The sequence below is a fragment of the Schistocerca gregaria genome, chromosome X (assembly GCF_023897955.1).
Source record: "Schistocerca gregaria isolate iqSchGreg1 chromosome X, iqSchGreg1.2, whole genome shotgun sequence".
NCBI lineage: Eukaryota > Metazoa > Arthropoda > Insecta > Orthoptera > Acrididae > Schistocerca > Schistocerca gregaria.
In genome coordinates, this window is record NC_064931.1 from 263088423 (window position 1) to 263232601 (window position 144179).

Below are 144179 nucleotides of genomic sequence, written 5' to 3' on the forward strand. Positions count from 1 at the left end.
TTTTCTGAGTAGACGTTTCATATGTCGACCCTTAGCAGAGGATACCTCACTAGAATCTTCTGATTTCTTGTAGTTTCTGTAGTTAGTGTAGCTATTGTTTACTGCTAGCGAGTAATTAGAGAGAGAATTTCCTTTGTAGTTGTAGTTTTTCATTGTTGTACAGTAAAACAGTTGTGGCATGGATGTAAATTTGCACCAAGTATTTCGCAGCAGTGCTTTCAATTAACGAGATATTATTTTCAATGCTGTGTTAATGTGTTTTCTTATTTTGCTCTTCAAATTGTGCTTTTCTGTGTTATCGTGTGAAATATAGTGACAATAATGGCGTGTGAAAAACGTAATACTAGGCTCATAAGTAAACTGAGAAATGACTGTGAAGACGAAAGCAGTGTGTTAGCGGCATCGTGTAATGAATTTACTAATGTTCAAACTAGTAATTTGGTAATTGTGCATAGGGAAATGGAGTGGACTGCAAGTAATGGTGTAGACAGTGAAACGATTAGTGAACAGGGAAGCATTATCGATCGATCGGTCGGCAACAGCTCGCCTCAGAAATCCGAAATGGCAGGACACAATTTCGCAAATACTGTAGATTCAGGTTTTGGGTACTCACCGTTTTCTCAAATAAGTCAAGAGTCATTTTCTGCTTGTCAAAATGTGAATGTTGCCGGTGCAAATTCACTGCCGGAAAGCACTGAGAAACATGTTTCAGACACCAGTGCATTGGTATTACAATTAATACAACAAATGGGACAATATCTTCAAAAGTTAGACACAATGGATAAAAATCTTTACAAGTTGGGCACAATGGAACAAAATCTTCGAAAGTTAGACACCATGCTTGAACAAACACGTGAAGCTTCAGCTACTGAGTTACATAACATTGAATCGAAATGTCAAAAAGTCTATAATGACGTAAAACACAAATTTGTGAGCATTTTCAACGTATTTTTTTCGCGTCATGAAAATGCAATACAGAATCACGAAGCAGCCATAAAAGAACTGCAAACAATTGTTCATGAAAATCACGAGACCTTGCAGGCTAAAATTGACTCAGGTGCATCTACCGATTCGGTTAAGCTACTTCCAAAAACTCAGGAAAACTTAAAGGACACAGTAGATACTCTGAAAATTGGTTCAGAAAGACACATGGAGGAAATTAGTTCATTATCAGAGAAAGTATTCGAACTTTCGGATCAGCAAAGTCATTTATCTACGAAGGTAGATGATAATCTGAATGACACAAGACCGCTAGTCTTTAATGATACAGAAGAGTACGAACAAATTATTAAATTCAGACAAAATCAGAATCAGATTAGTATGCAACACCAAAGAGAAATCCGTGAAGTAAAAGATCAATTGACACATGTAATACAAGAGTTGCATATTTCAGAGGACACTCGCGATCCACTAAGGGAAGTGGGACATAGAAATACAGAACAGCCACAAAATAATAACACAGGGTACTTCGGAAATTGTGAAAGAAATTGACAAAGTACACCGAATTTTGAGATGGAACCGTCGAAACGACGTAACAATGACCGACACGCGAGTCGCCGACATGATGATTTTGACTATAAGCTGTTTATTGCTACATGTAAATTCAAAACATTTAAGAATTCCGGCAACGACATTCATCCACAAGCGTGCCTTCATCAATTCTCTCATTGTTTTCCTCCCAAATGGTCATTAGAGCACAGATTAGAATTTATGTGTGGCTATTTAGAGAATGAACACAGCTGTAAGAATGTGATCGGTCATTCACGTTTGTCACAGTGAAGGAGAATTCTATCATGCATGCCTCTCATCATATTCATCTCAAGCTACACAAGATAGCATCATAATGATGAAACATTTCGAACAATCTGAATTTTCCAGTCTTATGAAATATTTTGAAGACATGTTGCACAAGAATCAATACCTGTCAAACCCATACAGCCCCTTAGAACTCATCCACATTTGCTTAAACAAACTGCCTGAACATTTATGACACATTATTTTGGCAGCTTCGAATTTGTTAAATGCCCAAACGATGGCTAAAGCTTCTTATTCTGTAACGGAATTATTTTTTTTTTCAGATTTTGTTAGCACTCGGCTAGCAAAAGCAATGGTTTCCCGAACAGTACTGCCATTTTCTATGGCTTCTTGAAATAAATGGGCACCAAGACCGACTTTAGAAGAATCCGTGCTAAGGCAGAAATCTTGTGGCAGATCTGGATGAGGTAGTATTGGCGCGTTAAGTAGCGATTCTTTCAAAGAATTGAATTCCAACTGTGCCTGTTCGTCTCAGTTCCAAATAGTATTATTTCCAGTGAGAGAACAAAGTATTGGTGTAGCTAGAATTTGCATATTCAGAAAACGACGGTAAAAATTTACGATACCTAGAAAACTGCAGACTTGTTTTTTTGTGGATGGAACTCGAATGGATCTGATTGCTTCTAACTTTTGAGGATCCAGCTGAATGCCTTCAGAAGAAATAATATGTCCCAAAAACCTCACCTTTGATCTACCGAATTCAGACTTTTCCAAGTTAACTGTAATTCCAGGGTCTGCAAAAATACGTAACAAACTGTTGAGGATGCGATTATGTTGCTCCCATGAGGCTTCTCCTATTAAAATATCATCCACATATAAGGTGAACACTGCCAAAGAAATGTTCAAACCAAAAGGAAGTTTCCGAAACTGATAACAAACGCCTAAACAAAGGAAAGCTGTGTATTTTCTACATTCTGGATGAAGTTCGATCTGATAAAAGCTGGATCTGAGATCAATAGAAGACGACACTTTTACACCATTAAAATTTTAAAGAAGTTTTTGCATCGTTTGCGGCCTGTCTGTTTCAGGAATGATGATAGTATTGATTTGTGTCGAATCTAAGACCAACCTGATCGATCCATTTTTCTTCTCAACAAAATGTAATGCATTGTTGTATTAGCTTACTGCAGGCTCCATAATGCTCTCGTCAAGAATAGATCGTATTTCTGTTGTAACACGGTCCCTATAATGTGCTGGAATTACGTGTGGTCTAACACAAAGTTTAGTATGCTCACGAGCACGAATTGGTATTGAAATCCCTTGATTGTTCCTGTTTTGTGAGTAAAAACTCAAAAAGGTCCTGCCTCTCAGTGTCATTACAGTTCTCAATTGTTTGAATTTTATTCTGAATTAACTCATTAGTATCAAGTATGCCGTCGATATCATCCCTGTCAGTATTTGCAGAGTGATTGTTAGTGTCTAGTTCCGTCGAAAATTCCGAACTGTTGTCTAACAGAAGGTAAAGCCGATTAATTTCCTCGTCATGGTTTGAGAGCCAATCCTCAAATTCCAAAGCTACTGACTTACCTTCTTTCTCTAAACTTATTTCAGCTTCGTGAAAGTTTATGATTGCTTTGTATTCATTCAAAAAGTCTACTTCCAATATAATTTCCGTCGAGAATAATGGAACAATAAGAAAGTTCATAGAGAAGCTGTCAGTTTGGCAAAAGAATTCTAAGTTGGTTTGTTGGCGTACATCTACACTTTTTCCAACGGTTGCACCTTGTAATTTAATATTACGTAAATCGTTCGATTTATTGCATCTGCTAAAGGCTGTTTCACTAATTATTGAAATATTACTGCCAGAGTCAAGTACTGCCGTAAATTTTACGTCATTTACTGTAATGTGAATCACAGGATATGCAATGTTGTTATGTTTTACGTCGTGTTCTTGGAGTAAGATGTCCCTAATGTCTTCTTTTTTTACGTAATTATTAGCCACGACAGCTACGTCGTCAGCTTCATAAGTACGTTTTGTGGCTGCCAGCGGTGTGAGTCATTACCTATTGTCTCTTTGTTGGCACGCGTCGTCATTGGGATTTGGAGATCTAACTTCAACAAATTCACCTTGTCGAGAGGGCCCTGCCCTGTTTGAATCCCGCCAGTTCTGATGAACTTCAGGTCTGTCGTTTTGTCGGTAGTTTTTGTCAGTCATGTGGAGGAGAATTTATCCCAGAATCGTAACTGCGCGGTGGACCGTTTCGGCTGACGTTATTCTCTCTCCCTTGGTAATAATTATTTTGGTTTCCATATTGTCTCTTTCTCTGATTGTCTCTGTGATAGTCATTACTGCGGAGCAGTGATCTTTCCCTGTATTTATTACTACTTTGCAAACGGTTGCTATACGGGTGGTGTCTGTTTTGGTCACGATTTACGTTGTAAGAATAGCCTTATTGTGTCCAGTTATTATTAATTTTCTTTCATCGCGGAATTGTGACGGATGTGGCCTGTAATTGTTGTGTTCCGGTTTTCGCGTCCCGCGATTGTCAGTGTCAATACGTAAAAGTATACAGTGATCATCGTGCATTACAATTTCATATGTCGTCAAAATTAAATCATGACAGGTTAAAACGTTGGCATTGTTTCTGCAAGAATTCCACTTCACAAAGTCTACATTCCCGGCAAGGAGAACATTGTTGAGGGCGCACTGTCACGCGAACCGGCTGGGCTTGAGAAAAGTAACACAGAAGGCAACCTTGAGAAAAATTTCAGTGTTCTTTACATTCAGAAAATCACCTTAGAAAACTTCATCACCACAACTTTAAAGGACATTGCCCATGAACAAGATAAAGATCCGATTTTGAAAGACATCAAAAGTAAATGGCATGAAAAGACACACACTCAGATGTGGCATTATTATCTGGTTAGAAACAACATACTCTTCAAACACTGCCCTGTTGATGACAAGCTATGGGTACTTTGCATTCCTGACGATTTTGTTAATAAGCTCATTTGGTACATTCATTTCACCTATGTACATTTTGGTCCACGAAAATGTTATCATATTCTTCGAACGACTTGTTATTTTAACAATATGGAAAAGAGAATTCGAAGAGCTTTGTCTATTTGTAAACTTTGTCAAAAGGCGAAACTATCTACTATCTCCCATCATGCTCCGTTGTTTCCCATAATTCCTTCTAAATTAAAGTAATTTGCTGCTGTTTATCTCTTGGGACCCCTTGTCGGCATATCGAATGGATTTTCATACGTTCTAGTCGCTGTTGAACTTACTTCAAAATTTGTTTCTTTCACTCCGTTACGTAAGGCCACTGGACGGTCTGTATCCAACGCCTTTGTTAAAAATTTCTTACGTGAAGTTGGACACGTTAGTAAAGTCATTTCAGATAACGGCCGCAATTCAGATCTGCCGTTTGGTCAGGCATCCTTTGGAACCATAAAACCAAACCTGTTTTTATTTCATTGTACTCACTACATTGTAACCCATCTGAACGGATTATGAAATAAATCAATAAACTTTGCAGACTTTATTGTCACAGGAAGCATCGCCACTGGGACAGATATTTACACTTATTTCAAAACGTACTGAATGAAATGTCTCATGACTCCACTGCTTTAACACCTGTTCTTGTACTGAAGAATGAAGAACCACCCAACAGAATCAGAGAGCTTGTACCTTTCCCGAATACACGTAAACTTCGTCCCAAAGACAAAATTGATTTGGCAATTAAAAATATATAATTTGCAGCAGACAAAAGGAGAAAACTACTTGGTAAAGCAAATGCAAAGAAATTATATATTGGTCAGAAAGTTCTCATTAAAGCTCATTCATTGTCACATAAGAAGAAACACTTGAGTCAAAAATTCTTTCTGATTTACAATGGACGTTGCAGAATACGACGTAACCACATGACAATTGAGTTGAAGTTGAAACTCTGCGTACTAGGAAGAGTAAAGGATTGCACCACAATTCACATGTAAACCCGTTTATTGAAAGATACTCTGCTTTTTAACATAGTCCTTGCCATAACATTTTTCACTTCACGCTACTAGTACAATTTGCCACAGTGAGAAACTGTTAACATGCAACAGTGTTTTGAAGTTATCTATCCAGTCTAGAACCTAGGGAACATAGACAGTATCTACGAGTGCATTGTTATAGTGAACAGACGACACAGTGTTATTGTGTGTGTACATTCTTGCTTGATAGTTCCACGATTACGTAACGACTAAAGGCTCATAAACTTAGAACATGTACCGGTACTGCTAATGAGATTTTAGTGCAACATTTTGGTTTACTTGAAAATACATTCTGAGAGATACTAAATGACACAGTGTTTAGTTTATTTGAAAGCTACACGATTATATTACGACGCCACTAATGTGTGACACAATCTACATTGTTGCTTTTGCGGTGTATCTGTTTTATCTCTGCACAGTTTTTCTGAATTCTTCTGGAAAGGAGAACATGTTTTAGTAGTAACTTTGTGGTATAGCTACAATGAGACAGACTTTCCGTAGCACAACAATATGTTACAGTACAGTACTTACTTTATCGCGGTATTGAGCGTAATAACTAAGATATCTATATGCATAGCTTTTCACTTCTGTTTATTACAAGGTAAGTATATTGAATTCTGCAGAACTTCGCTTATGGACGACGATAATTACGATACTTGGCACATGTTTACCGTTAAGTAATGACAGAGATTATCTTACAACAAGACGCACAGTTTAGCGCTAAAAGACACATATTTGAGTGATTAATTATATTTTTAAAGATTTTTGAATCACAAAGACACAAAGGATATCCCTGATACATTTCATTCCATTGCTGTAATCTGTAACACCTGACGGTATAATTACATTAATCCTCAGGGGGATACACGCTTACTTTGTGTACCATGTGTTTGGCAAGCACAAGGAGCCCTAGCTAGTATGGTATTTGCTTATACAACTTTACATATCGGTACCATATTTCTCTAACACAGAATTACACAGCTATCTGATTATTTAACAGAGAAACAAACATTTTTTTTAGTACATAAGTGACAGATGTTTATGTAATTACATAGTTGGATAACTTCACACTTATGAAATTGTATTTCGTCTGTACTTTGTGAACTGTTCATATTTTTTCGGAACCATTGTGATGCTATGAGAACTTTGAATGTCGTATTTGGTAAGGTCTCATGATTTTTGAAATACGTTTGAGGTAGATGACTTTATTGAAGGTCTTGAAGTTATTGAAAGAAATTGGGACGATTTTGAGATGTAATTGACCTGTTATGATGTTATTATTACGATGCCGATGTGTTTTATGCTTTTGAGGTATGTTTACGATCAATAAGACGATGCTATCGTATATGAGGAACATGATTACTTGTTTATATGTATATGAATAATACGTAACGACTATAAGGCTCACATACTTACAACATGTACCAATACTGCTAATGAGATTGTAATGCAACATTTTGGTTTATTTGGAACATGGACCTTGCTGTTGGTGGGGAGGCTTGTGTGCCTCAGCGATACAGATAGCCATACCGTAGGCGCAACCACAATGGAGGGGTCTCTGTTGAGATGCCAGACAAACGTGTGGTTCCTGAAGAGGGGCAGCAGCCTTTTCAGTGGTTGCAGGGGCAACATTCTGGGTGATTGACTGATCTGGCTTTGGAACAATAACAAAAACGGCCTTGCTGTACTGGTACTGCGAGCGGCTGAAAGCAATGGGAAACTACAGCTGTAATTTTTCCCGAGGGCATGCAGCTTTACTGTATGGTTAAATGATGATGGCGACCTCTTGGGTAAAATATTCCGGAGGTAAAATAGTCCCCCATTCGGATCTCCGACCAGGGACTACTCAAGAGGGCGTCGTTATCAGGAGAAAGAAAACTGGCGTTCTACGGATCGGAGCATGGAATGTCAGATCCCTTAATCGAGCAGGTAGGATAGAAAATTTAAAAAGGGAAAGGTTGGTTGGTTTGTGGGATTAAAGGGACCAGACTACTATGGTCATCGGTCCAAAAGGGAAAGGGATAGGTTAAAGTTAGATATAGTGGAAATTAATGAAGTTCGGTGGCAGGAGGAACAAGACTTTTGGTCAGGTGAATACAGGGTTATAAATACAAAATGAAATAGAGGTAATGCAGATGTAGGTTTAATAATGAATAAAAAAATATGCGTGCGGGTAAGCTACTACAAACAGCATAGTGAACGCATTATTGTGGCCAAGATAGACACAGAGCCCACTCCTACTACAGTAGTACAAGTTTATATGCCAACTAGCTCTGCAGATGATGAAGAAATTGATGAAATGTATGATGAATTAAAAGAAATTATTCAGATAGTGAAGGGAGACGAAACTTTAATAGTCATGGGTGACTGGAATTCGAGTGTAGGAAAAGGGAGAGAAGGAAATATGGATTGGGGATAAGAAATGAAAGAGGAAGGCGTCTGGCAGAATTTTACACAGAGCACAACTTAATCATAGCTAACACTTGGTTCAAGAATCATAAAAGATGGTTGTATACATGGATGAATCAAGGAGATACTAAAGGGCATCAGATAGATTATATAATGGTAAGACAGAGATTTGGGAACAACGTTTTAAATTGTAAGACATTTCCGGGGGCAGATGTGGACTCCGACCACAATCTATTGGTTATGAGCTGCAGATTAAAATTGAAGAAACTGCATAAAGGTGGGAATTTAAAAAGATGGGACCTGGATAAACTGACTAAACCAAAGGTTGTACAGAGTTTCAAGGAGAGCATAAGGGAATAACTGACAGCAGTGGGGGAAAGAACTACAGTAGAAGAAGAATGGGCAGCTCTGAGGGATGAAGTAGTGAAGGCAGCAGAGGATCAAGTAAGTAAAAAGACGAGGGCTAGTAGAAATCCTTGGGTAACAGAACAAATTTTGAATTCCAGTGATGAAAGGAGAAAATATAAAAATGCAGTGAATGAAGCAGGCAAAAAGGAATACAAACGTCTCAAAAATGAGATCGACAGGAAGTGCAAAATGGCTAAGCAGGGATGGCCAGATGATAAATGTAAGGATGTAGAGCCTTATCTCACTAGGGGTAAGATAGATACTGCCTACAGGAAAATTAAAGAGACCTTTGGAGCAAAGAGAACCACTTGTATGAATATCAAGTGCTCCGATGGGAACCCAGTTCTAAGCAAAGAACGGAAGGCAGAAAGATGGAAGGAGTATATAGAGAGTCTATACAAGGACGATGTACTTGAGGACAATATTATTGAAATGGATGAGGATGTAGATAGAGATGAAATGGGAGATATGATACTGCGTAAATAGTTCGACAGAGCACTGAAAGACCTGACCTGAAACAAGGCCCTGGGAGTAGACAACATTCCATTAGAACTACTGACGGCCTTGGGAGAGCCAGTTCTGACAAAACTCTACCATCTGGTGAGGAAGATGTATGAGACAGGCGAAGTACTCTCAGACTTCAAGAATAATATAATAATTCCAATCCCAAAAAAAGCAGATGTTGACAAATGTGAAAATTACCGACCTATCAGTTTAATTAGTCACAGCTGCAAAATACTAACGCGAATTCTTTACAGATGAATGGAAAAAGAGGTAGAAGCCGACCTCGGCGAAGATCAGATTGGATTCCGCAGAAATGTTGGAACAAGTGAGGCAAGACTGACTCTATGACTTGTCTTAGAAAATAGATTACGGAAAGGCAAACCTACATTTCTAGCATCTGTAGACTTAGAGAAAGCTTTTGACAATGTTGACTGGAATACTTTCTTTCTCATTCTAAAGTTGGCAGGGGTAAGATACACGGAGTGAAAGGCTATTTGTAATTTGTGCAAAAACCAGATGGCAGTTAATTGAGTCGAGGGGCATGAAAGGGAAGCATTGGTTGGGAAGGGAGTGAGACAGGGTTGTAGCCTGTCCCTGACGTTATTCAATCTGTATATTGAGCAAGCAGTAAAGGAAACAAAAGAAAAGTTTGGAGTAGGTATTAAAATCCATGGTGAAGAAATAAAAACATTTAGGTTCACCGATGACATTGTAATTCTGTCAGAGACAGCAAAGGAATTGGAAGAGCAGTTGAACGGAATGGATAGTGTCTTAAAAGGAGGATATAAGATGAACATCAAGAAAAGCAAAACGAGGATAATGGAATGTAATCGAATGAAATCGGGTGATGCTGAGGGAATTAGGTTAGGAAATGAGACACTTAAAGTAGTAAAGGAAATTTGCTATTTCGGGAGCAAGTAGAGAAGTAGAGAAGATATAAAATGTAGACTGGCAATGGCAAGGAAAGCGTTTCTGAAGAAGAGAAACTTGTTAACTTCGAGGATAGATTTAAGTGTCAGGAAATCGTTTCTGAAAGTATTTGTATGGAGTGTAGCCATGTATGGAAGTGAAACATGGACGATAAATAGTTTGGACAGGAAGAGAATAGAAGCTTTCGAAATGTGGTGCTACAGAAGAATGCTGAAGATAATATGGCTAGATCACATAACTAATGAGGAAGTATTGAATAGAATTGGGGAGAAGAGGAGTTTGTGGCACAACTTGACGAGAAATAGGGACCGCTTGGTAGGACATCTTCTGAGGCATCAAGGGATCAAAAATTTAGCATTGGAGTGAAGCCCGTGGACGAAAAAATCGTAGAGGGAGACCAAGAGATGAATACAATAAGCAGATTCAGAAAGATGTAGGTTGCAGTAGGTATGGGAGATGAAGAAACTTGCACAGGATAGAGTAGCATGGAGAGCTGCATCAAACCAGTCTCAGGACTGAAGACCACAACAACAACAACAACAACAACAATATTGAATAGAAGTTAGAGACTCTGGTTTGTGAAAGAGAATGTTGGAACCAAGAAACGTACTTCAAGAGTTATGAGTCGTTTGTCCATGTGTGAATGTATTAGAACACTGCTATTCATGAGATTTCGTTTCTACAGATTTCTACTCTAACTTTTCGACCTGTGAAATTTTTTTTATATGAGACTGTCACTGCTGTCGTCAATATTTCCGTAAGTGACCTTAATGTAATGCGTTGTGGGCGCCCAGCTGTGCCAACTGCCTGGAGAAAAAAGCCATTAGGTGGAGAAAAAGAGACCATTAACCTCCCTGTTGACATTCCTTTGTAGAAAGCATCGCAAATACGACACCCTCAAACTTGAAAACATATGATTACACTATGCAGCTCTTAATTTATGATATTTACTAAAATGCGTAATGAAATGATGAGAAACATTTTACATCTAATGTCCTTCTAGTTGAGAGATTTGTTTTTACCTTGGGAGACGCCATTTGCCTAGTGAATGACGTTTTATATGTTGTTGTATATATATGCTCATTTCGTTTAATATCTAGTTTCTAGCAGCACTGCAGCATTGGTTAAAATAAAATTTAATAGATGTACTAATATAGATATTTTCTGCCTACAGATCCAGTAAATAATAATTTTATGGACTACTTAAAAAAAACGAAGGAGCACAAAAAGACATTTCCCTTCACAGGAATTATATACATCAATTTGTCAATGACTGGGTAACTTGTTTTGTAGAGTAACTTAACATGATGCATCACTCTAATGTTAAGATGTGACATAAGTATTAGACATGGCCATCTTTACTGTAATATTTTTTCTGCTTGACCTTTGTTATGATTAGATATAAGTTATTGCATTTGCTGCTGCTGTTTGCCAGGCATAGTGCTACCGAATTTCATTTTGTATTACTTTGTTAAGCCAGTTTTACTACTGATTAATTTTTCTTGTTTGCTGCACATTGCCTTATATTAGTTGTAATATTCCATTTGCTTTGCTAATTTAGATTTACTGCTGCTAGCTTCGCCAATTGGCATTCTTTTCCTTGCTGTTTATGTTAATGGTTTTGTGCTGCTGCATTGCCTCGTCCTTTAGTTCATGCATCTGAACTCAGCAGATTTAAGTTAGCTTAAGAGAGGGTAGACTATATAAGAGAATGTGTTGCGATGAATTAGAAGAAATGCATTAAGAAGTTATAAGAAAAAAGTACAGAAAGCAGGTATAGATAGGACATTTTAGACATAATGAAGAACAAAGGGAGCTCTCCAAGAAGTAAAGAGAGTTTTGTTTGGAAAATACTGCAGTAAAGCAAACCCTGTCTTTTCCTTTTATGTTATTCCGCTATGTATTTGTGTACCCTTGTGTATTTGTGTTTTTCCTGTCTTTATGTGTTTAGGTGATGAGAGTTATGTTGTAGAATTTTTCTAATACTATGTTATTTACTTTGTAAAGATGTTTAGATATTATTTTATTTGTTCTGTTATAATGCTCATGTGTGAAATTAATGTTTTGAAAACTGTTCTCATTATTTTATTTATTTACTTGTGTCATAATTCTTGTAACACTGGTGTATCTGTTTATTTCCAATTTTTTTTTGTAAAGCCTGTATTACTACAAATGATATCTGTATTGTTATATTCTTTAATGATGTATGCTGTACCTTTGTCATTGTATTCTCATGTTATAGAATTGTAATTGACACCAGTTCATCAAATTAAGTAACTTGTAAGCATTCATTTAACTACACATATTTCTGTTGGTCATTAAAAGAAAGGCGTTTTGTGTTGTGACGAAATCTTCTCACGAAATTCCACTCACAAACTTTCTCCTCCGAATGCGAAAATATTTTGTTGACATCGGCCTACATAGGGAGGAACGATCACCACGATAAAATAAGGGAAATCAGAGCTCGTACGGATAGATATAGCTGTTCATTCTTTCCGCGCACTATACGAGATTGGAATAATACAGAATTGTGAAGGTGGTTCGAGGAACCCTCTGGCAGGCACTTAAATGTGATTTGCAGACTATCGATGTAGATGTAGATGAACGATCTGCGTTGCAGCTAGTGTACTTGCTGCTTGGTTGCCCTAATGCACGTGTTGTTGAAGTAAGAGCAATCGGCAGAGTGTGTAACCGCAAGGAGCCCAGCAGTTACTATTTCCTTTTAAAAAATCCGCTGGTCGGATTAATACTAGGAAGCTGATTAGCTCGAAGGTGTGTGGGTTATATTTTCTTTCTTTTTGGACTGTTTCCAGAAGTTTATGTATTGTCTGTATGAGATTTTCAGTGTATTTCGATTGGCGTCATATCGACGTCCGTTGTATGTTGCTGTAAATTTGGGTCTCCTATTGAAAGCACTTGGTCATTTAATTAGTAAAGACTCGTATTTTGTAAAGCTAGTCATTTGTACGTAGTTCCTTTATATAAGTGCATTTATTTGAAAGCACTCACTGAATTATTAGTAAAGCCTCGTATTTTGTAAAAGGCAATCATTTGTACATAGAATTTTATAAGTGTGCATTGATTTGAATGCACTCAGTCAGTACTAGTACTGTTTATTAGTATTTATTGATCTCTTAACTTATATTAACTGATGTTTGGTTTGTGTTTACTGTGTCTTCTGTGGTCTGTTTGTGTTCCAGTTTTCTGCGAATTGGGGTGTGTGCGAGTGGCGTCACGTTCCGCTCCAGCGCACAGAAGCTGTGACTTGCCGTCTGATGGAAAGTGACTCTCGGTTGGGCCATGTGGTTTAGGTGTTGTTTTATTCTGCAGGTCTGCTGTGTCCGGCATTTTAAGTTAAGTCACCTTTTGCCCAGGGCAGCCTGGCGTCACTGCCCACTTGGTAAACATTTACCGTGTTTCATGTATATTTAAAAAATGTATATAGGCTTTTTATTTTCTTGGGAATAAATTTTATTAAATTGTAATTTCTTGTACTGCCTGTGTTATTTGGGTTCTTAATGACTGCGCTGTTTCATTGTTGAACCAAAACCCCTCCCTCCCTCCCAGCACTGTGATATGATTTCTGTTCTTTAGTCATCGCTCAGTTCGGTTCGGCATCGCATCACGTTAAGGGTTGTGTAAATTCATTGTGAGTTGTAAGCGGACAGTGGTGCATGATTGTGGTTTGTATAGACGTTTGTGCGTTGTGAATGTAAAAGCACAGTGTATACAGAGGCAAAATGACCGATATACATCAGTTTTTTGTACCTCATAAGCGAGTGAAAACTACAAATGAAAATGGAGGTGTCGAAGAAGATACTGTCTATGATCAGGTATCACAGGAAAAGGGTGAGTCAAACACAACCATCACTATTAAAAATTCCTGTAGTTGTGCTGATGGAGTAAATGAAGACGAAGCCAGTACCTCTGCTGGCTTCAAGTGCATTGATGAAAAGGGTAGTGGTATCCTAGTCAATATTCCTGCTGTCAGAAATTACATTGAGAAAAAGGATATTGACAATTGCCTGAAATTTAAGATTGTATTGAATCCATGGCAACCTGAAAAAAGTTATAATTTTAAGAATGACATAGACAGCACAAAAAAAACATTTCGACCAGACTGGCTGTCATTATATCCGTGGCTGGTCTATTGTAAAGCAGGTAAAGGTGCCCTCTGCAAGTTTTGTGTGCTTTTCCGCCCACGCATAACGCATGGTAGTCATCATGGCGCATTCATAAACCGACCATTCACAAATTTCAAAAAGTTCCATGAATGTGTAAAAATGCATATGAATTCCGAGTGGCATAAAGATGCAACAGAAAAGTCAAATAATTTAATTCGTGTTGTGACAAACATAACTAAAAGTGTGGAAGAACTCGCCTACGAGAATCTTGCGAAATTAGGACAAACTAATCGCACAAAGTTAAAGTCAGTTGTTTCTTGTGTATTGTTTTGTGCATTACATGACTTACCTTTAAGAGGAAAAACAAATTCAAATGCTGTATTTGATGATTTGTTACAATTTAGAATACAGTCAAGGACGAAACATTGCGGAAACATTTTGAGGGTGCGCCTAAAAATGCTAGCTATGTTTCTCATAGAACCCAAAATTATTTAATTGATGTATGCGCCGAAGTACTAAGAAATGATTGGATTAATACCTTCAATAACAGCGAATCATTTTCAGTTTTGGCAGACGAAACAATGGATATTGCACGCACAGAACAACTTTCTCTTTCTGCACGTTATTTTTACCTTGCAACTAATGTTGTCAGAGAAGACTTCCTTGGATTTACACGATTACCAAGATTAGATGCAAAACATATATCCAACAAAATAATATCTACTTTATCTGTTTGGGGTTTAAATCTAGATAAAGTGGTAGGACAAGGCTATGACGGGTGCAGTACGATGGCCGGTAAAATTGGAGGAGTACAGAAGAAATTTCTGAGAAATATCTCAGGGCTCGCTTCTATCATTGTGCTAGCCATAGACTTAATTTAGTTGTGAATGATTTGAACACCTTACCAGAGGTTAGAAACGCCATTGGTACTATCAAAGAAGGAATTTCTTTTTTCCGGGGGAGCACGAAAGGATAGTCTTAGTTGGGAATCTTCAAAAACTGTATAAGACACGCTGGTCTGAGAAGCATAAGTCTATAAGGAAATTTAAAGATAAATTTTTAGAAATTGTTGAAGCATTAGCAATTTTACATAAAAAACAAGATCGTGAAACTAGGCAGAAAGCCTGGCAACTTTACTGCACACTTACTTCTCAGACATTTATTGTTATATGAAAAGTCATCGCAAAATATTCAGCCAATATAGAGCCTGTCACCAATATCTTACAATCAGCAAACATTAACTTGTTAGAAGTTTCAGAACACATTCAAGGAATTGTAAAAATGTTATTAGATGACAGAGAAAATGCGGAAGCCGAATCTGAAATGACAATGAAAAGTACTGAAAGCAACTATAGTGCACTTGGAATAGATGTCACTGGCATTCGACAACCGCGAGTTGTTGCACGACAAATGCATCGCTCAAATCATCCACCAGTTTCTGTCACTGAGTACTCCAGAAAATCTCTCTTTATTCCATATTTGGATTCCCTAGTCCAGTCCTTGCAAGAACGGTTTTGAGAAGAAAACAAGGCATCTGTTGAGATTTTCTGCTTGTACCCAAAAGTAATGATATCCCAAAGCGACCTATATATGAAAAGGATAATTAAAAATATCAATATATTTTATGGCAATCTTTTAGATAACCTCACTGAAGAAGCACGGACATGGATCAGTATATGGAAACGCGATAAAGTAACGGAAGGAGATATTGCTGAATTAAGCCTGACTGATCTACTGGACAAAGCCAAATTCTTGCCTCCGTAGCTTCAGCCTTGAAGATAGCCCTTAGCTTACCGGCAACCACCTGCTCTGCGGAAAGAGCCTTCAGGTACTTAATTATCACATTTTTCTGATTGTAATTACTTAATTAGAAAGACTTTGAAACAATTTCTTAAGTCAGATGAAACATTTCTTCTAATTATTTTTAAATCTTGTTTGAAATATTATCACAATAGAGTAATTGAAGAAGGTTACACTGTATGAATTGGTATAGGCCTACGGCATGATTGTTTGCGGCACTCTCAGGCACGTGAAAACGTGGCTAAGAACTACCATGGCAGATAATCGACTCAGTTGTTAGTGTATGGTGTCAGTTCATCGTGATAAGATAAAATCAGAGGAGCAGTCCTTTATCGAAAAAGTGGTAGATAGTTATGGGAAGGATCCGAGACGCATTCAATTTCTGTTTAAGTAATGCAAGTATGTGAGTAGTCAAGTTTTGCACATTATTAGTAACAGAACTGATTTCCGCAATCGTATGCTTTCTTTTGTTCTTAATATTAAATTTACAACAGTATTTAAAACTACATTAATTTGTTTGTAACAATAAAACAGTCACATCATCCTTACAACCAAAGGTCACAAAATTTGGTAAGACATGAATCTGTTATGGGTTGTGGAAATTATTGTGTACATTTCGCTTTGACTTTACAAAATAGAAAGTGAAGCCCTGTTTTTTTCACTTTTCAGGGGACTATCAGAGAAAAGTGTAAATAGCAAGAAAATGTATTAAGGCAGGCGAAACTGAACGATTTATTCTTACTTAAAAAGAGAAAATAATTTATTTTTACCTATTTAACAATCTTAAATAGCAATTATTTATTTTAAGCACCTATTAACATCTCTGAGCAGATGTGCACTTACTGACATGGCGTTGTGCCTCAAAAATGTGCATTTACGAGAGCAATTCAGAATATTCACACAACATTAACTCTTAAAATGAGACACCTTAACAGAAAATGTTGCACAGGATTTGCATACCAACAAGACCTATAATTACAGATCGATCTCAAGACGTTAAGGCTACCATAATAAATAAAACCACAGGTCTAATAATTACAATAAATCTCAGCATGTCGACAGAACCCAACCAAAACTGAAACCTGTACTAAGCGTGTTTTGCAGAGCGTGATACACTCACCACGCCATTACCAGGAACAATGTCCTTTCAAAACCCTGTAGATTTCCCAGGTAGCTGCCACTGTCTAGCACATCTTTACAGAGTAGATTGTGGTAGATCAAAACAAAAACGCCTAAGATGCACCACGCATTTGCTCAGTAGCGAGAACGTTAAAAGAAATTGCGGGAGGCTGTTGTTCTGGACCACACCAGTTTACCTTGCAAATTTTGAACAAATTATACTGAGAAATTTCCATGACTTTGTGCGTTGGCTTGCTTGACGAATCAAAAAACTTTAAAAAAGGCAAGACGTCCATTGTCTTTAGCTACATCAGGCCACAAGCCCCCTTTGAACAAGATTCAATGGGAAGGTCCCAAGACTCTACAGACATAAGTACGGTTCAAATGGTTCAAATGGCTCTGAGCACAATGGAAATTAACATCTGAGGTCATCAGTCCCCTAGAACTTAGAACTACTTAAACCTAACTTACCTAAGGACAACACACACATCCATGCCCGAGGCAGGATTCGAACCTGCGACTGTAGCGATCACACGGTTCCAGACAGTACTGATAAGAAAAACTATTCTGATTACCTGTAGATTCAGACATTGCTGGTGGATTGTGGGGGTTACAAAAAAAGGATAAAACAGGTTGCTGATGTGAAACACAAAAAATAATAATCAATAAAAATGGGTCTCTACGGAATCCTTCTGTCAGCATAGAAATACAGTAATAATAAAACCAGGAGAAAATCACTCTTCTAATCTACTCACAGAATCCAGCTATTACGAATGAGAAGTACATTGAGAGAAAGGGGGCTGGAACAGACCCCCCCCCCCCCTGTACGCAATGGGGCCCTTAAAGATATGGCAGCAAGAGAGGGGAAGAAAACCAATGTGCACTCCGTGTGCATACCGGGGGCAGTCATTCCAGATGTGGAAAGGGTCCTTCCAGATGCCATGAAGGGTACAGGGTGCACCCATCTGCTGGTGGTCGCTCATGTCGGCACCAATGATGTGTGTCGCTGCGGATTGGAGGAAATCCTCTCTGGCTTCTGGCGGCTATCTGATTTGGTGAAGACTGCCAGTCTCGCTAGTGGGATGAAAGCAGAGCTGACCATCTGCAGCATCGTCGACAGCACTGACTGCGGATCTTTTGTACAGAGCCAAGTGGAGGGTCTGAATCAGAGGCTGAGATGGTTCTGCGACCGTGTGGGCTGCAGATTCCTCGACTTGCGCCATGGGGTGGTGGGGTTTCGTGTTCCGCTGGATGAGTCAGAAGTCCACTACACGCAGCAAGGGGCTACACGGGTAGCAGGGGTTGTGTGGCATGGACTGGGCGGGCAAGTACAGAAAGAGCAACAGCCTGAAAGGGTGCGGGGCCAAGTCAGGACATCTGGGGAACAAGCAGCAATCGGTATTGTAATTGTAAACTGTCAAAGCTGCATTGGTAAAGTAGTGGAACTTCAAGCGGTGACAGAAAGCACGGAAGCTGAAATCGTTGTAGGTACAGAAAGGTGACTGAAGCCAGAGATAAATTAAGCCAAAATTTTTACAAAGGCACAGACGGTGTTTAGAAAGGATAGATTGCATGCAACCGGTGGTGGCGTGTTTGTCGCTGTTAGTAGTAGTTTATCCTGTAGTGACGTAAATGTGGATATTTCCTGTGAAATATTATGGGTAGAGATTACACTCAACAACCAAGGTAGGTTAATAGTTGGCTCCTTTTACCGACCTCCCGACTCAGCAGCATTAGTGGCAGAACAACTGAGAGAAAATTTGGAATACATTTCACATAAATTTTCTCAGCATGTTATAGTCTTAGGTGGAGATTTCAATTTACCAGATATAGATTGGGAAACTCAGATGTTTAGGACTGGTGGTAGGGACAGAGCATTGAGTGACATTATACTGAGTGCACTATCCGAAAATTACCTCGAGCAATTAAACAGAGAACCGACTCATGGAGATAACATCTTGGACCTACTGATAACAAACAGACCCGAACTTTTCGTCTCTGTAAGTGCAGAACAGGGAGTCAGTGATCATAAGGCCGTTACAGCATCCATGAATATGGAAGTTAATAGGAATATAAAAAAAGGGAGGAAGGTTTATCTGTTTGGCAAGAGTAATAGAAGACAGATTTCAGGCTACCAAACAGATCAAAACGAAAATTTCTGTTCCAACACTGACAATGTTGAGTGTTTATGGAAAAAGTTTAAGGCAATTGTAAAATGAATTTTAGACAGGTACGTGCCGAGTTAAACTGTGAGGGACGGGAAAAACCCACCGTGGTTCAACAACAAAGGTAGGAAACTGCTGCGAAAGCAAAGAGAGCTTAACTCCAAGTTTAAACGCAGCCAGATCCTCTCAGACAAACAGAACCTAAACGATGTCCAAGTTAGCGTAAGGAGGGCTATGCGTGAAGCGTTCAGTGATTTCGAAAGTAAAATTATATGTACCGACTTGACAGAAAATCCGAGGAAGTTCTGGTCTTACGTTAAATCAGTAAGTGGCTCGAAACAGCAGATCCAGACACTCCGGGATGATGATGGCATTTAAACAGAGGATGACACGTGTAAAGCTGAAATACTAAACACCTTTTTCCAAAGCTGTTTCACAGAGGAAGACCGCACTGCAGTTCCTCCTCTAAATCCTCGCACAAACGAAAAAAATGGCTGACATCGAAATAAGTGTCCAAGGAATAAAAAAGCAACTGGAATCACTCAACAGAGGAAAGTCCACTGGACCTGACGGGATACCAATTCGTTTCTACACAGAGTATGCGAAAGAACTTGCCCCCCTTCTAACAGCCGTGTACCGCAAGATATCTCTGACGTCGATCTGGCGTAGAATTTTAGAACATGTTTTTTGCTCGAATATTATGTCGTTTTTGGAAACCCAGAATCTACTCTGTAGGAATCAACATGGATTCCTTAAACAGCCATCGTGTGAGACCCAACTCGCTTTATTTGTTCATGAGACACAGAAAATATTAGATACAGGCTCCCAGGTAGATGCTATTTTCCTTGACTTCCGGAAGGCGTTCGATACATTTCCACACTGTCTCCTGATAAACAAAGTAAGACCCTACGGAGTATCAGACCAGCTGTGTGGCTGGATTGAAGAGTTTTTAGCAAACAGAACACAGTATGTTGTTACCAATGGAGAGACGTCTACAGACGTTAAAGTAACCTCTGGCGTGCCATGGGGGAGTGTTATGGGACCATTGCTTTTCACAATATATATAAATGACCTAGTAGATAGTGTCGGAAGTTCCATGCGGTTTTTCGCGGATGATGCTGTAGTATACAGAGAAGTTTCAGCATTAGAAAATTGTAGCGAAATGCAGGAAGAACTGCAGCGGATAGGCACTTGGTGCCAGGAGTGGCAACTGACCCTTAACATAGACAAATGTAATGTATTGCGAATAGGTAGAAAGAAGAACCGCTCGCTCACCTATAGATCTGTACCTACAGATTGGAAAATTGCGCAGGTCGCACCAGTGTTCAAGAAGGGTAGTAGGAGTAATCCATTTAACTACAGACCTATATCATTGACGTCGGTTTGCAGTAGGGTTTTGGAGCATATACTGTATTCAAACATTATGAATCACCTCGAAGGGAACGATCTATTGACACGTAATCGCTCTTGTGCAACGCAGCTAGCTCTTTATTCGCACGAAGTAATGGCCGCTATCGACAGGGGATCTCCAGTTGATTCCGTATTTCTAGATTTCCGGAAAGCTTTTGACACCATTCCTCACAAGTGACTTCTAATCAAGCTGCGGACCTATGAGGTATCATCTCAGTTGTGCGACTGGATTCGTGATTTCCTGTTAGGAAGGTCGCAGTTCGTAGTAACAGACGGCAAATCATCGAGTAAAACTGAAGTGATATCAGGTGTTCCCCAGGGAGGCGTCCTGGGACCTTTGCTATTCCTGATCTATATAATGACCTGGGTGACAATCTGAGCAGTTCTCTTAGATTGTTCGCAGATGATGCTGTAATTTACCGTCTAGTAAGGTCATCCGAAGACCAGTATCAATTGCAAAGCGATTTAGAAAAGATTGCTGTATGGTGTGTCAGGTGGCAGTTGACGCTAAATAACGAAAAGTGTGAGATGATCCACATGAGTTCCAAAAGAAATACGTTGGAATTCGATTACTCGATAAACAGTACAGTTCTCAAGGCTGTCAATTCAACTAAGTACCTGGGTGTTAAAATTACGAACCACTTCAGTTGGAAGGACCACATAGATAATATAGTCGGGAAGGCGAGCCAAAGGTTGCGTTTCATCGGCAGGAAACATAGAAGATGCAACAAGTCAACTAAAGAGACAGCTTACACTACACTCGTTCGTCCTCTGTTAGAATATTGCTGCGCGGTGTGGGATCCTTACCAGATGGGATTGACGGAGGACATCGAAAGGGTGCAAAAAAGGGCAGCTCGTTTTGTATTATCACGTTATAGGGGAGAGAGTGTGGCAGATATGATACACGAGTTGGGATGGAAGTCATTACAGCATAGACGTTTTTCGTCGCGGCGAGACCTTTTTACGAAATTTCAGTCACCAACTTTCTCTTCCGAATGCGAAAATATTTTGTTGAGCCCAACCTACATAGGTAGGAATGATCATCAAAATAAAATAAGAGAAATCAGAGCTCGAACAGAAAGGTTTAGGTGTTCGTTTTTCCCGCTCGCTGTTCGGGAGTGGAATAGTAGAGAGATAGTATGATTGTGGTTCGATGAACCCTCTGCCAAGCACTTAAATGTGAATTGCAGAGTAGTCATGTCGATGTAGATGTAGATCGTATGATTATATGATAGCGGAACAAACACTGGTAGCAGTTACTTCTGTAAAATATTTGTGAGTATGCGTGCGGAACGATTTGAAGTGGAATGATCATATAAAATTAATTGTTGGTAAGGCGGGCACCAGGTTGAGATTCATTCGGAGAGTCCTTAGAAAATGTAGTCCATCAACAAAGGAGGTGGCTTACAAAACACTCGTTCGACCTATACTTGAGTATTGCTCATCAGTGTGGGATCCGTACCAGGTCGGGTTGACGGAGGAGATAGAGAAGATCCAAAGAAGAGTGCAGCGTTTGGTTACAGGATTATTTGGCAAACGTGATAGCATTACGGAGATGTTTAGCAAACTCAAGTGGCTGACTCTGCAAGAAAGGCGCTCAGCATCGCGGTGTAGCTTGCTCGCCAGGTTTCGAGAGGGTGCGTTTCTGGATGAGGTATAGAATATATTGCTTCCCCTTGCTTATACCTCCCGTGGAGATCACGAATGTAAAATTAGAGAGATTCGAGCGCGCACGGAGGCTTTCAGACAGTCGTTCTTCCCGCGAACCATACGCGACTGGAACAGAAAAGGGAGGTAATGACAGTGACACGTAAAGTGTCCTCCGCCACACACCGTTGGTGGCTTGCGGAGTATAAATGTAGATGTAGATGTACATTACACCAACGTTGCAGAGAAATTAAATATTTATACGTAAATCATTTTCATTAAAAAGGATTTCTTAGTAGGGCATTCGCGTTCTCACTTTTAGTGTACATGATACACACAAACAAACTGTAACACGTAAAAGCAAAATATTACTAATTTCGTAATTCTTATGATCTGACGAAACTACAGTGGTCTGGTATAACTGTGTGTTCTTTGATTGCTCTGGGTGATGGTCAATTGGAAATAAAAACATGAAATATTTGTTCACTTTATTACAAGATTGATAAAAAGATTTTCTGAAGCTTATACAATCAAGTGACAGAAATGTGCCGAATATTTAAAGTTGTCTTTGAATATTGAAGCATCAATTGATGCACACATTAACTGAACTCTTCTCTTGAAATACAGCGTTCACAAATCTCAGAATGACAGTTCAATTTAAGACATGAGGAAATGATACGTGTCGTAGGTAGATGATATTGTCTGCAGGATCTGATGTCATGAACTGAGGCTGAGCGTTGTTCTGCTCAACTGTATATCGGCGTCTCGATGTGTTGGCGCTGCGAAACTGAGAGGGTATTCGTTGTTGCAGTATGCAGGAAGACACCGTTATCTTCTGTGGTATCGATGTACAGTACCGAATTTGTTACGACACTGATTTTTCGACTACACCACATAAAATTTACTTTATTTACCTCAATACCTAAGTTCACCAGAGCTCTCATGATAATTCAACAAGCTAGATAACAAACCATATGTTAATGTCTCTGTGTCTACATAACGTTATTGCAATGGCATGGTAATTTATGCTCCTCATTATTATCGAACAAAACAACTTTACGAAGATCAATATTTATGAAAACCTCTGTATGAAATTCCCTGTGTTATCAGAAAATAACAGTGTTAAATGTACACATGCAGAAACAGGGTCCTCATTTGTACAATACCGAAAGGAAATAGTAGTAAAAAAAGGTCACACTAAACATCAAATACATTGATCTACCTTAAGATAATCACAGAAACACCTTTTACACGGTAATGTGTGGCATATCGCGTTTTTGGACTTGTTTTTATACCAGAACAATTTTCACATGAACTTCACAGCAGTAAAAACAAAATCTTAATGGGGAATACAGTTACATTTCAGTCAAAAAATTATTATTCGTTCTCATTCTCTGGAATTTTACATTTGAAGTTGTGTTTAAATCACACTTGAAGAATTTTATTTTATTTTTGAAGTAATTTCTTACACAGATAATTTGTAAATATGTTAAACTTGGCGGTAGGTTCTTGCCATTCATACTACGACTGACAATAGCAGCAGATCATACAGTTCCAATATTAAACTGACAAAGTGATATGCAAAAAAAAAAAAAGGTTAACAACTGCCCACCGTGACGTTGGATGCCTCCTGATGTCATTGTAGCCACGTGATGCGGTAACAAAAGTATGTAAGTGAAGCAGACATGGGCAGGGGATCACCATAGTCAAAATATTTGCTGCAAATAGGGAAACTTATTGAGATATGCGACTTTGACAAACAGCAGATTGTTAGTAAGCAAGGCATGTGAAGAAGTATCTCAAAAACACTTAAGCTGCTCAAATGTTCACGTGCTACCGTCGTGGGCATCTACAGAAAGGTCTACACCTAGGCAGTAAATGGTTGGATAGCCACAACTCTTCAAAGAACGTGGGATTTGGAGAGTTGCCTGTTCTGTAAAGGAAGACAGATAGTGACCTGTGGCACCTCTGCCGAAAGAGCACGATACTGGTGCATGCACACCATTTATTGTACATCTTTGAACTTGGAGCTCCACAGCAGACCACCCCTACATGTTCACGTTGACCCAATGACCTCGTCATTTACGATTTTAATGGGCATGGGACCATTGGGATTCCACCATCGGTCAATGCAAACGTGTCAGCTCTCTGAGTGAATTATATTTTTGGTACACTGCGTCGGTGGTCGTCACAACAAATGCCACCATTGGGGTGAATGGTGTCTCGTAATGTGCAGGTCGCCACAGATAGACAGATGGGAGCCGTATTATGCTATGGGAGACATTCTCCTTCACTTGCATGGAACCTGTGGTAGTAATCAAAGACACAGTGACAGTTTCGAATCATTTGAATTCCTTCATGCTTGATGTCTTTCCCGACAGTGATGTCCTTTCTCAGCAGAGTAGTTCATTGTATCTTGGAGCCATCACTGCACTCGCAAATGAGGAGCCTGTTACTTATGAGAATTATATGAACTGTGGGTAGACATCTAATGCTGCATACCTCCACAAACCTACGCACAAACTGTCGGATCCCTAATATGCAGAATCAGTGAAGTATTTAATTTCAAAGACGGAAAAGCAAGCTATCAAGCACGTGGTCGTAATGTTTTTGCTCATCAGTGTATATAGCCTATGCTCCACTGGGAATCAAAATGCAGTAGGGGATATCCGCTGTGGGGATAATGAACCTGCCTCCTCCCCTATAAAAATTTAGCAGTTAGAATTATTTATTAGCATCTGCAGCTGAAGATGCTGCTGACGAATATGTGAAAGTTGCAGTAGAGGTAGCAGTGTTGGAAAACATAAACTGTTGCAATGAAAGGGGTTTAAGTGCAGCATTTCATGGTACCTGGCAAAAGTGAGGCCACACTTTGAAAAACAGTGTTGTCAAAGCTACAGTTGTGGACACAGGCAAAGTGACTGATGTTGCTATTATTTCCAAATTTTGTAGGTGTCCAGAAACACAAAAAAATGTCATTTACACAACTGTACAGCAAATTTCATTAATACAGCTGGAACCATGGTAGTGAACATGGATTGTGCCTGGAATGTGTGAAAAGCTGGTGCAAATACAATAAGGCTTAGTGACTGATGAAAAATATAATCATTGAAATAGTCTGCCTGTTGCAGTTATGGAGGCAGTACAGTTCGTATTCAAGGACTTGCCAAACACTGCTCCTCTCAGGCAATGGAAAAAATATAATGTAATCAGGTATTTTTCTTCGAAGAAAGTGATTTAAAAGTCGGTATTTCATATATTTTTGACTAAAATTACTCCAGATTCCTGGTATAGCCCCCGCCCAGTTTACAGAGTCATATGGGTGCCCTTGCCTGTTGGCAAACATACTTCATTCACACTTTGGGGTGTATTGTATAAGGTAAAGTTTAGGATTCACACCAGTTTCCTATCTCTCAGAACGCGTCTTGGATAAATGAAATTCTCTGTACACTCAAGCTAAATTCTGTCAATATATTACTAAAAAAACACAATGAACAATGATTCATGCATTTTTACAACTCAAATGAAAACTACACTATATTCAGTGTCAACATTGCAAAGTGCTGTGCTGGCATCAGTGATTGTAACATGAAGACAACCTCAGCATTTACATCACTCTTCTTTCAGTTATCATTTGCCATGGAGCATAATATTAGCATTCCACATCTCTAACTGGAGAACCAATATCCATCTGAGGCTCCCATTCCTTGGAGACACTTTAGCTTCTCATCCACACTGCCATGTGTATGGTCTGAGCTAATGACCAACTGGTTCTTTCTCCTCACTTGGTATATTCCGTTTTTTGTCATATACCTTTTCCATTGATGTAGTTTTGTCTCAATAACTCAGAGGGGCTTCCCTCGAGCTTCTCCTATTCCATTGCTACAGTTCTAACTACTGCCCCTATACATGGACCAGTAAACTATTAAATGTTTTACAGTATACAGCACAATAATAGAAAAGAGTCACAATGAGAGGTATTTGGCAGGAAGAATTAAGAAACTTCACACTTCTAAATTGGGCAAGAGAGTTTGAAATGAATAAGGGGGAACACGTGGTACAGAATTTGAAAAACTGTGATCTGTTCCCGATGGAATATCTTTTGGGTGTTGACTCAGGAAAGAAATACGACCAAAAGATGGAATAATTAAAACTGCAATGATAAGAGGAAGTTACGTAAGGAAATATTTTGTAAGAAAGAAAGGAACTGAACAGAATGAATTGATGTTTGGAGTTTATTTGATGACAATAATAGAGGTGTTGACAGATGTGAAAATTACCGAACTATCAGTTTAATAAGTCACAGCTGCAAAATACTAACACGAATTCTTTACAGGCGAATGGAAAAACTAGTAGAAGCCAACCTCGGGGAAGATCAGTTTGGCTTCCGTAGAAATGTTGGAACACGTGAGGCAATACTGACTCTACAACTTATCTTAGAAGAAAGATTAAGGAAAGGCAAACCTACATTTCTAGCATTTGTAGACTTAGAGAAAGCTTTTGACAATGTTGACTGGAATACTCTCTTTCAAATTCTGAAGGTGGCAGGAGTAAAATACAGGGAGCGAAAGGCTATTTACAATTTGTACAGAAACCAGATGGCAGTTATAAGAGTCGAGGGGCATGATAGGGAAGCAGCGATTGGGAAGGGAGTGAGACAGGGTTGTAGTCTCTCCCTGATGTTATTCAATCTGTATATTGAGCAAGCAGTAAAGGAAACAAAAGAAAAATTTGGAGTAGGTATTAAAATCCATGGAGAAGAAATAAAAAATTTGAGGTTCACTGATCACATCGTAATTCTGTCAGAGACAGCAAAGGACTTGGAAGAGCAGTTGAACGGAATGGATAGTGTCTTGAAAGGAGGATATAAAATGAACATCAACAAAAGCAAAACGAGGATAATGGAATGTAGTCGAATGAAGTAGGGTGATGTTGAAGGAATTAGATTAGGAAATGAGACACTTAAGGTGGTAAAGGAGTTTTGCTATTTGGGGAGCAAAATAACTGATGATGGTTGAATTAGAGAGGATATAAAATGTAAACTGGCAATGGCAAGGAAAGCGTTTCTGAAGAAGAGAAATTTGTTAACATCGAGTATAGATTTAAGTGTCAGGAAGTCATTTCTGAAAGTATTTGTATGGAGTGTAGCCATGTATGGAAGTGAAACTTGGACGATAAATAGTTTGGACAAGAAGAGAATGGAAGCTTTCGAAATGTGGTGCTATAGAAGAATGCTGAAGATCAAATGGTTAGATCACATAACTAATGAGGAAGTATTGAATAGGATTGGGGAGAAGAGAAGTTTGTGGCACAACTTCACCAGAAGAAGGGATCGGTTGGTAGGACATGTTCTGAGGCATCAAGGGATCACCAATTTAGTATTGGAGGGCAGCGTGGAGGGTAAAAATCGTAGAGGGAGACCAAGAGATGGATACAGTAAGCAGATTCAGAAGGATGGAGGTTGCAGTAGGTACTGGGAGATGAAGAAGCTTGCACAGGATAGAGTAGCATGGAGAGCTGCATCAAACCAGTCTCAGGACTGAAGACCACAACAACAATAGTAAGATTAAAAATGTTGATGAACAGTGTGTATTTGGCATCATTAAAATACAGTAATAAATCAGAAGCACAATTCAGCTGTGATGCTTGAGAGAATGAATGTGTGCTGTGATGAGATGAATGCATAAGTGAAAGGCAACATTAATACATTGATCAATGTGAAGTGGGGTCAAATCCAGAGTAGGTTGATATTGTTTGTGTGGAGCTAGCAGGCCTTATGGTTGAATTTTTTGTGGATGGAGATATACAGGGTTAAACATAAATTGAACTATAAATTATAGAAAAAAATTAATTATACAGTGCAGCTATTCACAGAGGTCCAGTGTCAGCTATAGTCATCACACGGCAGGGAAACTTGCTAGATATTCCAGTCATGGCAAGAAACTTGGTAGATATTCCAGTGCATAAATGCAAAATTGATTTATGCAAGAAAAAAATTACTTGCAATTTTGGCCATCAGGTGCAAATTTGGCTCTGTGAATGGAAGGAAGACCAATATAAATCTTTCCATATGTAAGATATTAGGAAGGGGATGTGAGCAGAAAAGGTGAAGCAAGGATGGAAGGCATAATGTTGATTTTATTATTAACTGCCGCTTTCAGAATTTATTCATTATGGGCCCAGGAGACATTGTCACCAGCATAAATCTGTTCAACATTAATGCACTAGCATATCTAGCAAGTTTCACTGCCATATGGTAACTACAGCCCACAATGGATTGCCATGAATAGATACACTTTAGTTACAAACACCCAGTATATGCTCCAGTTACTGAGATCGTTTGTTGGCAAGCAGTAGCACCTCTGGTTGATATGGTTTACAAGCAAGCAGTGGTTTCTGTGAAATATGCTTTATGTGATTATTTTTCTGTTCGTTTTACTCATGGTAGCAGTGGAAGGCATGGTGAATGCTGACTAAGTGAAATTATGTTGCTGACTGTATGAGTGATGAGGCTATACTGACATTTATTTATTGATAGTGTTCAGCAATTGATTGATGATAATGATGTATTTAACTGTTAACAACAGATGACAAAGATTGGAATTGTTGCTCTACAGCTGTAGTTACTTTACAATATTTAATGTGTGTTGAGTTCATGTATGCGAAGGGGAGTGGAAGTATGAGAGATGCAATTGTATTTACTTGTTGTTGCAAGATCATCTGGCAAATGCAGCTGCATTTTGAATGAGTGGTGATTTTGTTTTGGTCACATATTAAACATTTTGGTGCATGGTGGTTCAGCTATTAACTGATAACAAGTCAGCTCAGTGTTAAAAAGTGGAATGAAGTCACTTATAGACTTAATGTGTGAAAATGCATCCTCATCCAGGAAAGTAGTAATAAGTTTTAATTCAGAGATTAGTTCAAATGAAATGGCTCGAAGCACTGTGGGACTCTTAACAAATGAGGTCATCAGTTCCCTAGACTTAGAACTACTTAGACCTAACTAAGCTAAGGACATCACACACATCCATGCCTGAGGCAAGATTCGAACCTGCGACTGTAGCAGCAGCGTGTTTCCGGACTGAAGGACCTTGACCGAACGAGGTGGCGCAGTGGTTAGCACACTGGAATCGCATTCGGGAGGACGACGAGTCAATCCCGTCTCCGGCCATCCTGATTTAGGTTTTCCGTGATTTCCCTAAATCGTTTCAGGCAAATGCCGGGATGATTCCTTTGAAAGGGCACGGCCGATTTCCTTCCCAATCCTACCCTAACCCGAGCTTGCGCTCCGTCTCTAATGACCTCGTTGTCGACGGGACGTTAAACACTAACCACCACTACCACCACCACTGAAGGACCTTGAACTGCTCGGCCGCAGTGGCTGACCAGGGATTCGTGTTTTATTGCCTTTGTCAACAGGGAGGGATTTATGTTTTGTTGCCTGTGTTGGCAACGAATACTTTGCAATATTTCAGTGAGTGAACTAGCTTATGAAATCAGGATAATTCATGTGAGGTGAACACTACAGAAGTCTGAAGCATATCTGTGATTAACTGAATGTGATATGAACTTGTGGTTTTATTGAGTTCTCCTATGTGGAATTTTAATCTGAAAGCATTTGCTGAATGAACTCTGAAACACTTCTGAGATTTTTACCTGACTTTACACATTAATTTATGTATGATACTGCTCTGGCTTTCGTTAAGCTCTCACACAGGTGTTACTCTGATTCTGTTCTGCACAGTTATTACTTTGATTCAGGGCTAAAATGGCAGTAATAAAATCAGTTATATTTAAATCAAAAGTACTGAGAGTTATAAACATTATTTTTTCACATCACAGTCCTGCCAGCCTATTTAATTATTGAACATTTGTGACTAGTTTCCAAGGGTAGCTGGAACAAATGCTTTTTGTTGGCCTCTAGATGGTAGTGTAGCTAAATCATAAAAAAAAAACAACCATGCATTCTCAGACCCAGGAAGAATGTTTTCATTACTTCAGATTATAATATATGCAATAGCATGTGGGGGCTCAAGAGGTATGGTACACAAAGTGTATGGTACAAAGTGCATGGTACACAAAATGAAGGGAAAATGTTATTTACAATCAAGTGAATGAATGACATTAAGTGTTGTTGTTACAGATTCCACACTCAAAATGTGACAGACATCTGCAATGTATTTATTAGCATTATTGCATTAAAAATATAAATTAATGATACATTTGTTTATTTTAATGCATGTGGTCCTCTATTAGCCACTTTTCCTTCATATATACCTTTTCAATCCTCCAAATTTGACTCTTCATGGTTACCATTAGTGATCGTTCTTTGTCCTTAAATTTCCCTGTGACTCAGGGATGACTTTCCTAATCATGTGGTGTCATCTTTCCCATGAGTGTGCATTATCTTCAGGAATGCTTAGCTTCACATAACTCTGGAAAACCATCAGCCAGCTGGTTTCAGATTTTCAATCCCTTTTCTGTTTGTAGCTATGGAAAGGCACTTTTCCACATCATGGTCATTATAGATTCATGACATGTGGCTATACCATTACAGCCTGATTCTAAGCGTTTTCAGTTTATGGGGAAGGCTTTAAAGCAACCTCTTATGAATTGAATCCAGACTGTCTTCCACTGTTACTCTTCCTGCCCATCATTACATGTATATTCATGTTGTATGGAGCTTCTTTCAATGAACCTTTTTTGAAACCAAGGCTTTGATGCCACACAGTGGTGCTGGTCTTAGCCATTTTATAAGTTTTGTATTTTGGTTTTTATGGATATATTTGCATCACACCAACTCATTGAACAAGTATGCGACTTACTCCATCCAAATGATATTCTATGAATTATGTTTACTTTAACTGATCTGTTCTCTGATATTACTGGTCATAGATACTTAAAAATTTTAACTCTTTGAAATGTGTCATTGTATAGCTTGGTAACTGTGATCAGTGTGACTTCATTACTGAAGTTAATCATGAACATGGTGTTTGTTCTACTGATGCACAAGGCATTTGTTTCACATGCCTTCCTCCAGTTGTCAAGCTTCCCCCAAGTGTCCCGGAAGTTAAAAGGTGTAATGTCCACCTCCGTAGGTGGACTGCCATGCTGAGAACACTGAAATGAAGCATATTTAAATCAATAACTGATAAGCTACAGGCAGCCCTCACTATCTCTTATTACAACTATAGAATCATGACTGCACCATAAGTGTGCACGAATTTATAAACTTTCTTATTGGTAAATTTTTTCATATTCTTATTATTACAGATATACTGTATCTAATCAGTAACATAGTGGTGTAGTTGATCTGAAGATATTGAAATGTCATTACCATACAACAATACATGTGTCAAAATTGAAACCTAAGAACCAACAATGAATATAACTTTATAGATCAGTTGTTCATGATTCAGTAAAAGCAATTAGTTTAGCTTAAATGCCCACATTTCAAAAGTTTTAATTCAGATGAAATTTAAAGAACCAACCACTTTTAAACCTCATAATATTTCAAAATTCAGTTCTGATAATACTGAAGCAGACAATTTTCATGGCAGTGATGTTATTACATTCCCATATCTTGATTTTTAAATTAAATATAGTTTATTTACAAAAAGTTTAAATTTTGGATAACTGGGGCTCACTTAGATGACAGGAAAGTTTACTTGAACATGAAGGTACAACATCAAAAAGTAATTACTTTTGTTTATGTTAAACACAAGGATACAATACACTGGGTAGGTGTAGTGCATGGCTTGTTACCTTTACAATTTCTCTCTTTTGTATCATTGATTACTGTAGCATTCTTTTGTAAATAACTAAAAACCATGATGTGAAGCAATCCTGCCAAAGGGTGAGGTTATAAATATCCAGACTTGAGCTGGGAGGTCTCAGTTGAAGTTCAGATCTAGTCCACTACAGTCAAAAGTATGCATTTTCTTGAAAATCTGTGTGAAGTGTAGCACAGAAGAATGCAGCTGAATGATAGAGAACTACAAGGGCATGCTGAAAAGTAATGGGTCCAAGTTTTTTATGTAAGAAGTCAAAGCTTTATAAACAAAACAGATTTTCAATATTCTACATCTTTATTCTTCATTTCTGCACTCTGATAGCCCTCTGCCACTAGAACTGTAGTGTGTAGCATGGTGATGTGTAACATAATGGCCGGCCGCAGTGGTCGAGCGGTTCTAGGTGCTTTGGTCTGGAACAGCGCGACTGCTGCGGTCGCAGGTTCGAGTCCTGCCTCAGACATATATGTGTGTGGTATCTTTAGGTTAATTAGGTTTCAGTAGTTCTAAGTTCTGGGTACTGATGACCTCAGATGTTGAGTCCCATAGTGCTCACAGCCATTTGGACCATTTTTTTGTAACATAACTATGTTGGTGGATGAGGAACAGCATACTGTAATTGAGTTTGGAATTCAGGGTTCGTCAACACATGGAGCACCGTCTCCTTCCACATGACAGTTCCAGACTATGAGTTTTGCTACATCTGCAACAATCCAAAGCCCTGAGTTCACTGTCACCAGTCATCCTCCATACAGTCCTGACTTGGCCCCATCTGATGTTCTGTTTCCAAAACCTAAAGAACATCTTCAAGGACTTCATTTTGATAGTGATGTGATGACATGATGCAAGCAGAGGGGAGGTCCATTTTACAGTGGTGTCCTCCTGTTGTGAGAGATGTGTTTGTCATCAAGGTGCATATGTTGAGAAATAAATATCTAGACATGAAATATAAGGTTTTAGAAAGTTGATAATTTTTGATTTATTTAGAAAGCTTTAAAAGTTTTTACTTAAACAATTCAGTGGCTTTGATTTTCAACATGCCCTCAAGTGTGAATGAAATGATAATAGCAGGAACCTTGAACCAACAAACTGTGAACAATTATTTCTGTATATGCATTTTGAGGCTGTGTTGGTGACTATCATGTAGCATAATTAAGATTATATATTACATGGAAATAAACTATCGATAAGTTTTTATGCCATTTGTCCACATTTTTTTAATTAACATACCTAAATTCTCAAATCCAAATGGACTTCCATTATAGAGATTTTAGAGTCACAGTTTAGAGATACCAACAAGATTCATAAGATTGACACAGTGTGAAGCACAAGCTATAAACAAACACATTTCATCCTGGATTCGATTCCTGGTACTGGTTTCTTCTTGGTGTGAGGACTGGAATGGGCTGCACTCAGCCTTGTGGTGCCAGTTGAGGAGCTATGTGACCAAGTAGTAGTGACACCAGGTCAGCTTATCCTACAACTACTGGGAGTGTGGTGTGCTGACCCAAACCACTCAATACCTTATTCACATGAAGCCATTGACTGATGGATGGCAATGGCCAGTTTGGTCTGAATGTGCCATCTATGGCCAAAAAGACAATGCAGAGATAAGATAGTATATCCACATCATCAGCATAAAAGAGATACCAGTGGGTTGGTTTCTGTATCTTTGTGAATAGATAGTTTATTGTAATGTTCAACAGTAAGGGACTTAAGGTGCTTCCTTGATTGACAGGTAGATTAAAATAAAAGCTCTTTGATGCGCCATCAGTACTTTGGTTGCCAGTTTGTACAGTGTCCACCATGAGTCACATTAATAGTCCTGGACATGTGCATGCAGAGCTTGCCATATTCTTATTCTTTATATTCAGTCAAAAGCCTTTTCTAAATCGATCAAGGTCAAACAATGACTTTGCTTCTTGTATCAATATTTGGCCATCACTAATCTTATTGTACTTCGATAACAGAATTGTGCTTATAAGCTCCAACAAAATAGCCATGGAGGGAGGTGGTGGTGATAAAATTATGGGAAGTTGAGCATGTTTTCCGGGGTCATGCTGAAAAGAGTGTTATCATCTTTTTCTGAAAAATTAGAAAAAAACAACCAATGACTGGTGACTAGTGAAATTATTTGAAAAGTTAGGAGAAGTCTGACAGTCAAATCTAGGAGGAAACTAATCAACAGATTTGTAGCCTAATAGGCAATGTAGTCCCTTTTATGGCTAGACAAGCTGAGGAACTATCACAGGTAACTGCAGTCAAACACCAAGTTGCGAGACTAAAACATACTGTGCTGCACAAATTACAAATCAGTGTTCAAGTTTGCAGGTTCCCTCAAATGCAGTCAGCATGGGCATTGCATTGCCAAGATATGGGAAAAATCAGAATGCCAATTTGAATGCATTTCCATGTTACCTACACAACTATTTGCTTATTAAGAAAACTGCAGGCCATCACAAACTCTAGGCCACACAGAGACAACATTGTTCTTAGTATCCTGTGTGGACAGCACTACATACACCAACTTCATGGTCAAATTAATATTCAATACTGAAATATTACAACGCCTAGTGCAGTAAAGGCACAGAAATTCTGAGGATTTTATTCATCACTTTCATGGGTTGATAGCAACATGTACCAAAACCTTGGTATCACATTTTGACAAAAAGATGAGTGAGACAGTAGACTAGCACAACAGAAAACAATGCCCCAGTCCAAGTTCAAGAAGTGCTCACTGGGAGAAAAAAATAGAGTTTATCGAGATACACTCATGATGTCATCCTGGGTATAATACTCAGATGAGGCATAGAGATCATGTCATGAACCTCAAGTCAACCTGGTGAATGGTATGAATGAAGCTAAAGTAAATTTACCTATCTGAAGTATCAAACTTATTGCGAGGTACCTCCATATACAGGATAATGTTGGCAGTTTTGAGACGACAATATCTCTTGATACTGGATCCAGAAAGACTGCACTGTAAAAAGCATTTTATGAAGAACTAGCTGTTGGTTCTCTGGTACAGAGATTAAAGCTGGTACAGTGCAGAAGAAAACAGGTAGAGAGGTGTTCAAATGAATAACAAAGGTGATAGTTGTTTTTAGTAATAATGGTTGTGATTAGTGAACTGAATCTGGGTTTCATTTTAAACAGTGACTTAGCAGAAAAGGACAATGTTGGTGATTAGACCACAGTGGCATGGAAAACTTGTTGTGGGGTATAGTGACTCTTAATGTTGATGTTTGTGTTAAGAGTATTTGGAAACTTTTTCTTTGCACCATGGGAAACATCTCATCTCTGGGGTACACAGCATATCATGTGTTCTTGTTACAGTTGCCAAATGCTAAGTGGCCACACTTCTCAGTCATACTGGACACTAAGGTCATAGAATGAACTGCTGCTTAGGGCAAATAGACTGTATTGCAGATCTCTCATTATCTCTGAGATCATATTGAGATATATCTATGACCTGTACCACTATATATTAGTTATCCTAGTGCAGTATTGAATACATATAGTGAGTGCACGTCACAGATGTATGTAGATACAATATATGAGATGATAAGAGACCTGTAATATTGAATCCTTGCCTGTATCATCAATTTGTTGCTTTCACTTGGTGACAGTAGTGACCAAAGTGACCAGGTATTGTGGCCATTTAGAATTTCTCAGCTGTAACATGTATGCATGATGGTCTGTGTACAGCAGATGTGGAACAGACAATGGATCCCATCACGATCACAAAGACATGGTTATAATTAGATTTTAAATATCTACTGGACTCCATATTTTCTAGATCCCTATCAGTTTTGGCATCAAAGAGACTTTATAACTGACATGTACATCATTTGATATGGACAAGTGCAATAAGTAACCTTGTTTCTTCTGTTATGTGTACAAAATGTTGTGTTTTAGATATTGATATGTGTATGTTTGTTTATTTGTCCTTTGTATCAGATGCCACTGATGATGGGGTCTGTTCTCGAATATCAGTCTGGCTATTAAATATTTTACCTGCAGCCCAAGGCATATTGCAAGCTGTCTTTTAACATATAGCAAGATCATAGGCAGGATTGACAGATTTAATCAACTGAGAGAAAGATGCAGCCTGTCAAATGGTGGTATAGACGTCTTTATTTCTTTTATATGAATGCATGGTGTCAGTTCCTTCTGACACGTCTTAAAGAGCAGATGCCCCACATTCGTGTAAGTGATTTGCCTTGATAGACAATGAATCGAACCTCTCCAGTAGGGATGCACAATTATGTCCAATCTCCTACAGGAATCTCAAACTAGTGAGCATTAAGGACATCGACAGGGATTGTGGATAGGTGTCACTAGGTGGGAATGTGGATTGGCTGAGGTGTGTGCTAAGATAGTCCACACAATTGCAATGAAGACTGTGTCCAGGTGGTGCAGTGGTTAATGCAACTGCTTAGTGAACAGGAGATCCCAGGTTCAAATTCTCATCTGGCACACATTTTCACTTTTCACTGCAATTCTGCATAAATTCCCTGTGCAGCTGACATCAATAGTCCCTTCCCTTTCTCCCTCCCCCATCTTCAATTTACATAATATTTATTTCTTGATTATACCAGCTACACTTAGTGCCTGGAGACAATAGCCACGTGTGTGTGAGCTGTTGTTGTTGTTGATGTTGTTATTGTGTGAATGTGTAAGAGTTCTACTTCTGAGGAAGGACTTTGTCCAAAGTTTAAATGTTTTTAGTGTTATTTTTCATTGTGTCTGTCTGCGACTGAACACCATCTCCATGTGGTGAGTAGCAATCTGTTCCCTCCATATTGTTGTTAACTGCAATGTTATATTACATTTAACACAATTTGATTTTCTTCCCCATTTATTTTGTCCACAAAAGGGTTAAATTGCAGCCTGTATGTGCAGTACCACAATATTTGCTAATCTAATGGCCAAGACCTCTCATGTTTAATGTCTCCTCCCTTAAACCACTCATCATGAAACAAATTTGTGCCACTTCATCTTCAATGGTCACAATCACCTTTTCACTTTGCGGCAAATTTCCAATCACAATTTGTTTAATCAGATATAGCTGTTTTTTAAATAAATGGATACTGTCAGTGTATTTGAACAGCCAAAACTCTAGATGTTGATTGTTTATAAATTCAATGTATTTAGTAAGCTGTACTTCATGACAATATAAGCAAATGAACTAAGTCAGAATTACTAAAATCGTTACTTGTACTAACTGGTTGTAGCATGCACTATTCTGTGTGGTATTTGTTAATCTAGCAAATTGTATGCATTGATGTTCTGTGTTGCAAATGAAACTATTGAAGGTTTTAAATTGTAAATAGACATCGAAATGTCTTGCTAATTTCTCTTTAGGAGGAAAATAGCATTATCTGTTTAATGAACTGGCCAACAGTCTTGTTGCAGTGGTAACACCGGTTCCCATCAAATCACTGAAGTTAAGCACTTGGATGAGTCACTGTCCATGTCTGCTGAGTGCTGTTGGTAAGTGGAGTGCACTCAGCCTTTGTGAGGCAAGAAAACTGACAATGGCCGGGAGAGTGGTGTGCTGACCACATGCTCCACTGTATCTACATCTGGTGATGCCTGTGGGCTGAGGATGTCACAGTGGCCAGTTGGTACCATTGGGCCTTCAAGGCCTGTTTGGACACTGTTTGCTTCTGTTTTTTGTTTAATGTACTACAATAGTGTCAACAGTGTACTGAAGGGGAATAACGCTTGCACTTGATAACAGAAAGAGGTTTTATGTGTAAAAGAAATCTTAAGTATCACAATATTAAATAATAAAAATAATGATAATGATCTGTGAGATGATACGTAGCACTATATTGTTGGTAATGCCTGAAATTTGGTATTCACTCTCTTGACTCTTTTTATCTTGGAATATTGAATTCCCTGATGGTGATTAAATTGAATGTCTAAACGCTTCTAGCTCCAACTATCATTCCATGTTAAAAGTCTGCTAATTCCCATCATGTGGCCAGAATCATGTGAGAAACAGTTTCACATGACTCACCTTAGTGCAAATGATATCATCTGTTCATGTACGTCTTGCTATCAATGATTTGTCACCTCAGTGTATTTCATGTTAAAAAAATGGAATGCCACAGCAAACTTTTCCTTACTTATTTATTTTAAGTCACTATTTTCAGACTGTCTTTTATAGTGTACATACTTTTTAAGTTATTCACTACAAAGTCTGAAGAAGAACTATAGAACTATTCTGCAGTGTATTTTCAAGACTGGTTTGGTCTACATCTCTGTTACTTTTTAGTTCTACCATTATTTCCATTTCAAACCTGTGAAACAATATTTTCTGAAAATGAACATTACAAGTGACAGTACTGGTACAGATTCACTTGATATACTTATGCAGTGAGGCTTATTAGTCACTTTGTGGAACGAAATTAAGCATAAAGGTCTTGAAAATAACAGTATGTAAATAAAGAATACTGCATTCACACAGCATGTGGACATTTTCTACACCTATCACTATATTTGGTTGCTCAGTATTTATTGTGGGCACTGTATACTTACTTCTTCATGTGGAAGTGTGACTGAGTAGCCCTGAAAGCCTTTTTACATGTCCATGTTTTCGTAAAAAAATTTCTGGTCATGTAGCATACATGAGGTGCCATGTTCTGAAACTCTGACATGGAGAGGAATATGTGATTGGATGAAAAGTGTGACATCATAACTCCACAGACTCTTGCAGCTGTAACTGATAACCTCATGTCTTCCAACCAATCAGCTCCATAGGATGTTACTGGGCCTAGAATTACCTCTATGGTTCAAACACAGCTGAATGACATCTTTGACAACAGCCAATAGTTTTGTCATTTTCAAGGCACAAATGCAAACACCAAACTGAAACAGTGGGGAGTGACTAGGCCCAGGAGTATTCTATGAGCTGATTGGGTGAAGAACGAGACTTCATATGTTAGAACTACTACAGCCGTGGGGCTTTGATGTTACTATTTTCACCCAACCACTGAATACGATGCAGATATTTTGTCCTTTAAAGTGGTCTCAATTAAGGAGCTGTTTCTTATTCTTCTCCAGCACCAATAAACTATATGACAAGGGTACTCCCTATTACAAGTTCGTTTGTCACTATTCTTGTTGCATAGACTGGTAGGGATACTCCAGTATTCTCTGCATCAATACTTGTTTGCATGTGTAATTTACTTGTGTTGTCATGACTTTCCGCAGTGTGTGTGAATTTGTGTTCATCATCAACATCATCATCACCTTTGTGTATTACCATTATTGTTGGCATCTCTGTCTTGCTACACAGCTACAGTTTCATTGCCATTGCTGCTACAATCACTTCACCTCTCTCACAGCCACTGCCACTACAGTTGTCTCCCGAGCATCGCAGATGCTGCCACTACAGTCGTCTCCCTGCCTCCGTCTTCACTGCTTTCACTATCACTGTCACTGCTACAGGCTTCTTGCCCCTTTGTCTTCATCACCGCCACTGCCATCCTCATCTGCTGTCATCACATCATCCCAGATGTCACTGCTGTCATCTCCCACAGTCTCAGTAAAGCTCTATCCCTACTAATTATTGTTGATTTCTGTTTCCATCCTCCTAGACCCACAATGGACATTTCAGCCACCTTCATCATTTACATCACCCCTTCCTCTGCTCACAGTATCACTATGTGCAGCACTTCCTCTGGTTTACCTCCCTATGTCCACCCTCCCCTTGCCACAGTCTCATCCCTGTTTGCAGTCACTTCCTTCACCTATCCTACCTACTCTTTCCATGACCCCTTACCCATCTCCTACCTTTCCCTTTGCCTGTCTCCCACTTCCTATTTAGCTCACGCCAACCACTTACCCTGCAATGTCTGCAAAAATAACATCTCGTCCTTTACCATTGTAATGTCAGAAACCACAACACAGTCCACAAGCAATTGTTCCTGTCCAAATGGAAGGACCTGCACAGTGACATGTCTCACCTTCTTCATTTCCCTTACCCTCACCATGTCCCATAATCACTGAAAAGCTATCAAAGCATCCTAATGCAGACCCCACTACAAGCACTATAACCAAAAAACTGCAAACAACTCCCAGTCCTACCCAGCTCCCTCCCCTGCACCTTCTCTCCCAGCTATACATACCTTCATTCTCTTTCATCCTGATGCCAGATTCTTAAATGCTAAATCCCTATCTCCTAAAATCAGGAAATATGTCCCTTACAACCCCATCACCCAAATCAACCCCACAAAGATTCCACCCTTATCAGATTCATGAATCCCAACTTCCACTCTGACCTCTTCCTCAAAATTATTATTATGTTTGGCCGTCATTCCCTTTACCATCACCTCCACATCCAAACAAACCCAGCCTCCTAACTTGTTCCCTCATCCTAACTACCTTGATAGAAAAAGTTTGTCTCGAGATCACAGTAGAGTTAGTGATTTCTGAACTGAATTGCAGTCCTTCTTTGGAAATCTGCACAGTCCTCTGTATTTACAATGACTTGCATCCCAACTTCCTTATGTGAGTCTTCACAGAATCTGCCACACTGTCGCTCACCTCCGAGGGAGGGAGCCCTGATATATAACTGCTGACATCAATTTGAACCTTCTAAATTCCCCCCCCCCCCCCCTGCTTCATCCTACATTTGCCAAAAATGCCTCCTTTACAATGACCACCTCAACCCCGATTGTAAGAATTCTCCTACCTGTCCTTACTGTAAAGACACCCACTTCCTCAAGCAGTGTGTGAATCTTGCTTTGCCTTCACCCAACTTGACACTTTTTTTTAAATCTCTCCATCCCCTCACGCACACAACTCACAGCCTAGGCTCTCAACATGGTGCGAGAACAATTGAGAATCTTGTACTACAACATCCTCTCTGTGGTGTCACCGCCAGACACCACACTTGCTAGGTGGCAGCCTTTAAATCGGTTGCGGTTCGGTAGTATATGTCGGACCTGTGTGTCGCCACTATAAATGATTGCAGACCGAGCGCCGCCACACGGCAGGTCTAGAGAGACTTCCTAGCACTCGCCCCCAGTTGTACAGCTGACTTTGCTAGCGATGGTTCACTGACAAAATACGCTTTCATTTGCCGAGACGATAGTTAGCATAGCCTTCAGCTACATTATTTGCTACGACCTAGCAAGGCGCTATTATCAATAGTATTGATATTGTGAAATATGTAATGTCAAGACCGACATTCATCATTAATGGATTAAAGTTAAGTATTCCACCACCTATGTCACTTTTTCTCAATTCCAATTCCCTTGTCATGTTACAGACGTCATGCCAGCCTGTGTGAGCTAAAACGCGTGCATTTCGGCCTCCTTTAGTAACATGGTGTTGGCTCTCCTGCCAACCACAACACTCTCCCTACCCTCCAAGCCTCTTTTAATGCATACCCTATCTCAACACAACACTGTTACCTTCATCCTTAGTTAAAAATTCCTCCAACCCAATTACACCATCCAAACCTCTCCCCATATCCTCCACTGCACAGATAATCCCCTCATCTTGGCCAGGAGTGGAGTTGCATTTAGCTACCACAAAAACATCCCCATTTGGCCCTAAACCTTACTCAGTAATCCCACCAAATGCGTCATCCATAGCTTACTTGTTCAAAACCCTGTCACCTGTGCTACTATCTACATTTGACCTTATCATCTCATATTTCCTCAATAGACTATACCTTTTCCACCTACACTGATGATTGAGAACATTATGACCACCTTTTTAATAACTTGTTGGTTGACCATGCTAACACAGTATAACAGAGATTATGCTTGGCATTGATTCTACAGTCTTGGCAGGATTCCAGAAGTATGTGGCACCAGATGTCTACAAACAGATCAAGCAATTCCCCCAAATTACAGGATGGTGGTTTACAGGCACACAACTGGCACCCGATATGTGTTCCGATGGGTACAGATCAGACACATTTACTGACCAAGAAATCAATGTTAGTTCACTACCATGCTCCTCAAACCACTGTAGCATGATTCTGTCTGCACAACATGGATGGTTATCCTGCTGGAAGATGTCACCTCCACAGCGGAGACTTCAAGCGTGAAGCATTGCAGATTGTCTGCAGTAATGTCCATGTAGTTCACTGCCGTCATAATGCCTTCAATAACCACCACAGATCCCACGGAAGCCCAACTCAGTGTACCCTGTAGCATAACTCTGACGTCAATGGCCTGCATCCATGGTGCGGTGAATGTTTCGTGCAGCATGACCCAACCATTGACCTGGCATAACAAGAAATGTGTTTAATTCAACAGGCAACATGTTTCTGTTTATCCACAGGGAAAACTCAGTGATGCTGTCCCTACTGCAATCATAACTGATGATGATGGTGGGTCTACACAGTGTAACAGTTCCACCTGCTTTTGCTTATTCATTTATTTGTCTTTGGTGTCAATGTACTGCCTCCCTTCACTGGCTGAAACATGAGGTTTTTAATTTGGACAGTGACTACTGTAAATAACATAGCAGACATACACACAGTTGCGTTTCACAGTACTTTAATTTCACTTTTCATAACCCACTTATAATACACAGGTATACGGCCAGTGTGCTATTGTTTAAACTTTCCATAAGCCTCATTAATAGTTAGCAGGCAAACCTCCACATACTGCTACAATAGTTTACTGTTGAACCTCTATGAGCAGTAAAAGACTAACCAGAAAGTTCACAATTTTTGAAGAATAATCAGGTATGTATGGAGCAGACACTGTCACTGTTCTAACACACAGCATAATTGCTTAACACTTATTACACTGTTAAGTTGAAGCATTGCTGTTGTTTCAACTAGCACAAGTGAATTGTCTGAAACTCGGCCATGGACTGACTGTCTTGTGACCAAAATCAGGTCCTTATATATCATCACAATCATAGGTACTGAAACTACACATTGTTTAAAGTTAAATTTACAGAAATTGCAATTAAAACTTGACTCATTCGATTAACTGAATACATAAAAAAATTGGTTCTTTTTAACAGTTTTTCTACTACTAGAGTTAGGCCAAATTATTTGTTTTAATCATGACATTAACAAACATAAGTATGCAAACAATACTTTTGACAAAACTGTTAGCTGGTTTGGAATTAATTAAGGGTTGACTTTGCTAACATGTTTTCCAATAGAGCCAAATAGATACTTTAAGATTACTAGTATTTTGTGTTCCAAATGCTTATAATTAGTACAGACTTTATATTTGTTTATATGTCAACGATAGTTTTTAAGTTACGGAACAATTACTGACTTCACCCTGTAACGAAAGATACTAACTAGGAATAGTTGAAATAAATTAGAAAATCAATTACATACATAGAACTAAGCACAGAATTAGATCTCATGTCACATTTTTCAAAACTGAGGGCCAATCTTTCTCTTTTATGAAAATGCAGATTATATTCATGTACACTAATGGTACATAGTTAAACATAAAAAAATGAATTTAAGGAAGCAGATGGCAAAATAAGAGGGGAATTAAAACTATCCCAGCTTGCTTTATCACAACAGGAGGAGGTAGGGGTTAAGTGATGTGGAGCTCCATGTTCAACTATGGCCTCTGAAAGGCATAGTCTGAAACATTTGTGTCTGCACCAGCATTGCACTCTGTCATTGGATCTTCCACAGATCGCTGCCTGTCCTGGACTACACAGTGGGAGATTCTCTTACCTGTATGTTTTGTGATGAGATGTGATCATCCAATACCATATGGCCTACTTGTTACTTCACCATCCTTCAGCCACTTTCCATAAGTGCTCAAAACAGTAGTATGCTGACAGGTGACCAGCTTCATTATTTCAGAGATTCTCATTTCCAGCTCCAGCGCCACAGCTACATGCTCTTTGTCAAAACCACTGATATCAATCAATTTTCCCATTTGCTGCCCATATCTTCACTATAACCACTGCCCCTTTGTCTCTCTTCCACTAACATTCTTTCCTCACTGTGTCATGTTCTTGCAAATTCACCAGGAGGCATTCAGTTTCACAGTGGGCAGTATTTTGGCTCATAAGTGTACATTATTGCCTTTGATCTTAACACCCATAGTAGATACCTGGAAGAAGTCCAGTGCTGGAATCAGTTTTCAGATTCCCTCCAAGGTGTCATTGCTCCCATTCCCAGCACACCCGCCCTGACTGCAACACCACCTCAGATGTCATATTGTCATCTCCCATCCTCCTTACCCCATGGAGAAATCCTCAATCCAATTAGGAGTGACCACTTAAGTGTTTCCCTCACTATCTCCTACCAGTTACCTCATCCTCATACAAACTAACCCCAGTATCCATCCAAAAGTTACCCACAACTACTCTCACAACAACTGAAATAACTACTGGGAATCCACAGATACCCAGATTGTAAGCCACCCCATAGCTTAGCAGCTATGTGATGGCATCCCCCATGCCACGGCCCTTCTGCATCAGACCTTGTCAGACGCTATATCTGCCCACATCTGTACTAAGGCCATATATCTTCATCATACCACTCCTCCTAGAAGCCCTCCTCCTCTGAGAATCTCATAACTTATATGGCATCTTTCTAAGGATTTGTGATCATGATAGGCTCACATGCCTCCAGCAAATACAGAGATACAGGTGGAATTTACTCAATGCAAGAAACGCTGGGACGGGCACCAGACTCAGTGCTACTCTCCCCATTAATTCTTCCAGGTACTGGAAAGCGCTCCACTGACTTATTGAGGATAGCCCCATCCCTTGCTAACCGCTCCTCCACTCACTACCATTCCTTACTTGACAACCAGAACAAAGCTGACCACTTTGCATCTTATCTCTCCAACATTTTCTCCATCCTTGATGACACTCATTTTGATTACTTCTTGTTCCCTACCATACATGAACACACAGACACTGCTATTTCACCCCTAGCTCCCACCTTCCAGTACTTTCACAGTATACCAGAAACAGAATTAAACACCCCAGTCACAGCACATGACACAAAACAAGTACTTCACAGAAAGCACAACACATCCACTGATCATACCTACATTACCTATTGACTCCATAAAAAATGCTCTGCCTCCTTTCTAGTCATCATTGCAAACCTTTATACCACTATTCTCTCCACAAGTGACTATCTTGAGCTGTGAAAAACCTTACAAATTCTACTTTTTCTCAAACTCCTGCTGCTGGCCCTGTCTGCCTCACCTCAGTCTTCAGCAAGGTTTTCAAATCCATTCTCTTCTGGCACATCTGTCAACAATTGAAATAACATCACATCCTTTCTGTTACACAATGTGGTTTCCATCCCACCTTCTCCTCTGATCACAAGCTCCTGGACCTCACCCATCTTCTATCCCAGTAGCTCAACACCTGTAAACCTGCTGTTTATGTCTGCCTTGATCTAGAGGAAGCTTATAACCATGTATGGCAATTTGGTTCCTTCTTCAGATTCCAGACTTGCACACTTCCAAGTAATTATGTTTGCCTTACTGTACCCTTCGTCTCTTAATCACCCAACCTTTGTCACCATTAAGAACACTAATTCCCATACCTTCCATCCCACTGCAAGCATGCCCCAAGGCTCCATCCTCACTCCCCTCCTATATCTCCTCTACACTGCTGATACCCCCAAACAATCTCCATCAGTCCACCTTCTTCAGTAGGCTAATGACGTCACTTTCTTCACCTGCTACCCTCACTCCAGAAATCCAAACAATCCCTCCAAATCCACCTGAATCAGTTTATCTTATGACGTAACCAGTGGCTCTTCAAGATCATCCCTTCAAAAACTCAGGCAATAATGATAGAATGCATCACCCACACCTTGGACTAACCATCGACTGGCAACTAACATGGATATCTCATGTACTAACCACCCAACAGGAAGGCCACACGATTGACTACAACTACTATACGGCCTATGATGAAGCAAGCTGGAATAGTCTTAATTCCTCTCTTGTTTTGCGATCTGCCTCCTTAAATTCATTTTTTTGTTGTTGAACTATGTACCATTAGCAAACATGAATATAATCTGAATTTTCATAAAAGAGAAAGACTGGCCCTCACTTTTAAGGAATATAACACCAGATCTAATTTTGAGCTTTGTTTTAGGTATGTAATTGATTTTCTAATTTATTTTGACTATTCCTAGTTAGTACCTTCCATTATAGGTTGACATAAGTAATTGTTTCATAACTAAAATCCTATTGTTGACATATAAACAAATATTAATTCTGTACTAATTGCAAACATTTGGAAGAAAAAAATGCAAGTAATCTTAAAGTATGTATTTTGATCTATTCCAAAGTAATCGACACTTTTATCTGAAGGATTGTTCGCGTACTTATATTTGTTAATTTCATGATTTAAACAAATAATTCGGCCTAACTATTGTATTAGAAAAACTGTTAAAATGATCAATTTTTTCGATGTATTCAGTTAATTGAATGATTCAAGTTTTAATTGTAATTTCTGTAAACTTAACTTTAATCAATGTGTAGTTTCCTTACCTACCTTTTACTGCTCATATAGGTTCAACAGTAAACTATTGTAGCAGTATGTGGAGATTTGCCTACTAACTATTAATGAGGCTTATGGAAAGGTTAAACAATAGCGAACTGCCCATATAACCGTGTATTATAAGTGGGTTATGAAAAGTGAAATTAAAGTACTGTGAAACGCAACTATGCGTATGTCTGCTACATTATTTACAGTAGTCACTGTCCAAATTACAAACCCCATTTTTCAGCCAGTGTAGCAACACAGTACGTTGAAACCGAGGACAACAACCAAAGAAAAAAAAAAAAAAGGTAGTGGAACTGCTACAGGCTGAGCTTTGGGATTGCACTCCTCCACTGTCCTCCACACCTAAACCCTTGATCGAACTAATCCTTTGCTATGCAAATGCTACATGGATATCTTCCCCTCCACCCCTCACCCCCAAGTTTTAAAAGTCCCTCCAGAACCTTGAATGACATACACTCTGCCTCACCTTCCACATCTGGTTACCTTCCCCCACAAGGATCCTTTACCAACTCATCAAGTTCCCACCTCTCCTCACTCACACTGAACACCTCCAAACAATCTACACTATCTGCAAACTTGACTCCAATAGTCCTACAGTTCCTACTCTACTTTCCAACCCTAGTACACTACTGCACCTCTGCTAACATATCTGTCCAATCTTACACCTGCACATCCTCCACATACTTTCCCCACGAAATTTCAACTGTCTCCCCCTCCGAGACCAAGAACTCCATCCTGACATTTACCCATTCTGCCAGCTCTAAATTCATCCCACCCTTTTCACCTCCTCAGGGCTCCCTCTGTTTCCTTTCCCCTCATTATTCCTACCTCTCTCTTCCTTTCCCCCTTCTTTCCCTACCCCCTTTTCCCCTTCAATTTTTTTTCACCTCGCTGATACCAGCTACTCCTCCTCTCTTGTCTCCTGAACAGTTGCTCCTATTCCAATGATACCATGTACCAGTCGTCCTTCCTTATTCCACCACCTTCCTGCCCTCTCCTGTAACCAACTTTTCCCACTTCATCAATGCATTACCTACCCTAGGGCAGGTCTTCCCAGTTTTAGTAAATTGAAGTGCCCTTTTTAAGATAAGTGCTTTTTACATTATATTTGAAATATTTTAAATTTGCTGTTCTTTTTTATTATTTATTTGTTTATTTATTTATTTCAGTATGCAAGTGTGCAGTTTTTGACCCAGATTTAGTTAGGATTTTTGTTTTGTTTGTAATGTATAACTGACAGTAACATTCTTGACCAACATTTTTAAATGTTTATTTGCAAATTTTTGCTTTTATTTGTATTACATATTCCAGTTACAGTTGTTAACTGGATGCTGGGCTAAACTTTGCTATGGACTGTCCACACACTGCTCTTGTTCTTGGTGTAGGACAAATTTTGGCAGGGCCTGTGCTTGTATGATTGGTGGCACCAATACAAAACAGGTGTTTGTAGAGCAAATGAGAAACTGTTAGTTGGGAAATACAAATCCCTTGAATTATTTCTACACGTGCTGGTTTGGTCAGATACTGACGTTTATTATACAAATAAAATCAGAACATGTTATTTGTTTCTAGTGGTGATGGGTGCTCATGAACTACTCACATTGTGTAGAGAGCCCTTTCTTCAGTTTTTTCTATTGCAGTGTATTGCCATTTCTATCACTGATATATCAGCAATTTGTATGGTCAAATATTATTAATAATTTATTCTGAAATGTAGAATGTTGTGTTTGTGAAGGACTGCTGTGAATTATTCACATTTTATGGATGGTCCATTAAATATTTTCTACTTTTTCTGCATCTTGATGATTCTATTTTTGATGTCTATAGCACTTTGATATTTTTTATATTGAAGCAGTTAGTACAGGATGTGCCTAATTACAGAAAGTCTGATCAGAAGTAATTTGTATACAATACATAGTGAATTTTTGTTCTGCTGAGAAACTAATTAGGCATTTTTATTATGACTTGTATCTTAGCAATGTCTAGATTAGCTGGGAAGGCAACAGTTTGTTTGTGAGTTGGTGAAGCTAGCAAATGTGAGACGTGAGTGTAGTGGCTGGCTGACCTGTAGCATAGCCCAAGTACTTTGAATGTATGATGTCTCTGAACCTGTAACAGTGCTGGCAGTGACAACAATTAGTAATGTAAGTTCCATGAATGACTTTCTTATGTTCTGCAAACATTCTACTGACTAGACAATATCAAAAGGGGGTGGAGCTATGTAATGGGGACTATCTCCTGCTAACCCAAAGAAAAAGTTTACTAACGGCATATATATTTTCACAGATACTACCTTTTAATTTTCTGAGCTGAGTTCATCAGTCTCTAACCATTGTAGAAGGCACCCATAGGTGTTTATGCTGCATTTGGCATTCTTGTAAGTAAACAATGACTTCAGCCCTAGAAAGTACTCTCTTTTGAGTTCACAGTTATCTCCCACTCCATTGTGTTTTCAGCCACAGCTTCCAAACAAATTCACTAAAGGGACCTTGTCTTTATTGAACTTCAAGGTAATGTAGTTAACTGCTGTATGTGTCATGGTTTTATGGCCAATCATAGTAAAGTCTGAAGTCTGGTGGGGACAGGAGCTTTATTTCTTGTATGAAAGGAGGGTGATGCATCTCTGGCAGGGGGATAGGGATCAGTGCCCCCAGTGGAAGGGAGCCATTGCTCTCAAAGTGGGTGTGGGGAAAGCAGAAGGAGGAGATCCCCCAACAATCAGGGGGGGGGGGGGGGGGGGGGACCTGATGGCTTGCTGCTGTTGGATGCATAATAGAGGCAAGCACCATCAGCAGAGAGGGCAACTTTGTCAGCTGTAGCATATGACACTGTCACATGTGCAGGATGTAGATGTTCATGTCATACTTTTTCTTGGCCTCTTGGCAAGTCAGTCCATCCAGAGTCTCTCCACAGTTGACACAGATGGGTGAAGGAGTACAAGTAACATTCTCAATCAACAATCATCTGCAATCCCTACAGATGGGGCTAGCATTGTAACGCAAAGACATTGCCTGAATTTCAAACATTTGAAGCATCTCCCGGTGGGGGTGGGGACATCATACAATTTCATATTACAGTGATGTACCATCATCTTCACCTTTTCAGGCAACAAATCACCCTGAAAGGTTGAGATGAAGGCCCCAGTAGCAGCCCTTGTGTCCTTTGGCCTCCAATGGACATGACATACAATGTGTACATCCCATCACTCCAAGTTGGCATTTAGTTCATCATCAGACTGCAAGAGGTGGTTGCAATGGAAAATGATGCCTTGAAATATGTTTAGACTATTATCGAGAGTGGTGGTCACTGCAATGTTACCCAGATTGTCACAAGCAAGGAACGTCAGGGATTTGCAGGGGATGCCTGACCCATTCTTCTGAAACTTCCCCAAACTTGTCCTCTGTAGTCTCAACAAGGAATAAAGTCTTTGTGGCCAAAAAGGAATCCCCATCTGTTCTTGTACAAACCAGGTATCGGGGGGAGTATTTCTCTGCTTGTTGCTTCGCCTCCAACCATAGAGTCAGGGAAGGGATTATTTTGGGATCATATTTCTCTGCTTGAACAAGTTCTTTCTATCTGAAGAGACTGAAGGGAGCCATGCATCACCAGTGGGAAAAAGCTTCATTTGCTTCATATGAGATGGTGCCACCACCATGGTGCCAGCCACTCAGAATGGGGGCTCTTGAATGGGGGCTCTCCCCATGGGCACTACCTAGCCTCAGCAATGGTTGCCTGACCAACAATCCATTCCTTGGAATCTCTGTGCCCCAGTCATGATGGGCACATACTCCTTGGTATATATGGAGAGGGATCAGCTCAAGCGCCAGCATTGCAATGCCTGCATGATCAGGGGGCTACTACCATGCAGTTACTATGACAACCCTAACCCTCCTCCTGCTCCTCACAATGGAATGGCTACTGTGCTGGGTTTCGGATGTACTGCCTTACTGGAAAGAAAGGGTGGTAAGGTGCAAAGGCACAAAAGTAAAACATGTACGACACTGAGTGACCTTCTCTGCACGATCTGCACTTGTGAAAATTTTGGAAAAGTGATAAAATGGGTACCATGTGTATTTATTAATAAAAAGATGTATAGGGCACCAGAAATGAAATGGAAAACCAGGGTCTTAAATAATCTACCAGGTCCAAGCAGGGTCGACACCAGAAAGACCATCCGATGGAAAGGCAGAGGGAGGAAAGGGATAGTAGAAGTATAGGCTTGCAGCACAGAAAAGGAAGTAGTGCTCCAATGGCTGGGGGCCTCTCGTAGCCAAGCATATACTTGCAAAAAATTGTGAGATTCCTGGGGGGAGGGGATCCCAACTTGATCTACCACCACTATCTCACAAACCTCCCTTACAATGCTTCCAAGAATTCCTAACATCCAGCATTGCTTCACAACCCTTTCTCAGGTCCTTAAAATATGATCTTAACCTTTTCTCTGCAGAACTCCAGGCTTCTTGTGCCCTAAAAATGCATGACTCAATCATTATCCTCCCCCTGAGAGACCTACCACTGTGGTATGTAAACCAGGCCCTACCCCACTGTTTGACACCTCTATGTACAGCACATGCTATCAAGCTCCCATCCCTATGACACAAGCGGATCTACAATCTCTCCTTAAAACCTCAGTCTTCTCACAAGGACCAACATCTTAATCCATAGAACTTCTTACCCCACCCAAGCCATGCACCCTCATCGCTTTTAGCTTCTTCCTAAAATCCACAAACCCAATCACCCTGGTTGTCCCATTGTTGCTGGCTCAAAACACCCACCAAATATATATCTGCCTTAGTTGATCAGCATCTGCAACCTGTACTTCAAAGACCACCCTCCTTTACTAAGGAGGACAGCCATTTCCTAGAATGTCTGAAATCTGTGCCTGTCCCACTCCCACGACACACCTTGGTTGTCTCCATTGACACCATCTCCCTCTATACCAACATCCCCCATGTACATACTCAGTTTGCTGCTGAACATTTCCTCTATCAGAGCCCACCTGATTCCAAACATATGATGTCCTTCCTTCTCACCTTAATCAGCTTTATTTACACTTAGCAACAACTACTTTACCTTCGAGGGGCAGACAGAAAAAAAAGATCAGGGGCACGGCTATGGAAAACTGGATAGCTCCTTCCTATGCCAACCTTTACATGGATTCCCTGGAGGAGGCTTTCCTGGGATCCATAGGCCATCAGTCACTGGTCTGGATATAATACACTGATGGCATCTTTACCATATTATGGACTTGTGGTGAGGTTCACTTATTAAAATACTTGGAATCTCTAAATACATTCTCCCAATTAAATTTCACATGGTCCTATTCTGAATTCCATGCCACTTCCCTTGAAGTTGTCCTCCTCCTCATTGTGGGTGAGTTACACACTTTAGTTCACATTAAAACTACTAACAAGCTACAGACTTACATTCTGATAGTTGCCATTCTTTCAGTGTCAAACATTGTCTCCCATACAGCCTTGGCATTTATCATGCCCATGGTTCTGACCACACACTTGGCCTTACCTTACATGAGTTTCTTTGGTCTCAGCACTTGTTCTAAGTAACAATTTCCTTCCTTTTCTGTATCCTTTATTTTTTGATCTGTCTAATTTTCCCTGCACCAACCTCTACCATAAACAATGCACTTAACATTTTGCTCTTATTAACTTGTGCACAATGTTTTGTCAGTAATCCCTGTCCTGTTTATTACCCTGTATTCTACCTTTAAGCTCTCAGGTTCTCAAATCTTGTATAGCATAGTTCCCAACAACCGATCTTACCTTCTCATCTCGTGCAGTATTTCTCTCCTGGTCTGTGGTTCTGGGTGACTTTTCTGATCTCTCTCCATTTCCTACACATCACCAGTCCTTTCCCTTCACCCCTCACCCTTCCCCTTCAACCATTCTGTCTGCCAGAGGAGGCACACGCTGTCAGGTGGCTTGAGGAGTATGGATGTAGATGTAGAGTCGCTGGCTCCAGAAACTTGGAAATTTCCATACCTTTATATGTGTGTTCTGCTGCAACTTGGCAAGCAGAATTTTTTATATATCCTGTTACATTATGTTAACTAAATAAAAGGCCGATTGTTATTATGTCATACATGCTACATTTCCTTATATTTATGAAGCATCATTAGTGGCCTCTAATATACGATGTTTCACAAATACGGAGAAGTGATACATGTGTTCCATAAAATTAGTTTCATGTTGTTGCCACACAGATCTGTTGCATGAAAACCTTGTACAAGGCAGCAAAAGGTTAAAGTTTTTGAAACCCAGGGTGAAGTTACCTCACTTACATTATGGCAGTGTCATCATGAGGTGGGCTTGAAGAATAACATTTCACCACTGAAACTGGATCGGATAAAAGACAACAAAGGCGCTTCTTGCAAGCCAGACAGTGGACTTCAGCAGAAACGTAGTGGGACAGAGCAGCTAGACAGGATCATGTTGCCTTCATTATGTGATGAAAGAAATGCTATTGGTAAATCAACAGTGTATACCAAGAGCTTTTATGAACCAGTTCTGTACTATCACAAACTCACTAAGGAAGTGTGACAGAGACCGAACTGCTGATACCTTTGTAATAGCAAGACATTTGTAGTAATGACAAGTGACATTGGGTAAACATTAGACACTACTTCCTCCATTAATATCTCAGTAGTTTTTAGCTTGTAAGGTAGTTGGTCAGATGGATCAATGGTACACATTATATTTTCACTTGAATCCCTGATACAGTAAAGTGACATCAGGCACTAACCTGTTGTAGATTTCTTGCATGTTACTGACAAGGGAACCTCCCCATCCCCCCCCTCCCCCCTCCTTCACATTTGTTAGTTAGATGGCCCAGTGGGTAGCCTAACAATAACAAAAATTGAACACAGTTCTAGCATGAAAACAGGAAGAAGGTGTACTGAACTGGGGGTGAGGGGGGGGGGGGGGGGTGTGAAACAGTGGATGGTCCAAGCTTAAAACTGAAATGTTGAGAGACATCAAACAGCTGCACCATTATGGTTAAGTGGTATTGGTGTTGTGCTATAAACTGGACAAGCAGTGTTCAAAATGCTTTCATGCCATATATTTTTATTTATTTGTTTATTTAGTTTTCCACAACATTATGAACTGCCCATCCAGCCACCGAAATGTTTGTTCCCTTTCTGTAATCTTGGCAGTTGTGCTACTATACATTGGTTACAGAATATGAGTCATGTGGTAAGAATACATTACCACTGCAAGTAAATGTGATGAATAGTGATAGCAGATGATATACCACATAGAAATAAATACAACAAATAAACCGGTGTGAACTATGTTACAACAAAGGAATTCAGGCATCAAAACTCTCAAAATGGAACACAACTTAGCTAAAAACATTAAAATTATATGTTCTGACAGAGCACAAAGAAACTGTGTGATTGTAAAACTGTAGCATACATTTGTTGCAGCTTATGTGACAAGCTATTATGCTTTCATCATTTCCTTGGGAGTTATCACATTCACATTCTTATGAACACCTAAATCAGGCAAGGAGGCATATATCACTCACATACCAGGCATACAAATTAGGTGCACTGATAAGAGATTCCTATTGTATGACACACACACTGTCATTAATGCCATGTATGACACACCAGATGTGTTTTCTGGTGGAGGATTTAGCTAACTTATCACTTTGTCATCAAATGTATGCAGCTCCCATTCAAAAGCCACTTACTTTCATCTGATAATGGAGTAGTTGTGCTGAATGATCTGTCATTATAGTTCCCTACTTCACAACTTGCTTTTGTAAATGGACGTTACACCATGGCACAAATCTGAATACAGCAAACAGAGTAAAAAAAAATTGGCTCTATGAGGTTCGAATATGGCTTGCATGCATGGCAGTCCATCAGTGTGATCACTTTACCATGACAAAGCTATGCTTTGTGGTTGCTCTATATTGCACCTCTTCTTTGTGGACCAATCACTGATTCTATTTTTTTTTCACAGCTCAGTAAATCTTCTTCCTGTTTTCATGTTTGACCTGTGTTCAGTTTTCGACAGGCTGTCCACTTGGCCCTCTTAACACTAAATCTGAGTGGGAGTGCGATGGGGAGTTTCCCCTGTGAGCAATGACAGCAATGGCAACCGCAATAGTAGACCTCAAAGCATGTTGTAAGCAATCTCTTTAGTAGACGGTGATATTTCCTAAGTGTAATGCCAATAAATTGCAGTCTATGGTTTGTTTTTCCCACAACATTATCTATGTGATTGTACCAGTTTCAGCTGTCATGATAGTAATCCATAAATATTTAGTGTAATTTACAGCATTTTGATTTTTGTGATTTATTGCTTTCAGTACTCATGTGGATTACTTCACACTTTTCATTACTTAGACAATTGCCACTTTTTGCGCCATACAGATATCTTGTCTAAATCATTTTACAATCGATTTTGATCATATGATGACTTAACAAGAGCATCATCTGCAATCTGAGGGCTGCTCAGACTGTCTCCTATATCATATATGTAGATCAAGGACAGCAGAGGCTCTATAACACTTCCTTGGGGAAAGCCAGATATGACTTCTGTTTTACGCAATGACCTTCTCTCAGTTGCTACAAACTGTGACCCATCTGACAGGAACTCATAAACCAGTCATGCAACTGCAGTGATACTCCATAGGCAAGGAATTTGATTAAGTCTCTTGTGAGAAACAGTGTCAAAAGCCAAAGAATATGGAATTAATTTGACATCCTCATTCAATAGCACCCGTTACTCCATGAGAATAAAGAGCTAATTGTGTTTCAGAAGAACAATATTTTCTGAAACTGTGCTGATTGTTTGTCAGTAAATCTTTTCTTTGAGGTAATTCATAATCTTCAAACACAGTATATGTTCCAAAATCCGGCAAATCAATGACAGTGATGTGGGTCTGTCGTTCAGTGCATCACTTGTTTCCTTTCTTGGGTGAAAATTTTCAGTTTCTATGTAAAGATCTTTTGACAAGCAAGCAGTCGCATATGATTACTAAGACTGGAGCTATTACATTAGCATATTCTTAAAAGAACCTGACTAGTATCCAATATGGACTGGAGGATTTGCCTTTTTTAAGTGATTTAAGCTGCTTTGCTACACTGCTTGCTCACGTTGGCAGTTGTTCTTGATTCAAATTTTGGAGTATTTACTTTGTCTTCTTAGGTGAAGAAGTTGCAGAAAATGATGTTTAGTAACTCTGCTTTAGTGTCACGGTCATCAGTGACATCCAATATGAATTTTTGGTAGAAACTGCGGCACACATATTAGTTGTCAATTTGGACCTTGAGAATAAGAGCAGACTATGAGAACTGAAGTATAGGTTGTGCACAATAGGCAGAAATGCAGTTGATTGAATCAGGATAACATGGCTTGGGTATAGGTAGGAAGCATAAGACTCGATGAGCAACTGGAACTGTTGCCAACTGTGGGACAAGGTTTTGATGCAATACTTGATACTAATGCAAGCCTATTTAGATGATCTAATTGTATTAACCCCCCCATGAACCATGGACCTTGCCGTTGGTGGGGAGGCTTGCGTGCCTCAGCGATACAGATGGCCGTACCGTAGGTGCAACCACAACGGAGGGGTATCTGTTGAGAGGCCAGACAAACATATGGTTCCTGAAGAGGGGCAGCAGCCTTTTCAGTAGTTGCAGGGGCAACAGTCTGGATGATTGACTGATCTGGCCTTGCAACATTAACCAAAACGGCCTTGCTGTGCTGGTACTGCGAACAGCTGAAAGCAAGGGGAAACTACAGCCGTAATTTTTCCCGAGGACATGCAGCTTTACTGTATGATTAAATGATGATGGCATCCTCTTGGGTAAAATATTCCGGAGGTAAAATAGTCCCCCATTCGTATCTCCGGGCGGGGACTACTCAGGAGGATGTCGTTATCAGGAGGAAGAAAACTGGCATTCTACGGATCGGAGCGTGGAATGTCAGATCCCTTAATCGGGCAGGTAGGTTAGAAAATTTAAAAAGGGAAATGGATAGGTTAAAGTTAGATATAGTGGGGATTAGTGAAGTTCGGTGGCAGGAGGAACAAGACTTCTGGTCAGGTGACTACAGGGTTATAAACACAAAATCAAATAGGGGTAATGCAGGAGTAGGTTTACTAATGAATAGGAAAATAGGAATGCGGGTAAGCTACTACAAACAACATAGTGAATGCATTATTGTGGTCAAGATAGATACGAAGCCCACACCTACTACAGTAGTACAAGTTTATATGCCAACTAGCTCTGCAGATGATGAAGAAATTGAAGAAATGTACGATGAAATAAAAGAAATTGTTCAGATAGTGAAGGGAGACGAAAATTTAATAGTCATGGGTGACTGGAATTCGAGTGTAGGAAAAGGGAGAGAAGGAAACATAGTAGGTGAATATGGATTGGGGCTAAGAAATGAAAGAGGAAGCCACCTAGTAGAATTTTGCACAGAGCACAACTTAATCATAGCTAACACTTGGTTTAAGAATCATGAAAGAAGGTTGTATACGTGGAAGAACCCTGGAGATACTAAAAGGTATCAAATAGATTATATAATGGTAAGACAGAGATTTAGGAACCAGGTTTTAAGTTGTAAGACATTTCCAGGGGCAGATGTAGACTCGGACCACAATCTATTGGTTATGACCTGTAGATTAAAGCTGAAGAAACTGCAAAAACGTGGGAAATTAAGGAGATGGGACCTAGATAAACTGAAAGAACCAGAGGTTGTAGAGAGTTTCAGGGAAAGCATAAGGGGACAATTGACAGGAATAGGGGACAGAAATACAGTAGAAGAAGAATGGGTAGCTCTGAGGGATGAAGTAGTGAAGGCAGCAGAGGATAAAGTAGGTAAAAAGACGAGGGCTGCTAGAAATCCTTGGGTAACAGAAGAAATATTGAATTTAATTGATGAAAGGAGAAAATATAAAAATGCAGTAAATGAAGCAGGCAAAAAGGAATACAGACGTCTCAAAAATGAGATCGACAGGAAGTGCAAAATGGCTAAACAGGGATGGCTAGAGGACAAATGTAAGGATGTAGAAGCTTATCTCACTAGGGGTAAGATAGATACTGCCTACAGGAAAATTAAAGAGACCTTCGGAGAGAAGAGAACCACGTGTATGAATATCAAGAGCTCAGATGGCAACCCAGTTCTAAGGAAAGAAGGGAAGGCAGAAAGGTGGAAGGAGTATATAGAAGGTTTATACAAGGGTGATGTACTTGAGGACAATATTATGGAAATGGAAGAGGATGTAGATGAAGACAAAATGGGAGATAAGATACTGCGTGAAGAGTTTGACAGAGCACTGAAAGACCTGAGTCGAAACAAGGCCCCCGGAGTAGACAACATTCCATTGGAACTACTGACGGCCTTGGGAGAGCCAGTCATGACAAAACTCTACCAGCTGGTGAGCAAGATGTATGAGACAGGCGAAATACCCTCAGACTTCAAGAAGAATATAATAATTCCAATCCCAAAGAAAGCAGGTGCAGACAGATGTGAAAATTACCGAACTATCAGTTTAATAAGTCACAGCTGCAAAATACTAACGCGAATTCTTTACAGACGAATGGAAAAACTGGTAGATGCGGACCTCGGGGAGGATCAGTTTGGATTCCGACAAAATGTTGGAACACGTGAGGCAATACTGACCTTACGACTTATCTTAGAAGAAAGATTAAGAAAAGGCAAACCTACGTTTCTAGCATTTGTAGACTTAGAGAAAGCTTTTGACAATGTTGACTGGAATACTCTTTTTCAAATTCTAAAGGTGGCAGGGGTAAAATACAGGGAGCGAAAGGCTATTTACAATTTGTACAGAAACCAGATGGCCGTCATAAAAGTCGAGGGGCATGAAAGGGAAGCAGTGGTTGGGAAAGGAGTGAGACAGTGTTGTAGCCTCTCCCCAATGTTATTCAATCTGTATATTGAGCAAGCAGTAAAGGAAACAAAAGAAAAATTTGGAGTAGGTATTAAAATTCATGGAGACGAAGTAAAAACTTTGAGGTTCGCCGATGACATTGTAATTCTGTCAGAGACGGCAAAGGACTTGGAAGAGCAGTTGAACGGAATGGACAGTGTCTTGAAAGGAGGATATAAGATGAACATCAACAAAAGCAAAACGAGGATAATGGAATGTAGTCAAATTAAATCGGGTGATGGTGAGGGAATTAGATTAGGAAATGAGACACTTAAAGTAGTAAAGGAGTTTTGCTATTTAGGAAGTAAAATAACTGATGATGGTTGAAGTAGAGAGGATATAAAATGTAGACTGGCAATGGCAAGGAAGGCGTTTCTGAAGAAGAGAAATTTGTTAACATCGAATATAGATTTATGTATCAGGAAGTCGTTTCTGAAAGTGTTTGCTTGGAGTGTAGCCATGTATGGAAGTGAAACATGGGCGATAACTAGTTTGGACAAGAAGAGAATAGAAGCTTTCGAAATGTGGTGCTACAGAAGAATACCGAAGATAAGGTGGATAGATCACGTAACTAATGAGGAGGTGTTGAACAGGATTGGGGAGAAGAGAAGTTTGTGGCACAACTTGACTAGAAGAAGGGATAGGTTGGTAGGACATGTTTTGAGGCATCAAGGGATCACAAATTTAGCGTTGGAGGGCAGCGTGGAGGGTAAAAATCGTAGAGGGAGACCGAGAGATGAGTACACTAAGCAGATTCAGAAGGATGTAGGTTGCAGTAGGTACTGGGAGATGAAGCAGCTTGCACAGGATAGAGTAGCATGGAGAGCTGCATCAAACCAGTCTCAGGACTGAAGACAACAACAACAACAACAACAATTGTATTAAGCCAGCCACTGTGACCGAGCAGTTCTAGGTGCTTCAGTCCGGAACCGCGCTGCTGGTATGGTTGCAGGTTCGAATCCTGCCTTGGGCATGAATATGTGTGATGTCCTAAGGTTAGTTAGGTTTAAGTGGTTCTAAGTCTAGGGGACTGATGACCTCATATGTTAAGTACCATAGCGCTTAGAGCCATATGAACCATTTTAACCATTGTATTCACAGAAGTCTAGAAGAATATGTTGAGCTTCTGGAGATGGTATTTGGGAGGTTTGAAAAGGCTTGACTTATGCTTATTACTGGTAAGTGTCACTTAGCACAGTTGCAAGTAAATATCTTGGGTACATAATTAGCCAACATGGAGTAAGGACAGAGCTGCACCTTACATCAGCAATACATGACTTTCCAGTGCCTCAAAAAGTTAATAATTTACAATCTTTCCTTGGATTAGCAAATGACTACAGGAAATTCATGAACAACATCTATCCACCAGCAGTCCATATTAGTGAGGTCTTGCTTAGGGAATACTGCAGGCTACTGAAAGACATACCAGGCCTACAATGAGACTCCATTCAAGAAACCCACCATTAAGGCAAGCAGAACAGTTGGATGCCAGTAATATTGAGGTGAGAGACCTATGGGACCAGACTGTCAACTTATTGAAGATCCCAAAGAGTATGATTGATTTCAAAAGTGTAACTGTGATACTGCTGGCACAGAACTTAACTGGAAACTATGGGTCTGAAACTTCCTGGCAGATTAAAACTGTGAGCCAGGCTGAGACTCAAACTCAGGACCTTTGCCTTTTGTGAGCAAGTGCTCTACCAACTGAGCTACCCAAGAATGACTCACACCTCGTCCTCACAGCTTTACTTCTGCTAGTACCTCGTCTTCTACCTTCCAAACTTTACAGAAGCGCTCCTGTGAACCTTGCAGAACTACAGTTGATTTTTTTCTCTGAGTTCAAAACTTTTGCAGAAAATAGTGTTGGTGCAAAAATTGAAGCTGTTAGATCAGACAATGGCAGTACATTTGTGAACTCTAATAAGTTTGATTCATTTCCAAGAGATAATGGAATAGAATGTTAGAATAGTGTGCAACATAGTCCAGAGCAGAATGATGTCGTGGAAGTGACTAACTGATTAGTTTGCGAGATGGCATGGTGTATGTTATTTGAAACTGGTCTAACTAAGCACTATTGGACAGAGGCATGCAATACAGCTGTTTATATGGGGATGTGTGTTTTAGATAGAGCACTAAATGGTGACTCCACACCTGTAATCGCAGGAAAACATACCTTCTTTAAACCATTTAAAGCTGTACGGTGGTCAAGCCTTTTACTTTACATGGCAGACTAATTGATATACAGAATCCCAAGAAAATTTTGAAAGGCAGGAGTGTTGTTTTTCTGAGAAGGAATGTGTGATTGACATACCAGATGTCAGTTGTGAATGAAGATTACAGTATGTTCTGGTAGAATGAACTCTGTGTTGAGCAGGGTGAGCCAGAAGAAGTAGACGTCAGCAGTGCTGGGAGTGACAGCTTACACACTGATCGAGATCCAGACTACATCCCAGATGCTCCCCTCAGTGGGGTGGCAGCTCTTTTGCACTCTCCCTGTCCTCACTCCTTCATCTCTGCCCCCTCCTGCTCCTGTCTCGTTGTTCTTACTTATGTCAACCTAGCTGTCCAACAGGCTTCTTGTATTCCTTGTGGTTTTTGTTCCCCTTGCATTTTCTTTTTCACCTTTCCTTTTTGGCATTTTTGTCCCCCTACGGCTTTTGACATCCAATTCTAAATGTTCTCTCTGTTTGAGAGAACTGTTTGGGGAAGAACTTACTCTCTTACATCTACAGTGTGGATTCCTCTCCCCTCCTCCTTCCCCTCTCTCTTCTCCACAATAGCACCCTTCCCCCCTCCCCACCCACTCTCCACACTGCTAGGTCACAAACATGTATAGATAGTACATGTGGCAGGGCCGTTATGTACCCATCTGGCTGAGCCCACTGACAACACAGGTATCACACTTCTGATACCTGAGCTGTTGCCTCCCTGTGCATGCCTAGGAGTGGTTGCTTGTCATTCTGGAGCATCAGTAATTTCTGTATTTGGTCTAGCTCCCACTCAGTGGCTCTGCAGAGTGACTGCTCCAGGGTGCCATCCTGTGTGCTTCCCGATGAACATTCTCACATTATAAAGTTGCAATGATATTACAATGAAATTCAGACCATTAGCTGCTTACAAGCACTGATAAATATCAATGGGGACAGTTAAAAATGTGTGCCCTGACTGGGACGAACCCAGGATCTGCTGATTACATGTCAGACGCTCTATCTGACTGAGCCATCGAGGACACAGAGCATATTGTGAGTGCAGGGACTTATCTCTGGCATGCTCCCTGTGAGACACACACTTCCAACTTATTGTCCACACACTACATTTGCAGTTACCCTGCCCCTTATACTCATTACTCATGGCAGTCAATCTACCAAGTCCCGTAAGTGTTTGAGCTATGGAGTGCATCCGCACTGAAGATAATTGGCTGGTAAGCCTTATCTATATGAAGATGATATCTGTTCTTTCAGACACATAAATTCTGTAATCCTTTTCCATAATGACCAGAGTTGTATTAGGCTGTCACAAAATCCTGTGATACATTCTATGTTTAAACATGTTTGTGCTAAAGGACATTTCATTTGACAATGTGTAAAAAAAGTGAGTCTTTGTCAAGTACTTGCAGTCAAAGGAAATGCCTGCTCATGTATTAACAAAATCACCTGCTAGTGAGAAATACAAATATCTTAGTCATAAATTAAATGGTAGTGTTGTTGTATTGGTAACCTGGATCTTTGTTTTATCTGGGTTATTGCTGGGCTATGAAGTGTGGACTGTCTTATAATTGTTGTTCATTTCATCTTTGTGTGCAATGTAACATGTTTTTTGTGAATACACAAATTATTGTAACTGTAATGTTATTTATATTTACCATCATAAACCCCACTCCCCTAAAAAAACTGAATGAGACTACAGTGCCCCAGTGCTCATCTTCATTATTCCTTTATACTTTACAATGCACTGAAAACATATTCAAAGGGATGGAAGAGGGAGAGAAATTTAGAAATAAATTATGTTTTGTATATGTGTTGACTAATACAATTATAACTCCTTAGTTAATTTTCTGAATGTATGTACCAATACAAGATGTATTGTTATGACTGTGTGCTTTTAAACAAAAATATTTCTGTTTCTGTTCTTCTGTTTCAGATACACATACCAACTTGAAGTGAGCCTGAGAAAGAAAGTTATGAAGTTTTGTGAATGTAATAGTGTTATGTGGTGCTTCTGTGAGCATTTCTTGTAAGTGAAGTAGAACAGTGTTGCAATACATGTGTAATTCATGATGTAAGATTTTCAGTGTTTAGACATGTGTATCCTACACATGATTGCTGTAAATACCAAGCAAGGTTACACAGAACTTTAGGCACTGGACACAGATTTAGAACAAGTGGGGTTCAAACCCCTATCTGAACATCCTGACTTAGGTTTTCTGTGGCTTCCCTGAGTCCACGGAGAAGGACATGGCTGATTTCCTGCCCTTGTCCTTGTTCACTTTCAGCATTTCCTCACTTTGACAGTAACCCCTATTCTTCCTCCCTGTTTAGATGTGAATATTTCTGTAGTTTTGACATGTCCAGTGTCAAGCAAGAAGGTCAGAGGAAGGAAAAAAAAGGTCAAATTCCCACATACAATCTGTGTGTTAAGTATGTGGTGGAGGTGACAATGACCTGATAAATGTTTTCTACTGTATTAGTTCTGGACTGTTCTTTTCAATTTTACATGACCTGTTCAGAAATTAACATGTACAGATTGTCAAGCAGAAAAACTGAATTTGATTCTTCCTTTAGTCCAAGTGAAAATGGTGAACAGCTTCAGTGGTTGTTAAATGTGTGGTAGGAAAAAATTCAGTTTGGTTTTTGCTTGTATAATATGCTTCCCAGATGTAGATAGTATTGGAGCCGTCTTTTTAGTTACTTGGTTCTATGGACAAGAAATAAAAAAACACTAAGATTGATAAACCATAAGATATGTGGGACAGCTTACTAACATTTTACACAGAGGTCCTATATTTCTCTAGTTCTTGCATTTGTGGAAGCCTACATTCCAATATGTGTTTGTATACAAGATACTATGAATGTGATAATTCCAGAATGAGATTTTCACTCTGCAGCGGAGTGTGCGCTGATATGAAACTTCCTGGCAGATTAAAACTGTGTGCCCGACCGAGACTCGAACTCGGGACCTTTGCCTTTCGCGGGCAAGTGCTCTACCAACTGAGCTACCGAAGCACGTGCTTCGGTAGCTCAGTTGGTAGAGCACTTGCCCGCGAAAGGCAAAGGTCCCGAGTTCGAGTCTCGGTCGGGCACACAGTTTTAATCTGCCAGGAAGTTTCAATGTGATAATTATTTAGGCTATCTGCAGACAAAGAAGCCAATTTTCTTTTGCCCATTACTCTACACTTTTTTTTTGGAATGGAAGAAAGTGTTTAAAACAGTTTATAACTGTTTACTAGACGCAAACACTATACAAGTAAGTTCTTGTATGTGACATGAGCAGTTAGTCTTAATAGCAAGCTGAGTTAGTAGCATCAGACATCATTAAAAATAAAAATATATTTGAGCAAATACCTGAGCATTCTGACTATTTCTTGGACCATACCATAGTTAGGTTAGCCTAATGTATGATTATTACAGAAATATTGACTGGCAACAGAAAATTTTCAAACAATATTAAGTAAAATAATGTTTCATCACACATCAACAAAAGTAAAATTTTATTCCTTACTTGAATTGGTTGCTACATTATCTTTAGGTAATTAATTTAATGTGAAACTGATTAAAATTTAAGAATTCCATTTTGGTCCCACGAGGTCATAAAAAAGCAGCAGTGCATAATATAGTTCATGGTTATATGTCCTGTGTTACTGTTTTTTTTTTTTAATTTTTTTATGAGATGATGGCTGCCAATCTAGAATTGCATACCTCTTCAAGTAAATTAAAATGGGACAAAGGCTGTGAATTTTGCAGTTTATTTAGATGCCAAGCTCACCTGTCTCCTCCATTTCATGGAAGTGGTTACATACTATTATTCAAACTAGTAACTGTGCAGATACAGCATAGTGGAGGAATGGATATTGCTCATAAATACTTGCTTCAAATGTAGATCTTAACTATGAGGGTTGGATCTTGACTAGTGGCAACTATTTATTTACAGCTCATACAAAGTACACTCCTGGAAATGGAAAAAAGAACACATTGACACCGGTGTGTCAGACCCACCATATTTGCTCCAGACACTGCGAGAGGGCTGTACAAGCAATGATCACATGCACGGCACAGCCGACACACCAGGAACCGCGGTGTTGGCCGTTGAATGGCGCTAGCTGTGCAGCATTTGTGCACCGCCGCCGTCAGTGTCAGCCAGTTTGCCGTGGCATACGGAGCTCCATCGCAGTCTTTAACATTGGTAGCGTGCCGCGACAGCGTAGACGTGAAACGTATGTGCAGTTGACGGACTTTGAGCGAGGGCGTATAGTACGCATGCGGGAGGCCGAGTGGATGTACCGCCGAATTGCTCAACACGTGGGGCGTGAGGTCTCCACAGTACATCGATGTTGTCGCCAGTGGTCGGCGGAAGGTGCACGTGCCCGTCGACCTGGTACCGGACCGCAGTGACGCACGGATGCACGCCAAGACCGTAGGATCCTACGCAGTGCCGTAGGGGACCGCACCGCCACTTCCCAGCAAATTAGGGACACTGTTGCTCCTGGAGTATCGGCGAGGACCATTCGCAACCGTCTCCATGAAGCTGGGCTATGGTCCCGCACACCGTTAGGCCATCTTCCACTCACGCCCCAACATCGTGCAGCCCGCCTCCAGTGGCGTCGCGACAGGCGTGAATGGAGGGACGAATGGAGACGTGTCGTCTTCAGCGATGAGAGTCGCTTCTGCCTTGGTGCCAATGATGGTCGTATGCATGTTTGGCGCCATGCAGGTGAGCGCCACAATCAGGACTGCATACGACCGAGGCACACAGGGCCAACACCCGGCATCATGGTGTGGGGGGCGATCTCCTACACTTTCCGTACACCTCTGGTGATCCTTGAGGGGACACTGAACAGCGCACAGTACATCCAAACCGTCATCGAACCCATCGTTCTACCATTCCTAGACCGGCAAGGGAACTTGCTGTTCCAACAGGACAATGCACGTCCGCATGTATCCCGTGCCACCCAACGTGCTCTAGAAGCTGTAAGTCAACTACCCTGGCCAGCAAGATCTCCAGATCTGTCCCCCATTGAGCATGTTTGGGACTGGATGAAGCGTCGTCTCACGTGGTCTGCACGTCCAGCACAAACGCTGGTCCAACTGAGGCTCCAGGTGGAAATGGCATGGCAAGCCATTCCTCAGGACTACATCCAGCATCTCTACGATCGTCTCCATGGGAGAACAGCAGCCTGCATTGCTGCGAAAGGTGGATATACACTGTACTAGTGCCGACATTGTTCATGCTCTGTTGCCTGTGTCTATGTGCCTGTGGTTCTGTCAGTGTGATCATGTGATGTATCTGACCCCAGGAATGTGTCAATAAAGTTTACCCTTCCTGGGACAATGAATTCACGGTGTTCTTATTTCAATTTCCAGGAGTGTAGATATGTATTTCAAAGTTTTACTGACCTTCAGAGTAGTCACCAGCGTTGTGTATAACCTGTTGCCAGTGATGTAGAAGTCATAGGATTCACTTAGCAGTGCCAGTTGTGTTGACAATTTGAGTGGTGCGGTCTATTGCCCAACGAATCTGTAGCACTTCTGAAGCGAATGCCATGAAGTGTTTCCTTCAGTTTAGAAATCAAGTTGAACTCATGAGGGCTTAAGTCAGAGGAGTGCAGTAGGTGGTATAGCACTTAGCAGCCCCATCAGTGAAACAACTCAGTAACAGCTTGCACTGTATGAGCTTGAGCATTGTCTTGCAAAATGGTCAGGTCCTACAGAAGGCATCATCACTTCCGTCTCTAGGCTGGTCGTAGGTTGTGTTCCAAAAATGAACAGCATAGAGACAGAAGTGATGACACTTTCTGCAGGACCTGACCAAGACATTTTGGAAGACAATGCTCAAGCTCATACAGTGCAAGCTGTTACTGAGTTGTTTGGCTGATGTGGCTGCTAAGTGCTATACCACCTACTGAAGCCTCCTGACTTAAGCTCTCGTGGGTTCAACTCGATTTCTAAACTGAAGGAAACACTTCACGGCATTTGCTTCAGTACTGCTACAAATTCGTTGGACAATAGACCAAGCCACTCAAACTGTCAACACCACTGGCACTGCTAAGAGTATTCTACGACTTCCACATCACTGGCAATGGGTTATACACAATGCTGGTGACTACTTTAAGGCCCTGCTAAGAGTATTGTACGACTTCCACATCATTGGCAATGGGTTATACACAATGCTGGTGACTACTTTGAAGGTCAGTAAAACTTTGAAACACATATCCATTTTGTACAAGCTGTAAATAAATAGTTGCCACTATTAAAGTTCCAACCCTTGTATCTGGATTCACTGAGCATCCTAGATGCTTAGGTTTTTCAATAACAATAAATAATGAGAACAGGCTGCCTCTCATCTGATTCAGTGCACACTGCAACACATAACACTATTGTGCTTTTCTTTCCACTGTCAGCTCAAAAAGAAGGACAGAAAGAAGAAAGTTTAGAGTTTAACATCCTGCCTACAGCATAGCCATTAGAGATGGGGTGCGCATATATTACAACAGGATAGGGAAAGAAATTAGCAGTGGCTGGAGCAATTTTGGGAAAACATGGAAAACCTAAATGGCTGGAATGCAATTCCAAGTGCTAACCTCTGTGCTACCTCAATCAAAATTTGAGGAACTATGTCCATTTGTTCTGAATTAATAGACAAAATTTAGAATTGAATCATTTATTGAACAGCCCAATAAGATAAATACAGGAGATTTAAGTATTCATGCAAATCCTTATAATTTCAGTAATTTAAATTTTTTAATTAACATAGGCGTGAAGTGCTCCAGACATTCATGTTCAACCATGTATGATGAATGGTGTGGTCCGAAACACTTGTGCTTGCACCAGCATGTTGCTCTTTTGGCAGAGATGTCATAGATAACTGTCTATCCCATTTTACAGAGCAGATGAGGTTACAAACTCCACATTCTGTGAACAGTCATGGTGATCCAACCATTTAGTGCCTGGTGGTAGTTTATGTGAATGTAGACATTCCCCACACATACAGGTGACGAAAAGCTGTTGGGTTTCCTGCCAGGTGGCAGTATTCTAAAACTATGATTAGTGATATATCCGTCATCTTCTGGTGAAGTGTTGAGATTTTGCAGATACAGTCCTACTTATATCTGCAGTGTGCCCCCCTCCACTTAACTATGGGAGGCTGGATACAGAGAGGCCAGTGGGTCGGATGAGCGCTGAAGGCACAGTGGTGGGTATAGCAACTGTGCCATTCGCACATCTGTTAGAACATCCCAGCCCTGTCTCATGAGAAACACAATGGTGATCATGCCCTAGACGAATTGCTGCTATTGCTGGATTTAATGCCTCACTCAGTTGGTATTCTTCATCCCTGTTCACAATATTCTTGTGAATCTGAATTTTAATGGACTCTTTTATGGTGCTGTCCCAATAGCCGATGGCTATTTGACATTGAGAACACAAAGGTGTTCTACTAAGCTGCTGGCTATTGGGACAATACCATAAAAAGAGTCCGTCGAAATTTGGATTCACAAGAATTTGTAAACAGAAAGGAAGGGTACCAACTGAGTGCAACATTGAAATCCTATGATAGTGGAAATTTATTGAGAGTGTCACCACCACTGTACACTTCGCAAGACATGGCCAGAATACTCTAACAGATATGTGAATGGCACACCCACTACCTACACCACCGAGACTTCACCCCCTACCCTGTCCACTAGTCCTTCTATATCCAGCCTCCAGGAGCAAAGTGGGGGGGGGGGGGGGGCACACCACAAATATAAATAGGGCAGTATCCTCAAAATCTCAACACTTTGTCAGAAGATAAGTATGTCACTCCTTGAAACATCATGGTTTTATAATACTGCCATCTGGCTGGAAACCTGAGAGCTTTTCATCAACTAATGGTAGTTTCACTGTCCTACCTCTTTCCATAGATTTTCACAACAGTATAACATGAACATTCAACCAGCTTTGCCATTTTTGAGATACACGTTCACAGGTTCTGCATAATAATAATCTGCACTTTGTCAGACTTGCTTATCACAATGGATTTCCCCATCTGCAGACCATATTTGACTTGGATGATCCCTTGTCCATGTCTCCTTCACTTACATTCTTTTGTTGCCCCAACATGTTCCTGCAACACCACCAGGTGGAATCCAACATCACAGTGAGCAGTGGTCTTAATATCTTGGGTGATCAGGGTATCTGATTGTCTATACATTGAGCATTGAGTAGCTGGGGGTCTGGAGATGGCATTACTGAGTTCCCAAAACTGGATGTCTAAATAAAATAACTTCTCAAAAGATACTGCTGTTTGGAGATTTTCCTTGATATTAATTTATCTTTCTTGTACATGTAAATGATGATATACATCCTTGTGAATTCCCACATAATAACTTATGTATAGGACACCTCTCTGCTGTGTTATGGGACAATGAGAAGGATAAAAAAAATTTCAACACACTGAATATCTGATGTGACTAAAGAATTTAGTGATCAAGGCCTAAAAGTAAATACAACAAACTCACTGTTACTGGAGTTCAAAGCAGGTAAACCATGGCACAGATTTGTGGGAAATATTTGTTGAATTTTGTATACAGACAATAAAGACTATAAATTCATTGGTCTGCACTTGGTGGCAATCTTTGTTGGGGAAACCATGTTGACTATGTATGTAGAAAAATAAGAAGTGGATTCTATTTGCTGGGCCAACTGTCCAAAATTGTATGCGATAAAACACAAAATATGGTGTAATATGGGATAATTTTCCCATTTAAGAGTTGTGTGATAGAAGTGTGGGGGTGCACTGTTGATGTGCACTTCAACACATTATTGTTGCTATAAAAGAGAGCAGCTAGTCTGATAAATTGTTTGGCATACACTTGCTGTGATACCCTTAGGAAAAATAAATATCTCATTGTATATAGAGGGCACACAAAAAAAAATCCTGACAATCTTTAGGGACAGGTTACTTACACCAAAACAAGAAAAAATATCTAGTAAACATGGGCTCTAAAATGCATGCCTCAAGAACTATGAGCACTTCTTCATTAGGTGAGGTATGTTTCACACTAGCAAAAATGAACAAGTGCTTATAGCTCTTAAGATATGCATTTCAGAGGCCATGTTCACTAATTTTTTTTCCTTGTTTTTGTCAATTTCTCCTCCCAAAATATGGAAATCAAAGACCTTGCAGTAGAAGAGATCTATTTCACAGTATTGAAGATGAACAAGTGCTTATACCTATTAAGATATGCATTTTAAAACCCATGTTAACTAGATTTTTTTTTTACTTGTGTCTTTAATGAGGAACATGTCCTGAAAATATATTGGTGTTTTTTTGGGACCCCTGTATGTGGGTCGAGGTGATAAAAGTTGTCTGATACCCCCTAATATAGTGTTGGATATCCATTTTCATGGTGTATTGCAGCAACTCAACGTGCATAGGCTCAACAAGTCCTTGGAAGTCCATGCTGTCTTTATAGCTGTCCATAATTGCAAAAGTGTTATTGGCACAGGATTTTGTGCATGAACTGACATCTCAGTTTTGTTCCATAAATTTTTTATGGGATTTATATTGTGCAATCTGGGTGGCCAAATCATTCATCCAACTTGTCCAGAATATCGTCCAAACCAGTCATGAACAATTGTGGCCCAGTGACCTGTTTGGGAATATGAAGTCCACGAATGGCTGCAAATGATCTCCCAAGTAGCCAGACATAACCATTTCCAGTCAATGATTGGTTCAGCTGGACCAGAGGACCCACTCCATTCCATGTAAACACAGCCCACACCATTATGGAGTCACCATCAGCTTGCACACTGCGTTGTTGGCAGCTTTGGTTCATGGCTTTGTGGGGTCTGTGCCACAGTGGAACCCTACCGTCAAATCTTACCACTGAAATCAGAATCTTCTGACCAGGTCACAATTTTCCACCCATTTAGTATATGACTGATATGGTCAAGAATCCTGAAGAGGTGCTGCAGGCAATTTCATGCTGTTAGCAAATGCAATTGCGCCAGTCATCTACTGCCCTCACAAATTAATGCCAAATTTCTCTGCACTGCACTAATGGCTACATTCATTCTACATGCCACATAGATTTCTGCAGTTATTTTGTGCAGTGTTGCTTGTCTGTTAGCAGTGACAGCTCAACGCAAATGCTGCTGAGCTTGGTCATAAAGTGAAGGCCATCAGCCACTACATTGTCCATGGTGAAAGATAATACCTGAAATTTGGCATTCTCAGCACACTCTTGACACTATGAATCACAGAATATTGAATTCCCTGATGATTCTGAATATGGAATGTCCCATGCATCTGCTCCATTTACCATTTCATGTTCAAAGTCTGTTAGTTTCCATAATGTGGGTGCAGTCATATCAGACACCTATTCACATGAATTTCCTGAGTCCAAATGACAGCTCCACCAGTCCACTGTCCTTTTATATTTTGTGTACATGATAATACCGCCATCTGTGTATGTGCATATTGCTATCCATAAGCTGGTCACCTCAGTGTAGAGTCTTATCTTTTTTTATTTTTTTATTTTTTTATTTATTTTTTATTTTTTATTTATTTATTTATTTATTTATTTATTTTTTTTTTTTTTTTTTTTGTAAGCTGTTGGGGTGCCACACACAAATGTTAAGATGCACATTATCAGAACACAAGAAATAAGCAAGATTATTACAGAGACAGAATGAAATGAAAAGTAACACTTCACAGTCCATGTATCAGTGGCTCAATGTGGTACAAAAAATTGCGTAAATCAATAAGAGCATATATTGGGATCCTTTAAAACAAAATTAAGAACATATCTTGTAAATAGATATCTGAATTGACTGAAAGAATTCTAAGCTGTATTTATTACGTATTGACCTTTGCTGTTGAATATATTATTCAGGGTGATTCTAAGTCCTTTCCCATAAGATAAAAAGAGTGAACCAGTACTATATCTGCAAATTGTCAGAGGTGATTCAAAAGTCATGTCCCACAGGGCCAATAGGGTGAACCAATGCTCCACCAACAAACTTTCAGTGGTGATAGTATGCACCAAGACAAGAAAATTCTAGTAAACATGGGCTCTGAAATGGATACCTAAAGAGCTATGAGCATGTAGTGATGAGAGAATTTACACATAAATTCTAGAACCACTCACCCATCCACCATCTCAAATACATGATATTTTAAATATGAGTGCTAAAGAGTGGAATCCTACCTACTGAAACTTCCTGGCAGATTAAAACTGTGTGCCCGACCGAGATTCGAACTCGGGACCTTTTGCCTTTCGCGGGCAAGTGCTCTACCATCTGAGCTACCGCAGCACGACTCACGTCCGGTACTCACAGCTTTACTTCTGCCAGTACCTCGTCTCCTACCTTCCAAACTTTACAGAAGCTCTCCTGCAAAACTTGCAGAACTAGCACTCCTGAAAGAAAGGATATTGAGGAGACATGGCTTAGCCACAGTCTGGGGATGTTTCCAGAATGAGATTTTCACTCTGCAGCGGAGTGTGCACTGATATGCAACTTCCTGGCAGATTAAAACTGTGTGCCCGACCGAGACTCGAACTCGGGACCTTTTGCCTTTCGCGGGCAAGTGCTCTACCATCTGAGCTACCGAAGCACGACTCACGCCCGGTACTCACAGCTTTACTTCTGCCAGTACCTCGTCTCCTACCTTCCAAACTTTACAGAAGCTCTCCTACGAAACTTGCAGAACTAGCACTCCTGAAAGAAAGGATATTGCGCAGACGAGGTACTGGCAGAAGTAAAGCTGTGAGTACCGGCCGTGAGTCATGCTTCGGTAGCTCAGATGGTAGAGCACTTGCCTGCGGAAGGCAAAAGGTCCCGAGTTCGAGTCTCGGTCGGGCACACAGTTTTAATCTGCCAGGAAGTTTCATATCAGGGCACACTCCGCTGCAGAGTGAAAATCTCATTCTTGAAACATCCCCCAGTCTGTGGCTAAGCCATGTCTCCGCAATATCCTTTCTTTCAGGAGTGCTAGTTCTGCAAGTTTCGCAGGAGAGCTTCTGTAAAGTTTGGAAGGTAGGAGACGAGGTACTGGCAGAAGTAAAGCTGTGAGTACCAGGCGTGAGTCGTGCTTCGGTAGCTCAGATGGTAGAGCACTTGCCTGCGAAAGGCAAAAGGTCCCGAGTTCGAGTCTCGGTCGGGCACACAGTTTTAATCTGCCAGGAAGTTTCATATCAGCGCACACTCCGCTGCAGAGTGAAAATCTCATTCTGGAAACATCCCCCAGGCTGTGGCTAAGCCATGTCTCCGCAATATCCTTTCTTTCAGGAGTGCTAGTTCTGCAAGTTTCGCAGGAGAGCTTCTGTAATGTTTAGAAGGTAGGAGATGAGGTACTGGCAGAAGTAAGGCTGTGAGTACCGGGCGTGAGTCATGCTTCGGTAGCTCAGATGGTAGAGCACTTGCCCGCGAAACGCAAAAGGTCTTTGAGTTCGACTCTTGGTCGGGCACACAGTTTTAATCTGCCAGGAAGTTTCATATCAGCGCACACTCCGCTGCAGAGTGAAAATCTCATTCTGGAAAAATCCTACCTACTACTTGTCACATGTGTGCAGGTTGGAAATGAGTCTTGAGGAGAATGTAGACACCGCGGTTGAACTGCACCAGCAGCAATTCATGGAAGTTAAGAGAAAATGGACAGAAGAACCATTGAGTGTTTATGCTACTTTGTTTATAATTGTGTTTTGACCACTGTTATAGTAACACGAATAGTTGAAATACAACTTTTGTCTTAGCCTTGTTGAAGGGAATATGTGTATTAAGATTAATGTTGACAATGGACATTGTTATTAAGCCAACCTTCTCTTGTATGCAAATTAACATTGTTTCTGACATTTGGACACATGAGAGACTTATTAATCTGTATTTATTTATGTGAAGAGTGGGATTTTGTAAAAGTCTTAAGTTCAAATAAACATCATTGGTTGAATCAAATGAAGCCTATGTCTACTTATTTTTATAAGCAGCAAAAGTCTTGAGAAATTCCTGTAACCAGCAACATACTTCAGAGAAGAAGAGAAAGAGTTTTCAGTGGCAGGTTAACCAGCAAGGAAGGTCGACCGAACATCTCAAGTAAGTCATGTCATTAAAGAAATGGAAGTTTGCATACATACACTTTAAGTCGTCCAAAGCGTTAGAAGTATTTTGCAATACAGGAGATGTGTTTGGCAGCAGTGAAGATTAATAAGTGCTTATAGCTTGTAAAGCATGTATTTTAGATCCCATGTATATTGGACATTTTTTTCTTTTTTGGTCCATACTACCATCTCTGCAAATTTGTCAGTGGAGTTCTGGTTCACCCTGTTCATCTTATGGGACATGGATTTTAAATTATCATATATAGTAGGTCTCTGTACAGAAATGGAAATGAGCATATGGCATTGTGTGCCGGAAGTCCCCACTTCGGAGAAGTTAGGCTGCCAAGTGCAAGTACTTATTGCATTCAACACCACACTGGGCGATTTATGCGTCGCATATGGGGATGAAATGATGATGACAACACAACACCTAGTCCCTGAGCGGAGAAAATCTCCTGCCCCAGCTGGGAATTAAACCTGGGCCTCCTGGCAGGCCTTACATAGTGGCCGAGTGGTTCTAGGCGCTACAGTCTGGAACCGCCTGATCGCTAAGGTCGCAGGTTTGAATCGTGCCTCAGGCATAGATGTTTGTGACATCCTTAGGTTAGTTAGGTTTAAATATTTCTAAGTTCTAGGGGACTGATGACCTCAGAATTTAAGTCCCATAGTGCTCAGAGCCATTTGAATCATTTGAACCCCTTGGCAGGGCATTCTGCTACAGTGACCACTCAGCTAACAGTGGCAAACTCTGTACAGAATATAATATGTGCTCTACCTTATTACAACAAAATCACATTTGCAAAAGCTATTATTTAATGACTATCTGCAAAAGGTATATAAATGAAAAATGTCATTTTTATCTGTGACATCTTTTTTACAGTGTGTGGTAAACGTAAACTGCCTTGCTTTTTTTTATGTCCAACCTTAACTTGACCGTCGATTTTATACCAAAAGTGATAAATAGTTTTAATTTACCTGCTCTGCATCTAAAATGATACCAACACATACGTACCTTCTTGAAGTTCACTTTCAAACTGCAGATATGTTTGTAAATGTGGGCCGAAAATCAGCTGTGTCAGAATGGAAGTTATTCTACTTTATTCTTTGTTTTGGTGAATTAATTTGACCCAAAGAGGCCTGAACTTTTCTAATTCAGACTGAAATACAGCTACACAGTAGAGTGAAATATATACGTAGGCAAAATGTTTCATTTGGAGCCCCTAACCTTCTCCCAATACCACAGCTTCTGCTTCAATTTCATACCAAATTCATTTTACCCCAATTTGTAAGTACTGGCAAAACTGAGTATGTAAACATGAGTTTGAAACTCAAGTCTCATATGTCCACTTTCAGATGAATGAAGAGGTTCCCACATATTTTATACCAAACACAGTAAGAAATATTCACTTGAATTTGTCTTGGGAACTGGTTGTAACATAGCTTTTATTGTAGTACTTCAGTTAATGTTCATGTTACCACACATAGATATTATTTATAAGTCGTGGTATTTGCTGTTGTAATCTTACAAGTGTGGCATGTTTTTCACTGATGTAAATTGATATACAAGTGAACAAATATATTCCTCACTTCTTGAAAAGTTTTTGCTTAATTTCTAGCAAATTATATTAATTTTCTTGAATTGCATAGAAACCAGCACAAGCTTTTGCTTAATTTTTATTGTCTGTGTTAGAAATAAGTAGTAGGTAGCCTGTGTGGACCAGAATTATTAGTAAAAGTAACTCACTGAAAATGAAGAAATACTTTGTTGGCAATAAACTTGGCTTGCTCAGAATTTTCTGCCAAAACAATATACAGTTGTATGGGAGAATAATAATTCCTAAGATTATATGAAATTTCATAATGAAATGCGTACTTTATGCTGCAGTCACCTCAGATGCCTACACCTGTGGCAACATCACAGACAGAGCAATGATGTGGGTTGTCAATTCCGCTGGCAAAGTCTGGCTGATGCAAAGGTGTTTACCAGCAGCTACCACAGTTGACAACAAACACGTATGTGTGGCCACCGTTCATCAGAGAGCATCAACCAACAGCAGAGGAAAGTGATCAATGGACTATTTTCTGGTGATCACATATGTGCAACTAGTCCCGGAAATATCCATCCGCCTGGGCTAGATTGCTGGTGCCCAGCCAGTTCTTGACTTGCAGAGTGCGGAGAAGATTGCCTGGTTCTGCAGTGTGCCACCTCAACCATCCTCTCTTACGCAATAATTATGATACATCGCTTCTGTTGTGTTATGCTATCTATCAGCTGCTAACAGCCAACTTCGACATGGAACAGTTGTACAGGTACAGAGTCGAAGGAAACTGTGTAGGAATTAGTTGTTATTTGCTTCATCTGCAGAAGGGATCCTTATTGTTTTGTTGGTTTTGAAGAGTGTGTTACTGTTGGTGATTCATTGTGGTTTCCTTAATAAATAAGTTGGCAAAACGAGTTGGTTCTTGCTCTGTAGATTTAGCACTTTACAACACAAATTGATTGTATCCCTGAAATGATGATATGTTCCAGAAAATCTAGATTTATATATTTCCATTCTTTGTCTATAAGCTTGGTAGTCATATAATTTAGAGTTCTTGCTTGTTCAGCATTAAATGATAATACTGTTAATTGATATAGGTTCCTTTCATTTTAGGTAACAAAGGTCACAGAACATACTCAACCACTGTATCAAATATTTAATATTATAATAAAAATGGAAAGTGAGAGCAAATTATTTTGTTAGGTCACTAGTCTGTATGTTTTACAGCATACTTATTCATGGCATTTGAACTGTTCTTGCATTGTGCATTTTGTCTACACTTCTGTTGATGCTGACAAGGTTTCCACTTTTATTTTCACACCAGGTAAATTGTTTCATCCTGAGGGCCATAATCCTGTGAAATAATATTTTTGAAGATGAATGTAACACATGAAATTATTGGCACTTGTGCAGTGCATCTTATTATTCACTTCCTGAATGATATTATGCTAAAGAATTTTCAAAATGATAGTATAGTAGGTGAGATTTTTCTACCCTTATCAGTGTGTTAAATGGCACAGTATTTCCTCTGTGCCGTGAGTGCCCTTTCTTAATGTTTTTCAGGTGTGACAAAGTAGAATATATTTTTACTCATCTGTGTATCACTGAGTGATTTCTTTTCAATATATGACATAGGAATGGAGCACCATTTTGGAAACTCTGAGATGAACACACTGATTGGGTGAAACACTGGGATCACAACTCCACAGCCAATCCTCAACTTAAAAAAGAAAACAGCAGAAAAAATCATTTCCAGAAAACTAAACAAAAAACCCTCACCAAGGCACACAAAGAAAATACTGGTACCCTAGTACTTGTGAGTGAAAGAGAGTGCTTCAACGAAACAGAAGAATTCATAGAAGAGAAGAAAGATATTTAATTAATCAGGTATCAGAGCTCGCTAATTTCTCTTTGAAGTTCCTTTCCACATTATCTAGTCTTGTATTAACACCTGTAATTTGCGATTGGATAATTGGCATTAAGTTATCTTGCTTGTCAATACTCTCTTTCAAAGAACTCAACCCTCTATTTACAGCATTGAATTTATCATTGCACACATTTTCAAAGGATCCTAACTTTTCATTAATCTCTGAGTCTACACTATTACATTTGTCTTCAACATTCAATTCTAGCCTTTTTGTTAAATCCTGAAATTGAACATTCTGTTTCTGACTAATGTCCATGAATAGATGATTTACATGAATGTTTAAGGAATTAGTTAATTCATTCTTTAAGTCTAATTTCAAATCCTTTACCTTACTATTTAAGGTGTCAAATTCAGTCTTTAAAGCCTCCATGCCTTTGCATATATTACTAAATTCTTTGCTCTGTGAGTCAACTTTGGGACTTAACAAACCTGTATTGGTTGCTTGATTGTTTAAGGTTTCACTCTGGTTATTTAGAACTTCACTCTAAGCTTTTAAACTAGAATGAACTAAACCTAGCACTTTACTTAGAGTTGCATTTTGAGCATTTGAAGCTTCACTTTGTGCATATAACTTAGAATTTAAAGTTCTGGTCAGATTTACTAACTCAGACCAGTCAGGTCCTTCTTTGCTAACTGCATAGCCATGGGTGGTTCTGAAGTTTCCTCAATTTGCTGTATGTTATCCATACTCCTATAGGCTTTAGACCTTGTAAGCATTGAATACTAATTGTAACTATACTAAATACACAGTAAAGGTTCACTCCACAGTATTCTGTTGGACTTTTTATTGCAGTAATTAAGTATTGTTTCATGCTCACCGAGCACAGAGTTCTCGCTGTGTAGGTGAGCGGATGTGGAAGCAGGTCAGCACCAGTCAACAGCAACTGGTGCTGGCAATGCATGTGAGAGCTGTATACTCCCCGAACTGAATCTTCTTAGTCAGACTGTTATAGGCATATTTCTTCTTGGTATCATAAATTGAGATTTTGTCCTTGTTATGCTCAGTTGCTATGGCAACACATGATAGCTTTTCCTCTCGTTTTCATCTCAAAATTCCTGTTTTCTTCTGTCCTTTCACACAGGTCACCATGTTCTAACAGTTTGGATGCCTTAAAGTGTTGAAGTATGTATACAAACTTCCAATTTTTTAACAAGATGACTTACTTGAGATGTTCAGCTGACCTTCCTTGCTGGTTAGCCTGCTGCTGCAAACTCTCTTTCTCTTCTTCTCTGAAACATATTGCTACATACAGGAATTTCCCAAGACTTTTGCTACTTATAAAAATAAGTACATGAACAAAGTTTCATTTGGTTCAACCACTGACATATATTTGAACTTAAGACTTTTACAAAATCCCACTCTTCACATAAATAAATACAGGTTAGTAAGTCTCTCACGTGTCCAAATGTCATACACGAAGTTAATTTACATATAAGAAAAGGTTGACTTAATAACCATGTCCATTGTCAACATGAATCTTAATACACATATTCCCTTCAACAAAGCTAAGACAAACGTTATTTTTCAGCTATTCACGTAACTATAACAATGGTCAAAACACAATTAGAACAGAGTAGCATAAACACTCTGTGGTTCTTCTGTCCACTTTCACTAAACTTCCACGGATCGACCGACAAGTACTTAATGGTGCAGTTTGACCGCTGCCTCTACATTCTGCTCGTGACTCATTTGCAACCTGCACACACAAATATGTGACGTGCAGTAGGTAGGATTCCACATTCTTGCACTCATCGAAAATATTGTGTGTTTGAGCTGGTAGAAGGCCAAGTGGTTCTAGAATTTACGCAGAAAATCTTGAATCACTACACACCCATTAACATACAAACTAAAGTTTCAGGTATACCCTACACAAGCTTAACAACAACTAACAGCAACTAAACAGCATGCAGCAGATAATCAAATATACTCCCGGAAATGGAAAAAAGAACACATTGACACCAGTGTGTCAGACCCACCATACTTCCTCTGGACACTGCGAGAGGGCTGTACAAGCAATGATCACACGCATGGCACAGCACACACACCAGGAACCTCGGTGTTGGCCGTCGAATGGCGCTAACTGCGCAGCATTGTGCACCGCCGCCGTCAGTGTCAGCCAGTTTGCCATGGCATATGGAGCTCCATCGCAGTCTTTAACACTGGTAGCATGCTGCGACAGCGTGGATGTGAACCGTATGTGCAGTTGACAGACTTTGAGCGAGGGCGTATAGTGGGCATGCGGGAGGCCGGGTGGACGTACCGCCGAATTGCTCAACACGTGGGGCGTGAGGTCTCCACAGTACATTGATGTAGTCGCCAGTGGTTGGCAGAAGGTGCACGTGCCCGTCAACCTGGGACCGGACCGCAGCGACGCACGGATGCACGCCAAGACCGTAGGATCCTACGCAGTTGTTGTAGGGGACCGCACCACCACTTCCCAGCAAATTAGGGACACTGTTGCTCCTGGGGTATCGGCAAGGACCATTCGCAACCGTCTCCATGAAGCTGGGCTATGGTCCCGCACACCATTAGGCCGTCTTCCGCTCACGCCCCAACATCGTGCAGCCCACCTCCAGTGGTGTTGCGACAGGCGTGAATGGAGGGACGAATGGAGACGTGTCGTCTTCAGCGATGAGAGTCACTTCTGCCTTGGTGCCAATGATGGTCGTATGCGTGTTTGGCACCATGCAGGTGAGCGCCACAATCAGGACTGCATACGACCGAGGCACACAGGGCCAACACCCAGCATCATGGTGTGGGGGGCGATCTCCTACACTGGCCGTGCACCACTGGTGATCGTCGATGGGACACTGAATAGTGCACGGTACATCCAAACCGTCATCGAACCCATCGTTCTACCATTCCTAGACCGGCAAGGGAACTTGCTGTTCCAACAGGACAATGCACGTCCGCATGTATCCCGTGCCACCCAACGTGCTCTAGAAGGTGTAAGTCAACTCCCCTGGCCAGCAAGATCTCCGGATCTGTCCCCCATTGAGCATGTTTGGGACTGGATGAAGCGTCGTATCACGCGGTCTGCACGTCCAGCACGAACGCTGGTCCAACTGAGGCGCCAGGTGGAAATGGCATGGCAAGCCGTTCCACAGGACTACATCCAGCATCTCTACGATTGTCTCCATGGGAGAATAGCAGCCTGCATCGCTGCGAAAGGTGGATATACACTGTACTGGTGCCGACATTGTGCATGCTCTGTTGCCTGTGTCTATGTGCCTGTGGTTCTGTCAGTGTGATCATGTGATGTATCTGACCCCAGGAATGTGTCAATAAAGTTTCCCTTTCCTGGGACAATGAATTCACGGTGTTCTTATTTCAATTTCCAGGAGTGTAGATAGATAGAATGGGTAAGACACACAAATAATAACAAACTCAACAAAAAATAAAAATGTTAAATAAGAACAAATCATGAATAGATTACCAGTGACAACAATAAGCCATGAATGCCAATACATGACAAACACAGGGAAGCAGGAACAACTTACAAAGAATATGACATGATACATAGTCACACACAGCAACAAAAATGTTCACAAGTTGGGGTATATTCTAAGGAACAAAGACTACAAATATCATTACTCACCAACAACACAGTACAGAAAACTATGAACTCTAAGAACACGTCCACAGACAAATTTTCCAAAGCTGGAATCTACAGTTAATGTGTAGTTCATGCTAATCTGTCTCAATAGGATAAACATGAAGAAATTTTAAAATTAGATACTCTGAACACTTCTGAACTTTAAAAAGTGTCAGTACATGCTCCACTTTTGGAGACCACCTCATACAAGAAACCCATGAATCAACCTGCATTCCAACTGATCTCAAGATCCTCAAAGTGAGAAACAGTCTGTCAAAAAATCACAAGAGAGGAGAACTCCACAAAAAGCAGTTACATGAGGAAAGAAAGTCCGGAATTAATATAGAACACTGTGAAACAAACCACTGTTTGCAGCACTCAGTCAACTATACAAAGACACTTCCCCATATAAAATGCAGTATTCAAATATCCAAAAACATTTGCTTCTAAATCCCCTCTCCCCTTCTCTCCATTTCTCCATCTTACCCCTCCCCCCCCCCCCAACCCCCATTCCCCAATATATATTTTTTTCTCCCCCAGCAGGCACACGACAATAGTTTTCACCAAACATTCAAAATTAGCACCATGCTGAACAGAAACAAGACCAAGAACAAGTGAGTGGCAACAATAATATAGCAGCTCTTTATGAGTATGGTGATACAAATGTTTGCTCAGATCCCATTTTGCATAAAACACATGTGGATGCCCCTCCATGAACCATGGACCTTGCCGTTGGTGGGGAGGCTTGCGTGCCTCAGCGATACAGATAGCCGTACCGTAGGTGCAACCACAACGGAGGGCTATCTGTTGAGAGGCCAGACAAACGTGTGGTTCCTGAAGAGGGGCAGCAGCCTTTTCAGTAGTTGCAGGGGCAACAGTCTGGATGATTGACTGATCTGGCCTTGTAACAATAACCAAAACAGCTTTGCTGTGCTGGTACTGCGAACGGCTGAAAGCAAGAGGAAACTACAGCCGTAATTTTTCCCGAGGGCATGCAGCTTTACTGTATGATTAAATGATGATGGCATCCTCTTGGGTAAAATATTCCAGAGGTAAAATAGTCCCCCATTCGGATCTCCGGGTGGGGACTACTCTAGAGGATGTCGTTATCAGGAGAAAGAAAACTGGCGTTCTACGGATCGGAGCGTGGAATGTCAGATCCCTTAATCGGGCAGGTAGGTTAGAAAATTTGAAAAGGGAAATGGATAGGTTAAAGTTAGATATAGTGGGAATTAGTGAAGTTCGGTGGCAGGAGGAACAAGACTTCTGGTCAGGTGACTACAGGGTTATTAACACAAAATCAAATAGGGGTAATGCAGGAGTAGGTTTAATAATGAATAGGAAAATAGGAATGCGGGTAAGCTACTACAAACAACATAGTGAATGCATTATTGTGGCCAAGATAGATACGAAGCCCACACCTACTACAGTAGTACAAGTTTATATGGCAACTAGCTCTGCAGATGACGAAGAAATTGAAGAAATGTATGATCAAATAAAAGAAATTATTCAGACAGTGAAGGGTGACGAAAATTTAATAGTCATGGGTGACTGGAATTCGGTAGTAGGAAAAGGGAGAGAAGGAAACGTAGTAGGTGAATATGGACTGGGGCAAAGAAATGAAAGAGGCTGTATACATGGAAGAAGCCTGGAGATACTGACAGGTTTCAGATAGATTATATAATGGTACGACAGAGATTTAGGAACCAGGTTTTAAATTGTAAGACATTTCCAGGGGCAGATGTGGACTCTGACCACAATCTGTTGGTTATGACCTGTAGATTAAAACTGAAGAAACTGCAAAAAGGTGGGAATTTAAGGAGATGGGACCTGGATAAACTAAAAGAACCAGAGGTTGTACAGAGTTTCAAGGAGAGCATAAGAGAGCAATTGACAGGAATGGGGGAAAGAAATACAATAGAAGAAGAATGGGTAGCTTTGAGGGATGAAGAAGTGAAGGCAGCAGAGGATCAAGTGGGTAAAAAGATGAGGGCTAGTAGAAATCCTTGGGTAACAGAAGAAATACTGAATTTAATTGATGAAAGGAGAAAATATAAAAATTCAGTAAATGAAGCAGGCAATAAGGAATACAAACCTCTCAAAAATGAGATCGTCAGGAAGTGCAAAATGGATAGAGGACAAATGTAAGAATGTAGAGACTTCTCTCACTAGGGGTAAGATAGATACTGCCTACAGGAAAATTAAAGAGACGTTTGGAGATAAGAGAACCACTTGTATGAACATCAAGAGCTCAGATGGAAACCCAGTTCTAAGCAAAGAAGGGAAAGCAGAAAGGTGGAAGGAGTATATAGAGGGTTTATACAAGGGTGATGTACTTGAGGAAAATATTATGGAAATGGAAGAGGATGTAGATGAAGATGAAATGGGAGATACGATATTGCGTGAAGAGTTTGACAGAGCACTGAAAGACCTAAGTCGGAACAAGGCCCCGGGAGTAGACAACATTCCATTAGAACTACTGACAGCCTTGGGAGAGCCAGTCCTGACAAAACTCTACCATCTGGTGAGCAAGATGTATGAGACAGACTTCAAGAAGAATATAATAATTCCAATCCCAAAGAAAGCAGGTGTTGACAGATGTGAAAATTACAGAACTATCAGTTTAATAAGTCACAGCTGCAAAATACTAACGCGAGTTCTTTACAGACGAATGGAAAAACTAGTAGAAGCCGGCCTCGGGGAAGATCAGTTTGGATTTCGTAGAAATGTTGGAACACGTGAGGCAATACTGACCCTACAACTTATCTTAGAAGCTAGATTAAGGAAAGGCAAACCTACGTTTCTAGTATTTGTAGACTTAGAGAAAGCTTTTGACAATGTTGACTGGAATACTCTCTTTCAAATTCTGAAGGTGGCAGGGGTAAAATACAGGGAGCGAAAGGCTATTTACAATTTGTACAGAAACCAGATGGCAGTTATAAAAGTCGAGGGACATGAAAGGGAAGCAGTGGTTGGGAAGGGAGTGAGACAGGGCTGTAGTCTATCCCCGGTGTTATTCAATCTGTATATTGAGCAAGCACTAAAGGAAACAAAAGAAAAATTTGGAGTAGGTATTAAAATCCATGGAGAAGAAATAAAAACTTTGAGGTTCGCCGATGACATCGTAATTCTGTCAGAGACAGCAAAGGACTTGGAAGAGCAGTTGAACGGAATGGATAGTGTTTTGAAAGGAGGATATAAGATGACCATCAACAAAAGCAAAACGAGGATAATGGAATGTAGTCGAATTAAGTCGGGTGATGCTGAGGGAATTAGATTAGGAAGTGAGACACTTAAAGTAGTATAGGAGTTTTGCTATTTGGGGAGCAAAATAACTGATGATGGTCGAAGTAGAGAGGATATAAAATGTAGACTGGCAATGGCAAGGAAAGCGTTTCTGAAGAAGAGAAGTTTGTTAACATCGAGTATAGATTTAAGTGTCAGGAAGTCATTTCTGAAAGTATTTGAATGGAGTGTAGCCATGTATGCTAGTGAATCATGGACGATAAATAGTTTGGACAAGAAGAGAATAGAAGCTTTCGAAATGTGGTGCTACAGAAGAATGCTGAAGATTAGATGGGTAGATCACATAACTAATGACGAAGTATTGAATCGGATTGGGGAGAAGAGAAGTTTGTGGCACAACTTGACCAGAAGAAGGGATCAGTTGGTAGGACATGTTCTGAGGCATCAAGGGATCACCAATTTAGTATTGGATGGCACCGTGGAGGGTAAAAATCGTAGAGGGAGACCAAGAGATGATTACACTAAGCAGATTCAGAAGGATGTAGGTTGCAGTAGGTACTGGGAGATGAAGAAGCTTGCACAGGATAGAGTTGCATGGAGAGCTGCATCAAACCAGTTTCATGACTGAAGACCACAACAACAACAACAACAACAACATGTGAATGAATAAAAGGTGTATGTGAAATATAAAAAAAAGGTGAGGAAAATAGTATATACAACAGCAACAGAAAAACAAAGTCCACCAACGATGTACAACTGGATGGAAAGTGTAACTACACTGACATATACACTGAAGTGCCAAAGAAACTGGTATAGGCATGTGTATTTAAATACAGAGAAATGGAAACAGGCAGAATATGGTGTTGCGGTCAGCAACACCCATATAAGACAAGTGTCTGTGCAGTTGTTACATCAGTCACTGCTGCTACAAATGCAGATTATCAAGATATAAGAGAGTTTGAACATGTGTTGCAGTCAGCATACAAGCAATGGGGCAAAGCATCTCTGTAGTGGGGATTTTCCCATACAACCATTTTATGAGTGTACCGTGAATATCAGGAACCTGGTTAAACATCAAATCTCCAACATCCCAGCAGCCAGAAAAAGATCGTGTAGGTATGGAACCAACAACGACTGAAGGGAATTGTTCAATGTGACAGAAGTGCAACCCTTCCGCAAATCACTGCAGATTTCAATTCTGGGTCATCAACAAGTGCGCAAACCAGTGAACAAAACATCATCTATATGGGTTTTTGGAGCCAGAGGCCCACTCTTGTACCCTTGAGGACTGCACTACACAAAGCTTGATGCCTTGCCTGGGCCCTTCAACACTGACAATGGCTGTTGATGTCTGGAAACATTGTTTCAAATTGTATCAAGCAGATGGACGCATAGGGATATCGAGACAACTTCATGAATCAATGGAAATTCCAGATGACATGCTGTCAAAACATTAAAAAGGCATAAAAACAAGCTGACCTGTAAAACATCCATTTCCACATGGAATGTGATTCCAGATGAGCAATCGAAATAAATTCAACAGAATGTACATGTTATAGTTTTTAGGCCTAAAATGTAAAAAAAAAAAAAAACAACCATGAGTTTTGTATGATATTGTAGCATTGCAAGTTGTTTCAAGTGAATGTTTGTTTTAGGATAGCTTGCTGTATGTAACTTTGGGGGCTGACATCTAGTTGCCTACCCAGGAGACACACGTGCATCTGCCACTGCCTGCTGTAGGAAAACTATTCAATGTCTCTTACTGAACACGTACGTTCACCACCTATAACAATCTAAATAAAGGATAGTAGTTTTTGTGCAACTGCTTTCAAAATATATTAATATGAAGCTGGCGAGAAAATCCCAGCTTTCTAGCGGGCATATTTTTGGAGATACAAAAATTTACTTTAAAGTTAGAAAAACTACACTTAAGAAAGGAAATTCACCTGGGAACAGTTATGATGTGTTATTGGTTGTCAATTGAAATACCCACCAGAAGTATTAGGGTATAGAATTATTTAATTGAAATTTAATTAGAAAATTTCAAGTACCTTACAAGTTTTGTAGTACAAAATCTAGAATAACTTCAGAAAGAACTATTAAAATCAATATTTATTTTATTATGTGTAATGTGAGCCTGTGAGTAAATGAGAGTGTGTATGTGGGACATTTGCCAAATTTCAGTGTTACATTATATACTGTCTTAAGTAATGTGCAAGAATTACACAAGCCTGCCGTGAGAAAATGATCCTTGGGGATTTACCCACTTTGCTCATGACGTATGTCTAGGTGTGACTGCTATTGTAACAGAGCCAGAAAGTCATCTGGAGTAAAATCTGTATCTAAAGAATGTTTCCAGAATTATTGTCTTTTAGTTTTTGTTTATTAAACATTACTAAAATATTTGCATGTCAGATTGGCGGAAATGCATCTGTGTATAAGGATTGGTGCAGACCAGTTTTAGCACGAGTATGATCATGAGCGAGTATTCTGATTGGCAGTCAGTATGGCCAGCCAATCAGAATAGTGACGGTTCCTGCTCATTACCTGATAGATGTACTGGGAGTGAGGCTGGAAGGAGGAGGTCACTCGCTAACTTTGAATGCGGATGGTCATTTTACTAGTGCCAGTAAAACTAATGTGTAAGATGAAGAATTACTTAGTGTTTGAGTTATTGGTGGGCTAAGTTGATAGCAGTTGTTGTTGAGGACTGCTTCGCAAAATTTCAGAGGTTTTTACTAAATATGTTGGACAGATATTTGTGTGTGAAACATTGGCCTTCATAGAATCCATGTGGCATGTTTCAGTATTCAACTACTGAGCATTTTTGGTAAGCAGTTTCTTTTTAGAAATCCACAAGGAGGACATATTAGTGGTGAAATTAATAACTGGAAACTGGAAGGAAATAGCCAATAGTTTAAATGTGGACTGAAAGTACCTTTTCTTTGGTTACAAAGGACAAAATAAACATTACTGTGTGAAAATTTCAGACATTATTTTTCAGAAGCCAATCCATTTTATTATTGCCTGATAAAATTGGAAGACCATATTTCTACAGAAATTTCTTTCATAACTAGAGTTGTGCAGCCTCAGTAATTGCAGATGTTAGGAGGTGATTTTTATCAATGCTGCTTTTACATCATCTTGTAAGTATCTACGTTGCTGAGTGAAGGGACATTGAGCAGACACTGTTCTGAAGTAGGTGAATTTTAATTTGCAGCTTGCACAGTGACGATGATAGATAGACACAAGAAATTGAACCATGACCCACTGCAACTGGTGCTTTATCCGCTGTGAAAGACATTAATAAAGTTTGAATGTTGTAGGGACTTTGAAAAAGCAACAGTGTTTAGGTGGACTCATAAAGTGTTCACATGTGATTGATCCACTGTAGGACAATAGACATGTGTGCTAATGAATTGAAGATTAAGAGTAGCAGCAAAGAACTCGAGTGCAAAGTTACTAGGGAAGTGTACCTTGCAGCGAGAACAACAGATGGTGCACTGTAGCAGATAACGTGCCAACAACTGCTCATCGACAGGCACCACACTTCTGCAGTAAAGAAACCAAATGAATGGAAGCAGTAGGTAGCCATGGCAGAAGCAGTAACCTGTATTCTGGGCCAATGTGGGCAGAGCCTGGTGTACGGACACACGGTACCATCATGCCATGTCAACAACACGAAGAAAAAGATAAGTAGCGTTCTACTTTGAGTTATGTGTGTGTGTGCCAAGAAACTTTTGTAAAATGGCTGAAAATAATCAGCTGATAGTAAAGAAGAGACTGGGTGTAGATTTGGGGAATGTAAAAGATGAAAATGATTCCATGATTGGTAATTTCAGTTTTGATATGTCACAACCAAATGTTAGTAATAGTTTGCCAGATTCACTGTATGTTAATTGTGGAACCAACAGTGAACAAAACATGATGGGAGATGAAGTTGAAAATAAAGCTGCAACTGTAAAAGAAATAAAGCAGAAACCAATGTCAGTGGCTTGTGAATCAAAAGATAGTGTTTCAGATTTGTTTGCAGACATTCTCAAACACATGAAAGAGATGGGTTTACATATAAAATCTTCAATAAGTTCTGATATTGACACCAAAATTAATACAATGGCGTCTAATTTCGACATTGAAATGAATAAAATGGGTAGTGACATGAAAACTTCCTTAAGTTCTGAAATAAATGAGTTACATACTGGAGTTGATCAGGGGTTTACTAACTTCTCAATGGAAATGAAAGCTAGGGTGGAAGACAAAATTAGAGGGATACTTGGAAAAATGATATGACCTGGTTTAGTAATACCAGGTGTACCAGTACGAAATGAACATTAAGATACAAATGTGTCGATAGGGAACATTTGTTGTGAACAAGCAATAATTTATCTTTTTTCTTTCATTAGTATGACATCTGTCAAAGATATTTAGTATACATCAAGTCATGGAACAAACATCGTAAGTTTTCATCATGTAAATAATGTTGAATTTTGTACCAAAAGTGATGATTTGGGGAAAGCATTAATTTTTTGTTTTCATTTGAAAAAAAGGGCTGCAGAGTCAGATCGAATGCTTGTTGAGGCATATGGTGATCATGCTCTATCAGAAGCAACATGCAAAAGATGGTTTCAATGGTTCAGAAATAATGATTTTGATGTAAGAAATGAAGAACGTGGAAGACCACCAAAAAAGTTCGAAGACACCGAATTGCAAGCAATATTGGATGAAGATGACACTTTTAGTCAGAAGCAAATGACAGCAATGCTAAATGTTCCACAACAAACAATTTCTGACCGTTTGAAAGCTATGGGAAAGATCCAAAAGTGTGGAAAATGAGTGCCACATGGATTGAATGAAAGGCAGATTGAAAACAAAAGAGCCATTTGTCAAATTTTGGTTCAAAGACATGAAAGAAACTCAATTTTGCATCGAATTGTTACTGGAAATGACAAATGGATTTATTTTAAGAATCCTACACGAGAAAAATCATGGGTTAATCTGGGACAACCATCAATATCGACTGCAAAACCAGATCGATTCGGCAATTGTTTGGTGGGATCAGAAAGGTGTGGCGTATCATGAGCCTCTAAAACCAGGTGAAACTGTGAATACTAATCACTATAGACAACAAATGATCTATTTGAACTATGCATGATTGAAAAAATACCAGAATGGGCAAAGCAATTTTTTTTACATGACAATGCACCTGCACACAAAGCAAAACTGGTTCAGGATACAATCAAAACACTTGGCTGGGTGCTGCTACCCCACCCGCCATATTCACGAGACTTGGTCCCTTCCGACTACCATTTGTTTTCATCAATGGGACACACTTTGATTCCTACAAAGAAGTCGAAAATTGGGTGTCTGATTGGTTTTCTTCAAAAGACGAACATTTCTAGTGGCGTGGTGTCCACAAATTGCCAGAAAGGTGGTCAAAATGTATAGAAAGCAATGGTCAGTACTTTGAATAAAATGTTTTTACTTTTCAATTCAAAATTAGTGTTTCACAAAGAAACGCTCATTTCATACCAGTACATCCGGTAATGTGAAATGTGAACTTAATCAGATGAAACTAGAACATAACCAGGCTCTTGTAACAGCAAAAGATGAATTGACTGTTCAGATTAAGCAAGTTGCTGAGGGAAGCAAACAATTGGAAGAGCAAGTAAATTCAGAACTACATAAGGTTCATGTACAGGTTCAGAATATAGAAAAACACCATAAGGATAGCCATGTTGCATTAGAAAGTCAAGTTAAACATGGAAAAGACATGTGTGCTAAGTTGGGTATGCAGGTGGCTGGTAAAATTACTAACATAGAAACTAATATCCAGTAATTCAGTACCAGTGTGAATGAGCAATTGTGTGAGCAAGAGGGTAGACTAACCCAAGTAGAGCAGAATGTTAACAACCGTAGTGGCTGTGTAGTAACTAATGGTGTAGTAGACTCATCTGAAATTGCCTATGTAACACATCGCCAATTTTTAAGATTTGATCCTAGTAAAAATGTTCATCCAAATGAATTTTTGAGCGATTTTGAGGATGTTTTGCCTAAATCTTGGAATGATAAACAAAAAGATAGGATTCATTACTTCAAAATTTATGGGAGAGTCAAGAATTTGTGGCAACTTGGCCTCATATAAATATGACCAATTATTGGAGTTCAAACATGCTTTTTTAGATGAGTATTGGGGAAAAAGAAAACAAATGGAGGTTTTAAATAAAGTTTGGTCAAGGGAAAAGTAGGGTCCAAAGAGAGAGGGCATTAAAATATTTGTACAGAAATGTGTAACTACTTTGTCATATTTAAATGCAAAAGTAGAAACTGAGCAAATAATTATGGGGTTAGAAAATAAAATGTCATTGTACTGGAGAAACAAAATAACTTCAGCTCCTAGAGATAATCTTAATAGATTTATGCACTATCTGGAAAGGGTAGAAAGTATTTTCAAGGAAGAAGAAAATACCAGGAGAGAATTAGAGCATATATGCCTCCTGTCAGACAGAATGATAATAGAGCTGAAGTTAATGTAAATAGATGGGGATAGAAAATAAAATGTCATTGTACTGGAGAAACAAAATAATTGAGCTCCTAGAGATAATCTTGATAGATTTATGCACTATATGGAAAGGGTAGAAAGTATTTTCAAGGAAGAAGAAAACGCCAGGAGAGAATTAGAGAATATAGGCCTCCTGTCAGACAGAATGATAATAAAGCTGAAGTTAATGTAAACAGAATCAGCGTCCAAAGAGGTAATGGATACAGAGATAGATTTAGAGGAAGAGGAGGTACCAGTGGGAATAGGTTCAACGAACATGCTCAGTATTACGACTGCCATCAGCTATTGGCTGATGACGTAACAGAGAGGCGATGCCTGCCCAATGATAGGCATCTTAGACCCGGCAGAAAAACTGTTAGTGGTCTGTGATGAAGCTGGCACCCGCAGACGAAATCATTACAGGTTAAACTAGTGACACCCTTTGTAAGGAAGGAGCCTACGAAACAACATTCTGGTAATAATAATTTAGCCACTAAGAGAGCAGAGGAGAGTGACATGGGGAAACTAAAGGTATATCCAGTAAATAACGTACCGTTATATGACAGAGACAGTGCAAATAAAGATCATAAGGACCATAATGTTAAGAAACAAGTAAATTTAAGTGAAGATTCAGATCAGGAAATGGGGGTGAATCAGCACTGCAAAACAGATGAGAGGCTACCAATGAATTTTGGTACTAATGTGGGAGTAAGGGTCGAGGAAGAATTGAGTAAATTAACTGAAGTAATTTCAGAAAGTGAGAATGGAGAATCAGAAGAAGGGGAAGAAGAAAATGGTGTAGAAATTTCTGACAATACCTTGGAAGGGGTTGCAGAACCAGAGGAAAATTATGGTGAGAAGTTGCAGGAGTATTTTAAGTTGTCAATAGAGTACATACTTGTAGAAGCTACCACTACTAATAATAAGCAAAAGGAGGACCTAGTAAATGTACGCATGATTTCCACAAGGAAGGTAGGATCCGACAGACGAGAAGTGGTGCAAGATTTGTTATAGTAGCCTGAGACTGTAATAAGGAGAGAGTATGCAGAACAACCGATTATTGAAGTAATTATGTTTGAAGAGAAAGTTCCTTGTCTAATTGATACTGGTTCGGAAGTGTGTGCTGTATCACAGAATTTTGTAAATGCTCACCCAAAAAATAAACAAATAGTTGTAATGCCAATGAGTGGTCTAAACATTACTGTAGCTACTGGAAAAACTAAGAAATTGGTTAAACAAGATGTCCTAGTATCCATACCTGTAAGTGGGGTAGCCATAAAACAGAATTTTCTAGTTATAACTAGACTCAGGGTGGAAATGTTGGTATGTGCTGGCTTCTTGAATAAATATGAAGGATGGGAAAATTTTGGGTCCAATGATGTAATTATAAGAATAAGTGGAAAACCTCTAGTTGTTCCATTCATTGGAAAAAGACAGAGTGTAAACGAAAAACAAAGTGACACTTCGATACGTTATTGCTGGGCGGCTACATTGATCGAAGGCTATAATGAATGTGGTTTAAGAAAAGAAGTGGATCCTTCTGAGCTAGAGAGTGTCAGAACTAGGATAGAGGAAAAATTGGAGGAACTTACAGAATTAACTGTCATACAGAAGGATGACAGAGACAGCAGTAACTAGGAAGCTTCAGAGGGCATTGCACTTTATGCAATGCTAAGTGTTTGACGAACACCAGGTGCTCGAGTTATTGACTATACTATTTCCTTTTCTTTTCATATTGTCAATCTTTCTCTTCTTCATTCAAAACTTTGACTATCATCTTTTCTTCTTCCCTATCAGTAAATAGTGTACTAGAATAATAAGAAGTATACAGAGAGCTAGTGTCCCAGTATAAACTAAGAAGTGATTAATCAGATGAGAGAGAATTGCCTATTAATGACAGAAAAGATTACTTTAAGGTGACAATGCGGTAATATGAAGTGTAACACAAAAGTTTTTGTAACCTGTAAAGATGTTGTAGTGCAAGAAATGTGTTTAAGACAAGAGAGGGCCTATTCAAGGACGTAAAGTCTAAAATGTGATGTGTTTTGAAAGTCACAGAAGTGAGCTTAAGATGTCTAATTTTCCCAAAGTTTTATGTAACTGGTAGAAAAGTTATCGTAAATGTAATGTGTTCAGAGCCAAAGAGGATTGTATGCCTAAAGGGTAAAAAGAAGTGTTGTATTTGAGATGGCTTGAAAGTCACAGAGAGGTTGACTTAAGTGTATTTAATATTGTTAGTAATTTACGTTTTCTTGAATATAGGGTAACATATGGGTTTGAGAGCCACACAAGTTGGCATGAGTCATGCTTAATGTTTAGCTATAATAACCTTTTTTGTATGTACTGTATATATATTGTAATTTGATCATGAGAAAAATGAACCACAGTAACTGACTGTTGTTAGAGGTGTTTTGAGAGACACAGAAGTTGGCAGGAATTTGTTTCAGTAATGTGTAATGAAGAGCCACAGTAATTGGCTAGTGGTTTCAGTACTTTACTATATTGTTCTGGAATATTGTATACGAGAGGTACAGAGCCACAGAGGTGGTATGAGTTATGTTCAAGTTTTCTACATGGACTTTTAGTATTATTTGCCAATAATAATGTCCTCCTTATGTAATATGTGTCTAATGTGAGGATTTTGCTAAAGTCACAGGAGCTGGTGAGAATAATTTTCAGTAATTTTATAAGGACTATTCATTTGTTTGGTACTGCCTATGTATAATATGTGGATTAGATGTTCTTTCAGAACTACTGAAGCAGGCATGAGTAATTTTCAGTAATTTTCTAAAATTGTTCTCTCTTTTATTATCATGTATGTAGGAGGTGTTGCAGAACTGCAGAAGGTGGCCATATTCAATAATTTTTATTCTTTATGTAATGTATAATTATGTTTTTCAGAGCCACAGATGGTGGCAGAAATAATTCTCAGTATATTTAATGATGTTGTATTTTTCTTGAGGTATCAGCAGTATTTGTAACAGCAACTTGCTTAACGATTAAAACACATTTTCATAAAAGAGTTCAGTAGTGGTGCCAAATTTGGGTACTGTAGTTTTTTTTTAGGGAACAGTTAATTTATTCTTACTAAGAGGATTAGTATTAAATTTAACTACTGTATATAAGATGATGGATTTTATTGGAAAATGAATTTGTCTGAGAAAAAAGCTTTTAGTAAATGAGGAAAGAAAATTAAAAAAAAAAGAACAGTAAAGTTTTGGAAAAATCTTTCATGGAGTTCTTTTCTTTTGAATTGAGAGCAGCAATTCCTGACTAAAGTATATATGTGTGTTAGGGTAGGATGTAGATAAAAAGTATGGCCACTTAGATGTACTGTGTTTTGCAGGTAAGAAAAAACAGAACATAACCCGATACAAGACTGAGAGAGAACCCCAATCTGTGACTGAGAGCTGGACTATGTACCCCAGTGATGAGAGCATAATGCTACCTGTATGTTGAACTGAAGTTATCTGAACTTCAAAGTTTGGTGAAAAAAGTGTTAAGAGTTTATAAACGCCATTTATAGTGAGTATTATATATTTGAACACCCCCCACAGTGTAGAAACCACAGTGTATTGAAATTTTGTGCACACTCCCCACAGTCCATAAATTGATATTTCCTAAAAAAGTGTTTTTAACTAACTTGTAAAGTCATTAATTTGTTGTTTCTATTTTTGTGAGAAATATTCAATTGAAAAAATTTTGTGTGATTTTGGAAAAATATGGAAATTTTTTATATAATAATGCTGTATTCTATTCAGTCCTAGCCTTTGATATTCGATGTAATTGTATATAATGCTGCCATGTAGCTTAGATATTTGGTTAATTGGGAAAAAACAAAGTTTGATTAACATTATTTTTCAGAATCCAATCCATTTTCTTACTGCCCAATAAAATTGGATGACAATATTTCTACAGAACTTTTTTTCATAACTAGAAATGCACAGCCTCAGTAATTGTGGATATTAGGTGGTGTTTTTTTTTTTTTATCAATACTGCTTTTACATCATCTTGTATGTATCTATGTTGTCGAGTGAAAGTACATTGAGCAGATGGGTCATTGTTCAGTCTGCACAGTGGTAACGATTGGATAGCCATGAGAAATTAAACCCTGACACACCGCAGTATTTTACAGAAATAAATTAAGACCCACAGAAGATGAAACATATCTGTTGAAACATGTCTGGGTAAATAAAGATAGAAATATATTGGGTTATGGATGTCGTTGTTGTTGTTGTCATTATTGTTGTTGTGGTCTTCACTCCAAAGATTGGTTTGATGCAGCTCTCCGTGTTACTCTATCCTGTGCAACACTCTTCATCTCTGAATTATGATTTGAACCTACATCCTTCTGAATCTGCTTACTGTATTCATCTCTTGGTCTCCCTCTACAGTTTTGATCTCTTACTCTTTCCTTCAATATTAAATTGGTGATCCTTTGATGTCTCAGAACATGTGATATTAACTGATCACTCCTGACATCTCCAAAACTTTTGAAAAGATGATGTATTCTGGTATAGTATCACACCTTAGCAACAATAATATCTTTAGCAAGTCACTGTTTGTGTTTCAGTAGGGTTGCTATATTGAGAATACCATTCAAATGTTCACACACCAGATTTTATGAGTATTAAATAATAAAATAGTGCCAGCTGGTATTTTCTCTGACCTCTCTAATGCATTTGACTATGTGAATCACAGTATTCTCCCACATAAACTGATATGTTATGGGTTCGTACAGTCAATAAATACATAATGTCACTCTAACCAAAAGAATTCAGATAGTTGTACTTTGTAATTAAAGCAATATAGTCCACGGACATATTCTGAGTGGGAAGAAATTATGTTTGGGGCTCCCAAGGTTCAGTTTTAGGTCCACTGTTGCTCTGCACATATGGACACCATCCATTTAATGTACAACAAGCAGAATAAGTTCTTTTTGCAGATGACACTAGCATTGTAGTCTATCCATGCATACTCACAGAAACGGAAGAAATGGTAAACAAAATTCATTGACTGGTTTTCTATGAATGGTCTCACCCTCAATTTTAAGAAAACAACATATTCAATTTGCACATTTAGGCATACTATGCTAATGATAAGTTTAACAAATGGTGATAAAATAATAATTGGGTGGGATACTCCAAATTCTATGTTGATGAGAATTTAAACTAAAAAAAAAGGAAAACAAAACACATTTTGGGTCTCCTAAAACAACGTGGTTGAGCAACATTTGTGTTTAGAATCAATGCAAATCTTCGAGAGAGACAAGTCAGAAAGCTGACATATTTTGCATGTTTTCATTCAGTGATGGAATAATGTTGTGGGGTTACTCATCTTGAATGAAGAAAGTCTTCATTGTGCAAAAATATGCTGTACGAATAATACGTGGTGCTCACCCATGATCATCTTGTAGACCTCTATTTAAGGAGTTGGGCATTCTGACTATTGTTCCACACTATATTAATTCCCTCATGAAGTTTATTGTAAATAATCCACTACATTTCAAAAGAGACAATGATGTACATAATTACAATACCAATTACAATACCAGAAGAAAAAAATGACATTCATTTAATCACATTAAGGTTGTCTTTGGCGCAATAATGGATGCACAGTGGTGCAAATGGGTCAAATGGCTCTGAGCACTATGGGAATTAACATCTGAGGTCATCAGTCCCCCATAACTTAGAACTACTTAAACCTAAGGACATCACACACATCCACGCCCAAGGCAGGATTCAAACCTGCGACCGTAGCGGTCGCACGGTTCCAGACTGAAGCGCCTAGAGCCACTTGGCCACACTGGCAGGCTGCACAGTGCTGAAACAAAAATTATTCATCACTTCCATCTAGTGACAGAAAATGTCTGACTGGCAGCAAAGTGAAATTTGACAACAAACTGCGGATATTTCTGGTCAATAACTATTACTATTCTGTAGAAGAAATTCTATTACTGCACTCTGTAAACTGTGATGTGGAGAAACTACTAACTCATATCTGTATAGCTACTTTCTTTTTGTAAATAAATAAGTACATACATAAATAAGTAAAAATCATCTTCATTTCTGGGATAAAAAAGATGACCTAGAGATGTTCAGAATGTAATCATATCTACACAGCAATTTTTGATGTGAATGTAACATGACTTGCTCCAATCATTACAATCAATCATGCAAAATGATCCATGGAACATCGAACCAACCAATTAACTGACTGTCTTTAGTTAAGTTGTGCCACAAATTTCTTTCTCAATACCTCCTTGTAAGTTACTTGATCTATCTATCTAACCTTCAGCATTCTTCTGTAGCACCACATTTTAAATCTTCTATTCTCTTCTTGTCTAAACTGTTAATCATCCATGTTCACATCCATACATGGCTACAGCTCATACAAATACGTTTAGGAAAGACTTTCTAGAACTTAAATCTATATTCGTTGTTTGTAAATTTCTCTTCTCCAAAAACACTTTTCCTTCCAATGGCAGTTTACATTTTATATCCTTTCTACTTTGGCCAGCAACAGTTATTTCACAGCCTGAATAACGAAACACAGATACTACATTAAGTGGCTCATTTCCTGATGTATTTCCCTCAGTATCATTTCATTTAATTCTGCTACATTACATTAGCCTAGTTTTGTTTTGGTTGATATTCATCTTTCATCCTCTTTTCAATACTCTGTCCACTCTGTTCAACTTCTCTTCCAAGGCCTTTGCTGTCTCTGATACAATTACAATGCCACTGGCAAACCTCAAGTTTTTATTTCTTCCTTCTGATTTTAATTCCTACTCCAAATTTTTGTTTGGTTTCCTTTACTGCTAGCCGAATGTACCAGTTGAATAACATCTGGGATAGGCTACAACACTGTCTCACTCCTTTCTCAGCCACTGCTTTCCTTTCATTCCAGTTGATGCTTATACTGCCATCAGGTTTATGCACAATTTGTGAATAGCTTTTCGCTCCCTGTATTTTATCCCTGCTATCTTCAACATTTCATACAGAGTGTTCCAGTCAACACTGCCAAAAGATCTCTCTAAGTCTTAAAATGCTAAAAAATGTAGGTTTGCCTTTCCTTACCCTATCTTCTAAGGTAAGTCATAGGGTCAGTATTGCTTCACATGTTGCTACATTTCTTCAGAAGACAAACTGATTGTCTGGGAGGTCAGCTTCTACCATTTTTTCCAATCAAAACTAGTTACTTATTATTTTGCAGCCATGACTTATTAAACAGATAGTTCAGTAATAGTCACACCTGTCAGCACCTGCTTTCTTTGGAATTGTGATTATTAAACTCTTCTTGAAGTCTGAGATTATTTGCCTGTCTCATACCTCTTGAATACCAAATGGAATAGTTTCATCATGGCTCACTCTACCAAAGTTATCAGTAATTCTGACAGAATATTGTCTGCTCCAGGAGCCTTGTTTTGCATAAGGTCTTTCAGTGCTCTCACAAATTCTTCTCGCATTATTATATCTTCCATCTTGTCTTCATCTATGTCCTCTTCCCATTCTACGAGGTTGCCTTCAACTTGATCTCCCTTGTACAGACCCTCCATGTATACCTTCCACCCTTCAGTTTTCCTTTTTCTGCTTAGTGCTGGTTTTCCATCTGTTCTCTCTATGTTCATTCAGCTGCTTTTATTTCTCGAAAGGTTGGTTTAGTATATGGTTCTAAATCCTTACGTCTGTCCTCCAGCCATTCCTACTTAGCCATTTTGCACTTTCTGTCACAAATTTTTTAAATGTTTGTATTTCTTTTTGACAGATTCATTTTCTGCATTTTTATGTTTTCTCCTTTCAGCAGTTAAAAGCATTCTGTCCTGTGACAATGATTTGCACCAGACGATATCTTTTATCTATATGATTCTCTGCTGCCTTCACTACTTGGTCTCTGAAAGCTATCCATTCATCTTCTACTATATTCCTTTCTCCTAATGCTCTGTGCTGCAGTTTTAATCTACATTTTGTAATCAATAGATTGCGGTCAGAACTCACATCTGCACCTGGGAATGTCTCACAAATTAAAATCTGTCAGATCTAAAGCCTGCCTGATATTTTCATATTGCTTTTTCTGCAAAAGGTGTTACATGGGGACAAAGCAGGGAGGTGTTCAATAATGTAATTCCCCTATAGTTTGTACATTCCAGGATGTCCTCTTTCTAATGCATAGCATATATTACTCCAGTATTCCAATCATCTGTGATGACTTTTTGCATCTATATATCTGAGATCAGGGTGTGCATACATCTAACTAAATGTTCTCCAGCACACTTAATAAACTCATCTGGCAGATTGTGATTACCAGGTGACTTATTATTGGCAAGTTTCTTCATTGCTAGCTGAATCTCTTGCACTGAGGGCATCCCACTTTCCTCTTCTTCCACTTGTTGCTTTTCAGTTAGTTCCCACACTTCAGCATTCTCCAAGAATAATAATTTCTTAAAGTAATCTGCCCAGTGATGGAACTCTTCTTCCTATGATGCTATCAGTTTTTTCTCTTCTATGTTGTGTTACTTTTGGTTAAAATTCTTTTCTAAGGTTATTGACCTTTCTGTAGAATTTCTTGCCTTCATTAACATTATTCAGTGTCTTGCAACTACCTTTTGAAAGAGCTTCTCTTCTTTGATTTCAGAATCCACTTTCCTGCACACCTTTTTTCCCCATAGTTATCCACTAGCATTCTTGTTCTTCTGTCCTGCTCATTATGTATCCTTCATTCTTCGTTCTTGTTACTGTCTCTCATTCTCCATCGTGCCATTCATTCCTTCTTGTCTATTGTTCCATACCAATCATTTCCTTTGCAGCAGCCTGTATTTCATTTATGATTTAATACCATTGCTCATTTTTGTTACAGTATAGTTCTGCATGATTGCTGTCAATCTATTTTCCAAATTAAGAATCAGCCTTCAGTGGGTCCTTAAATTCTGAAGTATTATACCTCGTTTTGTCTTTCTCCTTTAACTTCATGTACGTTTGAAATTCTACCTCTATTTTTTGCTGTTAGGAGGTCATAATCAGAGTCCATATTAGCACCTTTGAAACTACAACAGTCTAGTACATCATAGCTATACCTGGAACCTATTAATATATGTTAAATTTGGTTCCTAGTATTGTTGTCTGGTGACATCCGGGGCATTTTATGTATATTCTTATGCTGGAACCATGTGCTAGGTCCTGTCATATTAAATGATGCTGCAAAATTTATCAGGCAGTGTCCACTGTTATTACTCTCTTTATAGAGGCTGTTTTTACTAATGGTAAAAGACCTGCTTCTGCTCCTGCTCTTCCATAGCATTCATGTCTTCAGTCACCAGCTTCACTAACTTTATATGGTTTTTTTTATGCTGTTGGTAAGCTTGTTACAGTTCCTCATAGAAGGTCTCCCTCTCTTCTGCTGTCTTCTCCTCAGTAGGGCAATGTGCATTTAAGAGACTGTAGTTAAAGAATTTCCCCTTTATTCATGTGTAACATGTCCTTGGCCTTACTGCTTTAAGTTCTATCACTAGTTGTTCAGTGCTTTGATTGACTATAAATCGCACACCAGATTCATGTTCACTGTTGTGGCTACTGTACTACATAGTATACAGCTGTTTCTGGAAAGTACCCTGTCCAGTCTATCTTATTTCTTGCAAGGTTATGATAACCACCTTGTACATTTTCACTATTGCAGTCAGGCTACCAATGGCTCCAATTCTGTTTCATGTCTGTACACTCCATGATCCAATTCTCATATCCCTTGTTACTTTGCTGTCTCTTTGCCTTAGGGTACATCCAGCTGTACTTCCTTGAGCTTTTGTAGCTTCAGTAGATCATTACTTCTTCTCTCATCTGCCTTAACCCTCTTTCCCACTGGAGCTGGGTACCCAATCTTTCACACGGTTGCTCAGGTTCCTGAGGTTCACCATCTTGGAGGTGAGAGACGGAATTTTGTATGAACGGCTAAATGACCTTCGTGTGTTTAAAGTCATATGTTATGAATCACTGCCCAATTTGAAATTCATAATCCTGTATTAACCTGACCAAAATCCCTTTGCCACTAAACTTCACAAATTCCCACTATATCTAACTTCAGCCTATCCATTTTCGTTTTTAAATTCTCTAATCTCCCTGCCCAATTAAGGAACCTAACATTCTACACTCCAAGCCATAAAATACCAGTTTTGTTTCTCCTGATGACGACATCCTCCTCAGTAGTCCCCACCGGGAGAGCCAAATAGGGGATAATTTTACCTCCAAAATGTTTCATCCAAGAGGATGCCATAATTATTTAACTGTACAGTAGGATTGTATGCTATCAGGAAAAATTACAGCTGTAGTTTCAACTTGCTTTTAGCACCAGCACAGCAAGGTAATTTTGGTTGGTGTTACAAGGCCAGATCAGTCAATCACCCAGACTGCTGCCCCTGCAACTACTGAAAAGGCAGCTGCGCTTCTTTAGGAAACATTCATTTGGCCTGTCAATAGATACCCCTCTGTTGTGGTTTCACCGATGGTATGGCATAAGGTAGAGCTGAAAGAAAAAAAAAATGAAATATTATATCCATGGTCTATGCAACAACCCTGTTGCTTATCACTAACAGATAGCAACACAGCATTCAGGCCCACATGCAACCATCTTTAGCAGTAGCTGATTTCATCTCATAGTTCGAAGTTTTGAAGAACAGCAGTTGAAGTAAAACTTTTCTTCTAAAACTATGAATTTATAATTTGTTTACTGTAATGACAATGCATAAGCAAATGTTGGTTTCTAACTATTTATGATGAGTGTGTTTAATACTCATTCTCATAGTCCACAGTTAATGCCATTGATGATGAGGATGATGATGATATTTATTCAACATCGAATAATCAAATACAATTCCTAGAAATAATACAGTTTCAGGACATCATACAGAATATTCTTCTGAATATGTCAGTTTATAAATTACAAACTAAAGATTTGTTTGTATTAATAAATTTTACATTTGGTAGTATACAATTGCAATATTACAAATATTGTTTTCATCAACATTATATTAGTTGTAGGTTACTTAAAACTATAAGCTTGACTTACTTATGAAGCACTTTTCATACAGACATAATACTCATCTAGGGAATAAAAAGGGTTTTCAATTAGAATTCTTTTTAGCTGATCTTTTAATTTGTTAGTAGGAAGGGTTGTGAGACTTTTTGGTAGGGCATTGGCTAGCTTCAGCCCATCATGAAGTGCATTTTTTTGCATATAACGCTGTTCTATGGCTATTTACATGGTATCTGAACATTTTCCTTGTATCGCACTGGTGCAGGTCACAGTTGAAATTTGGATCTATTCTTTTCACAAGCAATATAACTTTCAATATGTATACACCTATAATGGTAAGCTCACCTAATTTTAGGAACAGATTCCAACATGATTCTCGAGGTTTGGCACAACAAGTAATTCTGATAATATTTTTCTGTAGTATTAATAATGTACTTAGGTTGGCTTGAGTAGTTGCACCCTATATTTCTACAGCATAGTTTAAGTTTGATGAGAATAGTGCATGATAAGCAGTTTTTAGACACACATGTCCTTACAATATTTGCTAATCATATTTACAGCAAACACATTCTTCGGCAGCTTACATGCTAAGGAATCAATATGCATGTCCCATTTGAGGCTGTTCTGGATTGTAATTCCCAAGAACTTTGTCCATTTTTACAATGTCATTTCCTATGGGTAATTGCATGTCAAATTCTTTTTGTTTCCTTGTGTTAAATTCCATCAGTGCAGTCTTTGAAGCACTTACATTTAGATGGCTTTCATTAAAATACTTGACTATATCATTAGTTACACTGTTGCACAGTACCTCCAGACTCATATAGTCTTTGTGTTTACACACTATTGATGTGCCATCTGTATACAATATTTTTGTACAGTTAGGAGAACAATACTGTATATCATTAACATAAATCAAGAAAGGAAGGGGTCCCAAGAGAGAACCTTGAGGCCCTCCATATTTGATATCAATAATTTTAGATTTATAAGACCCACTGTTTGTTTTAAGCAAGGCAAATGGTTTTCTACCGCTCATATACAATTTTATTAGCTCATAGCCAGTTCCTCTGATACCCAGGTTCCACAGCTTGTCAAGTGATATGGTGATGTTGACACAATCAAAAGCTTTTTCTAGATCAAGGAACACTCCAGTTACATACTCCTTGTTCTCTATGGCTGCTATTATTTTGTCTATTAATTGTGCTGCTGCTACTGATGTTGAATTGTTTTTCATAAAGCCATTCTGATTCTCAAATATTATATTGTTTTGACTCTGGAATGGCATTAGTCTAGTATAAATGAGTTTCTCAACTACCTTAGAAAATGCTGGTAATATTGAAATGGGGCAGTAGTTTTCAATTTTAGATTTATCACCTTTCTTGTAAATCGAGGTTACTTGTGCTGTCTTTAGACTATCTGGGAACCAACCTGGTGTAATTACATCATTTACTGCTGTGGCCGTGGCATCATATATGTTGTCTATGAATATTTTCAGTGTACTGATAGACAATCCATCATAGCATCCTGATTTTGTATTTTTTAATGACATTACTATGTTTTTGACTTCCTTGTTATTGGTTGGGGCCAAGTACATGCTTTGTTTGATTGGAATGCCCCTATATCTGTGCTGAAGATTCTTAAAATGGTCATTGACAGATTTTCCAGCAGAAGAAAAGTACTAATTAAAAACATTTGCAATCTGACATTGACATTTCATGATATGCCCTTTATGGTTTATAGTAAAATCACTTGTTGATCTGTCCTTACAATCTCTAAAGTTATTTATTACTTTCCGATCAGCTAAACCAGTGTTAGTAGAGTTTCTTAACATTGTGGCTACATATTTACTTTTAGTTTCTAGCAGAAGATCTTTATAGTAATCCTGATAGATCTTAAATTCTACCTTTAGTCTGTTATCATTGTTATTATTTATCATTGCATAAGTTTCTCTCTTGCTGTTTTTACTTCATGATTTATTCAATTATTTTTCTGTATCTTTTTGCAGTCATTTACTGTAAAGGTCATTTCTGGACATGAGACACTGAAGCAATGCCAGTGAGTGTTGCCCCATTATTGGCAGTGCAAGGTGCTTCCACACCGACTGAAAGAGGTGACATCAGCATGTGTGAATTGCCATGCTCATCCTACTGCCCCCCCCTCCCCCCACCCAATTAGCAATTGTAGTGCACAAGAAATGGTTGCACAAGCAGTATAAACATGAAAGCATCACTTATCCATCTGTGGATGAGTCAGAGGACTCGCATACATCAGAAGTAGTACAAGTGCATCCTTTGGACGGCAGTTGCCAAAACATTGAACATTGGTGCTCGGCGGCATCCACATGCATTAAACTCTAATGTTCAACAAGAACAGAGGTTTGGAAATGCTGCAGGAGTATCTGCATGTGCCAGTACTCCACAGGTGGAGGAATATGCTTCACTATATTGAGACACATGAATGTGTGACTGTTTATGTAAACATCAAGTGCATGAACAAATCTGTTGTTGGTGTGTAAGTGAAAGTGGGTTGGGTGACAAGGAGTACTGAGGTAGTTCTTCCAGGGTGTGGACCACAGAGAAAATGCCCTTGGCCTACCATAGCTCCTTGTAGGAGGAGACCGCATATGGATCACCCTGTGGTTGCCACTGTTGACACTTAGTGCACAAATAGTTTACAAAACCCTTTCCACCACTGCTACAAATGTATCAGCCTTCTGAGCCTCCACAACACTAAAAACGAGCCAAAAATACCAGTGGAACATCTTCCAGAAGAACTGTCAGTGAAAACACAAGCACAAGCAATACCGATGAGCTGAAAACACTGATCTTTTCAGTAAAACAGCTCACTCTGAAGCTTCCGCAGGCCATAATGTCTTCTGTTAAAGTGGCCATCCTGATTGCCTCTCACATCAGAAATGAATAATATGCCAATAAGAGTGCTAAATGCGTCTAGAATGCCAATGGCATCAGAATGTTAGGCAGCCATTTTCATCAAATTCTCAGAAATGTGCCAATAGACATTTGCCCAGTGAGATGCACCTTAAGCTGCTGCTATCACACTAATTGTCAACATGGTAGATGGCACTGCCATCTATGTAAAAACGTCTCTGCAAACTCCTCTTGAGACAACTTCCTGCACTTGAAAATATGGAAGCAAATGGTGTAGCAATCAGCACTTTCAAGTAACATTCATTGAGGCCTGTTGTCTACTTCAAGGTAATCTGATACAAGGTGACACCAAAAAACTGCTCTGCATTTGAGGTAGAGTTTTAATTGGTAGTGACTTTAATGATAAGCATTCAAAACAGAATTTGTGAGTAACAAATCCTAGTGGTCACCACCTAATGAGAGCAGCACTAAAACATCATGCAATATTCATTGGACCTTATGACCCAACGACCTTTGCATCAACCAGATGCTCACTTTCTTCTCATCATTTATCTGTAGTGTTGGATTTAGATGGAATAGGACCTGTAAACAACTTCAGACAACTGAGAGATGTTGATTGGGAACAGTTTCGATTGGACTAGTCACTAACAATATTTGTGCACCTTACACTGCAAGCTGTTGCTGCAGACAATCTTAGGTGACAACAAAAAGACAGATTTCCACTGGCAATTCCTTCCAAACATAACAAAGACCAAGACACAAAGGAATTAAAGTCATTAGCTGTCAGTGGGCACTGATTTCTGTCAACTGGGCAAGTTGAAAATTTGTGCCAGACCAGGATTTGAACTCAGGTCTCCTGCTTACCAGGCAAATGTGCTGGCCATTATGCCATCCATACACAACGATCCTCGGAACTGCACTGACTACCTTAGCATGCCTCCTGTAAGACCAAAATTCTCAACTTATACCATACGCTGCAGATGTAGTTCCCTGTCCATTAGCCTAATTACTTGCAGCATCTCACTGACTCCTATGAGAATTCAAGCTTGGTGTAGATCCACACTGGAGGGATAATTGGCCATCCCGCTATAATTAAGTACATTTGTCGTGTCTGTTCCTTTGGGCATGTCCCACGCACTTTTCAGTCACCTTCTACTTCATTCCAATAAGGTAAGTAATAGAGTATACCTCTGTTTTGCGGGGCAAGCTAAAACTAAACTAAATTCTACCTGAACAGGACATGAAGGCCCAACAGTACTGACTCACTGCTGTGCCATCCTCAGCCCACAGGTGTCACTAGATACTGATATGGAGGGGCATATGTACAGCACACTGCTCTCTCAACCATATGTCACTTTATGAGGCTGGAGCCGCCACCACCCAAATCGAAAAACTACAGAAAATATTGGACAGAGCATCTCAACTTGCACTGTATTTACCCAGCTGCTACTCTACATGAGAACTCCACAAGGTATCAGGCATCCCAATGCTCAGGGATCACTTTCAATAGACTGCCCATCAATTTTATGCATCAGCACAGCAGCCTGAGACTGGATTAATTGCCAATCTGGACAATCGAATTCATGGGTGATGGATGACTCAATGGCCAGATCTGTTACACTTTTAAATGCATGCAGGAAGAGAAATTGTGTAAAAATAGCTTGACGAAGAGATGAAAAATCCATCCAAGAGTGATAAATAACCAGCAAACAGAGCAGTAAGCAGGCAAGACTCTGGGTTCCCATTCTACAAACAAACAAGACTAAACTACTCTTGAGAAGTTAAGTGAATGAGTCTATGATATTGAACTGCTCCAAAAGAAGATCCTGGATGTATCTAATTTTTGGAGAATGCAGAACCCAAAACTAGTGATCTGGGCCTTTACACATAACAAAACATATCTGTCAGAGTGAAGACTGTTAAGCAGTTGTCCAGTATCAACACAAAGTATTTACCACTTTCTGTCTATGTAGACAAGTGATGTGAACAGAAAATTTGCTCTGCTCTGAAAGGAAAAAAAATGTAGCAAGAAAAAGAGTAATTTATTCTTTGTGGATGCATTCTTTTTTAATTAAGCCAACTGCTTATGAAACATTTGCTTGTGAACTGATACTGGATACATGTCTTTTCCAGAATGTTGAAACACTATTTTGAATATGTTGTTTAAAAACAGTTTTTTCCAGGATTAGTAACAAATATCCAAGACTGTATACCAGTTACAACCAGACTGGTGATCTTGCTTCTATTTTTGGCTCCTAGTGATTCATACAGAAGATTGATGTACATGTGCAAAGTTCATTTCTCATCGATATGACTCTTGCTCTGAGGAGTTTGTAACACCTTTTTAGAAAGACAAAAGAAATTCCTTAAGGTACTCACCTCCATAGTCAAGGCAGCTAATGCAAGCATGTGCAGTAGTACTCAAGTCTGAGGCAAGCCAGTTCAAATCCTGTTGATGAATGAAATTGTCACTGCCCATATTTGGCTGGGAAAGGAAAGAGATGTTTCTGATCACTAGTCTTTGCACCAATATCATTGAATCAGTTCCAAATCTCTCTGCAGTGTCTCATGTAGTGTCTACTTCTCCCTTTCCCTCTCCCTCCAGTGCCCTCATTATTAAAGATGCCTGTGGACATGGAGTATCAGAAAAACTTTTCCCATTGGGTGGATGAACATGTCCTTCAAGGTCCCCCAGCCATTCATGACTTGTGTTACAATTAGAACAGTGAGAGAACTACAAATTTTATGAACATGCTATAAATAAAACAAGAATTATGGGATGTGAAAACTAATGTTATCAAAAAATCACTGTGTCATGTTAATGTTTATGAACATAGAAAAAAGTGATGAAGCTTAAACAAGGTTTAGGTGCCCTCACAGTCAATGTAGCATACAATTACAGTTCACTGCTGCAAATCTTTTTGTACTGCAATGTTCCATTTTCAGAGTGTGGTCCTTGTATATAGAATATTGTGTTCCATAGCTATAGCTGTCGATGTACGAATCACATTTATGAAATTCATGGTCATTTCTTTTGCCCACTTCTACATACCCATAGATGAGAAAAAAATTGAGTGCCTCTAAATACATGTACCATTTTCCCTACAGAAGCAAAATCACATACTTCCAGATTACATGACTTGGCATTGAAGTGTTTTCGGCATGAGAAAGAGGAAGACGGATTGAGACAGAGTGAGTAGAAGTGAAACATACATATTATACACTCAAGGATAGAGGTGGATTTGGCTAGGCCTTATGAAATATTCTCCACCCCTGATGGGCAACACCAGCTACAGGAATCAGCAACTATTTGAAACACGCTATTCCATCAGCAATATTTCCCTGCCGTATTGCAGTAATGTGGTGTATTGCAGCCATATTGTAGCATTGTTGATGACAACAGTAGTGGCCATGCAGTACCACAAAATATGGCTTGTGTACATGCACTTTTAGAGTGGTTGTAGGTGATGCCATCATTTGCCACCAAATTCAGAATGTTTCATTTGCCTAAAAGCAACTGCGGGAGACATTGTCATATGTATGTTTTGTTTCCTTCTTTTTCTTTTTATGTTTTCCTTTTAATTCTGCCCCTTAGAACATTTTTATTTTTAAGGCCATGTAGCCTTTCATTTAAGGGTTGGGACAAATAGTATTTTAAAAAAATTACATTGCAGATGATAGGAGCCTGGGTACAAAATTCTCGATGCAGGTTAATGATTTACAGCATGCACTAGATTAGATTTTAATGATTACTTTTTGCTTGTAGTACAGGGTGTTAAAAAAATTATTCCATATTTTTAAAGGGGATAGTATGGATCAAAACAAGGGAAAAAATCCAGTGGACTCTATAATGCATACAATATGAGCTATAAGGTATCAGAAGCATGATTGTGTTGGGTATCAAGTGAAAGTTGTGAATGGACTGAAGATTTATTGCTAGGGAGGGCGCAGCATGTTATCTTGTACAGAGAGTCATCAACAGATGCAGAAATAACTTCAGGCAGCCCCAGGAAATACAAATGCTAATCTCTGATTTTTTGCAGATAATACAGTAATCTACAATGAAGTACCATCCAAAAAATGCTGCACAAATATTCAATCAGACCATGATAAGTTTTCAAAGTGGCATAAGGATTGGCAAATTGCATTACATGTTCAGAAATATAAAATTGTTTGTTTCACAAAATTATTATGTATATATAAACACACACAGGGTGAGGGAGCTAAGTCATAATACCCCTTGTATCTCCCCAACAAAGATACAAAGATGCCATTTGGGCACATGATGGGCTTAAAAGGATGGTTTCACATGAGTGTATATCATAATATTTAGGCAAATAGTGATTGAGACACAGATGTGTTGGCGTATCATATTTGTCCTTCAAAGTGACGTTGTCCAGTGCAACCTATCCTGTTGACCACTGAGGACTTAACAGGGAAGGTGTCATTTTCCTGCTTCACAATAATGCCCCAAGGTGACACATGAGGTAGCTGGAGAGAAGAGTATAAATGTGCTGCTGGGGTAATGAGACATCACATTTCCATCACAGTTTCTGGGAGCAGACATGTACACCAATCAATAAAAGTAGATGTGCTTCTAGTGTATGATGAAAGCAGAAGAAGGAAACCAAAAATACATATGACAATGTCTCCCACAGCAGAATAAAGCGATATGCAGAGCTTTATCCTTATCGTGAGTGTCCTATTTGCCAGCTTCTTGCATGTATTTGCAAGAAACTACTTGCATTGGGATCATGGAATGCCATACAGATGACAAGGCAGAAAACTGCAACTGGTGAGGTACATGAAGAGGGCAATCTAGAATTGGCGCATAATGAGCCTACTGTTTCGTCGAGACGTATCGCCTCGGAATGTGGTATAAGTCAGAGAAGTGTTCTATGCATATTGCACTGGCATAGATTTCACCCATTTCAATTCTCATTACATCAAGCATTCTCTGGTGTGGATTTTGAATGGCGAGAGGAATTTTGTCAGTTTGCTCTGCAGCACCTACAAAATGATCCAACATTTTTTCAATGGGTGCGTTTTACTGATGAAGTGACTTTCACCAACCACGAAATGTGAATTTGCATAACATGCATTACTCGCCAATAGAGAACCCTCATTGGTTTAGGTGTAGAATCAGCAACCGTGGAGTGTTAACATGTGGTGCAGCATCGTTGGAAATGTCTTTGTGGGGCCGTATGTCATTGCGGGTATACTAAATAGCAATAACTATGCACAGTTCCTGCAAAATGTTCTGCCCATTTTGCTGGAAGAGGTACCACTAACTCTGCATGAGTGCATGTGGTTCCAACATGATGTCTGTCCTGCTCACTCTACCTGTGTGGCTACAGAGCCATTAAATGAAAAGTTCCCAGATTGTTGGATAGGACGACATGCTGAAGTGAAGTGGCCAGCCCGGTCTTCTGATTTGACCACTCTTGATTTTTTTTCTGTGGGAAGCAATCAAACATAAAGTGTATGATCAAATACCAACTATGCCAGACGATGTGAGGCAACATATCATTGAAGCATGCCCTGATATCTCATGTGACACCCTCGAAGCCGTTCACAAATCATTCGAACGGTGACTCCAAATTTGCATTGCAGCAGAGGGAAAGCATTTTGAGCACATGCTTCAGTAAAGTTTTGTATCATGTACAGTGTGTATTTTGCATCTTTGTGTGTATTTGTTTTGTATTGTGATCAATAGTAAATATTTTCAAATAAAAAAAGAAATACATACAAAATAATTGTGACCAATAAGGGACTCTTCATTTACATTTGTATTTCTATTACTTAAAATCTATTAACATCTTGTAGTATTTTAATAATGTATGTTGTCTACTATCACAGTTGTCAAATAACTGAATAATATTTGCATGACATCATCAGTTAATTTTTGCACAAAATATCGCAGTATGTATTACTATTGTAGGATAAATGGGCGTGTTTGTGTAAGGACAGACTGATGACTTTACCATGTACTCTACACAACAGGAAAGATCACATTGAACAATGCCGCTTCGAAGGATGAACATGATACAAGAACATATCTGTATCTCAAAAACTATTTGCCTAAATATTATGATATGCAAATATTTGAAACCATCTTTTTAATCCCATCATATTACACTAAAATTTAACATAGAGTTCCATTAAAAAAAAAAAAAAAAAACCAAAGATGGTCTCATATCTCTGTAATAAAAATAGCACAAACATGAAATGTGATGTGTTCAAGTAGCCCCTGTTCCTGCAATTCACTGTCCAAACAGCATCTTTGAATTTATTAATGGTTGGGGAGATACAAGTGGTGTTATGACTTAGCTGTCTCACCCTGTACATGAGAACAATATCATTGAGTCACAAATTGGTTCGGTCAACTTATACTAATACCTAGGGGTAATTCTGTACAGGGATATGAAATGGAACAATCACATAGGCTCAGTTACAAGTAAAGCAGGTGGCAGACTTCACTTTATTGGTGGAATACTAGGGAGATGCAATCAATCTACAAAGGAGATAGCTTACAAATCACTCATGTGACGCAGCCTTGAATACTGCTCAAGTATGCAGAACCCATACCAAATACAACTAACATAGGATAGAAATGTTTACAGAAAAGGGCAGCATGAATGATCACAAGTTTGTGATATGGATATTCTGAAGAAACTGACTGAAAAACACTTGAAGGTAGACTCAAGCTATTCTGAGAAAGCTTGTTTATCACATTCCAAGAACTAGCTTTAAATGATGGATCTTGAAATATACTGCAACTCCCTACATATCACTGCTAGAGGGATCATGGAAATCACATTAGTTAAGTTAGAGCCTGCACAAAAGCATTTAAGCTGTCATTCATCTCAATTTTGATTTGTGAAAGGAATGTGACGTACCCTCTGCTGTTCACTCCACAGTGGTTTGCAGAGTATGGTGCTGATGTATATGTAGATTCTGTTTCACTGCACTCACATTCAGGTCTGTCTCTCAGCTCCCATTTGTTCTTCAGTTGTTTTCATGTACCAACAATCATTCTGACAATTCAGAGTTGTCAATAATTTCCTCGGGGGGGATCGAATCCTTTGTGCTTGTTATTAGGTCATCCACCAAAATTCTGTTCTAACTTCCACTTACAACCTGCAGTTATTTCCAAGTTGTATTTGAGCTGAAACCCTGCAATGCTTTGCCGGTTTTCCACAAAGGTGACCTAGTTTTAAGTTTACTTGCACACCCCAGGTCTTGGCATGTATAGAGTTTTGTATTGTCTATGATTTTTCAGTATGATTTTGTAAATAACTGTGATAACCTGATCTCAGTGGACCCTGTGCTTGCTAGGATGGGGTTCAGGCACATGGGATGGCTCTGAGTGTTCCACAGATTATCTGTATTGTCTCCTCCTTTTGGACATCAGATTCAGTTAGCTATGTGTGATCTTCTCATTGACACTGGTGAGTAATAGTGACGCACACTATAGACAAAAGCTACTGCTGAAGTCCTCAATGCACTTGCTCCATAACCTGACATTGTTCCAGCCACTGACAACATGACAGCATTGCAGAACTTTAGTTTCTGACTTTGTCTTCATGGAGTGAGCTATCCATTAGAGTGCAATCTAAATTCAGTATGAAATATTTAGACTTATCCTCTTGCCTGATGTATAGGCCATCTGGGAGTAAAAATCTCTAGATTTTTATTTGTATTTCTCTTGTTAATGTGTGTTGTCATGGTTTTGTTTGGGTTTGGATGTAGCTAGCACTTGTAGCAGTAATTTTTCAGTACTTCCAGATCTGCATTCAGTATTTTGATGAGGTCATTAAAACGTTCAGTCTGATGTGTGATTGCCAGGTTGTCTGCATATGCAAATTTTTGAGAATGCTGGCAGAAATGGATCTGGATGGAAGTTTTATGGTATTTCTTATCTACTTTCTTAAACAAGGACTTAATGTGAGCATATCTCAACCATTCAGGAAATGTTCCACTGACAAATGTCTGGCCACAAAGGTGACTTAATATGTTACTAAACTCAGAAGCACACTCTTTAGTTAACTTTGTTGATATTTTAACATAACCACTAATAGTTTTTGGTTTTAAAGATTTCAAGGTGAATTAATGGTGTGCTTCTAAGCCATATTCACATTACTGAAGTTATTTGTAGTAACTGCCATGAGATATTCCATGGCGGCACCTACTGAACCTTACAACCCCATATTTTGACTAACAGTTATGAAATGCTTGCCAATAGCTACTGCAACACTGTAATCATCTATTACCAATGTATCATTTGCTCTTACTGCTATTTGCTCCTCCCCATGTCTTGTTCCACCAGTCTCTTCCTTCACTTTATTCCATATTGACTTTATCTGGTTATTTGATGTGATGATTATTTGCTTGTAAGGCACTTGCTTGATGTCCATATTACTATCCATAATATCTGATTTGATCATAACTTTGATGTTTTGCAGTATTCTTGTAATGAGTTGTAGCATCAATATCAGACATGTTTCTGACTGACAGATAAGCTCCAAATATTTTTATTTTATTTTATTTTATTTTATTTTATTTTATTTTTTTTTTGTGGATGAGAACAGTATTCAAATAAGATAAGGATGTCATTAATGAAAATTTTGCATTTTCAGTTCATGCCATGAGCACTGTATACATCACTCCAGTTCATGTCTTTGAGAAGTGTTCTAAAATAATTTTTTGTCAACTGCCTATCTTCTTGAATTCATATTTAGTAGATTTTATATCCTGTTCAGTATTAAAATTTAACAAAAGGAACTGAATGTCATGGTCTGAAAGGCTATTGACTATTGGTTTTATAATATAATTCTGTTCATTATTCCTTTCTATGAAGATGTTAACAATGTCTAGGGGAGGGGTGAGGAGAGGAGGGAGGAGGAGGCAGAATGGGAATTTAGGGGAGGGGTAGGACTGGGGAGGGAAGGACATGAGAGAACAGCAGAAAGGAGAGGACCTACCCTATTTAGGAAGTTTACAATAGGAGCTGTAATAAATTCTTATAGGAAGAGTTTTTAAGAAAATCTATGTTAAAATCATCAAAAACCGCTAGTTTTTTTCTGTTAAATAGGGTGATTTATGAACAGATTAAAGTAATCTGCAGATGCTCGATATATCAATAGATGCCTACTATTATGAAGGATTTATTATTAAATTATACTTCTGTCACACTTGCTTCCATGTGCAGGCAAAATTTTTAAATATCTGTGTTCTGAAGTTTATATCAGTTCCTGATGAATGTGGCAACTCCTCCTTCCTCCATTTCTGCTCCACAAAAGTGAGATGCTAACGCAAATACAGTATCTCTTAACACATATATACCAGTGGTCAAATGATGTTCAGAGAGGCAGACAGATTAGCTGGGTATGATGACTAATACAATCAACTTAGATAAACTGTCAGTTGTTAAAGCAGTGGATGCATAGTCAAGTTTATGACTGTGTCACTGCTTTTTAAAATCAGATCACGGGTGTAAAACTGGTTAAATATTTAAAAGAATAAAAGTGGGAGCAAAATTAAAGTTTATTTAAAAAGCTAAGTCTCCTTCACAGATGAGTGACTACATTTCTTGAATGTGATTAAGTGTTATGAGGTTCATATGACATATAAACATATTTTAGTACTGTAGTTAGAAACATTTCTCGCAACCAGAATGTGCTTTACCCCTACTGGCTCTTTGTGATGAAGTCAGATAGTGAAACTTACGGGTAGATTAAAACTATGTGCCGGACCGAGACTCAAACTCGTGACCTTTGTCTTTTGCGGGCAAGTGCTGTACTAACTGAGCTATCCTAGCACGAGTGACGCCCCGTCCTGACAGCTTTACTTCCGCCACTACCTCTTCTCCTACTTTCCAAACTTCCTGGAAGAAAGGAGTGCTAGTTCTGAAAGGTTCGCAGGAGAGCTTCTATGAACTTTGGAAAGTAGGAGAAGAGGTACTGCTGGAAGTAAAGCTGTGAGGACAGTGTGTGAGTCGTGCTTAGGTAGCTCAGTTGGTAGAGCACTTGCCCGCAAAAGTCAAAGGTGCCGAGTTTGAGTCTCGGTCCGACACAAAGTTTTAATCTGCAACGAAGTTTCATATCAGTGCACACTCCGCTGCAGATTGAAAATCTCATTCTGGAAGTCAGATAATGACTGTCAACTCTTCAGATGAACCTGAATAGGTAGCGTTCAGTTTTAGCACAGCCTTTGTACAGTATTTGGTCTGTAACCTGCCTGCTTGTTTGGGCACCGATCACACCAGAAGTATGTGATATTTCTGTTTCCAGACCAAGCTACTGCAGAGGGGAGCAATCCTGCCTCCCTCTCATATAGTACACAGCATCTATGTTTTATGCTGCAAAAAAAGCAAAAGTAATGAAGAGGCAGTAATGTTTTAAATGTTTTCAGTAACTCCACAGGGTAAACGGTATTTACCAGTGGAAACTAAAGTGCATCCACACATTGTACTGTTTACTATCTAAGGTAGGTAAAAACAGAAATAAATCACTGTTGGCCTTGAGTTCTCCAGCTCTTCCTGTTTCCTCAGCTCTTTCAGATTCCTCTGTCCCAGCACCACCAGAATCAGAATCAGAATTTTATTGTCTCATAACATTCATGTTAAATGATTGATTTAATGTACAGGAGTCTCGTCAAGCTTATAACTATAACAGATTGTACATGGAATACGACATTTACTAGAACTAGAAAGTATTTGAATATATAGACTATTAATTTTTATCCTGCTTAAATGGTCAGATCAACACTAAAAAAATTCATCAATAGATTAATAGCATTTTGGTACCAGAGTGCTACATAACTTCCTTTTTATTTAGTCAGTTTCAGTCTTTTGAAAAGTTGTCTTTTTTTAAAATTATTGTATATTTTCATCCCCATATATTGTGTGGTCTGTGTGAAAAGACTGAGTCTATGTATAGGAAGCATGAAACTTCCTTTGTTGCTAGTTTCATATCCATGCCAAAAGTTATTTGGAACAAGCAATTCTGGATTGTTATTTGTGAAAATGATTATTTCATATAGAGTGAGGGAAGACTTACCACCTTTTGGTCTCTTAACAGTGGCCGATAAGATTCTCTTGGCTTTGCACTACACATGTTCTTTACAATTTCTTTTTTCATAAAGTTAGTATTATTGTTAAATTACTAGCATTTACTCAAAAGATAATGCCGTATCTCACTACTGCCTTGAAGTAACTATGGTACACTACATTTTTCATGTCTAAGGCAGGGACATAGGCTAAAATTGACATAGCAAATGTCAGGCTGTTGAGTTTATTTTTTAAATAGTCTATACGTGAGGACCATGACAGATTCCTGTAGAAACTGCTTGCCTAAGAGTTTAACACATTCTGCTTCATTTAGGTCCAGACTTCCATAAATAATTTGAACATAATTTATTTTAGACTGTTTTGTCTTAAACTGCATAAGCTGTGTTTTTGATATATTTAGTTTTACGCCATTTAAATGGAACCATAAATTTAGAATTTCGATAGTTTTAGGGCATTTTCCTGAATTTATTCTGGATTTTTATTTTCTATCAGTATTAAAGTGCCATCAGTGAATACAACTGAATGAAGATTTATGTTTATGTGTCACTCACTTAATCAGTGAATCAGTGAGCAGTGTGTACTGAACACACAAAATGTATACCAGATCCACATAAACGCATAACATTCAGTTTACAGGAATGATAAATTCACATTTGCAGCCTACTGTAACTTGTTAAAACAAATTCAGAATAGTTTATGTGCATGCAAGACAATGTCTGCATTAGTATAAAAGGAGATTCCCTTTGGTAAAAGAACTGCACATCTATTGCTAACTTTGTTGCTCAATCTATTGTTATTTAATCTTACATTGAAATATTTAATGTTACACTGTGACAACAAAATTGAGTACTAAAATGTCATTGATTTCAGAGGTTACGTTAACTCTGCTGACAATTTTGGAAAAATTGTGTCTGAGATCAGTTTTAACCAAAGAATTTTGTTTTGTTTTGATGTTATACATAAAATGTATAAAATAAGATTCACTTTCATGTTGTGATACAGTGCAATAGAATTTCACTATTTTTTAATTTGTGCTGTTATTTAATGTAGTTTGTTGGACAATTTGTGAAATTTGAACTTTTGTTTAGTATTAGGAACTGAGGTAAAAATTTACATTTAAATTGGATTGTACCACTACTATGCAGCACTTTTAAATGGGGGTTGGAGGTACTTTTCAACACCTAAACTACTGTTCTTTATTGTGAAAGTGATTAAACGTGTATCATACTGTTTTAACAGGTCTGTAATGTGTTTATAGATACATTTACAGCAAAATTTGTGACACAGTTCTCATATTTAGTTTATGCTTACCACAAAAAATGGGCCCTTAAATAATGTCTGATGTTCTAGTATAAATTTTACATTAACTTTTCCACAATACAAGATAGTATTCATTGAATATCAATCTTTTCAGTGATAATAATGGAGAGGAATTCATTGTTAGCTATTTTCCCGTTGTGGAATATGATTACAAATTTGCTAACACGTGATTCTCTCTCTCTCTCTCTCTCTCTCTCTCTCTCTCTCTCTATCTGAATACCATATTAGAACAATTCTCTTTACAACATATCCTGAAATATCATTTTCCCCTGATCAATCAAGGGCATCAAAATACATGTCCTCATCACTCAGGATCACATGGCCTCATAGGGAAAACTGAGTCACTATCACTAAAAGAATCAAATTTTTGAAATCACACTAATATTAGCACTTATGTGTATGAGCTATGATGTAAAAGCTGAGTTTATTGTTGGATTGTTGCCAGGGTTGGTGGCCCACACAGAACCCCCACCCCCTCCCCATTGGAGTATCATATTACACTGGCTAAAACGACTTCAGAAATAAGCAAAGACATTACCCCAACAGAGGCAATAACTTTTTTATTATTATCTAGCAATATAGGTTGCAACATATTTCAAACACATTTTAACAGAAGAATAAGAGTGGCAAATAGCTTACTATCTAAACAAATAAATATTATTTAACTCAAAAAGGGCATCTTATTATTTATTAATACACATTTTTTACCCTGAACTCCAAAACAGTTACCAAAAACTGCTTTAAGCAACACCAAATTTTACCAATTTGTTGCGGAGGACCCCAACTTTCCTTTTGTTAAGTCATATTCCCCCAAACACCTCCCTCCCCCCCCTCCTCACCCCTTGACCAACTTCTAGAATCGCCCCCAGTTGTTGCTCCAACTATATCTATGATTTAAAAATTATCATGATATGCCTGGCATAGGGTATGTCCCAATGTACCAGTAATTAGGGTTTCTTCCATTCACACATGGAGTGTGGGAAGAATGAACATTTGAGTGCCTCTGTGCATGCTGTAATTATTCTGATCACATCCTCATGATCCATGTGTGTGCAATACATAGTGGATTGTGGTATATTTCTAAAGTCATAATTTAAATCCGGTTTTTGAAACTTTATTAATAGACTTACTCATGTTAGTTTACATCTGTCTTCAACAGTCTGCCAGTACCGTAGTTCCTTCAGTACCTCTGTGACAGTCTTCCATGGATTAAACAAACCTGTGGCCTTTAGTGCAGCCTTTCTCTGTATACATTCAATATCCCCTGTTAGTCCTATTTGGTACAGGTCTCACACATTTGAGCAATAATGTAGGATGAGTCACACAAGTAACTTGTAAGCTATCTCCTTTGCAGACTGATTGCATTTTCCCAGTAGACTGTCACCTGATGTAGCCTTGGCTGAGCCCATGTGAACTTTACATTTCATATTCCTACAATGTGTTACACCCAGGTATTTGTACAAATTGACTGATTCAAACAGTGGCTCATTCAGATTATAGTCATAGGATACTACATGTTTTCATTTTGTGAAGTGCACAATTATACATTTCTGAACATTGAGAGCAAGTTGCTGATCTTTGCACCACTTTGAAATCTTATCAAAATTTGACTGAATATTTATGCAGCTTCTTTCAGATAGTACTTCATTATAGATAACTGCATCAGCTGCAAAACAACTGATGTTACTATTAATATACAAAATGAACAGAAAGGGTCCCAACACTCTTTCCTAGGGCACGCTCAAAGTTACTTCTACTTCTGACAATGACTGTCCATCAAAGATAACATGCTGTGTCTTCCCTACCAAAAAGTCCTCAATCCAATGACAAGTTTCACTTGAAGTCCCATATGATCAAAGTTTGTCAATAAGCATAGATGTGGTACCAAGCTAAATGCTTTTAGGACATCAAGAAATACTGCATCAACCTGATTGCCTTGATACAAAGTTTTCCGTTTGACATGTGAGAACTGTATGTTTTTAGTAGATTAACAAGTTTCTGTCCTTTTTTACAGTTGTCCTTGAAATTAACATTGAAATCCCCAAGCACCATCATGTATTTTGAGTGACTAATTTAGATAGTTCAGACGTTTTTCCAAATTTTCAGAGAACAATTGAAAATTGCCAGATGAGGACATATATAAACATGCAACTATAATTTTAATATCTTTTAGTTCATATAAACAATATTGAAAATCTTTTTCAATAAAGCAGACTTTTTAAACATAATTTCTGTTGATTTAATATCTGTTCTTAAATATATACGTTTCACCCCCTCTGTATGTTTCCCTGTAAAAGTTGCTGACCAAATGGAAGTCTGAAATCTCAACTGCACATTTTTGTTTTTCTTGCAGTCACTGTTCAGTTACACACAAGATAGAAATCTCCTTCAATGAACCATTCAAAAGGACCTCTAAGTCATATAGCTTACTGGTTAAGTCCTGTACATTATGATATAGGAGAGTTAAAGAATTATTCACTTCTATGAGAGATATATTTCTTGCCTGGTTAGTTCGGGTCAATGGAGGCGTCTGATTCTATCCGTCAGCTTTGACCCGAGATGTAAGGGTGTCGTGTTGTATGACGTCATGACGGTGCAGAATTTAGTTTGAGTGTGTTGTGTTTTTAGATGTCATCTTGTTGTGGTTAATGGTGTCCTCTGGTGGTGTACTAGGTTCATTTGGGTGTTGGTGCTTGAAGTGTGCATTTATCGGCCATGACTGTTATAGAAGAATGGAAATTACTTTCAGTGAGTTAGGAATTAAGTTTCTGTTGTGTTTATGTTATTGCGGTGTCATTTGATGTTATTGGTTTGCTGTTTGTCATGCGGCAGGTCATTTAATTCAATTTGTGGCTTCTTTTGTTAGGTATGGATATGACTTCTAAGTTTAATAATGCTCATCTGTGGGCTGAAATGGGGGATGACATGCTGTCCATCATTAAGTTTCTGCAACTTTTTGGGCTTGTGACGGAGATAGTGAAATTCACCGTATGCAAGCAGAATATGCGAGTTGGGTGTAAGTATCTAGCAGTGGAACTTTTTTACGGAAAGTAGTTTTTTTGGGTCTATTGTTCGTGTGTTATGATGTTTGGTGTGGTTTCTATATGTTGCTGGGCCGGTATTAATTTAGTGCATATGTTGGTGGTTGATGTTTTGGGATCGGCACTTATGGCTGATTTATGTATCTTAGGAGGAAGAACACGATTTCAATTTTTTTGGTATCATCAGTTGTATTTGAGATGCAGTGATCGATTGCAGTGTGTCATCATAGCTATGTGTGTTTTGGTATTGTGAGCTGCTGTTGACCTATACAGGTCAAGGGAAGTGTCTGATTCCAATCATTGTTTTAGGTTTTGGTTTTGTGGTATCGATAGATGCGGTGTGATTATAATTTTTCGAGTATTTGGTTTTCAATTTGCGGTATCAACAATTACCGGTTGAGCTATGTAGGTGAAGGGAAGTGACTGATTCCAGTTGGTATTGTAAGTGTAGTTGAACTTGGGAATTTTGTGGTGTTTTTGTGTCATTGTTTTGCGTGGTTTGGGCTCGTGGTGTGTGCCTGCATGTGTTTATATTTAATTTGTTCCCACCCAAAAACTCCCAATTTCCCACACTGGTCCCGTTAGTTTGATTATATTTTTGGAGAGAGATGTGTGTGTTGGTTTTATATGTATTTTCGTGTTTGTTGTCATTTATGTAATGACGTTATAAGCACCATATTGGAGACGTTGAGAATGGTCGTTTAAATGTTCTGTTTGCGTATATGACATATCTAATAATATATTAAAACAATGTGGGGCACTTACAGCGGATGTTCTGAGTCACATCTGTAATGCATCAGTAACTGAAGGTATTTTCCCAGACAGGTTGAAATATACTGTTGTCAAGCCTTCTACAAAAAAAAGGACACCACAAATGTCAATAATTACCAGCCAGCAGCCTTGCTTACAGTATTTTCAAAAATCGTCGACAAAGCAATGAACTTAAGAGTGGTTAGCCATCTCACCAGTAATGGAATACTTAGTAAATCACAGTTTGGATTTCAAAAATGCTCTTCTACTGAAACAGCAATATACAATTGCACTGCCAACACAAGAGAGTCTTCAAATAGTAAAATGTCACCGATAGGAATTTTATGTGACTTATCCAAAGCATTTTATTGTGTGAACCATGACATTATGTTACAGAAATTATAATTCCGCAGTATAAATGGAACAGCATATGAGTGTTTTTAGTCATCTCTACAGAATAGGAAGCAAAACATTTCTTTATATGGTGTAAGTGATTTTAGGAAGTTTACCACTTCATCTAACAGATGAAATTACATCAGGTGTTACACAGGGACTGATCATGGTTCCCCTTTCGTTCTTGATGTATGTGAATGACCTCCCATCTTATCTGAAACAAGAAGCTAAACTGACACTGTTTGCTGATGATACAAGCATCATTATCATTCCAGTAAGACACTCTAACAGAAAATGATACAAATGATGTCTTTGGAAATGTTATTGGTTGGTTTTCTGCGAATGGGTTTGCTCTGAACTTAGTGTCTGTAGTCCTAGACTACTTCTTGGTTGTTTTCTTCTGTGTTCATATGTTGTCTGGATGCTAACTTCTGCCTGGTGCTACATCGTGAGCTGTTGCTTTTAAATTCTGTCCTCTCTTGTACAGCTTCCTCCTCGGTCTTTTTACATGGTGATATTATCTTATGTGCTGGTTCCCCACCATTTATTTCTTCCACTGAAGACATATTTACTGTTAACTTTTTGATTTCTTCTTCTGTTATTTTCGTATACTGTCTCCTGCGTTCCTTCCTTGTCACTAGTTTGTTCCCTAGTATGTATATTTAAAGTTAAATTTTTGGTTCTGTCTTGTGTTATTTTCCCATATTGTGAGCATACAGTTTCGGTGAGTGACTGAACTGCCTGTTGCAAGCAGTTAACAGAGGTTAGCGACGGTGTGGTGGGCTGAATCATGGCTCAATAATGCAAGTGTCTTTCCCTTTCAGCACCGAATGTAGCCCACGCTTCGTATAACCATCAACCTTAAAAACAGATTAACATACAGTACCTTAGCTTGGCTGTACTGGGCAACCTATTCCATCAATAACGTGTTCATTTTTTATATTTTGTCGTTCCAGTCCTCCCTGCCAAATCTGTATGGTACTGTACACACAATCACTTTATTGTTTGTAGTTTTTGTGTGTAGTGTGGTTGTGCGGTAGTGTTCTCCCTTCCAATGCCCGGGTTCCCAGGTTCGATTCCTGGCGGGGTCCGGGATTTTCTCTGCCTCGTGATGACTGGGTGTTGTGTGCTGTCCTTAGGTTAGTTACGTTTAGGTAGTTCTAAGTTCTAGGGGACTGATGAATATGGATGTTAAGCCCCATAGTGCTCAGAAACATTTGAACCTTCTTCTTCTTCTCTCTCTTTTTTTTTTTTTTTATTTTTGTGAGCAGCGTGTTTACAGTGCATTGGTAATACTTGATACCTGATTCTACATCATTTGTTCCAGTCAGAACAATAACACATTAAAATTTTTTCAAGTCCTTTACCTTTTTGTCAATGTTATTAACAACATATTTCAGTTTTGCATTTGGTTTGTCAACGGACGTCGCAAAATATCTTGGTGGAAGTGATTTAATAATCTAGCACATTGTTGTTTATGACTATCAGACAGAAATAAAATATTGTATCTTGTATCTGCATGCTTTCCAGTACTTAAAACTTCGTTGTAGTTGTCACTATTTATTTTACAGGAATTACTAAACACACTACGTCTTGATGGTGCAAGAGCACTTTGCTTATTTTTGGATTTTTCATAATTTATCATAGATAACACATCACAGCCATTGTTGTGCACAAAAATTACGCTGCTTTTACACTTTTTTTGGTTTCCGACATTGTGTGAACTGTTTTGCAAACTTATCCAAATAAGTAGAGTTTTCTTACTATTAAAGTGTCTTTAGAAAGAAAAAGAAAATTGTATGAGACAGCAAGAATTAAGTAAAGACCCATGAGTAATTTTACACTACAAGAATTATTGTAACATGCAGAGAAAATTGTCAGAAAATAAAATATGGAATTTTGTTGGAAGAGAGACAAGAAAAATAACCTCTGGGGTAGGTAGTATTACTATTAAATGGAATGAGACCATCTTACCCAACAGTACACAAGTATGTAATGTATTTAACAACCATTTCTTAAGTGTAGGTGAAAAGATTGGTGAGAAGAGTTCAAAAGAAAAAGCCACACAGTACATGGAAGAGCCAGTTTTGAGAAATATGTAATAAATTTCACAATATGTGCCTGGTTAATGTCAGCAGTCTAGAAAGAGACCCACATGCAACTCACTGTATGCACATGAATAAAAGATGCAAAAAGACCGTCAGAAAATTAATTGTCTAGGAAATTAGACAAAGTTTTCCACAAAGTGGTGTAAATAAGTGCATTGCCATGAAATGGTCCAACCCACCAAATCAGAATTTACCACACACACAGCCACTGCAGACAAGCCTGGGAAACATGTGAAGCCTGCTGGACAGTTTGGTAGTCCTAAATCATCCTGTATAGTCCAGCAGGAGAAACCCAGACTTAATGTCATACACCAGAATTTCGGTAGTCTTAAAAACAAGCAGAATGGTGTGGATATGATTATATATCTTGATAAACCTGATATTTTAGTCATAACTGAACACTAGTACACTGAAGACCCAATTAGCATTAGTCAACCACTCTCCATGAAATTTTGTTCTGCCTTTAGGAGGAAAAACAAGTCTGGGAGTGGTGTAGCTACCTTCATTGTTAAAGCAAGTAATTTCAGTGTTATTGATGTAAGTACATTCTGCGTAGGAGGAATCACAGAATTTGCCACAATAAATCTAGAATGGGGTAGAGAAAATATAACAATTATCGGTGCGTATAGGCCACCTGGGGATCGTATGGATACATTTTTCAAAAATCTATCAGACTTGCTGATATATATAGACAGTCCAATTTCTGGGTTAAATGGTCATGTAAACACTATAATAACAGGGGATATAAATATAGACTTATTAACCAATGATTCCAACACCAAGGAGCTACACCTCGATGAATTCAATCTGCCGCCAATAATCCGTGAGATAAATAGAAAGACTAGCAAAAGCAAACCATGTCTGCATAATATAATAACAAACATGAACCATCTTTCCTACAGTACAGATGTTCTAAAACTAGCCGTCTCGGATCGCCATGCAGCACAGCTTCAATTGGAGGCAAATGAGATGCCCTTTGTCACTAAAACGAAACTGTATGTAAGCAAAAGAATGCTGTATAATGATAACATAAATAGACTGAATTCACATATTGTGGTTTGAGAATGATAGGTTTTCCTATGATAGCTTTGCTGCTGAGTTCTACTATTGTTTCGGTGGCACTTGCCCAGTTGTGGCCACAAAAGTTAAACTAATGTTTTATTGTGCTATGTATCAATAATTGTAATACACATGCAATGAATCATTCAATGTTGAATGAATAATAATAATAATAATAATAACAATATTACTCATTTGCATCTAATAACCTGTTGCAAAATAAGGAAAATCAATAAATCTTCAAAAAATGAATGTTCTGTTTGAGTAGATGACATCACAAATAATATATTAAAACAATGTGGGGCACTTACAGCAGATGTGCTGAGTCACATCTATAATGCATCAGTAACTGAAGGTCTTTTCCCAGACAGGTTGAAATATACTGTTGTCAGGCCTCTCTACAAAAAAGGGGACACCACAAATGACAATAATTACCAGCCAGCAGCCTTCCTTACAGTATTTTCAAAAATCATCGACAAAGTAATGAACTCGAGCGGTTAGGCATCTCACCAGTAATGGAATACTTAGTAAATCACAGTTTGGATTTCAAAAATGCTCTTCTACTGAAACAGCAATATACAATTGCACTGCCAACACAAGAGAGTCTTCAAATAGTAGAATGTCACCGATAGGAATTTTCTGTGACTTATCCAAAGCATTTTATCGTGTGAACCATGACATTATGTTACAGAAATTATAATTCCGCAGTAGAAATGGAACAGCATATGAGTGTTTTTAGTCATCTCTACAGAATAGGAAGCAAAACATTTCTTTATATGGTGTAAGTGATTTTAGGAAGTTTACCACTTCATCTAACAGGTGAAATTACATCAGGTGTTCCACAGGGACTGATCATGGTTCCCCTTCTGTTCTTGATGTATGTGAATGACCTCCCATCTTATCTGAAACAAGAAGCTAAACTGACACTGTTTGCTGATGATACAAGCATCATTATTATTCCAGTAAAAAACACTCTAACAGAAAATGATACAAATGATGTCTTTGGAAAAGTTATTGGTTTGTTTTCTGCGAGGGGGATCGGTCTGAACTTTGAGAAAACACAGTACACCAATACTAATGCAAAGAAGTACAGTTCCTTCAATAAATATAACATATCAACAGAAGTCAGTAGCCAGGGTAAGGCATACTAAGTTTTTGAATATATATATATATATATATATATATATATATATATATATATATATATATGTGTATATATATATATATATATATATATATATATATATATATATATATATATATATATATATATAGATGAGAATTTTAATTGGAAAATTCACATTTTGGATCTACAAAAGTAACTAAGTTCAGCGACTTTTGCAATTAGAATAATTGCTAATTTTGAGGATATAGAAATTACCAAGCTAACATACTTGCCATACTTTCACTATATGATGTCATACGGAATAATATTTTGTGGTAACTCAACACTTAGGCAAAAAGTATTCACTGCTGAAAAGGAAGTGGTTAGCATAACATGTGGAGCTCATAGTTGCACATGTTGTAGGTATCTGTTTACAAGGTTAGGAATTCATACAACAACATCACAGTTCATTTATTCAGTACGAGATTTTTTCTCTACAGCATGGACCAGTTTAAAAACAACAGTGACATTCATGGTTCTAACACCAGAAGAAAGAAAGAGTTATACTATCATCTACTTAATCTATCTTTGGAGCAGAAAGGGGTAAAATATGCTGCTGTAAAAGTTTTCAGTAAATTACCAGATGAAATAAAATGTCTGAGAGGCAGCAGAAATAGTTTCAAAAATAAATTTAAATCATATCTCCGTGACAACTCCTCCTATAACATAGATGAATTCTTGAATAGCAAGAAATAAATCTATAGGCATAATATATGCATTTCATGAAATTTAAAGGAATGGGGTGTTGTTTGTTGTTGTCTTCAGTCCTGAGACTGGTTTGATGCAGCTCTCCATGCTACTCTATCCTGTGCAAGCTGCTTCATCTCCCAGTACCTACTGCAACCTACATCCTTCTGAATCTGCTTAGTGTACTCATCTCTCGATCTCCCTCTACGATTTTTACCCTCCACACTGCCCTCCAACGCTAAATTTGTGATCCCTTGATGCCTCAAAACATGTCCTACCAACCTATCCCTTCTTCTAGTCAAGTTGTGCCACAAACTTCTCTTCTCCCCAATCCTATTCAATACCTCCTCATTAGTTACGTGATCTATCCACCTTATCTTCAGTATTCTTCTGTAGCACCACATTTCGAAAGCTTCTATTCTCTTCTTGCCCAAACTAGTTATCGTCCATGTCTCACTTCCATACATGGCTACACTCCAAACAAATACTTTCAGAAACGACTTCCTGACACATAAATCTATATTCGATGTTAACAAATTTCTCTTCTTCAGAAACGCTTTCCTTGCCATTGCCAGTCTACATTTTATATCCTCTCTACTTCGACCATCATCAGTTATTTTACTTCCTAAATAGCAAAACTCCTTTACTACTTTAAGTGTCTCATTTCCTAATCTAATTCCCTCACCATCACCCGATTTAATTTGACTACATTCCATTATCCTCGTTTTGCTTTTGTTGATGTTCATCTTATATACTCCTTTAAAGACACTGTCCATTCCGTTCAACTGCTCTTCCAAGTCCTTTGCCGTCTCTGACAGAATTACAATGTCATCGGCGAACCTCAAAGTTTTTACTTCGTCTCCATGAATTTTAATACCTACTCCAAATTTTTCTTTTGTTTCCTTTACTGCTTGCTCAATATACAGATTGAATAACATCGGGGAGAGGCTACAACACTGTCTCACTCCTTTCCCAACCACTGCTTCCCTTTCATGCCCCTCAACTTTTATGACGGCCATCTGGTTTCTGTACAAATTGTAAATAGCCTTTCGCTCCCTGTATTTTACCCCTGCCACCTTTAAAATTTGAAAAAGAGTATTCCAGTCAACATTGTCAAAAGCTTTCTCTAAGTCTACAAATGCTAGAAACGTAGGTTTGCCTTTTCTTAATCTTTCTTCTAAGATAAGTCGTAAGGTCAGTATTGCCTCACGTGTTCCAACATTTCGACGGAATCCAAACTGATCCTCCCCGAGGTCCGCATCTACCAGTTTTTCCATTCGTCTGTAAAGAATTCGTGTTACTATTTTGCAGCTGTGACTTATTAAACTGATAGTTCGGTAATTTTCACATCTGTCAGCACCTGCTTTCTTTGGGATTGGAATTATTATATTCTTCTTGAAGTCTGAGGGTATTTCGCCTGTCTCATACATCTTGCTCACCAGCTGGTAGAGTTTTGTCATGACTGGCTCTCTCAAGGCCGTAAGTAGTTCTAATGGAATGTTGTCTACTCCGGGGGCCTTGTTTCGACTCAGGTCTTTCAGTGCTCTGTCAAACTCTTCACGCAGTATCGTATCTCCCATTTCGTCTTCATCTACATCCTCTTCCATTTCCATAATATTGTCCTCAAGTACATCACCCTTGTATAAACCTTCTATATACTCCTTCCACCTTTCTGCCTTCCCTTCTTTGCTTAGAACTGGGTTGCCATCTGAGCTCTTGATATTCATACACGGGGTTCTCTTCTCTCCAAAGGTCTCTTTAATTTTCCTGTAGGCAGTATCTATCTTACCCCTGGTGAGATAAGCTTCTACATCCTTACATTTGTCCTCTAGCCATCCCTGTTTAGCCATTTTGCACTTCCTGTCGATCTCATTTTTGAGACGTCTGTATTCCTTTTTGCCTGCTTCATTTACTGCATTTTTATATTTTCTCCTTTCATCAATTAAATTCAATATTTCTTCTGTTACCCAAGGATTTCTAGCAGCCCTCGTCTTTTTACCTACTTTATTCTCTGCTGCCTTCACTACTTCATCCCTCAGAGCTACCCATTCTTCTTCTACTGTATTTCTTTCCCCTATTCCTGTCAATTGTCCCCTTATGCTTTCCCTGGAACTCTGTACAACCTCTGGTTCTTTCAGTTTATCCAGGTCCCATCTCCTTAATTTCCCACATTTTTGCAGTAGGTAATAAAATATTTAAGCTTAAAAAAAACCTTGATTCATGTGTGCATTTTTTATGCATTTTACACATTCCACATCATAACAGTTGTTGTGAGACTGATCAATGGAACACGTGTGTGTGTGTGTGTGTGTGTGTGTGTGTGTGTGTGTGTGTGTGTGTGTGTGTGACTGTACATCTGCGTCGGCAGTTGTTTTGGCACTGGGTTGAAAGTTGGTTCACATGGCATGGAAGAGTTATCTTTTAACATGAGACATCATGAGTATGATTGGTCTGACTCTAGTAGGTCAGAAAAGGTCACTTGCAAGACAGGGGTGGGTGTGAAGCCACACCGTATGTCAGTCATAGGCTGCCATTGTCTGGCATTATCAGTGGCTGCTGAGGCACAGCACAGGCAACTGTCACTGTCACTATTGCAAAATACATTTTGTTGGAGGATCAGTTGTGATGCACTGTATGTAATTTGCAAATTGCAATGCACACTGGTAATGCATTAGCTGCGCTGTTGATGTGTTGTATCCAGTTCATTGCATATTAGCCGTATTTCACAGTACTTGTAGATCACAAATGTAGATTTCTGTGGTGAAGGTACAGTGTGAAATATACACAACACAATATGGTATGAAAATATATTCGCAGTTATCAGTACGCAAAGAGAGAAGCACATTTGTTCTACACAAAACACAGAGTGCGCAGTCACCACCAGAAATAGTCCTTTGGAAGCAGGGTCACTTGTCAGTGGGGTTAAGCAATGTGGTGTCCACAAAAAACTCTTTTCAATCAATAGGCCCCTGTGTACAGATTTTATAGCTATATGATTCTTTATTTCCTGTTTATCTATGGACAATGGGAAAATGTTTTATTTTATTTTATGTATTCACCTACAAACACTTTATATGTTATCAGTGTAAATATTTGCAGTACATACAAAGGTAAGAGACAGGGTACATAAAATATCATGGTAATTACATTAGCGATACAATGTTACATATAATCTCAGAATTATATGTGTGGGAACCTGTTAGTAGACCATTTTATGTGAATATTTGTATTTGCTGGTATGCTCTGTTATTACAACTTGGTGTGACAGTGATTAGTCAGAACTTTATTTCACTTAAACTCAATTCCTCAAGCTATTTCATTGATTAGTATGCTTTGTTGTTAAACCACACTGCTAAAACAATCTTAAATGTACTGTAGGGAACAAACACAATTGGCTGTTTTTGAAAGTCTATTGAAAAATCTGAGGCAAAGATATTTGTGGCTGTTATGAACCTTAGGTAAGTTCCTGTTGGGTAAATCAACTGATTTCTTATGTAGTGTACATGTATTAAAATTGTAAGATTAACACTATTTAAATTCTCTGTAACACTGTAACTATTAATGCACAGATTGGGGCCATCATAATATTAAGCCCTCTGAAACGAACTTTACACTATTCTCTTGGAGTAAGTGCACAAAACATCTGATAGCCTTTTTTTGCCAGTTAAAAGCAATTTTTGATCTAGGGCAGTTACCCATAGTTAAGGTGGGAGTGGAAAAATGCAAAATATGCATAAGAGAATGAGGTTTTGCTGACATTATGTAAATGGAAGGCAGCTAGGGGGTGGCGGAAGGAAAGCAAAGGGAAGGACTTGATGATATCAGCTGCATCAGGACTTTATGTGGAATCTGCAGCAATGAGTGAAAGTGTGTACCTGACCACAGCTTGAACCTAGGATCTCCTACTTAGTAGACAGTTGTGTTAACCACTGTGCCACCTGGACACAGTGTTAATCACAAATGTGCAGACTATTTCAGCATGCTGCTCTGTCAATTCACACTCCCACCTAGTGCCTCCACTTATCTGCAGTCCATGCCCATATCCTTTGTGCTCACTGATTTTAGATTCCCTTTTGTTGTACCAGACTGAGCCTCTGATATATGGGCTGTGGTAAGTTACTTTTAAGTTTGTTCTCTGCTTATAAAAGCTGGCACATTTTTTGTTGTGATTATGTTCATCCTGACATCTGGATGTGTCATCCCAATGGCTTAAATTTTTTTTATCACCCATACCATGTTTTTGTTGCACCAGTATTCTGTTCCAACACACCTCACAGCTCCATCCTCTAATTTACAAATGGAGAAACTGTCCCCCAGAACATTTTTTTAGCATTTTAATAAAATACAGCTTTGGGCAGATGGTTAAGCAAGTACAGTGAACTCTTAATTTTCATGCATATAAGGTTAAGATAGTTTTCCCATTGAAGATTGCCATCCAAGTGCAGAAAATGAATTTACTGACTTCACTATCCATATACTAATTTCAAAAGATATTTCATACATATCTTTGGCATGAATTGCGTGCTTTGCACTTCAGTAACTGTGAGTTTGTTGTATTTCCTAAAATATGCAGTAACATCAGATATGACATGTGCTGAAAAATGCTATATTCTACTTGTTTACACCAGAAAACAGCTGTAACTATAAGTAACTATATGGGAATTAGGAGGTTGTATAATATTGTTTACATACACAAGAAAAAGCAATTGGCCCAATATTGGTCCTGAAGCACACCCTGCATTGCTGTCTCAGTCATAGACTGAATGTTGATTATTCTCACACCCTTCTGATAATCTATAATCGTGTATTGTTTACAGTTTTTCAGGTAAGTAGATAGGAGTCCAAGAGATGTGTGCATGGTATTGCATGCCCTCAATTTCTGGAAGAGAAGTGTATTGTTAATGAGTTTGAAAGCCTTTGTGAAATCTAAAAATAAGCCACTGTATACTTTCCTTCATCTAGAAAACTATGGTATGGACTTGGTTCAAAAATTCTGCTACAGCTGTTGTAGTGTTGTGATCTTTGCAATATTTATGTTGTTTTTCTGTGAGCAGAATGTTCCTAATGAAGACACTAAGCTGTGCCAGCATCACTGATTCAAAAATCTTCGTACATATATGAATCAGTGATACTGGTCTATAGGATGATGATTCTTCCTTTGGTCAGTTTTTTTGTGTTGGACTGATAATGCTCTTTTTCAGTCCATTAGGAAATATACCTTCTCTGATGCTACAATAGTGATGAGATATGTAATTAGTTTAACCACAATTGTGCTACCTTTTTTTTAATTACTTTGCTGAAAAGACTGCTCCAACTGCTTGAGTGTTTGTCTTTTAGCTGTAGAATTATTCTGCTTCTTTTTATTTCTAAAATTCAAAGCCTTTACCTGTTGTGTAACAGTGCATTGGGATATTGAGTTGATCTGTCTCTGGTATTATGGTGCGATTTGGGGAGATAAAATGTTTGTTAAAAACACTTCAAACAGCTTTTTGATCTTTTATCAGTTGAGCTTCAGGTCTGATAGTAATTGCTTTCCCTACCATTTTCATACAAGTTTTTCAGTATTTGTTGATGAGGTTCCAGGAGGCATGGCTTACTTTTACCAACTCTGATAGTGATTAACATGTTTCTTGAAAGTTAGGAGTTATGATTTGAAACTTTGCTTAGTACTGGTATATTTTTATTTGAAAATGTTCAGCACAGATGATTTCTACACTACATAGACAGAATATCCATGACATCCATAACCTCTAAGTTGAATAATCTAGTTTGTAGTTTTAATTTAACTCTTCTTTCCCACTGACTGAGAATTGTGTTTACTTTAATTCCATGAAAATAGTTAGGATGCCTCAAAGGAATTGAATATAATTTATCCCATTTATTATTTGATCCTTCTAACTGGTAGACGCTGTCCCAATTAGGTTATTTTTAATCTGATTAAACCTATAGTTGTTCAGTTTCATTTCTGCTGCATTCCTGTGCACTGACTTCTGTAACAGGTAAGCAGTCTGATCTGTGACTGTTTATAGCTATTGTTGCTTAGTTATGACTCAGTAAGGTGAAGAGCATTCTCTCCAACCCTGTAGTACTGGAACTTAATGATAAGTGTACTACGGGAGACAGCACTAATTTTTTCTCATATCGAGAAATGATGCATGAGTTGTTTGATTACTCTCAAAAGAATTCAGAGGCAACATTACAGTATTATGGTTTTTCACTGCTACGCACTATAATGTTACTTTTCCTTCTATAAATATGTTCATGGATATACAGAAACAAAATTTATTGCACAGAATTCGCTATTGAGGTGTTGTCAATGATTAAATAATTATTGAAATAAATAAACATTATATTAGTGTATAAATGTTACCTATCTTGCAATTGCTGTCTCATTGTTTAGGGGGTCTTTTTTGTAGCTGTATAAGCTTTCCAAAATTATTAGTGCAAGGTGTTTCAGTGACAAGTTGCTGGAATATTGTTTCTTTTTATCATCATCTGCATTTATTTGTAAGTTCTTGAAACACTTTTTACAACCATACTTTATCATGAGCAACATTGTGAAAAGTTATTACACAAGATGAAGAATGTAATTCCTCATATTGTAACATGGACCAACCTTGATAGCTACTGAAACCACATTGGTTCAGCTTAACATATCTTAAGAAACTTGATGCAAACTACATTATATATTTTTCAAATATCTTGCAGTAGCTTCTGGAACAGAATGTAGTGCACATTGTTATTAATATGACTGTCTGAACTGAAATTGCTTTTCTGATATAACTTTCATAATGTTTTCTGGAAATAATTATTTATTTATGTAAAAGTTAATAACAAAAGTTGCACAGAGTGACAATCTGAAAAATAGCAGCTTCCTGTAATTGTACACAGTTGATTGTATTATTAATAATAAAATTTAAAAAAAACTTACACATGAAAACAGAAATTTTGTTAGTTTAAAAACTGAGACATAATGATATTATCTTTACTTTGACCATTATAGGAAATGGGTTTGAAGGCAAACAGATGATGAAGAAAAGTTATGTGGTTTTCTGAAAAAGGAATTTGAACTAGACAGAAAGTTATGGGAGACAGTTGGGGGGTCTCCAAATGAAACATGTTTCAGTACATACAGTTTCCAGTCTCTTGTGTAACTGTACTCCAATCTAAACTATAAAAGTTTGATTCTTTTGGTCAAATTAATTCACTAAAACAAGAGAAAATTTTTATTACAATGACTTCTACTTTGGAACATGCAATTTTCAACCATAATTGATCAATGTATTTGCAGTCTGCAGCTACTGCAAGTGAAATTAACACAATGAGTACCACAAGGTTGCCAACAGACACATCAGAATTTCAAATTAGATTAGATTTGCTTTAATTCAAATTGATCTGTAGTGAGGAGGGCCTCCTGGATGTAGAACATGTCAGAAAGACAATAATACATGACAAATATTTACAACTAAAACAAATAAGCTAATGTATCTTCCACAGGTCCCAAGTACAATAATGATTTTTTTAAATGAATACTATACGAAAGGATCATTTTACAACACTCATTTACTAAGATCGCGTTAATGCACTGAATTTAAAACTTAAAAAAAACGTTTTCTTATTTATAAGGTAACAAACATATAATAGAACTACTACAATACTTATTTACAATGAACACATTACTGCACTGAAAGGGAGCAGAAGTTGTATGTGTGGGTGTCTATATGTATATTTTCTCAGTAGAAACAAATGATAGTATATATATACACTATCAGTTGGTTCTACTGAGAAAGTCATCAATGGAGTAGAAGGAGTTGGCCACTAATAAATCCTTTATGCTTCTCTTAAACTGAATTTCATTGGTTGTTATACTTTTTATGGTTGGTGGCAAGTTATTGAAAATGTGTGTTCCTGAACAATGCACACCTTTTTTGCACAAGAGTAAGTGACTGTAAATCCTTATGGAGACTGTTCTTATTTCTAGTATTGATTCCATGAAATGAGCTGTTGGTTTGAAAACTTGATATATTTTTAATGACCAATTTCATTAAGGAATAAATATATTGGGAAGTAGTATTTAGTGTCCCTAGTTCGCTAAATAGGCCTCTGCAGGATGTTCTCGAGTTCACACTATATGTAACTCTTATTGCATGTTTTTGTGCTTAGGAAACTTAAGCTTGGCTTGGAATTACCCAAAAAAATAATCCCACATGACATTATGGAGTGAAAGTGAGCACAGTATGCAAGCTTTTTCATTTTTATATCCACTATCTGACAGAATTCGCACTGCAAATAGAGATTTGCTTAGATGTTTCAGCAGTTCTGTGGAGTGCTCCTCCCAGTTGAATTTATTATCAAGCTGTAATCCCAATAATTTAACACTGTCCACATCTTCTATCTGCTTGTCATCATACGTTACGCACTTTCTCATGGGACACCACTTACAAGTTCTGAACTGCATGTAGAGTGTTTTCTCGAAGTTTAGTGACAAAGAATTAGCTAGGAACCAGTGATTAGTGTCCACAAATATTTTATTAGCTGATCTTTCTAAGACTACACTTTCTTTGCTATTTATTACAAAACGAACTTGGTATCTGGTAATGTTACTGACGAAAGGTCATTGATATACACACAAGAAAAATTAAGGGCCCTACAATGGAATTTTGTGAATCAAGAATCTTTATTTATCATAAATCATTTCACAGTGATATGAGTTTCATCAATTCGATACAAGATGAACTATTTACAATGCACAGTAGTGCAATGTGTAACATTAAATATTAGTTCTACAAGGTTTATGCAGTACATAATAATATGATTAAAAGTAACAATTTTTAAAAGTTAATACAATAATCTGGTAAATCTAAGCATTCTGTAATATTATAAAAAGCACCTGTGAAACAGTTGTACCACTTATGTTTAAAACTAATATTATCCATGGTCTGACAAAAGACGGGTAACTTATTGAAAATTCTGAGTGGGTTTAGTATTTTGAGCCTGGTGAAGACTGAACAACAATGTTTCACATGACCTGTCTTACAAATTAAGCCCGTAACTTTCTTTTGTATTTTTAAAATGTTATCGACTTGTAGAGAATGTCCCCATATAATAAGGCCATATGATATGCGCGACTGGAGAAGTCCAAAGTAAGCCATCTGAAGGTAATCCATGGTTACCATGTCCCTTAGTTTCAAAAAGAGGTATGATACCTGAGATATCTTTTTGCAGACATGATTGATATGTTCTTGCCAATTAATTGCAGTCAATGTGAATACCTAGAAGTTTTACAGATTTTGTGTCTACATCCTTTGTCATGCTTAGTATGAGCTGTTGTGTTTTATCAGTATTACATAAGAGTTTATTAGCAGTAAACCAGTTCACAGCTATGTCAAAAGATTCTTTTGTTACGTGACTGAGTTCCGAGAGGTTCTGATGGGAGGTAAACAGTGTAGTATCATCTGCGTAACATATGACAGGATGTGGTATGTTGTAAGGCTGGTCATTGATTGCAACAATGAAAAAGAACAATCGGAGGATAGTTCCTTGGGGAACACCTTTGTCTATCTCGGGCAAGGAAGAATGTATATTCCTGACTGAAACAAGTTGTTTCCTGTTGTTCAAGTAAGAAGTGATGATGGCTAAAGTGTTCCCTTGCAATCCATAGTATTCCAATTTCTTTAGTAGGATGTCAACAGGAATGCAATCAAATGTATTGCTTAAGTCACATAATACAAGTGATACTTCGTTTTTGTTTTCAAAAGCAGATAATGTTCAATCAATGATTTCTAAAACAGCAACAGTTGTGTTTTTTTCCTTGCGAAACCCAAGCTGAAAGTTACATAGTAAGGCATGATCTTTAAAGTAGGTATTTAGCTGGTTGTGCATTAGTGCCTCATATAATTTTGACAATACGGGCTCAATTGAAATTGGTCAATAGCTTTCAGGGAGTTTTTTATTCCCCTTTTTATAAACTGGGATGGCTTTAGATATCTTGAGTGTTTAGGAACAATTCCAAATTTTAAGCATTTATTGAAAATACTCGCTAATGTTGAACATATTAAGTGTAGTGTATTTCCTAATAATGTAATTGGACAACCAGTAGCAATACTTATTTTAGAATTTGAAAGTTTGGCAACAGATTTTAAAATGTCAGTGGGTGTGATAGGATTCCAGTGAAATACATGTTCACTGGGCAGAGGGGTAGTCAGCAGGTCCATTGTGGAGCAACTTGTTTCTTTAATACTGTTTGATACTTCCTTAACTGAATTAACAAAAAAGTTATTTAGTACCTCAGGATCCACCAAAGGCACTTGAGTGTGTTTAGGACTGAAACCTTGATTTATAATTTGCCATGCTGCCTTGCATTTATTGGGGGTACTTTCAGGTGCTAGTTTTATTGTGGGGAGGAGCTTAGTTCTGTAGAATTTTTTTGATTTAGTATACGAGTTATAAATTCTCTCCGTCTCTGCTCAGTCCTATGAATACAGGCATGCTTGTAAATCCAGTGTAATGTGTACAAGTTTTCCCTAATTTCAGAAAGTTCTTCAGTAAACCAGCTAAGCATTTTATTTTTAGGTTTCCTTGTAGTTCTAGTTTTTGTTAATTGAGAACAAGAATTTCATAGTTCTATAAATTTCTCAAAAATGTTATCAAAGGCTATTTCTGTCCCCAATTTCCTTGGTTGTCATTTGCATACCCAGTCCCACTTTTCCTTCCTTAACTTATCAATAAACAGTGTAATGTACTCCCTTTTTTGTCCTCTCGCCAGTTCAGAGTTAGGTTCGGTACTTTTAATTGGCTGCCTCTTATTAAGTGTCAGGAGCAAAGGATCATGATATACAAAGTGTCCTGCAAATGTGACTAAAATCTTCCTCAATGAAATTAACTATAATGTTGACCAAGCATGCATCCATACGAGTAGGACACTTATTTGTACAGTACAGTTTAATGATCCTAATACATTCAAAAATATTTTTATGACTTGTTTGTCTGTGTTAGCCATTTCAATGTTGAAATCTCCACAAACAGAAAGTCTTGTCTTAAATTTCAAAATTTTTTAAATTAGTAATTCAAATTTCTCAATAAATAGGTTAACATCACCATCTGTGGGTCTATATAGGCTAATTACTACTGCATTTTCATTCAGCAACTTAACACAACTGAACTCTGCATGTACTTCTGAGCTATTAGTTGTTACATCAATTTTAGAAAATTTCACTCCTTCTCTTACAAAAATACCTGCACCGCCATTCTTTCTCTGTTTTCTATACATGATATCAGCCACAACATACCCCTGAGGGACATCTACTTCCTCAATTGTTAGTCAGTGTTCAGATATACATATAATGTCCACAAACAAATCATTACAAAGATGTTTCAATTCCAAAATCTTATTTCTAATGCAACAGATGTTGATTGTAGAAAAGTTAATATTTTGTCTTTATCTGTCACACAGATGCTTGGAGTATTAGGCCTGGACACTTTCTTTAGTCCACTAATACTGTCTCTTGTGTTGCTTGTTAACATGTAAGAAGATGATGCAGTACTTGCCTGAGCATTAATCTTCACTGTCTTTCTTACATGGTGTTGCAGCAACTCTGATCCCATCAAAAATCCTGGCTTCTCTGCAGTGCCTTCTTTCTGCGTGTTGATCTACATGCACAGCATGTTGGAATTTTCTTTGCTCGTGCTCGATTGCTATTTACTCTTCTTTCTGACATCTGGATTGACTGCTTGTAGGAAGTCTTCTTTTCATCTATACATACTGCAGGAACCGTGCGAGTGCTATGGTCGCAGGTTCGAATCCTGCCTCGGGCATGGGTGTGTGGTATGTCCTTAAGTTAGTTAGGTTTAAGTAGTTCTAAGTTCTAAGGGACTGATGACCTCAGAAGCTAAGTCCCATACTGCTCATAGCAATTTGAACCATACTGCAGGTTTATTTAGTGTCCATATTTGTGTTTCGATTTCCAAAGGGCTCTTTGGGAATTTTTTTTCTTTAGTTTATATCTTGTCTTTTTCCAGCTGCACATGGTGCTGGTTTATTTGCTAAAGCTACAGTCATTAGCTCATTATTTGTACTTGTGTCCTTCCACTTGAGTTCAATCACTGGTTTGTTATCCTTAGTCTTCATGTTCACTAACACTAGAATCCGTTTTGCCACAAGTTCCTTTCCTATAGAATTCTGATGCAGCCCATGTGAGGTAAATAGCTCTTTGCTATTTGCCGTGTTAATGACTTTTGCATTTTTAGAGCCTAGTATTATTTTTTAAATTTTCTATTTGTGATGTTGATTTACAGAAGACCAATCAGGTAGGTCATATCTGTGAGAAAATCCCACTACAACCACATTTGTATTTCGTACGTCTGACAGTGCTTTATGCAGTGAATGAAGTTCCATGTTGGCTTCATTTTTTGCTACATCATTAGCATCAGCCCAGATAACAGCATAATCCTATATATTCAGCTTATGAAAGTCACTGTATTTTTTAAGTATCACACTCATTGGGGCTCCAGGCACTACCTTCCCTTCCATTTCGTAGTTATTTCAAGCTAGATTTACCTTTCCAACACATCTTCTGCCATGGCTGTCAGAGGCAATGTATATTTTCGGTTTTCGTCTTAGCGTCCATGTATTGCTTTTCCACGAAGGCAATTGTAGTCTTGCTTTCATTTGTTGTTGTGGTTACCGGTATCCGTTGTACAGAGTTATGCACTCTGTGTGGAAGATCGTGTTTTAGTACAGACACTTCTAGTTTGTTTTGATCACTTGTCCCTTTTTCTATACTATTGTAAACATATTTACTACACGATTCTTGTCTCTGTAAGCCATTAGTTAGTGTACATATCACTGACTTCACCTTCGTAAGTTCCTCTTGTACAGTTTTGAGGACCTTCTTTAATTTTTTGCATTCACAGCCACAGGTTTTCACATGGTCAAGGTCGTGTTATGCATTACGAAAACACTGAATGCATTTCCAATTTTTCACTCTATTTGAAGCATTAGTACACGAGTAATGGATTATACTTTATACAGCTTACGCCAATTCTTGCAGTTTTGTTGCAGTAATAGGGTTTATTCCATATATGTTCACATACTTCGAAAAAGTACTCGATTTTTCATTGCAATGCAGGCGGCCATTGTGCATGAGTTGTTAATAAAATGATATATTTCCATATTCCGATGTACTGTTGTATATCACATTTAGTGTTTACAGATTTAACTTCTGAAACTGTCACGTTATCAATATTATCTATACTATGAAATGAATCAATAGTATATTGATACTTGTCGGCTTCACTGTCCACAGGCGATACATACAGCCTGTTAAGTGGCTAGGTTATGGTTCATTATGTTGAACTGTTTCTACTTCCTCTTTTCCTCTATTTACTGATAATATGACGCATTATACATTTAGGATTGCTATAAAAACCACGACATCTGTATACTACACATATTTTTCAGTCTTTACGTTTACATTTGAAGCACAAACACACTCGCGATTTGTAGTGTCCGCCCACATGTAATTAGTTCCCAGTTAGATGATGTCTGATAACTTAATACATGTCTTTCGTAATAACACCCTTTCTTTCCTGCCAGAGATATAAGATTTGAACCACTTCGCAGAATTTCCTGTTACACCATAATATTCTAATTTACTTAAAAGGATATTGAGATTTACACAGTCAAATGACTTTGACAGATCATAAAATATACCAGTTGCCAGCAATTTTTTGCCTAATGAATTAAGTACATTTTCACTGTAAGTGTAGATAGCCTTTTCAATATCAGAACACTTTAGAAATCCGAACTGCTGCTTCGAGAATATGTTATTTGTGATAAGATGGTTATAAAGCGGATTGTAACTTACATTTCCTAAAATTTTTGAGAATGCTGGCAAAAGTGAAATTGTATGGAAATTTGATGCTATTTCTTTATCTCCCTTCTTAAGCAATGGCTTAACTTCAGCATATTTCAACCATTCAGGAAATATTCTACTGATAAATGACTGGTTACTTAACTCAGAATCACATTCTTTAATTAACTTTGTTGATATACCATCATACCAACTAGATGTTTTTGATTTTAAAGATTTTATGATGGGCATTGCTTCTGCTGGGGTAGTGAGGGTCAAATTCATAGTATTGAAGTTACTTGAAATGTCTGGTCTGAGGTATCCCATGGCAGCATCTACAGAACCTGACAACCCCATCTTTTCAGTAACAGTTATGAAATGTTTGTTAGAGAGTTATGCAACACTATACACATCTGTCACCAATGTATAATTACTCTTAATGACATTTGTCCTGTTCATGTCTGGTTCTACTGGTCTCCTCCTTCACTATATCCCATATTGTCTTTATTTTGTTATCTGATATGACTATCTTTTCCTTGTAATATATTTGCTTTGATGTTCATTTTACAGTCTTCAATATTTTGCAGTATTTCTTGTAATGTGGTATAGCATCAACATAAGAACTGTTTTGGATTGACAGATACAGTTTTCTTTTTTGTTTTACAACATACTGCTATTCCTTGAGTAGTCCATTGCTTGTTTGTTGACTTTGCTCTAACCTTGGTTAGTTTTGGGGGAAAACAGTGTTCAAATAAGGCAAGCACTTTATTAGTAAAAGTGTTATATTTTTCATTCATGCCATGAGCACTGTAAACATCACTCCAGTTAATGTCTCTGAGGACTGTCCTAAAATAATCAACTTTTGGGTTATTGATTACCCTCTTGGGTTCAGATTTAACAGATTTTATATCCTGTTCAGTACTAATATTTAACACAAGGAACTGCATGTCATGGTCTGAGAGGCCATTGACTATTGGTTCCACAATATCATTTTGTTCATTGGACTTTCCTATAAAGATATTATCATTGACTGTTTGTGAGCAATGGACCACCCTATTTGGGATCTTTACAGTGGGAATTAAGTTGAATGATGGTGTTACTAACTCAAATAAGTTTTTAGTGGGACAGTCTTTAAGGAAATCTACGTTGAAGTCACCAACAACCACTATTTCTTTGTTTTTGGTTGTTAAATGGGCCAGTACAGCTTCAAGGTAGCCGGCCGTTGTGGCCAAACGGTTATAGGCACTTTAGTCTGGAGCCACACTGCTGCTACGGTCACAGGTTCGAATCGTGCCTTGGACATGGACGTGTGTGATGCTCTTAGGTTAATTAGGTTTAAATAGTTCTAAGTCTAGGGGCCTGCTGACATCAGATGTTAAGTCCCATAGTGCTTAGAGCCATTTGAACCATTTTTTGTGCTTCGAGGTAGTTTATGAACAGATTAAAGTTACCTGCAGGTGTTCGATGTACACTTCATATTATGAAGGATTTTTTTTATGAAGTCCTACTTCTGTTGCACATGCTTCTGTATGCTGTTCTAGGCAACATTTATGAATGTCTGTGTTCTTAAATTTATAACAGTTCGTGATGAATGTGGCAGCTCCTCCTTTCTCCATTTCTGCACTACAAAAGTGGGATGCTAATCTAAATCCTGTAACACTTAAAATTTCTATACCAGTGGTCACATCATGTTCAAAGTGGTAGATTATGTCAGTTGGGTTTGTGGACCCTAATTCATCTATACAGATAATTAATTCATTAATTTTAAATTTAATCATCAAACATGATGCCATTTGCCCGCTGGTGGCCACATATTCTGCCGAGTTTAGTACAGTAAATTGTGCAGTGCTGAGAATGTCGTTTAATTTCTTCATTTAGTTGATGCGAGCATACAGGAAATTGGGTATAAATCTTGTTCAACATGTTGAACTTTGTCTTTTGCCACTTTGCACACCATCAGTAGATGTACTAAGTTAAACAGAGTGAAGTAAGTGACTGCTAGTGAGTACATTGTGTCAGGAGTGAACCTCTGCGTTGTTGATTGGTGACCTCACAGTAGTCATTGGGTTAAATGAGGCACACGTAAGATTGTATAATTTATGACAAAACATGTAACATAAATCCATTTGTCATTATGGTGTATATGTGTTTGTCAAAACAATGTTGAAAATAGAAAAACTGAGGTAATGTGCTTTTAGTTTAAAGCAGGCGATCAACAAGGTAACACTTCTTTCTTTAATTTAGAAAAAAATAGTGGACTTCTTTTTGAACTGACAATGAAATTGTTGCTGACTGGAAACAACATGTAGTTTTGTGGTGCTGTGAGCAACACAATTGTCAACTGCAACTAAGTGGTGGCTTGACTTCATTTTCATTGTTGCTGCCCTGGAATTTACTTTACTGAAGCACTGACGAATCTTGGACACACAGTCAATTAAGATAGATTAGTTCCATATGTCAAGCATATGTTTATGCACCTGTTGTGTCATGTACTGAAAGTAGGATATAAGATCTTGGCCCACAAGAAAGCAATTTGCTGTGAAATATTAGCTGCTGCACATTGTGTCGTTTACTATGTAATCACACAAAAGCCTGGGAAGCTCACATACACCAATGTCTGCCTTTCATACTTTGCTAATGTTACAGTGCAATTAATCTTGCCTCCTCAGAATTTTCATATATCAATTGAAATGTTTAGTTCCATATGAATTCTGGCCAGACTTGAGTTAATATTCACACTTAAATTATATGCTCCATACCTGAAGGTATTTTTGCATATATCTGATTGTCTAAACACTCTTTTTCTGCTAACATAGTTTTATTTTCCAGATTGGTCCATTTCACATGATCAATCTTGAACCATGAAAATTAAAAATCACAACTGTCGAACGATCCAAAAATCCATTCTGCAAATATACTCCCTTTGTCAGAAAAGTTCTAAGAGAGTTTTAAAAAAAAATAGAAAACTGCACTTACTAAATAATGATCCTAGATTCTATCAAAATAGCTCCTTGGCAATCTATACACAGTTCCCAACATTTCTGTATGTCTTGGAAGAAGCAAGGAAATTGTCAACTGCAATGCTTGTAAGTTTAGTTGTCAGAGCCTGTTTGATGCCTGATATCTTGATGAGGCTTTCAGTTGTCTTTTCATTTTCAAGGTGAGAGGTTGGGAGAATATGGTGGATGTGAGATGGCAGCAACAGAATATCTGGCCAGATACTCAGCAACAGATGAAATGTTATGGGGTTTTGCATTGTCCTGCAGTAAGAAACAGTCCTGAGACTGCCACATACTAGGGTGAAGAGGTCGAATTCCTTGTCACAAACGTTTCAATGTAAAGAGTATGGTTCTGTGTTTGACCTGGAGGAACATACTCATGGTGAACTAATCATTTACTATCAAAGAATGCAATCAACATTGTCTTTGTTTTTGAAGGTGGTTGTTTGACTATTTTCAAGGCTGATGATCCAGGACTCCACCATTCAGCAGTTTGATGCTTAATGTGAGGGTCATACTGGTAGCACCAACTTTCATCCCCAGCAATAATCTTAGACATAGATGTAGAATCATGTCTGGCTCTCTCCGGCAGTCCAGCAGAAATATTTCACATTTCCTCTTTCAGCTTGTCTGTAAGTGTGCGAGGGATGAGTTTTGCATTGAGTTTCCGTTTCTCTAAATCTTCACATAAAATCATATGACACACATCACGATTCAAATAAAGTTGTTGTGATGTCATAAGTGCAGTCATGTGACAGTCTTCTTCGAATAACTGCCTTACGTGCTCTACTTTTGTATCGGTATGTGCTGTAGATGGGCGACAACCTTTGGGATCACCTTGTACTAAATATCTGCTTTCATGAAACCATTTATGCCACTCAAAAACATGACTTCTTGAAAATGCCTCATCTGCAAATGCTTGATTTATCATTGTATATGTTTCACTAGGGGTTTTCCTGAGATTAACATATAACTTAATGTTCACTCTTTGCTCACAATCAGCGCCCACTATGTCACCATAACTAATGCACCAAGAACCCAGACAGTTTGTTACTAACCCCAGCCCTCCCACCTAGTGAGTTTCCATTGAAATTTAACCAAAGTCATTTCAAGGGTGCACAACTACCAGAAAGCATATAAACAGCATTTG